At 41.5% G+C, this 144,179-nt stretch overlaps 1 protein-coding gene across 5 annotated transcripts; it reads right to left on the minus strand.

The window, feature by feature from the left end:
- Nucleotides 1–7,254: 7,254 nt before the first annotated feature.
- On the minus strand, nucleotides 7,255–113,422 carry pcgf1 (polycomb group ring finger 1). 5 transcript variants are annotated; one of them, XM_084338565.1, is made up of 9 exons: nucleotides 113,309–113,422; nucleotides 98,400–98,505; nucleotides 83,464–83,616; nucleotides 79,173–79,238; nucleotides 75,712–75,817; nucleotides 74,699–74,741; nucleotides 53,276–53,359; nucleotides 24,198–24,278; nucleotides 7,255–7,497 (listed from the first exon to the last, which is right to left on the minus strand). In XM_084338565.1, exons 1-9 carry the CDS (start codon nucleotides 113,393–113,395, stop codon nucleotides 7,447–7,449), a joined length of 777 nt encoding a protein of 258 aa, XP_084194691.1. In that variant the 5' UTR covers nucleotides 113,396–113,422; the 3' UTR covers nucleotides 7,255–7,446. The 5 variants fall into 5 exon arrangements, with proteins under 5 accessions (XP_084194691.1, XP_084194690.1, XP_084194694.1 ...); XM_084338564.1 differs by having other exon boundaries at nucleotides 53,276–53,362; XM_084338568.1 differs by lacking the exon at nucleotides 53,276–53,359.
- Nucleotides 113,423–144,179: the final 30,757 nt, after the last annotated feature.

A 144,179-nucleotide genomic window follows, 5' to 3' on the forward strand; every position in this document is an offset into this window, starting at 1 on the left:
GGTTCAGACCAGCAGGGTTCAGTCCAGCAGGGTTCAGACCAGCAGGGTTCAGTCCAGCAGGGTTCAGACCAGCAGGGTTCAGACCAGCAGGGTTCAGACCAGCAGGGTTCAGTCCAGCAGGGTTCAGTCCAGCAGGGTTCAGACCAGCAGGGTTCAGTCCAGCAGGGTTCAGACCAGCAGGGTTCAGTCCAGCAGGGTTCAGTCCAGCAGGGTTCAGTCCAGCAGGGTTCAGACCAGCAGGGTTCAGTCCAGCAGGGTTCAGACCAGCAGGGTTCAGTCCAGCAGGGTTCAGACCAGCAGGGTTCAGTCCAGCAGGGTTCAGACCAGCAGGGTTCAGTCCAGCAGGGTTCAGTCCAGCAGGGTTCAGACCAGCAGGGTTCAGTCCAGCAGGGTTCAGACGAGCAGGAGCCTGGGTTCAGACCAGCAGGGTTCAGTCCAGCAGGGTTCAGTCCAGCAGGGTTCAGACCAGCAGGGTTCAGTCCAGCAGGGTTCAGACCAGCAGGGTTCAGTCCAGCAGGGTTCAGTCCAGCAGGGTTCAGTCCAGCAGGGTTCAGTCCAGCAGGGTTCAGTCCAGCAGGGTTCAGTCCAGCAGGGTTCAGACCAGCAGGGTTCAGTCCAGCAGGGTTCAGACCAGCAGGGTTCAGACCAGCAGGGTTCAGTCCAGCAGGGTTCAGTCCAGCAGGGTTCAGACCAGCAGGGTTCAGACCAGCAGGGTTCAGACCAGCAGGGTTCAGTCCAGCAGGGTTCAGTCCAGCAGGGTTCAGACCAGCAGGGTTCAGACCAGCAGGGCACCGGACAGCCTCGCGGTCCTGCAGAGAAGTGTGACCGGGCTAAACTCAGCTGTTTAACGAGTCTAATCTATATGTAATGCGCCCCCGACATGGGATTTAGAGGCCGCTGCGTGTGGTCAGTTCACACCGTTAAACACGCGTTACACCGGGAAGTTCACACCGTTAAACACGCGTTACACCGGGAAGTTCACACCGTTAAACACGCGTTACACCGGGAAGTTCACACCGTTAAACACGCGTTACACCGGGAAGTTCACACCGTTAAACACGCGTTACACCGGGAAGTTCACACCGTTAAACACGCGTTACACCGGGAAGTTCACACCGTTAAACACGCGTTACACCGGTCAGTTCACACCGTTAAACACGCGTTACACCGGGAAGTTCACACCGTTAAACACGCGTTACACCGGGAAGTTCACACCGTTAAACACGCGTTACACCGGGAAGTTCACACCGTTAAACACGCGTTACACCGGGAAGTTCACACCGTTAAACACGCGTTACACCGGTCAGTTCACACCGTTAAACACGCGTTACACCGGGAAGTTCACACCGTTAAACACGCGTTACACCGGTCAGTTCACACCGTTAAACACGCGTTACACCGGTCAGTTCACACCGTTAAACACGCGTTACACCGGGAAGTTCACACCGTTAAACACTCGTTAGTTCACACCGTTAAACACGCGTTACACCGGGAAGTTCACACCGTTAAACACGCGTTACACCGGGAAGTTCACACCGTTAAACACTCGTTAGTTCACACCGTTAAACACGCGTTACACCGGGAAGTTCACACCGTTAAACACGCGTTACACCGGGCAGTTCACACCGTTAAACACGCGTTACACCGGGAAGTTCACACCGTTAAACACGCGTTACACCGGGAAGTTCACACCGTTAAACACGCGTTACACCGGGCAGTTCACACCGTTAAACACGCGTTACACCGGGAAGTTCACACCGTTAAACACGCGTTACACCGGGAAGTTCACACCGTTAAACACGCGTTACACCGGGAAGTTCACACCGTTAAACACGCGTTACACCGGGAAGTTCACACCGTTAAACACGCGTTACACCGGGAAGTTCACACCGTTAAACACGCGTTACACCGGGAAGTTCACACCGTTAAACACGCGTTACACCGGGAAGTTCACACCGTTAAACACGCGTTACACCGGGAAGTTCACACCGTTAAACACGCGTTACACCGGGAAGTTCACACCGTTAAACACGCGTTACACCGGGAAGTTCACACCGTTAAACACGCGTTACACCGGGAAGTTCACACCGTTAAACACTCGTTAGTTCACACCGTTAAACACGCGTTACACCGGGAAGTTCACACCCGTTACACCGTGCAGGTTTATACTAAACAGCTACACGCCAAGAAACACATGGGCGAAAAATCAAATGCCACATTGCTCAACGCCATATGTTGTGCTCATATACTGAGCCGTTTATTTGGACGTTATTATAGGTAACATTATGTTCTCTGTTCTCTGACAGCAACCATCAGTGGGTTAACATTTATTTATTTATAGTCATTATTTTGTATTATTATTATGTTATTATTAGGCCTATTATTATTCACGTGGCCTAATAGGCTATATATTATACTGGACTCTTGAGTAAACGGCCTACAATTGATATGTCCTTTCCAGAATGGGAACTATTGACATAGTTTTGTTTGTACAAATGGACTAATAACAATAATAATAATTATTAGTATTATAGCGTAACAATTATAAATAGGCCTAATCATATTTGTATTATTTATTATTATTACTACTAATAATACAAATAAATACATAAATAAACGAGCAGTGATATCGAACAATTTGCATGAGCCCATTTTACTCAAATCATACTTATATACAACTGATAAATATATAGTGTTGAGTATCTCTCTATATTAATTATGTTCGGTTTACTTTTAGCAGCTCGCGCTGTTCTTGCTTTGCTATAGTTTATTTGCTCTGAGTTACTGCAAATACATAAATTGTGATAAATTCAAAATGCAATCAATTCAAAATGTTAACAGTTTTAAAGTTGTATTTTATTGGCTTACCATAACGCCGTCGTTTATGATTATTGTTAATTGGTCACAGAACCAACTTCTCTCACCTCATTTCAATATAAATTATGAGAATAATCCCATTCTTGATTTAGAGCAGAATACCTGACCATATCAAATTCTCGCTTTAGATTTATCATTTAAAGGTCAACCTCCACGTTGTATTTTTGTTCAATAAACAATGTGGACTAGGCCAACAGTGACTTTCATGAAGAATTGTAAAAAAAAGTATTGAAATTGACCCAGTTTTAGCGTTTTTATCAAAACATTTTGTCTGCCCAACACAATCAACATGCACTTGCATATTTTAATCAATGGTTTATAACGTGCACGTGTAATGTCGTCACAACAGGTATTGGTCACCAGGGGTATCACCAGGGGGCGCTGAGAGTCACACAGGTGACACAGCTAGTGGCAGGCAGAGAGCCTTGCTACCATAGATATATGCTTGCTACTACTAGCCGAATGGAAATGTATCTGTTTCACCTCACTATTGCTCCGTGATTATAGCCATCCATCCATCTCTAAAGCTAACCACGTTACCATATTTGTAATAATGTAAATCATTGTGTCGTTGTACACATTGTGTTTATAACGTTAGTAGATAACATAGCTTAGCTTGGTAGCTATTGTGCTAACAACATATCCCGACATCCGGCTCGCTGGCCGGCATGAACGGCCGACCCAAAATGGTTCTCTCCTCTCTGTACACCCCGACCCGACCCCACGGGTGCCCTGCCGGGGGGCCCATGGACGCGACGGCGGCGGCAGCCGCAGGGCGCCCGAGCCCGCAAAGGCTAGTGTTACACGATAGCTATGAGCTAACTAGCGCTGCGGGCTCCGGCATCAGTCACGAAAGGGGCTATGATGAGCTTGGCAAGCCAGAGTAAAACACAGTTTTCATTCAATCAATAACAACATTAACCAGACTCTCGTTGTGTCTATTATGCTAACGCTAACGTTACCTCATTGTGTCTATTCTACACAGATAGCCTCTCGTGTCTATCTGCTAACGTTAGCATTAGGCTAACTAACGTTACGTCCCTAACCCCCAACAACAAGCGTAACTAATCAGCGATCTTTTTGTCAGACTAAACTCTCCGCTCGGTGGCAAATTGTGTTGATGTCGGTTTTGTTTCATCAATAAATGAGGCAGAATACACAGTGACTGTATCCTTTTTTATTGCACTCGTTTCTTGCTGCAAACGTACAAAAGATATCCTACGCGAGACATTAAAGATGGCGGCGCGGACATTCTGTTTTCGTTCAGACTCCCCAAACAGTGACGTCACGCGTCTCTCTTCTGACCAATCAGTGGTCTGCAGTTTTTCACGTGTCATTTCTGGAGCTCTCATGCTGATCACCAGCAGCCCCGCCTCCCCACACGGAGACAAACTGAGTACTTTATTTTAGTGGAAAAGCAACATTAGATTCGGCTCATTAATATGCAAGCCACACCTGTTGTGACGTCAGCGTTTTGATAAGCTTTTTTGATTCGCGCGTGCATGTTATTCGTGCGTGGACCTTTTTAACTCTTTCAGAGTGGCATTTCCGGTGTCAAATGGAAATAAATAAATAATGAAATTATATACCAATGATGTAAACTACCCATAATTGATCAGTAGGGTTTAACCTAGAGGTTGGGCTTTAAGTTAAAAAAAAATATATATATAAAAAGGTCAGTGATTTATCTGAGGGGGGGGGGGGTGTAATCAAGGCATCAGATACTGTTATTTTAGCCCAATGTTTTATTACTGTTGTCCCAAAACAACCATCGCGTTATTCCTTTCCATCCATTCCCTCGTTTTAGCGGCAACGTTACAGCGGTGTCTCCCTCCCCGGTGTGACGGTGTCTCTCTCCCCCCGGTGTCTCTCTCCCTCCCCGGTGTGACGGTCGGTGTCTCTCTCCCCCCGGTGTCTCTCTCCCTCCCCGGTGTGACGGTGTCTCTCTCTCCCCGGTGTCTCTCTCTCCCCGGTGACTCTCTCTCCCCGGTGTCTCTCTCTCCCCGGTGTCTCTCTCTCCCCGGTGTCTCTCTCCCCCGCCGTGACGCGGTGACCGGGTGAGAGATGTCCTTGAGAGGGTCGGTGCAGGACAGTAAGTGGGCTAGAAGCTAGAACGGGTTATTATTCTGCTGTAGCCTCGTTCCTTCTTCTCGTCAGCCGCCAGCAGGTCATCAGAGCCCGGCGTGATTTCTGAATAGAAGGTCAAAATGTTCCATAGTTCCACTCAACACGGAGCACGTCTGCCATCTAGCGGCAGAGGGAGGTATGGCGCTTCACGTTGTCTACGTGTCTTAAGTGTCTATAACCACAACAATGGAAGGAAAGTAGATCTATATATATTTATTAATTAATTTCTCTGATTTGATGTACCGATTAAACAGAAAGGCTCCCCATGATCAATGTTGGGATGAAATATTACCATAATTAATTTCCATGTGTCGAGATCCTGCGATGGAAACGGAATTCGTTTTTAAAAATCACGAGATGTTGTGTGAAAGTCTCCAGATGACGATGCTGAAGACAGTTTATCAGGTATATAACTGTATATTTATCAGGTATATAACTGTATATTTATCAGGTATATAACTGTATATTTATCAGGTATATAACTGTATATTTATCAGGTATATAACTGTATATTTATCAGGTATATAACTATATATTTATCAGGTATATAACTGTATATTTATCAGGTATATAACTGTATATTTATCAGGTATATAACTGTATATTTATCAGGTATATAACTGTATATTTATCAGGTATATAACTGTATATTTATCAGGTATATAACTATATATTTATCAGGTATATAACTGTATATTTATCAGGTATATAACTGTATATTTATCAGGTATATAACTGTATATTTATCGGTATATAACTATATATTTATCAGGTATATAACTGTATATTTATCAGGTATATAACTGTATATTTATCAGGTATATAACTATATATTTATCAGGTATATAACTGTATATTTATCAGGTATATAACTATATATTTATCAGGTATATAACTATATATTTATCAGGTATATAACTATATATTTATCAGGTATATAACTGTATATTTATCAGGTATATAACTGTATATTTATCAGGTATATAACTGTATATTTATCAGGTATATAACTGTATATTTATCAGGTATATAACTGTATATTTATCAGGTATATAACTGTATATTTATCAGGTATATAACTGTATATTTATCAGGTATATAATTGTATATTTATCAGGTATATAATATACAGGCCTATAGTATTTATATCCACTCACAAAGCAGCAGCGAGACACGTGGTAGAAGTAATACTAATAATATCCCCTGTACTAATTTGTGAATTCCTATTAAAACACAATATAATGAGTGTCTATTCTAGAAAAAGGTTGAATCAATAAACATGTTCCCACCAGAGGTCAAACACATCATCCATTCATCATCTATTCACACGAAGTGGGCTGTTTGAACAGACGATGTTATTCACAGAAATGTAATGTTTTAAACTATACGTCCCCTTTGGTTTAGAAGGACAGATCATTTAAACACACGTCTGAACCTGGTGACGGTGACAGGCAGCATTAGTCAACTAGTGTCATGACTTTTTTTGTGCTCGATTTATTTCAAGAATACATCGTCATTAACATTAATTCCAGTTCATATTTGATTCCAAATAGGACAAGTATTAAAAAAAAAAAAAAAAAAAAAAAAAAAAGAAAATAATTTTAAACACTGTTGATAGTCTATGAAACTAGTGATGGATGCAGGAGACGTGATCTGAACACGTATGAAGCTCATAAGGGTTTTCATGATGGATTACCAATCAATACACCCATCATCCTTCAGGGAGCGACTCTAACGGCTCATTACTGTCCAGATGGAGGAATCATCAGGGATGCCATTCAATTCTAAATGTGCTATATATAATATTGGTTCGACAATACTGGACGTTTTTAAAATAATGTAGTATCATTATGAAATAATATGCAATATTTAAAATTCAAACATTGGCAATATTTTGTCAATATTTAAGCAAACTCGCATGTTTATTTACATGCAAACTAGGTCATCAGCGAGGTCAACTAGTCAATATAGTTACATTAGTGAACTTAAATAATACAATTATTTTTTTATTAAATTGTAGCATTTTATCAATAAAAAAAAAATATATATTGGCAGTCCTGCTCTACATATTGGTTAACCACTAATGTTATATATATACAGTTTATATATTTAATTCAACAAGTCTATGCATATTTTTATTTTTCAGTAAATGTAAAAAAAGACATTTCATTCAGACTGACACAATTTTTCACAATTAAATTTATTCTCAAAAAATACAAAACAATGAAAATAAGTATATGTACACAAACACTATTAAAATAGAATATATATTATACAAAATATGTACAGCTGCCATCCGACCAGCGACTATCTCGTCCTCTTGTCCTTGATGGCGTAGTGCAGGACCAGCGACTATCTCGTCCTCTTGTCCTTGATGGCGTAGTGCAGGACCAGCGACTATCTCGTCCTCTTGTCCTTGATGGCGTAGTGCAGGACCAGCGGCTATCTCGTCCTCTTGTCCTTGATGGCGTAGTGCAGGACCAGTGGCTGCGCCTGCAAGAGAAATCAATAATCACACGGAGGGACAACAACCTTCACTTCCTGTACGTCTAGGAATGCAGGAATACACAGAGACAGTGCTGGACTTTGTTCGTACTTTGGTGGAAGAAACAATCCCCACTACCACAATTAAAGTTTACCCAAATCAAAAACCCTGGGTAGACAAATCCGACCATGAAGCTCTGAAAGCGCGCACCACAGCATACAACGACGGCCTGGTGGCAGGCAACATGAATTACCACAAGGTGGCGCGACACAACGTAAGGAGGAAAGTAATAGAGGCAAAACGGCGCTACAGGGATAAAATTGAACTCCAGTTTGAACAGGCTGACTCCAGAGCTATGTGGCAGGGCCTCAGAATGATGACAGACTACAAAGGCACCTCCCTCAAACTGAACAGTGACATCTCCTTAGCAAATTATCTCAATACCTTCTATGGAAGGTTTGAGGCTGGTAATAACAACACCAGCCTACAAGCCACGGAAATGGGGGGGGGGGTCTGCTGATGGAGACTCAGTGTTCAGGGTAATAGAGCATGAGGTGAGGCGGACCTTTAAAAAAGTGAATATCAGGAAGGCAGCAGGTCCGGACGGCATCCCCGGCCGCGTCCTAAAAGTCTGTGCCGACCAACTGGCCACAGTATTCACTGACATATTTAACCTGTCCTTAGAACAGGCTGTCATCCCCACCTGTCTGAAGAAGTCCACTATCATCCCTGTACCTAAAAAATCCAAGCCTGCTTGCCTCAATGACTACCGCCCTGTAGCTCTCACCTCCATAGCCATGAAGTGCTTTGAGAAGTATAGTAAAGGGCTACAACTGCTCCTCCCTCCCCATCAACCTGGACCCCCTGCAATTTGCATACCGCCCCAACAGGTCCACGGAGGACGCCATAGCCCATGTGCTGCACACAGCAGCATCACACCTGGACAAGAGGCAGGGGAACTATGTGAGAATGCTATTCATCGACTACAGCTCAGCATTCAATACCATAGTCCCCTCCAAACTCATAGCCAAGCTCAGGGACCTGGGCTTGAACTATGATCTCTGCCAGTGGGTCTTGGACTTCCTGACAGGCAGACCCCAGGTGGTGAGAGCAGGCAACTGCACCTCCTCATCCATCACCCTCAACATAGGGCCCCCCCAGGGCTGTGTTCTGAGTCCCCTCCTCTACTCCCTGTACACACACGACTGTGTGGCTCAGCGGAGTAACAACACAATCATCAAATTTGCTGACGACACAGTAGTGGTGGGCCTGATCTCTGAAAACGACGAGAGGGCCTACCAGGAAGAGGTCAAGGTCCTGGCGGGATGGTGCCAGGAGAACAGCCTCTCCCTGAACGTCAGCAAAACAAAGGAGATGATTGTGGACTTCAGGAGGTCGGGGGTCAAGGACTACAGCCCCCTCAGCATCGACGGGGCACCGGTTGAGAGAGTGAACAGCTTTAAGTACCTCGGAGCCCACATATCCGAGGACTTGACATGGACCACACACATTGACAGTGTTGTGAAGAAGGCACGACAACGCCTCTACTTCCTCAGGCGCCTAAGGAAGTTCCAAGTCAGTCAGAAGATCCTTAAGAACTTCTACTCATGTACAATAGAGAGCATCCTGACTGGAACCATCACCTCCTGGTTTGGGAATAGCACTGCACAAGACCGAAGCAGACTACAAAGAGTGACACGTTCAGCCGAACGCACAATTGGAGGGGGGCTCCCCACCCTCCAGAACATTTACAACAAGCGGTGCAGGGGTAAGGCTAAGAGAATCATCAAGGACTCCAGCCACCCGAACAACTGCCTCTTTGAACTGCTGCGGTCAGGCAAGCGATACCGGAGTCTCAAGGCGAGCACAGAAAGACTCAGAAGAAGCTTCTATCCCCAGGCCATCAGGCTGCTAAACGAACAATGAACACTACACAACAACCATCAAATGCACACAGCACACACATCCACACGCACACACTCACTTTAAACAAACAACACACTGCAGCACCCACTCTCCACACTTTTAGATCACCTAAAGACACGTTATATTTATTGATAAAGGATTTGCACTACAACTCGTACACCTTAATGTAAATTGTACCTAAATTGTACCTCATCCCATTTCTGCTTTGCACTATATAGTATTGTATATTAGTACACTGCATAGTATATTGTATATTATATGGTAACTCAGTTACGTCTATTCTGCATCGAACATTGTACATATGTCAATACTGAACACTGTGACCTCATTTTTTACTTCTAATTTACATGCTATACTATGTTATTTCATACTTATCTTGTCTTGCACAGTCTCTGGAGCGTAACAGTAAGAAGCATTTTGTATAAAAGTATTCTGTACTTCTGTATGACAACTATTAAAGAAACTTGAAACTTGAAACCTGGGACTTAACCACAGACCTGGGACTTAACCACAGACCTGGGACTTAACCACAGACCTGGGACACAGACCTGGGACTTAACCACATACCTGGGACTTAACCACAGACCAGGGACTTAACCACAGACCTGGGACTTAACCACAGACCTGGGACTTAACCACAGACCTGGGACTTAACCACAGACCTGGGACTTAACCACAGACCTGGGACACAGACCTGGGACTTAACCACAGACCTGGGACTTAACCACAGACCTGGGACTTAACCACAGACCAGGGACTTAACCACAGACATGGGACTTAACCACAGACCTGGACTTAACCACAGACATGGGACTTAACCACAGACCTGGACTTAACCACAGACCTGGGTCTTAACCACAGACCTGGGACTTAACCACAGACCTGGACTTAACCACAGACCTGAGACTTAACCACAGACCTGGACTTAACCACAGACCTGGGTCTTAACCACAGACCTGGGACTTAACCACAGACCTGGGACTTAACCACAGACCTGGACTTAACCACAGACCTGGGTCTTAACCACAGACCTGGGACTTAACCACAGACCTGGGACTTAACCACAGACCTGCAGGGAGTAACTACTACCAACTGTATTGTGTGTAGATCAAACATCTCTGATGGAGGGATAGATTATTTAATTATTTGTGCAACCAATGAAAAGGTAAATGTTTTATGTTTTTTATAATGTTTTTGTTTTTGAGAAAATGTGTTTTATATTGTAACGTTTACTCGTTTCCATGAAAACTACAATACCCATAAGCCTCGCTGATCTTTGACTAATCACAGCTCTGACATCCTGGGTAAGTAGCCTCCTCATCTCATTCAGCTTTGTTTTCATTGATGCCATGAACAATCCAAAACACGAAACCTATGGTGTTGCAAGCTGGTATTCACTAGTCTGTAATTCTAATAGAGTATTCTGGTAAATGGTGCATTTATATAACATAGTGGTGCACGATAAATCGGCCGCCGATATATAATATCGGCCGATAATGGTCCTTTTTTTACACATCGGTATCGGGCCGATAAAAAGAAAAGAAAAGAATACATATATATTTTTTTTTGTTTAACATGTTTTGGTCTTAAATTGTTTAAAAATATCAGTAATTTCTGAAAATAAATTACAAAAGTAAAAAAAAAAAAAAAATGCGTTTAGTAAAATAGCTCGTAATTTGATTATGATAAAAATGTGTTTTCTATACAGAAATATCGACATCGGTAAATATCGTTATTGGCCAGAACAGCAATATTAATATCGGTTATCAGCCACAATTTTCACATCGGTGCATCACTAATATAACAGCTTTTATCCAAAGTGCTTTACAATTTTGTTCCTCACATTAGGGCTGAGCCCAAACGTTCAAACCTTCGTTTGTTATGTTGGCATACGAATCTTAATTAATGGGTTCGAACCTCCACGTTTTTATTTATTTAAATCGTTAAATTTTAATTGTATTTATTTATTTTACACTAAAAATATATATCAGAATGTGAAATATATCAGAATATCACAGTACTAAGTGTCATACTCAAGGACACTTCAAGATGCTACCCGGGAGGAGCGGGAATTGAACCGGGAACCTTCAGATTACCGACTGCTCTGCCTCCCACTGTTGCCCCCCCCCCCCCCTGACCCCACTCTGTTGCCCCCCCCCCTATTCTGTCTGTTGTTCTGACTATTGTCAATATATGGTTTGTCAATATTACTCTCAGCTACACAAAAAAAATATATAATTGATATTCTCCTTTGGTTCATTACAATTTACTCAAGCCTAGTAACAGACACAATATTTCGGACACTGGGAATACATTCACTGAGGTCCATAGATGTCCCTAGATACCAAGAACATGCTAATGGGCCTTGTAGAAGTGGAGCAATCTTCCATTTACTTAGGTACCGTATGTATTTTTAGGCTGATTTTCAGAAAATAGGGCTAGGGCTCAAGAGGTTAAATGTAGCCAAGAGTAAAGACCCTAACCCTATAAAAAGGCATTTTGAGCGTTTCAGCACTACGTTTGTTTAGCAATGATTTTAAGTGTTATTAGCGAAATAGGAGCTTATAAAAAGATCTCTGCGCATTGCATCGGAAAACGTTTGATTAAAATGTGAGAACATGCGTCAGCTAAATGACAAAATGTAAACAGGAAGCACTCGTGAAATCGATGTAGTCCAGAGAAAGGGCTTTCGATAGACATCTAAATTTCATAAAACTACACTACCCAGCTCACACCAGCTGCCGACAAAGGAAGGAACACATTTATTTTCTTACAAACAATGACTGGAATGTAATGTTTATATCTCACAGGTCGAACAAACCTCAACGGTATTGCCATAAAATACAACATATATTGTTTCTTTACCTTTCTGTGAACGTCTAGGAAAAATCCCTGGCTCATTCCGGTAAAAAATGGCAGAACCATCGTCATTATCCGGAATAGTAGATTTCATTCATGGTTTTTGCTGCCCTCTACTGGGTGCCTGGTGGTACTAAATCCACATTTAACTATGCCATCAGATAGACGAGGTCTGTGGCTTTTAAAAGAGGTATTACAAGACCATAATAGAGCCATTTATAGGCCTGGCATTTTATATTCTATATTAATATTTCATATAGCATGTGAATGTACTGAAAATGTACTGAAAAATCCAGTACAGTATCTACAAAAAGCCCTATAAATGATCTGCCCTTTGTTCATTTGCTTAACCTTTTACAATACTTGTTCTCAAGAAGTAGCTGAATGAGCTCAGTGGCATCTATTTGCTTTTGATCCATGTTAGCATGGTGGTATTCACCGTCAAAGATGAGAAAAAAAGACACAATAACAGACACAATATCTCTTGAGACTGGGAATACATTCCCTGAGGTCCATAGATGTCCCTAGGTACAAAGAACATGCAAATGACCTTGTAGTTATAGAGCCATTCTTCATTTACTATGTACTTATTTCTACATATTTTTGCTATAAGAGAAACAAACAAAACACTGTCCCATATACAGAGAAGCTGTATCAGTCGTATGGTCCTAATATCTGAATGTCATATATCTGAATTTTGGGGTGCACCGATGTATCGGTCGGGTATCGGTATCGGACGATAAGTGCCTTGTTGACTGCAATCGGCCTATCGGCCGATATGCTCGAATGTGCCGATGGCAGTAGCCGATAAGTTCAGTCGCGTCCTGCTGGCGCCGCCCCCAGTTCCCCACACACACACACAAGCTACTGCATCAAAGTTACTACTAAATATTCAACATTCTCTTTTGAGACTCCGCTTCAGACTCTTATCATTTGGCACTAAAAGCTAAACATTGTCACCGATATGGCTGTCTGCAACATGTCATTAATTGTGTACGTGAGGTGGTCGCTCAGTGACGACGCTAACGTGAGCTAGGTTAGCTAGCATGAGCTACCGGGAGATGGAAGACTAACGTTACTGGTGAAAATGTGATTTACGTTGGAATACTCCTTTGCCAACTTGCTGTACTTTGCTTGCAGGTCTGCAGCCATTATTGCTGGATTATGAATAGCCCCAACTTTAGCCAAGGTAACGTTATGGATAATGTTTGTGGAAAAAAAGTCTGCACACCGTATATAGTGTTCCCAAGTTTTAATGTACTTGAACACAACGTTTCGGCCTGTGGCCTTTTTCAAGTGTCCAAAGACCACAGGCCGAAACGTTGTGTTCAAGTACATTAAAACTTGGGAACACGGCTGCAGACTTTTTTTCCACAAACATTACAGATCTATTTCGAGTCTAGCACCCGTGACTACATTTGGGATGTGCGTGAGTCTTTTCTACAACGTTATGGATAAACCTTTAACGTTAGTTAACGCTAGCTTTCGGTTAGCTGTTCAATGCTATTAATAACACAACCAAGCGAACCCATCACAGCTCCCCGTCAACACCCCTCTCTCGGGAAGATGGCATTTAAGAAAGTATCTGCGGGTGCTCCAGTAGCACACCATGTTACCGCGCTCGCGCGGGACTCCGTGCTGCGTCACGGATCTGGTTGACTCCGAGTTCGATTCCCGGACTCGCCGTCATTTGCCGAATGTCTCCCCCTGCTCTCTCTCCCGTTTCACCCTGCAACTGTCGCTCATGCTTGACCAGGAAAGCGATAAACGCTAAAAAATAAAGTTTAAAAAAAAAAAAAGTATCTGCTGTTGCTCAAAGAGCCCTGATAGTTGTACCCAATCCATTCTGCAATCTGTTAATAAAGTTTTCAATCAGACAAATGTATAGAAAGGCTTTGTTTTATTATAACATTTGTTGCAGTAAAATCATTGTCTCGTTTGGTCATCCTGTGGAGCGCTGGTCGGCGGGCAGCTAACGTATTAGCTACGGTAAGCTTGTTGTGGTTCTCGCAAGCAGATCAATGGCGGCATGCCCGGAAGTAGAAAATGAATAAACGCTTGCCGATTGGTGGTAAGAACAGCAGGAGGTGGGTGCTAGCGGTGTGACGTAATTGGCCGAATCGACTGTCAATCAAAATGGTTCTATTGCATTGGTTGAGACAATAGTATCCATCTGCAGGCCGCCAGGCCATACTGGGAGGCCTGTATCAGTTCCGCAACCGTTCCTATTTCCGGGGTAGGCCTGATTGGCCCCGACAGGCACGTGACCCGCCGCGGCCACGCCCCGCGGCAGCCCGAGGACACGGCAACGAGGCTGCTGTGGTTCACCGCCGCTTTCCGCCTTCAACGCCGCCCGCAGCAGCAAATTTGCGCGAGCGCAGGATTATTTCAGTGTGTATCATGCAATCATTTATCATTTAACATTTGAAAGGCATACATTGTTGTATGAAATAAAATAGTATAGAGACATATGTACTAGGGGTGTAACGGTACGCGGATACGTACTGTACCGCGTCAATGTGGTCCTCCGGTACAGTACGGGCTGTGCACCGTACGATTGCAACGGTGCGGAACCTTTTTTTGCTGAACTTAAATCCCCCCGGCCCCACGTAATTTATCAACAACACTGCGGTCTGCTGTGAGCATTATAAAACAAACGTGTGTTTAACCGACCGTGAATTAAAGTGTCAATGCCGTTTGTCATTTTAACAGCAGATACTTTCTTAAATGCCATCCTCCCAACAGAGCAGTGTGACGGGGAGCTCTGATGGGTTCGCTTGCTGGTGTTAGCATTAGCTGAAGAGCTAGTTTTAGCTTAACGTTACCTTGGCTAAAGTTGGGACTATTCATAATCCAGCAATAATGGCTGCAGACCTGCAAGCAAAGTACAGCAAGTTGGCAAAGGAGTATTCCAACGTAAATCACATTTTCACCAGTAAAGTTACAGTCTTTCCATCTGCCGGTAGCTCCATGCTAGCTCACCTAGCTCACGTTAGCGTCGTCACTGAACCACCTCGCATACACAATTAATGACATGTTGCGGACAGCCATATCGGTGACAATGTTTAGCTTTTAGTGCCAAATGATAAGAGTCTGAGGCGGAGTCTCAAAAGAGAAAGTTGAATATTTATTGTGCAAAAATCACAACAGATCCTCTCCAACGGAGCCTTGTAGACTGAGTAGGGTATATCTGCAGAGCCACTTGGTAACGAGTGCAACACCGTGTAATGTCCGTGTGGATCGTTGGAGTAGGGTATATCTGCAGTGCTGCAGCCCCATACTCAGTGTATAGATTTGTATTAGTATCATAATCAATCACCTGTTGTTGAATAAATACCATTACTTTCTAGTTATTACTAAAAAACAGTATATATAAAACAGTAGCTGTATAAAAAAAAAGTATAATTTATAATTTAATTAAAAAATTTCTTTTTAATGTATGCACTGGTATCACCCCCCCCCCCCACCCCCACTGTACCGAAAAAATACCGAACCGTGACTTCAAAACCGAGGTACGTACCGAACCGTGGATTTTGTGTACCGTTACACCCCTAATATGTACAGCGTTCGATGCAGAATAGAAGTAACTGAGTTACCATACAATATACAATACGCTATAGTGCAAAGCAGAAATGGGATGAGGTACAATTTACAGTAAGGTGTATGCGTTGCAGTGCAAATGCTGGCGCGCTCAAGAGACCGTTACTGTACCATACAATATACAATGCAATGTACCAATATACAATACGCTATAGTGCAAAGCAGAAATGGGATGAGGTACAATTTACAGTAAGGTGTACGCGTTGCAGTGCAAATGCTTCTTACTGTTGCGCTCCAGAGACCGTTACTGTACCATACATACAATATACAATATACAATACGCTATAGTGCAACGCAGAAATGGGATGAGGTACAATTTACAGTAAGGTGTATGCGTTGCAGTTCAAATGCTTCTTACTGTTGCGCTCCAGAGACCGTTACTGTACCATACAATATACAATACGCTATAGTGCAATGCACGTTAAAAAAAATAAAAAATAAAAAATTTAAGGGAATCGAACTTGTCACAAACGGACCATAGGATCCACAGCCAAGCAGCGTTACCAATTGAGCTAGTTGTCGATGGTAAAAAAGGGGGGATTACTGCTACATAATGCTGCCGTGACGGAGCTCCGCCGCGACAATATTATTAAACAGCGGCTCTGTCATTGAAGTGGGAAAAGTGAGCCGTATTGTATATTAGTACATTGCATAGTATATTGTATAGCGTATGGTAACTCTGCGGCGTTGAAGGCGGAAAGCGGCGGTGAACCACAGCAGCCTCGTTGCCGCGTCCTGGGGCTGCCGCGGGGCGTGGCCGCGGCGGGTCACATGCCTGTCGGGGCCAATCAGGCCTACCCCGGAAATAGGAACGGTTGCGGAACTGATACAGGCTACTGGGAGAGGGATAGTGCTACATGGCATGGTGGAATTAATACCATAAACATATTTCTTGATGTTTCCTTTTTTTAAGTAAGTAAAGAGGCCTACAAATACAAACATACACATACAAATATACAGTAGTTTCATTAAAAAAAAAAATTACAAAAGAATATATATAAAAAAAGAATTACAAATACTTTTTTTTGCCACAAATATCGGTATCGGCCGATTGTGTTAGTTGAACAATCGGTATCGGTATCGGTGGCCAATTTTCATATCGGTGCATCCCTAGTTTAATTCAAGCTAAGAGCTAAGAGGTATTTGTGATGGATATCTGGTTGTCACATTGATTTTGGGGCATGTTGTCGCAGGAAACCCAATAGAATCAATTGAGATTTATTATTATTATAATAATTATTAATCATTATTTTTTTCTAATTTATATAAAAGTATAATATAAGTGTTTTCAACAGAAAAATATTATAAGATGATAACTTCATTAGAAACAGGTCACTATGGTGCATCCTCTGGAATTACACTAAAACCATAGAAATTAAACCAAATCTATTACGCAGTTTTCTATAGTGTAGTGACTCACAACATTGATGTAATTTCATACAGGACTAAACTAATTCATTAGAAACGGGTCCACATTAGTACGACATAATTGTTTGGTTTTCAGAGGCTACAGTCAAGTAACGTTTTCTGAATCAATATGGTAGCTTTGAATATGGAATGTTTAAAAAGTGAGAATTATTCCTGTTATTTCTATAAGCCGCAGAGTCTATAGTATTGTGACCCCATAGCCTGCTATGGGACAAGCTGTCAAGGTGTAATGAACTGCTCATTCGTTTGGTTTACAATCATTTATGAAAAAAGTAATAGTGACTATTTTTAGATGTGACTTAATTTGGTTCATCACTATAGAAAGTGGATTTCAAAACAAGCAATGCTGAGAAATACACCTGTGAGTAAAAAGTGTGACAACTAGCCCTGATCTCCCCTACCTCTACAGATGATGAAATTATGTCTACTGATTAATTCTACCATAAAAATACAAGGGATGACGTAATTGGCTCAGTTTATAAAGTAAAATCTTGTTTTTCCCCAACTGTAATTTTCTATGATGACTATGTTCACAAACTCCTATATTGTAAGTAGGGATGGCAGCTATCCGATACTCTGTATCGGGCCGATACTGGTCAAATTCACAGGATCGGATATCGGAAAAACAGGAAGCATTTTCCGATCGGATACATGCCGTAAAGCGTGTCATCACGTGAACAGTAGTAGCGCTACAACAATGTTAGCGTTAGCTAAACGTGAGCGCCGCGGTGATGTCAGCTGTGTGGAGTTATTTTAACACTTTCAGTGCCCATCACGTCACATCACGTTTGATCAGCCCAATACCTGAATGCCCACGACGTTTATTAGCGTTTTATTTTTTTATTAGCGATCTGAATTCATATTTCATCAACCGAGTCTCCCGTTGGTATGCAGCCCCTGTAGGAGCTCAGATGTGAAAAAATCGCCCCCTATCGTCTCCCAGATGGTAATGCACCCTTTTGGAATGGACTCAATGAAAATGGATGAGACAAGAAAAATCCGGAATCCACATTTTACTTCTCAGGCATGTAACCCGAGCCGATCGGATTCATTGTGGACCCTCAGAACAGCGTGGAATACATGTGTACAGTATGTAGCGTCGGATCAATAAAATCGATCAATATTTGGAATGGCGATCAGGAATTGGAATAATCTTTTTGGATAACATCTGATCTCAGGTAAGGAATGTATTTTACCAGTCTTAGGATAATCAGACCTGTTTTCACGGAGATATAAGCTTTTCCCCTATGTGTGTGTGAGGAACTCAGATAATAGATTTTCAGCTCGCGGCCCCAGCGTGCATACGTACACATATACTATCGCTAATCTAGCGTTTATTTGAAAACGATTCATAAATAGGCCGAAAAATTACAGTTTTTGCGTATTCTAGAATATTTCAGTAAACGTCTTTTATCATGGAATCTTTTTATTTTCCTTGAAAACGAGGGCTTTTCAAAATGCTATAAAACGAAAATTAACCGATAAAAAAACAATCCGCTTCTACAATGTTGACTGGAAAACTAGTCATTGATAAGCGACGGGCAGATTAGACACATAACCATAATTTAAAACATAGATTAGGCGTTATTAACGCTAACATTGAAGTGGATGGTGGGCATTCAAGCACTAAATCGTGCGCCCCCTGCTGGCACAAAGTGTTAAGCTCAAAGAAGAAAAAGGCAAAACAGCCTGTGGTGTTATGTTAATGTTGCGTGCTAATACGACCCCACCGTACTGGGGTCACGGACAGGTACGCAGGGCAGAGTAGACTAGGAGCGGATACTGGTGGAGCTACGGAGCTAACGGCTAACAATAAAGACACTCACAAATACAGAGGACTCACGTGTATACTTGTGGAATAACACGACATAGCCAAGTGTAATATCTGAAACGGAAGTATTTCTACCTCTGGAAACCATTCAGAAGAGCAAGAAACTCCCTGCAGACGGTAACAAAGCAAAGCTGATAACTAACAGAGAAAATAACCGAATTTAATGTGAAGGACGACCAGCCCCTTTCTGTTGTTGAAAATGTAGGTTTTTTCCGACGCTTAACACATCCACCGCCAAAAATGGCTTTACGACGGGTTTCAAGGTCATGCGAATTCCGCCATTCCACGGCGTACGACGTTATTGAGATCATATTTAATTTTTTCGGCATGGTATTCATAATTCCCTCACCCAGCCTAGGCTGATACAGTGGGAGCCTGCACAACAGTGCAACGCTTCAATACCGCCGCCTGGTGGATGATCGGGCGAGTTACCAAACCGGAAATGGATCGAGTCGATCTCCGTGCATCTGGGAAATGCGTCCCCGGTCACATATTGTTGCGGGACTCTAGACACACATCCGTGTATATGGATCGCTGCCATAATTCAATAATCGATATGATTTGGGCGTTTATTTCGCCATACAAACCGGAAATGGATCTAGTCGATCTACGTCAAATAAGTGGGATCTTTTTCCTCCAGTCTCATTGGCGAACGGTAAGAGGACAGTAACGTTACTTTCAGCGTGATTGTTTATTATTATTAATGCAAACTGCTCTGATCAATATATCACCCATACTACATAAAGCATTTACTGACGATCACGGAATTATAAACGCCCCGTTCATCCGTGCATGATGAGTCATAACGTTTAGGATTGTATTCAGTTGGATTTTTTAATATAGCGTGTATCACGAATAAACTGCAATCGATAATCTATATCAGTGGTCACCAACCTTTTTAAGCCCAAGATCACTTATTTTTTTGGTGAAGCGTTGAGAGAAAAAGACAGCCAAACTTTAAACTAAATTACTTGTATTTGCCTGTATTCTAATTACATGCAATGCTTTGGTCCAACATTAAAACGTCAAAGTAGAACTGTAATATGTACTTTCTCAGTCAGTGCTAAGTGCAGTCATCTTATGCAGCATCACTTTTCACATCAAAACAAAAGTAGAACTGTAATGTGGACTTTCTCGTATTATTAACATTGACAAACATATTTACAATTAGCATTTTATAAAGTAGAACTGTAATGTGTACTTTCTCAGTCAGTGCTAAGTGCAGTCAGTGCTAAGTGCAGCATCACTTTTCACATCAAAACAAAAGTAGAACTGTAATGTGTACTTTCTCAGTCAGTGCTAAGTGCAGTCCTCTTAGGGCATGCGTCCACCTATCTCACAAAAACGCTGGCAGTGCGCCGGTAGTGCTGGCATGAAGCGCATCTTGTAGATGACAGAAAGAAATCTACAGCCATCTTTTTATCGTTTTTTCCTGCCGCGGTTTTGCACATATAGCATATTTTAATACACTTTATTGTATATTAATTATATATATAGTTATTGCCTGACACCACAGTTCGCCCTTTGCTTTTTATTAGCTTTTTAGTAGTGTATTCGTGTAGTTATTATTATTAGTGTATTTGTGCTTTGTCGCGAATCTCAATGGCCCGTCTCTTGTGGGAGACAGCCAAGACAGGCAGGCAGCTCCGGTGTCAGGTTACAAACAGAGTGGTAGATATGAATGGCTGTGATTGGTTGTCTGAAAATGAGCTCAGCGCATCGCTCTGAAAGTTCAGAAAGTTTCAACTTTCGGCCGCACAAAAAAGCTGAAAAAATTATCCGACTGCAGCGCATTTCCTATAGGCGGCGCATGCGGCCGCATACGCCCCCTCCCCATTGGGATACAGTGAAAAAAGACTCTTGCAACCATACATATGAGATAGGTGGACCCGGGCCCTTATGCAGCATCACTTTTCACATCAAAACAAAAGTAGAACTGTAATGTGGACCTTCTCCTATTAACATTGCCAAACATATTTACAATTAGCATTTTATAAAGTAGAACTGTAATATGTACTTTCTCAGTCAGTGCTAAGTGCAGCATCACTTTTCACATCAAAACAAAAGTAGAACTGTAATGTGGACTCTCATATTATTAACATTAGAAAATGCTAATTGTAAATATGTTTGTCAAAGTAGAACTGTAATATGTAGTTTCTCAGTCAGTGCTAAGTGCAGTAATCTTATGCAGCATCACTTTTCACATCAAATCAAAAGTAGAACTGTAATGTGGACTCTCAGGGAAAGATTAAAAAAAAAAAAAAAAAAAAAAATTATAATTTTTTTTCCCAGGGAAAGATCTACAGGGAAGGTCTCAAAGATCGACCAGTCGATGGCGATCGACAGGTTGGTGACCACTGATCTATATTATGCGTTTAGGCTTATAACTCACGTTCTAGGAATTACTGCAGAAAACGATAAAAACATTTATATTCTAGATGGTATTTTCATATGAATCTATGAATGAAAAAGTATAACGTTCCTACATCCTGAACGATAGATAATCGATGTTGAATGGGCCATAGTAATGTCAATTTAGCAATACAATTTAAAAGGTTATAGCCCTGCAAAGAAGGTGAACATCTCCATAGGCTTAGAGTGGTGGCAGAGAGTGGTATGAGAGGGGCAAACTGCGTGGCAGTTAATGTGTTAACCTCGCTTCATGTTGCTAAACCGGCATTTTATCTCCGACACGGCTATCCCAAATAAGTACAATGTTGTGTTTCTTTTTCAAATGTAGCCAAGAGTAAAGAACATAACCCGATCAAAACAGCAATCAAAGTCTATATTTTAAGCACTACGTTTGTTTACCAATGATTTTAAAATCTCCGCGTATTGCACCGGAAAACTGTACCCTCCACTATACCTTACTGTACCCTCCACTGTACCTTACTGTACCCTCCACTGTACCCTCCACTGTACCCTCCACTGTACCCTCCACTGTACCTTACTGTACCCTCCACTGTACCCTCCACTATACCCTCCACTGTACCTTACTATACCCTCCACTGTACCTTACTATACCCTCCACTGTACCTTACTATACCCTCCACTGTACCTTACTGTACCCTCCTTACTATACCCTCCACTGTACCTTACTGTACCCTCCACTGTACCCTCCACTGTACCTTACTGTACCCTCCACTGTACCCTCCACTATACCCTCCACTGTACCTTACTATACCCTCCACTGTACCTTACTATACCCTCCACTGTACCTTACTATACCCTCCACTGTACCTTACTGTACCCTCCACTGTACCTTACTATACCCTCCACTGTACCTTACTGTACCCTCCTTACTATACCATCCACTGTACCTTACTATACCCTCCACTGTACCTTACTGTACCCTCCTTACTGTACCCTCCACTGTACCTTACTATACCCTCCCCTGTACCTTACTATACCCTCCACTGTACCTTACTGTACCCTCCTTACTATACCCTCCACTGTACCTTACTATACCCTCCTTACTATACCCTCCACTGTACCTTACTGTACCATCCTTACTGTACCCTCCACTGTACCTTACTATACCCTCCACTGTACCTTACTGTACCCTCCACTGTACCTTACTATACCCTCCACTGTACCTTACTGTACCCTCCACTGTACCTTAATGTACCCTCAACTGTACCTTACTGTACCCTCCACTGTACCTTACTGTACCCTCCACTGTACCTTACTGTACCCTCCACTGTACCTTACTATACCCTCCACTGTACCCTCCACTATACCCTCCACTATACCTTACTATACCCTCCACTGTACCCTCCACTATACCCTCCACTGTACCTTACTATACCCTCCACTGTACCTTACTATACCCTCCACTGTACCTTACTATACCCTCCACTGTACCTTAATGTACCCTCCACTGTACCATCCACTGTACCTTACTGTACCCTCCACTGTACCTTACTGTACCCTCCTTACTATACCCTCCACTGTACCTTACTGTACCCTCCACTGTACCTTACTGTACCCTCCTTACTATACCCTCCACTGTACATTACTATACCCTCCACTGTACCTTACTGTACCCTCCACTGTACATTACTATACCCTCCACTGTACCTTACTATACCCTCCACTGTACCTTACTGTACCCTCCTTACTATACCCTCCACTGTACCTTACTATACCCTCCACTGTACCCTCCACTGTACCTTACTATACCCTCCACTGTACCCTCCACTGTACCTTACTATACCCTCCACTGTACCCTCCACTGTACCTTACTATACCCTCCACTGTACCTTACTGTACCCTCCTTACTATACCCTCCACTGTACCTTACTATACCCTCCACTGTACCTTACTATACCCTCCACTGTACCTTACTATACCCTCCACTATACCCTCCACTGTACCTTACTATACCCTCCACTGTACCTTACTATACCCTCCACTGTACCTTACTATACCCTCCACTGTACCTTACTATACCCTCCACTATACCCTCCACTGTACCTTACTATACCCTCCACTGTACCTTACTATACCCTCCACTGTACATTACTGTACCCTCCACTGTACCCTCCACTGTACCTTACTATACCCTCCACTGTACCCTCCACTGTACCTTACTATACCCTCCCCTGTACCTTACTATACCCTCCACTGTACCCTCCACTATACCTTACTGTACCCTCCACTGTACCTTACTATACCCTCCACTATACCTTACTGTACCCTCCACTGTACCTTACTATACCCTCCCCTGTACCCTCCACTGTACCTTACTATACCCTCCACTGTACCCTCCACTGTACCTTACTATACCCTCCACTGTACCTTACTATACCCTCCACTGTACCTTACTATACCCTCCACTGTACCCTCCACTGTACCCTCCACTATACCTTACTGTACCCTCCACTGTACCTTACTATACCCTCCACTGTACCCTCCACTGTACCCTCCACTGTACCCTCCACTGTACCCTCCACTGTACCCGCCACTGTACCTTACTATACCCTCCACTGTACCTTACTATACCCTCCACTGTACCCTCCACTGTACCCTCCACTGTACCCTCCACTGTACCCTCCACTGTACCTTGCCAAACCAGTGGGACAGCCACAGCCTCTTCATGGTCATGTGATCAGGGAGACACTCATTATCGAACAACATCTGGACCTGCGGATCAATGACAAGAGAGAAATCAGTAAGGAGTTACTGTCTTTATAGGACAAGTAGTTACTGTCTTTATAGTACAAGTAGTTATTGTCTTTATAGGACAAGGAGTTACTGTCTTTATAGGACCAGTAGTTATTGTATTTATAGGACCAGTAGTTACTGTATTTATAGGACCAGTAGTTACTGTCTTTATAGGACAAGTAGTTACTGTATTTATAGGACAAGTAGTTACTGTCTTTATAGGACAAGTAGTTACTGTATTTATAGGACCAGTAGTTACTGTATTTATAGGACCAGTAGTTACTGTCTTTATAGGACAAGTAGTTACTGTATTTATAGGACCAGTAGTTACTGTATTTATAGGACAAGTAGTTACTGTATTTATAGGACAAGTAGTTACTGTATTTATAGGACCAGTAGTTACTGTCTTTATAGGACCAGTAGTTACTGTATTTATAGGACAAGTAGTTACTGTCTTTATAGGACCAGTAGTTACTGTATTTATAGGACCAGTAGTTACTGTATTTATAGGACCAGTAGTTACTGTATTTATAGGACCAGTAGTTACTGTATTTATAGGACCAGTAGTTACTGTATTTATAGGACCAGTAGTTACTGTATTTATAGGACAAGTAGTTACTGTCTTTATAGGACCAGTAGTTACTGTCTTTATAGGACCAGTAGTTACTGTCTTTATAGGACCAGTAGTTACTGTATTTATAGGACAAGTAGTTACTGTATTTATAGGACAAGTAGTTACTGTCTTTATAGGACAAGTAGTTACTGTCTTTATAGGACAAGTAGTTACTGTATTTATAGGACAAGTAGTTACTGTATTTATAGGACAAGTAGTTACTGTATTTATAGGACAAGTAGTTACTGTCTTTATAGGACCAGTAGTTACTGTATTTATAGGACCAGTAGTTATTGTATTTATAGGACAAGTAGTTACTGTCTTTATAGGACAAGTAGTTACTGTATTTATAGGACAAGTAGTTACTGTCTTTATAGGACAAGTAGTTACTGTCTTTATAGGACAAGTAGTTACTGTCTTTATAGGACAAGTAGTTACTGTATTTATAGGACAAGTAGTTACTGTATTTATAGGACAAGTAGTTACTGTATTTATAGGACAAGTAGTTACTGTATTTATAGGACCAGTAGTTACTGTATTTATAGGACCAGTAGTTATTGTATTTATAGGACCAGTAGTTACTGTCTTTATAGGACCAGTAGTTATTCTATTTATAGGACCAGTAGTTACTGTATTTATAGGACAAGTAGTTACTGTATTTATAGGACAAGTAGTTACTGTATGTATAGGACCAGTAGTTACTGTATTTATAGGACCAGTAGTTACTGTATTTATAGGACAAGTAGTTACTGTATTTATAGGACCAGTAGTTACTGTATTTATAGGACCAGTAGTTACTGTATTTATAGGACAAGTAGTTACTGTATTTATAGGACCAGTAGTTACTGTATTTATATGACCAGTAGTTACTGTATTTATAGGACCAGTAATTACTGTCTTTATAGGACAAGTAGTTACTGTATTTATAGGACAAGTAGTTACTGTATTTATAGGACAAGTAGTTACTGTATTTATATGACAAGTAGTTACTGTCTGTATAGGACAAGTAGTTATTGTATTTATAGGACCAGTAGTTACTGTCTTTATAGGACAAGTAGTTACTGTATTTATAGGACAAGTAGTTACTGTCTTTATATGACAAGTAGTTACTGTCTTTATAGGACCAGTAGTTACTGTATTTATAGGACAAGTAGTTACTGTATTTATAGGACCAGTAGTTACTGTATTTATAGGACCAGTAGTTACTGTATTTATAGGACCAGTAGTTACTGTCTTTATAGGATAAGTAGTTACTGTATTTATAGGACAAGTAGTTACTGTATTTATAGGACCAGTAGTTACTGTATTTATAGGACCAGTAGTTACTGTATTTATAGGACCAGTAGTTACTGTATTTATAGGACAAGTAGTTACTGTCTTTATATGACAAGTAGTTACTGTATTTATAGGACAAGTAGTTACTGTATTTATAGGACCAGTAGTTACTGTATTTATAGGACCAGTAGTTACTGTATTTATAGGACAAGTAGTTACTGTATTTATAGGACAAGTAGTTACTGTCTTTATATGACAAGTAGTTACTGTATTTATAGGACCAGTAGTTACTGTATTTATAGGACAAGTAGTTACTGTATTTATAGGACCAGTAGTTACTGTATTTATAGGACCAGTAGTTACTGTATTTATAGGACCAGTAGTTACTGTCTTTATAGGACAAGTAGTTACTGTATTTATAGGACAAGTAGTTACTGTATTTATAGGACCAGTAGTTACTGTATTTATAGGACAAGTAGTTACTGTCTTTATAGGACAAGTAGTTACTGTATTTATAGGACCAGTAGTTACTGTATTTATAGGACAAGTAGTTACTGTATTTATAGGACAAGTAGTTACTGTCTTTATAGGACAAGTAGTTACTGTATTTATAGGACCAGTAGTTACTGTATTTATAGGACCAGTAGTTACTGTATTTATAGGACAAGTAGTTACTGTATTTATAGGACAAGTAGTTACTGTCTTTATAGGACAAGTAGTTACTGTATTTATAGGACAAGTAGTTACTGTATTTATAGGACAAGTAGTTACTGTATTAATAGGACCAGTAGTTACTGTATTAATAGGACCAGTAGTTACTGTATTTATAGGACCAGTAGTTACTGTATTTATAGGACAAGTAGTTACTGTATTTATAGGACAAGTAGTTACTGTATTTATAGGACCAGTAGTTACTGTCTTTATAGGACCAGTAGTTACTGTCTTTATAGGACAAGTAGTTACTGTATTTATAGGACCAGTAGTTACTGTATTTATAGGACAAGTAGTTACTGTATTTATAGGACAAGTAGTTACTGTATTTATAGGACCAGTAGTTACTGTCTTTATAGGACCAGTAGTTACTGTATTTATAGGACCAGTAGTTACTGTATTTATAGGACAAGTAGTTACTGTATTTATAGGACCAGTAGTTACTTTCTTTATAGGACAAGTAGTTACTGTCTTTATAGGACAAGTAGTTACTGTCTTTATAGGACAAGTAGTTACTCTATTTATAGGACCAGTAGTTACTGTCTTTATAGGACAAGTAGTTACTGTATTTATAGGACCAGTAGTTACTGTATTTATAGGACCAGTAGTTACTGTATTTATAGGACCAGTAGTTACTGTATTTATAGGACCAGTAGTTACTGTATTTATAGGACAAGTAGTTACTGTATTTATAGGACCAGTAGTTACTGTATTTATAGGACAAGTAGTTACTGTATTTATAGGACAAGTAGTTACTGTATTTATAGGACAAGTAGTTACTGTATTTATAGGACAAGTAGTTACTGTATTTATAGGACCAGTAGTTATTGTCTTTATAGGACAAGTAGTTACTGTATTTATAGGACAAGTAGTTACTGTATTTATAGGACCAGTAGTTACTGTCTTTATAGGACCAGTAGTTACTGTCTTTATAGGACAAGTAGTTACTGTCTTTATAGGACAAGTAGTTACTGTATTTATAGGACCAGTAGTTACTGTCTTTATAGGACAAGTAGTTACTGTATTTATAGGACCAGTAGTTACTGTATTTATAGGACCAATAGTTACTGTATTTATAGGACCAGTAGTTACTGTATTTATAGGACCAGTAGTTACTGTATTTATAGGACCAGTAGTTACTGTATTTATAGGACCAGTAGTTACTGTATTTATAGGACCAGTAGTTACTGTATTTATAGGACAAGTAGTTACTGTATTTATAGGACAAGTAGTTACTGTATTTATAGGACCAGTAGTTACTGTATTTATAGGACCAGTAGTTATTGTCTTTATAGGACCAGTAGTTACTGTATTTATAGGACAAGTAGTTACTGTATTTATAGGTAGGGATGGGAATTGATAGGATTTTATCGATACGATTCGATTATCGATTCTGCTTATCGATTCGATTCTTTATCGATTCTCTTATCGATACCTGCTCAATTTATAATTTAAATAAATAAATTGGAAATGCAACAGAACTAAGCTGGTTAGAATAACAACATGCAACTTGACATTTCTGATTGTCATTTATTGTTGAGCCCCCATGTCAGGGGCGACAGTGGCTCGGGAGGTAGAGCAGTCGTCTGGCAATCCGGAGGTTCCCGGTTCGATTCCCGCTCCTCCCGGGCAGCGTGTCGATGTGTCCTTGAGCAAGACACTTAACCCCTAACTGCTCCCGATGAGCAGGTTGGCACCTTGCATGGTTGCCTGCGCCGTCGTTGTGTGAATGTGTGAGTGATTGGGTAAAATGTAAGGAACAAATTGTAAAGCGCTTTGGATAAAAGCGCTATATAAAAAAGCAGCCATTTACCATGTCAGAAAAACACAAAAACTGTAAAAAATAAAACATTAACTATAGCCTACACTTAAATAAAATAATGTATTTGAGATTCTCTTAAAATGTATTTATTTTTTTATTCTTAAACTAATTTAATCTATTGAATAACAGTCGTTATTCCTCTGACTTCTGTCTCACACAGACACACAGAGTTCCCTCCCCGGGCCCCTGTCCTGTAGGTATTGGCTTGTGTTGCTACACGGACACATTTGTATGTTGCACCATGGTACTTCCTGTCTGACGGACTCAGAGTAGAGACTTAGTAAATAAACAATCCGGCTCTTATTATATGTGAACTAAAGAGTACAAGGTTTACACAACAGTCCCCACCCGCTGTTTTATTGTATTTGTACCTGTACTATCCGCTGTCAGCTGTTTATCTCTCTTTGTGAGCTTGATTAAATAGCGTTAGCTCACGTTAGCTAGCGATAGCTCCGCGGCTAATTTTAGCTCACCCTAAACTAAATCAATGACTATGTTCTAAAGCATTCAAGTAGTTTTCACTGCACATAGAAGTAGCCAAACAGCGGGAGCATATTACCAAAACCCAGGCAATTTCGAGCCCTTAATGAATCAAATAGAGTCTGCCATGGCTACATGCTAACGCTAACATTATTACGCAACTAGGAAAAACCTGGCAGCGATAAGGGAATCGAAAGTCACGGGAGCCACACGGTTCCAGGCATCGGCCAATTAGGAACCGGTTCCCAACCGGAACCGGTTTTCGATTCCCATCCCTATTTATAGGACCAGTAGTTACTGTATTTATAGGACCAGTAGTTATTGTCTTTATAGGACCAGTAGTTACTGTATTTATAGGACCAGTAGTTACTGTATTTATAGGACAAGTAGTTACTGTCTTTATAGGACAAGTAGTTACTGTATTTATAGGACCAGTAGTTACTGTATTTATAGGACCAGTAGTTACTGTATTTATAGGACAAGTAGTTACTGTATTTATATGACCATTAGTTACTGTCTTTATAGGACAAGTAGTTACTGTATTTATAGGACAAGTAGTTACTGTCTTTATAGGACCAGTAGTTACTGTATTTATAGGACCAGTAGGTACTGTCTTTATATGACCAGTAGTTACTGTATTTATAGGACCAGTAGTTACTGTATTTATAGGACCAGTAGTTACTGTATTTATAGGACAAGTAGTTACTGTATTTATAGGACCAGTAGTTACTGTATTTATAGGACCAGTAGTTACTGTATTTATAGGACCAGTAGTTACTGTATTTATAGGACCAGTAGTTACTGTATTTATAGGACCAGTAGTTACTGTATTTATAGGACAAGTAGTTACTGTATTTATAGGACCAGTAGTTACTGTATTTATAGGACCAGTAGTTACTGTATTTATAGGACCAGTAGTTACTGTATTTATAGGACAAGTAGTTACTGTATTTATAGGACCAGTAGTTATTGTATTTATAGGACCAGTAGTTATTGTATTTATAGGACAAGTAGTTACTGTATTTATAGGACCAGTAGTTACTGTATTTATAGGACAAGTAGTTACTGTATTTATAGGACCAGTAGTTACTGTATTTATAGGACAAGTAGTTACTGTATTTATAGGACCAGTAGTTACTGTATTTATAGGACAAGTATTTATTGTATTTATAGGACCAGTAGTTACTGTATTTATAGGACCAGTAGTTACTGTCTTTATAGGACAAGTAGTTACTGTCTTTATAGGACAAGTAGTTACTGTATTTATAGAACAAGTAGTTACTGTATTTATAGGACCAGTAGTTACTGTATTTATAGGACCAGTAGTTACTGTCTTTATAGGACAAGTAGTTACTGTATTTATAGGACAAGTAGTTACTGTATTTATAGGACCAGTAGTTACTGTCTTTATAGGACCAGTAGTTACTGTCTTTATAGGACAAGTAGTTACTGTATTTATAGAACAAGTAGTTACTGTATTTATAGGACCAGTAGTTACTGAATTTATAGGACAAGTAGTTATTGTATTTATAGGACCAGTAGTTACTGTATTTATAGGACAAGTAGTTACTGTATTTACAGGACAAGTAGTTACTGTCTTTATAGGACAAGTAGTTATTGTATTTATAGGACAAGTAGTTATTGTATTTATAGGACAAGTAGTTACTGTATTTATAGGACACGTAGTTACTGTCTTTATAGGACAAGTAGTTACTGTATTTATAGGACAAGTAGTTACTGTATTTATAGGACCAGTAGTTACTGTATTTATAGGACAAGTAGTTACTGTATTTATAGGACAAGTAGTTACTGTATTTATAGGACCAGTAGTTACTGTATTTATAGGACAAGTAGTTACTGTCTTTATAGGACAAGTAGTTACTGTCTTTATAGGACAAGTAGTTACTGTCTTTATAGGACAAGTAGTTACTGTCTTTATAGGACAAGTAGTTACTGTCTTTATAGGACAAGTAGTTACTGTCTTTATAGGACCAGTAGTTACTGTCTTTATAGGACCAGTAGTTACTGTCTTTATAGGACAAGTAGTTACTGTCTTTATAGGACAAGTAGTTACTGTATTTATAGGACCAGCAGTTACTGTATTTATAGGACCAGTAGTTACTGTATTTATAGGACCAATAGTTACTGTATTTATAGGACAAGTAGTTACTGTATTTATAGGACCAGTAGTTACTGTATTTATAGGACCAGTAGTTACTGTATTTATAGGACCAGTAGTTACTGTATTTATAGGACAAGTAGTTACTGTCTTTATAGGACAAGTAGTTACTGTCTTTATAGGACAAGTAGTTACTGTATTTATAGGACAAGTAGTTACTGTATTTATAGGACCAATAGTTATTGTATTTATAGGACCAGTAGTTACTGTCTTTATAGGACCAGTAGTTACTGTCTTTATAGGACAAGTAGTTACTGTATTTATAGGACAAGTAGTTACTGTATTTATAGGACCAGTAGTTACTGTCTTTATAGGACCAGTAGTTACTGTATTTATAGGACCAGTAGTTACTGTCTTTATAGGACCAGTAGTTACTGTATTTATAGGACCAGTAGTTACTGTCTTTATAGGACAAGTAGTTACTGTCTTTATAGGACCAGTAGTTACTGTATTTATAGGACAAGTAGTTACTGTATTTATAGGACAAGTAGTTACTGTATTTATAGGACAAGTAGTTACTGTATTTATAGGACAAGTAGTTACTGTATTTATAGGACCAGTAGTTACTGTATTTATAGGACAAGTAGTTACTGTATTTATAGGACACATAGTTACTGTCTTTATAGGACAAGTAGTTACTGTATTTATAGGACAAGTAGTTACTGTATTTATAGGACCAGTAGTTACTGTATTTATAGGACAAGTAGTTACTGTATTTATAGGACAAGTAGTTACTGTATTTATAGGACCAGTAGTTACTGTCTTTATAGGACCAGTAGTTACTGTCTTTATAGGACCAGTAGTTACTGTCTTTATAGGACAAGTATTTACTGTATTTATAGGACAAGTAGTTACTGTCTTTATAGGACAAGTAGTAACTGTATTTATAGGACCAGCAGTTACTGTATTTATAGGACCAGTAGTTACTGTATTTATAGGACAAGTAGTTACTGTATTTATAGGACAAGTAGTTACTGTATTTATAGGACCAGTAGTTACTGTCTTTATAGGACAAGTAGTTACTGTATTTATAGGACCAGTAGTTACTGTATTTATAGGACAAGTAGTTACTGTATTTATAGGACCAGTAGTTACTTTCTTTATAGGACAAGTAGTTACTGTCTTTATAGGACAAGTAGTTACTCTATTTATAGGACCAGTAGTTACTGTCTTTATAGGACAAGTAGTTACTGTCTTTATAGGACAAGTAGTTACTGTATTTATAGGACCAGTAGTTACTGTATTTATAGGACCAGTAGTTACTGTATTTATAGGACCAGTAGTTACTGTATTTATAGGACCAGTAGTTACTGTATTTATAGGACAAGTAGTTACTGTATTTATAGGACCAGTAGTTACTGTATTTATAGGACAAGTAGTTACTGTATTTATAGGACAAGTAGTTACTGTATTTATAGGACAAGTAGTTACTGTATTTATAGGACAAGTAGTTACTGTATTTATAGGACCAGTAGTTATTGTCTTTATAGGACAAGTAGTTACTGTATTTATAGGACAAGTAGTTACTGTATTTATAGGACCAGTAGTTACTGTCTTTATAGGACCAGTAGTTACTGTCTTTATAGGACAAGTAGTTACTGTCTTTATAGGACAAGTAGTTACTGTATTTATAGGACCAGTAGTTACTGTCTTTATAGGACAAGTAGTTACTGTCTTTATAGGACAAGTAGTTACTCTATTTATAGGACCAGTAGTTACTGTCTTTATAGGACAAGTAGTTACTGTCTTTATAGGACAAGTAGTTACTGTATTTATAGGACCAGTAGTTACTGTATTTATAGGACCAGTAGTTACTGTATTTATAGGACCAGTAGTTACTGTATTTATAGGACCAGTAGTTACTGTATTTATAGGACAAGTAGTTACTGTATTTATAGGACCAGTAGTTACTGTATTTATAGGACAAGTAGTTACTGTATTTATAGGACAAGTAGTTACTGTATTTATAGGACAAGTAGTTACTGTATTTATAGGACAAGTAGTTACTGTATTTATAGGACCAGTAGTTATTGTCTTTATAGGACAAGTAGTTACTGTATTTATAGGACAAGTAGTTACTGTATTTATAGGACCAGTAGTTACTGTCTTTATAGGACCAGTAGTTACTGTCTTTATAGGACAAGTAGTTACTGTCTTTATAGGACAAGTAGTTACTGTATTTATAGGACCAGTAGTTACTGTCTTTATAGGACAAGTAGTTACTGTATTTATAGGACCAGTAGTTACTGTATTTATAGGACCAATAGTTACTGTATTTATAGGACCAGTAGTTACTGTATTTATAGGACCAGTAGTTACTGTATTTATAGGACCAGTAGTTACTGTATTTATAGGACCAGTAGTTACTGTATTTATAGGACCAGTAGTTACTGTATTTATAGGACAAGTAGTTACTGTATTTATAGGACAAGTAGTTACTGTATTTATAGGACCAGTAGTTACTGTATTTATAGGACCAGTAGTTATTGTCTTTATATGACCAGTAGTTACTGTATTTATAGGACAAGTAGTTACTGTATTTATAGGTAGGGATGGGAATTGATAGGATTTTATCGATACGATTCGATTATCGATTCTGCTTATCGATTCGATTCTTTATCGATTCTCTTATCGATACCTGCTCAATTTATAATTTAAATAAATAAATTGGAAATGCAACAGAACTAAGCTGGTTAGAATAACAACATGCAACTTGACATTTCTGATTGTCATTTATTGTTGAGCCCCCATGTCAGGGGCGACAGTGGCTCGGGAGGTAGAGCAGTCGTCTGGCAATCCGGAGGTTCCCGGTTCGATTCCCGCTCCTCCCGGGCAGCGTGTCGATGTGTCCTTGAGCAAGACACTTAACCCCTAACTGCTCCCGATGAGCAGGTTGGCACCTTGCATGGTTGCCTGCGCCGTCGTTGTGTGAATGTGTGAGTGATTGGGTAAAATGTAAGGAACAAATTGTAAAGCGCTTTGGATAAAAGCGCTATATAAAAAAGCAGCCATTTACCATGTCAGAAAAATACAAAAAACTGTAAAAAATAAAACATTAACTATAGCCTACACTTAAATAAAATAATGTATTTGAGATTCTCTTAAAATGTATTTATTTTTTTATTCTTAAACTAATTTAATCTATTGAATAACAGTCGTTATTCCTCTGACTTCTGTCTCACACAGACACACAGAGTTCCCTCCCCGGGCCCCTGTCCTGTAGGTATTGGCTTGTGTTGCTACACGGACACATTTGTATGTTGCACCATGGTACTTCCTGTCTGACGGACTCAGAGTAGAGACTTAGTAAATAAACAATCCGGCTCTTATTATATGTGAACTAAAGAGTACAAGGTTTACACAACAGTCCCCACCCGCTGTTTTATTGTATTTGTACCTGTACTATCCGCTGTCAGCTGTTTATCTCTCTTTGTGAGCTTGATTAAATAGCGTTAGCTCACGTTAGCTAGCGATAGCTCCGCGGCTAATTTTAGCTCACCCTAAACTAAATCAATGACTATGTTCTAAAGCATTCAAGTAGTTTTCACTGCACATAGAAGTAGCCAAACAGCGGGAGCATATTACCAAAACCCAGGCAATTTCGAGCCCTTAATGAATCAAATAGAGTCTGCCATGGCTACATGCTAACGCTAACATTATTACGCAACTAGGAAAAACCTGGCAGCGATAAGGGAATCGAAAGTCACGGGAGCCACACGGTTCCAGGCATTGGCCAATTAGGAACCGGTTCCCAACCGGAACCGGTTTTCGATTCCCATCCCTATTTATAGGACCAGTAGTTACTGTATTTATAGGACCAGTAGTTATTGTCTTTATAGGACCAGTAGTTACTGTATTTATAGGACCAGTAGTTACTGTATTTATAGGACAAGTAGTTACTGTCTGTATAGGACAAGTAGTTACTGTATTTATAGGACCAGTAGTTACTGTATTTATAGGACCAGTAGTTACTGTATTTATAGGACAAGTAGTTACTGTATTTATATGACCAGTAGTTACTGTCTTTATAGGACAAGTAGTTACTGTATTTATAGGACAAGTAGTTACTGTCTTTATAGGACCAGTAGTTACTGTATTTATAGGACCAGTAGGTACTGTCTTTATATGACCAGTAGTTACTGTATTTATAGGACCAGTAGTTACTGTATTTATAGGACCAGTAGTTACTGTATTTATAGGACCAGTAGTTACTGTATTTATAGGACCAGTAGTTACTGTATTTATAGGACCAGTAGTTACTGTATTTATAGGACCAGTAGTTACTGTATTTATAGGACCAGTAGTTACTGTATTTATAGGACAAGTAGTTACTGTATTTATAGGACCAGTAGTTACTGTATTTATAGGACCAGTAGTTACTGTATTTATAGGACCAGTAGTTACTGTATTTATAGGACAAGTAGTTACTGTATTTATAGGACCAGTAGTTATTGTATTTATAGGACCAGTAGTTATTGTATTTATAGGACAAGTAGTTACTGTATTTATAGGACCAGTAGTTACTGTATTTATAGGACCAGTAGTTACTGTCTTTATAGGACAAGTAGTTACTGTATTTATAGGACAAGTAGTTACTGTATTTATAGGACCAGTAGTTACTGTCTTTATAGGACCAGTAGTTACTGTCTTTATAGGACAAGTAGTTACTGTATTTATAGGACCAGTAGTTACTGAATTTATAGGACAAGTAGTTATTGTATTTATAGGACCAGTAGTTACTGTATTTATAGGACAAGTAGTTACTGTATTTACAGGACAAGTAGTTACTGTCTTTATAGGACAAGTAGTTATTGTATTTATAGGACAAGTAGTTACTGTATTTATAGGACACGTAGTTACTGTATTTATAGGACAAGTAGTTACTGTATTTATAGGACCAGTAGTTACTGTATTTATAGGACAAGTAGTTACTGTATTTATAGGACAAGTAGTTACTGTATTTATAGGACAAGTAGTTACTGTCTTTATAGGACAAGTAGTTACTGTCTTTATAGGACAAGTAGTTACTGTCTTTATAGGACAAGTAGTTACTGTCTTTATAGGACAAGTAGTTACTGTCTTTATAGGACAAGTAGTTACTGTCTTTATAGGACCAGTAGTTACTGTCTTTATAGGACCAGTAGTTACTGTCTTTATAGGACAAGTAGTTACTGTCTTTATAGGACAAGTAGTTACTGTATTTATAGGACCAGCAGTTACTGTATTTATAGGACCAGTAGTTACTGTATTTATAGGACCAATAGTTACTGTATTTATAGGACAAGTAGTTACTGTATTTATAGGACCAGTAGTTACTGTATTTATAGGACCAGTAGTTACTGTATTTATAGGACCAGTAGTTACTGTATTTATAGGACAAGTAGTTACTGTCTTTATAGGACAAGTAGTTACTGTCTTTATAGGACAAGTAGTTACTGTATTTATAGGACAAGTAGTTACTGTATTTATAGGACCAATAGTTATTGTATTTATAGGACCAGTAGTTACTGTCTTTATAGGACCAGTAGTTACTGTCTTTATAGGACAAGTAGTTACTGTATTTATAGGACAAGTAGTTACTGTATTTATAGGACCAGTAGTTACTGTCTTTATAGGACCAGTAGTTACTGTATTTATAGGACCAGTAGTTACTGTCTTTATAGGACCAGTAGTTACTGTATTTATAGGACCAGTAGTTACTGTCTTTATAGGACAAGTAGTTACTGTCTTTATAGGACCAGTAGTTACTGTATTTATAGGACAAGTAGTTACTGTATTTATAGGACAAGTAGTTACTGTATTTATAGGACAAGTAGTTACTGTATTTATAGGACAAGTAGTTACTGTATTTATAGGACCAGTAGTTACTGTATTTATAGGACAAGTAGTTACTGTATTTATAGGACACATAGTTACTGTCTTTATAGGACAAGTAGTTACTGTATTTATAGGACAAGTAGTTACTGTATTTATAGGACCAGTAGTTACTGTATTTATAGGACAAGTAGTTACTGTATTTATAGGACAAGTAGTTACTGTATTTATAGGACCAGTAGTTACTGTCTTTATAGGACCAGTAGTTACTGTCTTTATAGGACCAGTAGTTACTGTCTTTATAGGACAAGTAGTTACTGTATTTATAGGACAAGTAGTTACTGTCTTTATAGGACAAGTAGTTACTGTATTTATAGGACCAGCAGTTACTGTATTTATAGGACCAGTAGTTACTGTATTTATAGGACCAATAGTTACTGTATTTATAGGACCAGTAGTTACTGTATTTATAGGACCAGTAGTTACTGTATTTATAGGACCAGTAGTTACTGTATTTATAGGACCAGTAGTTACTGTATTTATAGGACAAGTAGTTACTGTATTTATAGGACCAGTAGTTACTGTATTTATAGGACCAGTAGTTACTGTATTTATAGGACCAGTAGTTACTGTATTTATAGGACAAGTAGTTACTGTCTTTATAGGACAAGTAGTTACTGTCTTTATAGGACAAGTAGTTACTGTCTTTATAGGACCAGTAGTTACTGTCTTTATAGGACAAGTAGTTACTGTATTTATAGGACAAGTAGTTACTGTATTTATAGGACCAATAGTTATTGTATTTATAGGACCAGTAGTTACTGTCTTTATAGGACCAGTAGTTACTGTCTTTATAGGACAAGTAGTTACTGTCTTTATAGGACAAGTAGTTACTGTCTTTATAGGACCAGTAGTTACTGTATTTATAGGACAAGTAGTTACTGTATTTATAGGACAAGTAGTTACTGTATTTATAGGACCAGTAGTTACTGTATTTATAGGACAAGTAGTTACTGTATTTATAGGACAAGTAGTTACTGTATTTATAGGACAAGTAGTTACTGTATTTATAGGACAAGTAGTTACTGTCTTTATAGGACCAGTAGTTACTGTCTTGATAGGACAAGTAGTTACTGTATTTATAGGACAAGTAGTTACTGTCTTTATAGGACCAGTAGTTACTGTATTTATAGGACCAGTAGTTACTGTATTTATAGGACCAGTAGTTACTGTCTTTATAGGACAAGTAGTTACTGTATTTATAGGACAAGTAGTTACTGTATTTATAGGACCAGTAGTTACTGTATTTATAGGACAAGTAGTTACTGTCTTTATAGGACAAGTAGTTACTGTATTTATAGGACCAGTAGTTACTGTCTTTATAGGACAAGTAGTTACTGTCTTTATAGGACAAGTAGTTACTGTCTTTATAGGACCAGTAGTTACTGTATTTATAGGACAAGTAGTTACTGTATTTATAGGACCAGTAGTTACTGTATTTATATGACAAGTAGTTACTGTATTTATAGGACCAGTAGTTACTGTATTTATAGGACAAGTAGTTACTGTATTTATAGGACCAGTAGTTACTGTATTTATACGACCAGTAGTTACTGTATTTATAGGACCAGTAGTTACTGTATTTATAGGACAAGTAGTTACTGTATTTATAGGACAAGTAGTTACTGTATTTATAGGACCAGTAGTTACTGTATTTATAGGACCAGTAGTTACTGTATTTATAGAACAAGTAGTTACTGTATTTATAGGACCAGTAGTTACTGTATTTATAGGATAAGTAGTTATTGTATTTATAGGACCAGTAGTTACTGTATTTATAGGACCAGTAGTTACTGTCTTTATAGGACAAGTAGTTACTGTATTTATAGGACAAGTAGTTACTGTATTTATAGGACAAGTAGTTACTGTCTTTATAGGACCAGTAGTTACTGTCTTGATAGGACAAGTAGTTACTGTATTTATAGGACAAGTAGTTACTGTCTTTATAGGACCAGTAGTTACTGTATTTATAGGACCAGTAGTTACTGTATTTATAGGACCAGTAGTTACTGTCTTTATAGGACAAGTAGTTACTGTATTTATAGGACAAGTAGTTACTGTATTTATAGGACCAGTAGTTACTGTATTTATAGGACAAGTAGTTACTGTCTTTATAGGACAAGTAGTTACTGTATTTATAGGACCAGTAGTTACTGTCTTTATAGGACAAGTAGTTACTGTCTTTATAGGACAAGTAGTTACTGTCTTTATAGGACCAGTAGTTACTGTATTTATAGGACAAGTAGTTACTGTATTTATAGGACCAGTAGTTACTGTATTTATATGACAAGTAGTTACTGTATTTATAGGACCAGTAGTTACTGTATTTATAGGACAAGTAGTTACTGTATTTATAGGACCAGTAGTTACTGTATTTATACGACCAGTAGTTACTGTATTTATAGGACCAGTAGTTACTGTATTTATAGGACAAGTAGTTACTGTATTTATAGGACAAGTAGTTACTGTATTTATAGGACCAGTAGTTACTGTCTTTATAGGACCAGTAGTTACTGTATTTATAGAACAAGTAGTTACTGTATTTATAGGACCAGTAGTTACTGTATTTATAGGATAAGTAGTTATTGTATTTATAGGACCAGTAGTTACTGTATTTATAGGACCAGTAGTTACTGTCTTTATAGGACAATTAGTTACTGTCTTTATAGGACAAGTAGTTACTGTATTTATAGAACAAGTAGTTACTGTATTTATAGGACCAGTAGTTACTGTATTTATAGGACCAGTAGTTACTGTCTTTATAGGACAAGTAGTTACTGTCTTTATAGGACAAGCAGTTACTGTATTTATAGGACCAGTAGTTACTGTCTTTATAGGACAAGTAGTTACTGTATTTATATGACCAGTAGTTACTGTATTTATAGGACAAGTAGTTACTGTATTTATAGGACCAGTAGTTACTGTATTTATAGGACAAGTAGTTACTGTATTTATAGTACAAGTAGTTACTGTCTTTATAGGACAAGTAGTTATTGTATTTATAGGACAAGTAGTTACTGTATTTATAGGACAAGTAGTTACTGTCTTTATAGGACAAGTAGTTACTGTATTTATAGGACAAGTAGTTACTGTATTTATAGGACCAGTAGTTACTGTATTTATAGGACCAGTAGTTACTGTATTTATAGGACAAGTAGTTACTGTATTTATAGGACCAGTAGTTACTGTATTTATAGGACAAGTAGTTACTGTCTTTATAGGACAAGTAGTTACTGTATTTATAGGACCAGTAGTTACTGTCTTTATAGGACAAGTAGTTACTGTCTTTATAGGACAAGTAGTTACTGTCTTTATAGGACCAGTAGTTACTGTATTTATAGGACAAGTAGTTACTGTATTTATAGGACCAGTAGTTACTGTATTTATAGGACCAGTAGTTACTGTCTTTATAGGACAAGTAGTTACTGTATTTATAGGACCAGTAGTTACTGTATTTATAGGACCAGTAGTTACTGTATTTATAGGACAAGTAGTTACTGTATTTATAGGACAAGTAGTTACTGTATTTATAGGACCAGTAGTTACTGTCTTTATAGGACCAGTAGTTACTGTATTTATAGAACAAGTAGTTACTGTATTTATAGGACCAGTAGTTACTGTATTTATAGGACAAGTAGTTATTGTATTTATAGGACCAGTAGTTACTGTATTTATAGGACCAGTAGTTACTGTCTTTATAGGACAAGTAGTTACTGTCTTTATAGGACAAGTAGTTACTGTATTTATAGAACAAGTAGTTACTGTATTTATAGGACAAGTAGTTACTGTATTTATAGGACCAGTAGTTACTGTCTTTATAGGACAAGTAGTTACTGTATTTATAGGACAAGTAGTTACTGTATTTATAGGACAAGTAGTTACTGTATTTATAGGACCAGTAGTTACTGTCTTTATAGGACAAGTAGTTACTGTATTTATAGAACAAGTAGTTACTGTATTTATAGGACCAGTAGTTACTGAATTTATAGGACAAGTAGTTATTGTATTTATAGGACCAGTAGTTACTGTATTTATAGGACAAGTAGTTACTGTATTTACAGGACAAGTAGTTACTGTCTTTATAGGACAAGTAGTTATTGTATTTATAGGACAAGTAGTTACTGTATTTATAGGACAAGTAGTTACTGTCTTTATAGGACAAGTAGTTACTGTATTTATAGGACAAGTAGTTACTGTATTTATAGGACAAGTAGTTACTGTCTTTATAGGACAAGTAGTTACTGTATTTATAGGACCAGTAGTTACTGTATTTATAGGACCAGTAGTTACTGTATTTATAGGACCAGTAGTTACTGTATTTATAGGACCAGTAGTTACTGTCTTTATAGGACCAGTAGTTACTGTATTTATAGGACCAGTAGTTACTGTCTTTATAGGACAAGTAGTTACTGTCTTTATAGGACAAGTAGTTACTGTCTTTATAGGACCAGTAGTTACTGTCTTTATAGGACAAGTAGTTACTGTATTTATAGGACAAGTAGTTACTGTCTTTATAGGACAAGTAGTTACTGTATTTATAGGACCAGTAGTTACTGTATTTATAGGACCAGTAGTTACTGTATTTATAGGACAAGTAGTTACTGTATTTATAGGACCAGTAGTTACTGTATTTATAGGACCAGCAGTTACTGTATTTATAGGACCAGTAGTTACTGTATTTATAGGACCAATAGTTACTGTATTTATAGGACCAGTAGTTACTGTATTTATAGGACCAGTAGTTACTGTATTTATAGGACCAGTAGTTACTGTATTTATAGGACCAGTAGTTACTGTATTTATAGGACCAGTAGTTACTGTATTTATAGGACCAGTAGTTACTGTATTTATAGGGCCAGTAGTTACTGTATTTATAGGACCAGTAGTTACTGTATTTATAGGACAAGTAGTTACTGTATTTATAGGACCAGTAGTTACTGTATTTATAGGACAAGTAGTTACTGTATTTATAGGACAAGTAGTTACTGTATTTATATGACAAGTAGTTACTGTCTTTATAGGACAAGTAGTTACTGTCTTTATAGGACAAGTAGTTACTGTCTTTATAGGACCAGTAGTTACATGTAGGACTGGGAGCTCTACTGAATATGAAGCTCTACTGTCATCATGGATCATGTAGGACTGGGAGCTCTACTGAATATGAAGGTCTACTGTCATCATGGATCATGTAGGACTGGGAGCTCTACTGAATATGAAGCTCTACTGTCATCATGGATCATGTAGGACTGGGAGCTCTACTGAATATGAAGGTCTACTGTCATCATGGATCATGTAGGACTGGGAGCTCTACTGAATATGAAGGTCTACTGTCATCATGGATCCATGTAGGACTGGGAGCTCTACTGAATATGAAGCTCTACTGTCATCATGGATCATGTAGGACTGGGAGCTCTACTGAATATGAAGCTCTACTGTCATCATGGATCATGTAGGACTGGGAGCTCTACTGAATATGAAGCTCTACTGTCATCATGGATCATGTAGGACTGGGAGCTCTACTGAATATGAAGCTCTACTGTCATCATGGATCATGTAGGACTGGGAGCTCTACTGAATATGAAGCTCTACTGTCATCATGGATCCATGTAGGACTGGGAGCTCTACTGAATATGAAGCTCTACTGCCATCATGGATCATGTAGGACTGGGAGCTCTACTGAATATGAAGCTCTACTGTCATCATGGATCATGTAGGACTGGGAGCTCTACTGAATATGAAGCTCTACTGTCATCATGGATCATGTAGGACTGGGAGCTCCACTGAATATGAAGGTCTACTGTCATCATGGATCCATGTAGGACTGGGAGCTCTACTGAATATGAAGGTCTACTGTCATCATGGATCATGTAGGACTGGGAGCTCTACTGAATATGAAGCTCTACTGTCATCATGGATCATGTAGGACTGGGAGCTCTACTGAATATGAAGGTCTACTGTCATCATGGATCATGTAGGACTGGGAGCTCTACTGAATATGAAGGTCTACTGTCATCATGGATCATGTAGGACTGGGAGCTCTACTGAATATGAAGCTCTACTGTCATCATGGATCATGTAGGACTGGGAGCTCTACTGAATATGAAGCTCTACTGTCATCATGGATCATGTAGGACTGGGAGCTCTACTGAATATGAAGCTCTACTGTCATCATGGATCATGTAGGACTGGGAGCTCTACTGAATATGAAGGTCTACTGTCATCATGGATCATGTAGGACTGGGAGCTCTACTGAATATGAAGCTCTACTGTCATCATGGATCATGTAGGACTGGGAGCTCTACTGAATATGAAGCTCTACTGTCATCATGGATCATGTAGGACTGGGAGCTCTACTGAATATGAAGCTCTACTGTCATCATGGATCATGTAGGACTGGGAGCTCTACTGAATATGAAGCTCTACTGTCTTCATGGATCATGTAGGACTGGGAGCTCTACTGAATATGAAGCTCTACTGTCATCATGGATCATGCAGGACTGGGAGCTCTACTGAATATGAAGGTCTACTGTCATCATGGATCATGTAGGACTGGGAGCTCTACTGAATATGAAGCTCTACTGTCGTCATGGATCATGTAGGACTGGGAGCTCTACTGAATATGAAGCTCTACTGTCATCATGGATCATGTAGGACTGGGAGCTCTACTGAATATGAAGCTCTACTGTCATCATGGATCATGTAGGACTGGGAGCTCTACTGAATATGAAGGTCTACTGTCATCATGGATCATGTAGGACTGGGAGCTCTACTGAATATGAAGCTCTACTGTCATCATGGATCATGTAGGACTGGGAGCTCTACTGAATATGAAGCTCTACTGTCATCATGGATCCATGTAGGACTGGGAGCTCTACTGAATATGAAGCTCTACTGTCATCATGGACCATGTAGGACTGGGAGCTCTACTGAATATGAAGCTCTACTGTCATCATGGATCATGTAGGACTGGGAGCTCTACTGAATATGAAGCTCTACTGTCATCATGGATCATGTAGGACTGGGAGCTCTACTGAATATGAAGCTCTACTGTCATCATGGATCATGTAGGACTGGGAGCTCTACTGAATATGAAGCTCTACTGTCATCATGGATCATGTAGGACTGGGAGCTCCACTGAATATGAAGCTCTACTGTCATCATGGATCATGTAGGACTGGGAGCTCTACTGAATATGAAGCTCTACTGTCATCATGGATCCATGTAGGACTGGGAGCTCTACTGAATATGAAGCTCTACTGTCATCATGGATCATGTAGGACTGGGAGCTCTACTGAATATGAAGGTCTACTGTCATCATGGATCCATGTAACTCTGGGAGCTCTACTGAATATGAAGCTCTACTGTCATCATGGATCATGTAGGACTGGGAGCTCTACTGAATATGAAGCTCTACTGTCATCATGGATCATGTAGGACTGGGAGCTCTACTGAATATGAAGCTCTACTGTCATCATGGATCATGTAGGACTGGGAGCTCTACTGAATATGAAGCTCTACTGTCATCATGGATCATGTAGGACTGGGAGCTCTACTGAATATGAAGGTCTACTGTCATCATGGATCATGTAGGACTGGGAGCTCTACTGAATATGAAGGTCTACTGTCATCATGGATCATGTAGGACTGGGAGCTCTACTGAATATGAAGCTCTACTGTCATGGATCATGTAGGACTGGGAGCTCCACTGAATATGAAGGTCTACTGTCATCATGGATCATGTAGGACTGGGAGCTCTACTGAATATGAAGGTCTACTGTCATCATGGATCATGTAGGACTGGGAGCTCTACTGAATATGAAGCTCTACTGTCATCATGGATCATGTAGGACTGGGAGCTCTACTGAATATGAAGCTCTACGGTCATCATGGATCATGTAGGACTGGGAGCTCTACTGAATATGAAGCTCTACTGTCATCATGGATCATGTAGGACTGGGAGCTCCACTGAATATGAAGGTCTACTGTCATCATGGATCATGTAGGACTGGGAGCTCTACTGAATATGAAGCTCTACTGTCATCATGGATCATGTAGGACTGGGAGCTCTACTGAATATGAAGGTCTACTGTCATCATGGATCATGTAGGACTGGGAGCTCTACTGAATATGAAGCTCTACTGTCATCATGGATCATGTAGGACTGGGAGCTCCACTGAATATGAAGGTCTACTGTCATCATGGATCATGTAGGACTGGGAGCTCTACTGAATATGAAGGTCTACTGTCATCATGGATCATGTAGGACTGGGAGCTCTACTGAATATGAAGGTCTACTGTCATCATGGATCATGTAGGACTGGGAGCTCTACTGAATATGAAGGTCTACTGTCATCATGGATCATGTAGGACTGGGAGCTCTACTGAATATGAAGGTCTACTGTCATCATGGATCATGTAGGACTGGGAGCTCTACTGAATATGAAGCTCTGTCATCATGGATCATGTAGGACTGGGAGCTCCACTGAATATGAAGGTCTACTGTCATCATGGATCATGTAGGACTGGGAGCTCTACTGAATATGAAGCTCTAGTGTCATCATGGATCATGTAGGACTGGGAGCTCTACTGAATATGAAGGTCTACTGTCATCATGGATCATGTAGGACTGGGAGCTCTACTGAATATGAAGCTCTACTGTCATCATGGATCATGTAGGACTGGGAGCTCTACTGAATATGAAGCTCTACTGTCATCATGGATCATGTAGGACTGGGAGCTCTACTGAATATGAAGCTCTACTGTCATCATGGATCATGTAGGACTGGGAGCTCTACTGAATATGAAGCTCTACTGTCATCATGGATCATGTAGGACTGGGAGCTCTACTGAATATGAAGGTCTACTGTCATCATGGATCATGCAGGACTGGGAGCTCTACTGAATATGAAGCTCTACTGTCATGGATCATGTAGGACTGGGAGCTCTACTGAATATGAAGCTCTACTGTCATCATGGATCATGTAGGACTGGGAGCTCTACTGAATATGAAGCTCTACTGTCATCATGGACCATGTAGGACTGGGAGCTCTACTGAATATGAAGGTCTACTGTCATCATGGATCATGTAGGACTGGGAGCTCTACTGAATATGAAGCTCTACTGTCATCATGGATCATGTAGGACTGGGAGCTCCACTGAATATGAAGCTCTACTGTCATCATGGATCATGTAGGACTGGGAGCTCCACTGAATATGAAGGTCTACTGTCATCATGGATCATGTAGGACTGGGAGCTCTACTGAATATGAAGGTCTACTGTCATCATGGATCATGTAGGACTGGGAGCTCTACTGAATATGAAGCTCTACTGTCATCATGGATCATGTAGGACTGGGAGCTCTACTGAATATGAAGCTCTACTGTCATCATGGACCATGTAGGACTGGGAGCTCTACTGAATATGAAGCTCTACTGTCATCATGGATCATGTAGGACTGGGAGCTCTACTGAATATGAAGCTCTACTGTCATCATGGATCATGTAGGACTGGGAGCTCTACTGAATATGAAGCTCTACTGTCATCATGGATCATGTAGGACTGGGAGCTCTACTGAATATGAAGCTCTACTGTCATCATGGATCATGTAGGACTGGGAGCTCTACTGAATATGAAGGTCTACTGTCATCATGGATCATGTAGGACTGGGAGCTCTACTGAATATGAAGCTCTACTGTCATCATGGATCATGTAGGACTGGGAGCTCTACTGAATATGAAGGTCTACTGTCATCATGGATCATGTAGGACTGGGAGCTCTACTGAATATGAAGGTCTACTGTCATCATGGATCATGTAGGACTGGGAGCTCTACTGAATATGAAGCTCTACTGTCATCATGGATCATGTAGGACTGGGAGCTCTACTGAATATGAAGCTCTACTGTCTTCATGGATCATGTAGGACTGGGAGCTCTACTGAATATGAAGCTCTACTGTCATCATGGATCATGTAGGACTGGGAGCTCTACTGAATATGAAGCTCTACTGTCATCATGGATCATGCAGGACTGGGAGCTCTACTGAATATGAAGGTCTACTGTCATCATGGATCATGTAGGACTGGGAGCTCTACTGAATATGAAGCTCTACTGTCATCATGGATCATGTAGGACTGGGAGCTCTACTGAATATGAAGCTCTACTGTCATCATGGATCATGTAGGACTGGGAGCTCTACTGAATATGAAGCTCTACTGTCATCATGGATCATGTAGGACTGGGAGCTCTACTGAATATGAAGGTCTACTGTCATCATGGATCATGTAGGACTGGGAGCTCTACTGAATATGAAGCTCTACTGTCATCATGGATCATGTAGGACTGGGAGCTCTACTGAATATGAAGCTCTACTGTCATCATGGATCCATGTAGGACTGGGAGCTCTACTGAATATGAAGCTCTACTGTCATCATGGACCATGTAGGACTGGGAGCTCTACTGAATATGAAGCTCTACTGTCATCATGGATCATGTAGGACTGGGAGCTCTACTGAATATGAAGCTCTACTGTCATCATGGATCATGTAGGACTGGGAGCTCTACTGAATATGAAGCTCTACGGTCATCATGGATCATGTAGGACTGGGAGCTCTACTGAATATGAAGCTCTACTGTCATCATGGATCATGTAGGACTGGGAGCTCCACTGAATATGAAGGTCTACTGTCATCATGGATCATGTAGGACTGGGAGCTCTACTGAATATGAAGCTCTACTGTCATCATGGATCATGTAGGACTGGGAGCTCTACTGAATATGAAGGTCTACTGTCATCATGGATCATGTAGGACTGGGAGCTCTACTGAATATGAAGGTCTACTGTCATCATGGATCATGTAGGACTGGGAGCTCTACTGAATATGAATGTCTACTGTCATCATGGATCATGTAGGACTGGGAGCTCTACTGAATATGAAGCTCTACTGTCATCATGGATCATGTAGGACTGGGAGCTCTACTGAATATGAAGCTCTACGGTCATCATGGATCATGTAGGACTGGGAGCTCTACTGAATATGAAGCTCTACTGTCATCATGGATCATGTAGGACTGGGAGCTCCACTGAATATGAAGGTCTACTGTCATCATGGATCATGTAGGACTGGGAGCTCTACTGAATATGAAGCTCTACTGTCATCATGGATCATCTAGGACTGGGAGCTCTACTGAATATGAAGGTCTACTGTCATCATGGATCATGTAGGACTGGGAGCTCTACTGAATATGAAGGTCTACTGTCATCATGGATCATGTAGGACTGGGAGCTCTACTGAATATGAAGGTCTACTGTCATCATGGATCATGTAGGACTGGGAGCTCTACTGAATATGAAGCTCTACTGTCATCATGGATCATGTAGGACTGGGAGCTCTACTGAATATGAAGCTCTGTCATCATGGATCATGTAGGACTGGGAGCTCCACTGAATATGAAGGTCTACTGTCATCATGGATCATGTAGGACTGGGAGCTCTACTGAATATGAAGCTCTACTGTCATCATGGATCATGTAGGACTGGGAGCTCTACTGAATATGAAGGTCTACTGTCATCATGGATCATGTAGGACTGGGAGCTCTACTGAATATGAAGCTCTACTGTCATCATGGATCATGTAGGACTGGGAGCTCTACTGAATATGAAGGTCTACTGTCATCATGGATCATGTAGGACTGGGAGCTCTACTGAATATGAAGCTCTACTGTCATCATGGATCATGTAGGACTGGGAGCTCTACTGAATATGAAGCTCTACTGTCATCATGGATCATGTAGGACTGGGAGCTCTACTGAATATGAAGTTCTACTGTCATCATGGATCATGTAGGACTGGGAGCTCTACTGAATATGAAGCTCTACTGTCATCATGGATCATGTAGGACTGGGAGCTCTACTGAATATGAAGCTCTACTGTCATCATGGATCATGTAGGACTGGGAGCTCTACTGAATATGAAGCTCTACTGTCATCATGGATCATGTAGGACTGGGAGCTCTACTGAATATGAAGCTCTACTGTCATCATAGATCATGTAGGACTGGGAGCTCTACTGAATATGAAGGTCTACTGTCATCATGGATCATGTAGGACTGGGAGCTCTACTGAATATGAAGCTCTACTGTCATCATGGATCATGTAGGACTGGGAGCTCTACTGAATATGAAGGTCTACTGTCATCATGGATCATGTAGGACTGGGAGCTCTACTGAATATGAAGCTCTACTGTCATCATGGATCCATGTAGGACTGGGAGCTCTACTGAATATGAAGCTCTACTGTCATCATGGATCATGTAGGACTGGGAGCTCTACTGAATATGAAGCTCTACTGTCATCATGGATCATGTAGGACTGGGAGCTCTACTGAATATGAAGCTCTACTGTCATCATGGATCATGTAGAACTGGGAGCTCTACTGAATATGAAGCTCTACTGTCATCATGGATCATGTAGGACTGGGAGCTCTACTGAATATGAAGCTCTACTGTCATCATGGATCATGTAGGACTGGGAGCTCTACTGAATATGAAGCTCTACTGTCATCATGGATCATGTAGGACTGGGAGCTCTACTGAATATGAAGGTCTACTGTCATCATGGATCATGTAGGACTGGGAGCTCTACTGAATATGAAGGTCTACTGTCATCATGGATCATGTAGGACTGGGAGCTCTACTGAATATGAAGGTCTACTGTCATCATGGATCATGTAGGACTGGGAGCTCTACTGAATATGAAGCTCTACTGTCATCATGGATCATGTAGGACTGGGAGCTCTACTGAATATGAAGCTCTACGGTCATCATGGATCATGTAGGACTGGGAGCTCTACTGAATATGAAGCTCTACTGTCATCATGGATCATGTAGGACTGGGAGCTCCACTGAATATGAAGGTCTACTGTCATCATGGATCATGTAGGACTGGGAGCTCTACTGAATATGAAGCTCTACTGTCATCATGGATCATCTAGGACTGGGAGCTCTACTGAATATGAAGGTCTACTGTCATCATGGATCATGTAGGACTGGGAGCTCTACTGAATATGAAGGTCTACTGTCATCATGGATCATGTAGGACTGGGAGCTCTACTGAATATGAAGGTCTACTGTCATCATGGATCATGTAGGACTGGGAGCTCTACTGAATATGAAGCTCTACTGTCATCATGGATCATGTAGGACTGGGAGCTCTACTGAATATGAAGCTCTGTCATCATGGATCATGTAGGACTGGGAGCTCCACTGAATATGAAGGTCTACTGTCATCATGGATCATGTAGGACTGGGAGCTCTACTGAATATGAAGCTCTACTGTCATCATGGATCATGTAGGACTGGGAGCTCTACTGAATATGAAGGTCTACTGTCATCATGGATCATGTAGGACTGGGAGCTCTACTGAATATGAAGCTCTACTGTCATCATGGATCATGTAGGACTGGGAGCTCTACTGAATATGAAGGTCTACTGTCATCATGGATCATGTAGGACTGGGAGCTCTACTGAATATGAAGCTCTACTGTCATCATGGATCATGTAGGACTGGGAGCTCTACTGAATATGAAGCTCTACTGTCATCATGGATCATGTAGGACTGGGAGCTCTACTGAATATGAAGTTCTACTGTCATCATGGATCATGTAGGACTGGGAGCTCTACTGAATATGAAGCTCTACTGTCATCATGGATCATGTAGGACTGGGAGCTCTACTGAATATGAAGCTCTACTGTCATCATGGATCATGTAGGACTGGGAGCTCTACTGAATATGAAGCTCTACTGTCATCATGGATCATGTAGGACTGGGAGCTCTACTGAATATGAAGCTCTACTGTCATCATAGATCATGTAGGACTGGGAGCTCTACTGAATATGAAGGTCTACTGTCATCATGGATCATGTAGGACTGGGAGCTCTACTGAATATGAAGCTCTACTGTCATCATGGATCATGTAGGACTGGGAGCTCTACTGAATATGAAGGTCTACTGTCATCATGGATCATGTAGGACTGGGAGCTCTACTGAATATGAAGCTCTACTGTCATCATGGATCCATGTAGGACTGGGAGCTCTACTGAATATGAAGCTCTACTGTCATCATGGATCATGTAGGACTGGGAGCTCTACTGAATATGAAGCTCTACTGTCATCATGGATCATGTAGGACTGGGAGCTCTACTGAATATGAAGCTCTACTGTCATCATGGATCATGTAGAACTGGGAGCTCTACTGAATATGAAGCTCTACTGTCATCATGGATCATGTAGGACTGGGAGCTCTACTGAATATGAAGCTCTACTGTCATCATGGATCATGTAGGACTGGGAGCTCTACTGAATATGAAGCTCTACTGTCATCATGGATCATGTAGGACTGGGAGCTCTACTGAATATGAAGGTCTACTGTCATCATGGATCATGTAGGACTGGGAGCTCTACTGAATATGAAGCTCTACTGTCATCATGGATCATGTAGGACTGGGAGCTCCACTGAATATGAAGGTCTACTGTCATCATGGATCATGTAGGACTGGGAGCTCTACTGAATATGAAGGTCTACTGTCATCATGGATCCATGTAGGACTGGGAGCTCTACTGAATATGAAGCTCTACTGTCATCATGGATCATGTAGGACTGGGAGCTCTACTGAATATGAAGCTCTACTGTCATCATGGATCCTGTCCATGTTTTTGTATTTTTCTGACATGGTAAATGGCTGCTTTTTTATATAGCGCTTTTATCCAAAGCGCTTTACAATTTGTTCCTTACATTTTACCCAATCACTCACACATTCACACAACGACGGCGCAGGCAACCATGCAAGGTGCCAACCTGCTCATCGGGAGCAGTTAGGGGTTAAGTGTCTTGCTCAAGGACACATCGACACGCTGCCCGGGAGGAGCGGGAATCGAACCGGGAACCTCCGGATTGCCAGACGACTGCTCTACCTCCGAAGCCACTGTCGCCCCTGACATGGGGGCTCAACAATAAATGACAATCAGAAATGTCAAGTTGCATGTTGTTATTCTAACCAGCTTAGTTCTGTTGCATTTCCAATTTATTTATTTAAATTATAAATTGATCAGGTATCGATAAGAGAATCGATAAAGAATCGAATCAATAAGCAGAATCGATAATGGAATCGTATCGATAAAATCCTATCAATTCCCATCCCTAGCACTGACCAGGTGTTTATCATGTCAGCAGCACTGACCAGGTGTTTATCATGTCAGCAGCACTGACCAGGTGTTTATCATGTCAGCAGCACTGACCAGGTGTTTATCATGTCAGCAGCACTGACCAGGTGTTTATCATGTCAGCAGCACTGACCAGGTGTTTATCATGTGAGCAGCACTGACCAGGTGTTTATCATGTGAGCAGCACTGACCAGGTGTTTATCATGTCAGCAGCACTGACCAGGTGTTTATCATGTCAGCAGCACTGACCAGGTGTTTATCATGTCAGCAGCACTGACCAGGTGTTTATCATGTCAGCAGCACTGACCAGGTGTTTATCATGTCAGCAGCACTGACCAGGTGTTTATCATGTGAGCAGCACTGACCAGGTGTTTATCATGTGAGCAGCACTGACCAGGTGTTTATCATGTCAGCAGCACTGACCAGGTGTTTATCATGTCAGCAGCACTGACCAGGTGTTTATCATGTCAGCAGCACTGACCAGGTGTTTATCATGTCAGCAGCACTGACCAGGTGTTTATCATGTCAGCAGCACTGACCAGGTGTTTATCATGTGAGCAGCACTGACCAGGTGTTTATCATGTCAGCAGCACTGACCAGGTGTTTATCATGTCAGCAGCACTGACCAGGTGTTTATCATGTCAGCAGCACTGACCAGGTGTTTATCATGTCAGCAGCACTGACCAGGTGTTTATCATGTCAGCAGCACTGACCAGGTGTTTATCATGTGAGCAGCACTGACCAGGTGTTTATCATGTCAGCAGCACTGACCAGGTGTTTATCATGTGAGCAGCATAGTGACTGACCTGGTGTTTATCCACATTTAGTCGATGACAAAGCACTTTCCGCAGGTGTCTCACTTCTGCGCGGACAGAACAGCGGACGAACTTCTGCTGTGGAGATAAATAAGCAGCTTTATATTCCCCACACATCATCAAACTTCTGCTGTGGAGATAAATAAGCAGCTTTATATTCCCCACACATCATCAAACTTCTGCTGTAGAGATAAATAAGCAGCTTTATATTCCCCACACATCATCAAACTTCTGCTGTAGAGATAAATAAGCAGCTTTATATTCCCCACACATCATCAAACTTCTGCTGTGGAGATAAATAAGCAGCTTTATATTCCCCACACATCAACAAACTTCTGCTGTGGAGATAAATAAGCAGCTTTATATTCCCCACACATCAACAAACTTCTGCTGTGGAGATAAATAAGCAGCTTTATATTCCCCACACATCATCAAACTTCTGCTGTGGAGATAAATAAGCAGCATTATATTCCCCACACATCATCAAACTTCTGCTGAGGAGATAAATAAGCAGCATTATATTCCCCACACATCATCAAACTTCTGCTGTGGAGATAAATAAGCAGCTTTATATTCCCCACACATCAACAAACCCATGACCATGTGACCTGGAGGGAAGCCATGACCATGTGACCTGGAGGGAAGCCATGACCATGTGACCTGGAGGGAAGCCATGACCATGTGACCTGGAGGGAAGCCATGACCATGTGACCTGGAGGGAAGCCATGACCATGTGACCTGGAGGGAAGCCATGACCATGTGACCTGGAGGGAAGCCATGACCATGTGACCTGGAGGGAAGCCATGACCATGTGACCTGGAGGGAAGCCATGACCATGTGACCTGGAGGCGTGTTGCTTTCTAACAGCGGAGGAGTGCAAGAATGTGACAATGTGACCATGTGACCGCAGCAGCGCGAGAGAGCGGCAGTGCGGAAATAGGCTGTCTATTGCCATTCTCTAAGACAAACGCTAACCTTAACCAGCTCCTTAACAGCGCCTAAACTTAACCTTTCTAACCTTAACCAACTCCGAAACAATGCCTAACCTTAACCATGCCTAACCTTAACCTTAACCATGCCTAACCTTAACCGGCGAAAGAATACACGTTAAAAAAATAAAAATAAAAAAAATGTATGGGATTCGAACTTGAAACCAACGGACCGCAGGACCGCAGCGCTGCCAGGTGAGCTAAGCTTCGAATGAGAATCATGGCGGTTTACGGCTAAATAATGCCGCAAGCTCTGCCGCTCCGCTCTGCCGCGGGGCGTGTCGCAGCCAATCAGGGATAACGCGGAAGCATTCGGCGCACTCCTTCGCTGTTAATAAGCAATAGGCGACCTGGAGGGAAGCCATGACCATGTGACCTGGAGGGAAGCCATGACCATGTGACCTGGAGGGAAGCCATGACCATGTGACCTGGAGGGAAGCCATGACCATGTGACCTGGAGGGAAGCCATGACCATGTGACCTGGAGGGAAGCCATGACCATGTGACCTGGAGGGAAGCCATGACCATGTGACCTGGAGGGCAGCTCTGGGACGGCTCCGTCGACACTGAATGTGGGGTTCGTTCATCACTACGTCCAGGTTCACATATCCGAATACAAACCGGTCTAAACCAGAATTTGAACTTCCTTTGGGTGCAAGAGCTCAAAAATGTTATGGGCCCACAAATGTTGTGTCCAATTCATTCTCCCTGGAGCATCCCCAGATTTGATCACAAATGTTAAGGTTCTTTCAGATTTCTAGAGCTTTGGAGTGTGTTAGTGAATGTTCACAAATATCGCCTGAACTGTCCCTGGACACAGTAATAACATCCATGTCAATTATAAAATTGGTGACATTCACCTTTAAATTGGTAATACACAAGATCTTAATTTTTGTTTGTTTTGGCAAAATGTCTATTGGAGAAAAGCAATCATTGCTGTTGTGTTTGTGTATCGACTCGTCTTCCAGACAAACTGCTGGAGCTGCTGCTGACATAACTCTATGATGTCAATGAGGCAGAATGATTTAAAAAAAAATAAAAGAAAATATATTTTTTAATAAATAATACTTAAATTAAGTCCACTACAGAGGCAACAGCACCCCCTACAGCCCACTACAGAGCCAACAGCACCCCCTACAGTCCACTACAGAGCCAACAGCACCCCCTACAGTCCACTACAGAGCCAACAGCACCCCCTACATTCAGTCCACTACAGAGCCAACAGCACCCCCTACATTCAGTCCACTACAGAGCCAACAGCACCCCCTACAGTCCACTACAGAGCCAACAGCACCCCCTACATTCAGTCCACTACAGAGCCAACAGCACCCCCTACAGTCCACTACAGAGCCAACAGCACCCCCTACAGTCCACTACAGAGCCAACAGCACCCCCTACATTCAGTCCACTACAGAGCCAACAGCACCCCCTACATTCAGTCCACTACAGAGCCAACAGCACCCCCTACAGTCCACTACAGAGCCAACAGCACCCCCTACATTCAGTCCACTACAGAGCCAACAGCACCCCCTACAGTCCACTACAGAGACAACAGCACCCCCTACAGTCCACTACAGAGCCAACAGCACCCCCTACAGTCCACTACAGAGCCAACAGCACCCCCTACAGTCCACTACAGAACCAACAGCACCCCCTACAGCAGGGGTCTCAAACTCAATTTACCTGGGGGCCGCTGGAGGTAGAGTCTGGGTGAGGCTGGGCCGCATCAAATATTCCACAAAAAAAGGGTTTCAAGTATTCCAAAAATGTATTAATACATCAACAAACTACCCCTTTGCCTCATCATAAAACCTCAAAAACACCAGCAACTGAGCATTCTCAGTGGTGTCAGTGGACTCATCCACAGCTATGGAAATGCACTGTGATTTTTTTTTATTCTATCACAGCCAGTATTTCAGTTATTCTGGTTGCTGTGCTATCTGAGGAGGATTTGCTTTTGTTTGCCTTCAAACATGGTCTCCATCACTTCAGTCATACATTATTTTATTATTTATGCATCAGAGAATGGCTTCTTGTGTTTAGCCAACACCCATGCCACTGAGTGAGCAGTGACACTTGGTTGCTTTTTATCGTTGCGACATAACTTTAACAATAATTCTGCTTGCAGCTTGATATGATGATTTCATTCCATTTATTTTTGTGGTTCTTAGTGCTGAAAGGTTGCATCAAAATAACTGTGTTTTGTTTCGTATTGGCGTTTCAAATTGCCACTCTTCACAAGAGCTACCGTTTCTTGGCACATTGTGCTGGTTGGAGGGAGGATGAACGCATATTTTTCAGTCCATTCACCTTTGAATTGCAGCGATTTTCACTGTTGACTTTTATTTTACTGGCCATCTTTGAACATGCCATATTTTTCTACTAGCTGCCTGCTGGTAAAAAGTATGCTACTCGCTACAGTACCTGCAGATTAGACTACCTGTAAACGCGCTGTCAACTCTCGCTCTGACTCCGACCCGTTGAAAGACAACACGCATTCCGTGAAGACCCGCCCTACTCTGCTCTGATTCACAGACTGTGGGTGGGCTAACTGTTAGCCCCCTTAGCTTAGCTGGCCACCGTTATAAATACTGCATGGAAACGGAGTAACGTTAACGTGTAAATGTTATGTCGAGGTCATACAATACTACAGTCGACATAAGGTTAACGTTACCCCGTTTCCACCAAGTGTTTAAATAGCAGCAATCTTGTTGAAAATGTAACATTACTAAAATGCTCCGAGCATAGCCTCTCTCTCTCTCTCTGTCTCTCTCCATCTACCGCTACCTCTCTCTCTCTCTCTCGCTCTCTCTCTCTCTCTCTCTCTATCTACCGCTACCTCTCTCTCTCTCTCTCTCTATCTACCGATACCTCTCTCTCTCTCTCGCTTGCTCTCGTTATCTTTAAATAAAAACTGTTACTAACTGTTCAGTTTGTGAGGTACATGCAACACAGATTACAGTGTTTACATCTGTCTGCTTGAGAAAATACCATGTTCTGCATTTGCAATGAAAATGATTGAAGTGAGATGAACAGTTATTTTTAAATGTGTGATCTAAAGATAAACAAAGGGTTTTAAAAGTGTTATATTTATCTTATCTTATAGTACCAGACTCGAAGCTGAGGAGAATCAACCAGCAACAAAAGCTAAATTTGTTAAAAAAAAAAAAAAAAAAATTGTATCGAAGTATCGATACTTTTCAAGGTATCGTATCGAAGTCGAAATTCCAGTATCGTGACAACACTACCCCCTACAGTCCACTACAGAGCCAACAGCACCCCCTACAGTCCACTATAGAGCCAACAGCACCCCCTACAGTCAGTCCACTACAGAGCCAACAGCACCCCCTACAGAGCCAACAGCGCCCCCTACAGTCCACTACAGAGCCAACAGCACCCTCTACAGAGCCAACAGCGCCCCCTACAGTCCACTACAGAGCCAACAGCACCCCCTACAGAGCCTACAGAGTCAACAGCGCCCCCTACAGTCCACTACAGAGCCAACAGGTCTGGTGATGGTACCGATAGTACTGATAGTACTGTGGGCCTCACGGTCTGATGGTACTGTCTGTGAGCAACACTGATTCACAACTCAATCCCAGAAAGACATCTCTGTGGCAATCATTGTACAAGAGTGACCTCTGCTGGCTGAAAGTGAGTACTGTTTGGAAGGACATAAGCACAGTGCTCATGTCCATGCTGGGTTCTGTCTGAAACTAGTGCAAACTACCTAAATATATGTAGGTGTTTATACTATATAAACACAAATTATCAACATATCAGTTTTCTATTTATATTGTTAAGCTGCTACAACCTGTTTTGAGTTTTGCAACCTTTCCCTTTGCAGCAGTAAATCATTGGTGTTTATGTTGCAGCAAGCATGACCTCAATTCAACAGAAGCTGACATCTCCTCTTTATCAACCAGACAGAACCTTTATTTTAAAACAAGACATATTATTTAGGAGGTGGCATTATAATAACGTTACAACTCAACATTAACACTACATACAGTACTCAATAATAGCATTACAACTTAACACTACATACAGTACTCACAATAGGGCTGTCTTAAATACTTCGAAGCTTCGTTCGATGGGCATGGGATTCGAATATGAAAATTAAATTCAATTATAAAAAATAAAAAAAATATGATATTTATTTATTATATTTTTTGTGCAAAATCAACTCTTGCCTCTCTTTGGTAACTACAACAAGCAATGCTGTTTGTTATTTAAGATGAGGTCGGACTCGGCACTGACAGATTTGTGTTCATTGTGCTGCTTTTATAAAGCTTCAAATGACGGCTTAAAATATTTCATGAAAGCAAAGTGTTTTGTTTGTCTAAGATTTAAAAAGGTTTAAAGGGGAACTATCTTATAAATGGCCTTTTTCAGTGTTTAGCATTGTTTCCTAGCTATGTGGACTTATATTAATAGGATATATGTCTCTAATTTTCATATTGGCGCATTCTTCCAATTCTCCTCTCACAATATTCACCCTCACTGAACTGAGTCATCTGAAAATGTGCATATCTGTGATGTCAGAGATTTCTCAGTTGCATAATAATGTGGCAGTTGATGTGGCAGTTGGCACCAGGCCACACAGTGGTTGGAGCCCAACCTCAAAACAGCTTAAGATCTTGAGGTAGAAAAATGCTGTTTTTGAGTACTTGATTAGAAATACAAAACAATGAATAATTTTTTTTAAACTTACAGAGGTGTTCCATAGACTCACAGGAATTGTGTAAAATTGCCAAAATAGAGAAAGAAAGTCAAATAGTTCCCCTTTAAACTTTACAGCACTGACAAAGTTGAACAAAGTGCTGTACAAGTCCCACAACATAAATATATATAAAAAATAAATAAATAAAAAAAATTATCTCGAAGCTTCTAATTAAAATAGAATCTCGGCCCGAAGCTTCGAATTACAAAAAAATATTAGAAGGTCAGCCCTAATAATAACGTCAGACTCAATAACAACATTACAACTCAACATTACATACAGTACTCAATAACAACATTACAACATAACACTACATACAGTACTCAATAACAACATTATATTAACACTACATACAGTACTCAATAACAACATTATATTAACACTACATACAGTACTCAATAACAACATTATATTAACACTACATACAGTACTCAATAACAACATTATATTAACACTACATACAGTACTCAATAACAACATTATATTAACACTACATACAGTACTCAATAACAACATTATATTAACACTACATACAGGACTCAATAACAACATTATATTAACACTACATACAGTACTCAATAACAACATTATATTAACACTACATACAGTACTCAATAACAACATTATATTAACACTACATACAGTACTCAATAACAACATTATATTAACACTACATACAGGACTCAATAACAACATTATATTAACACTACATACAGTACTCAATAACAACATTATATTAACACTACATACAGTACTCAATAACAACATTATATTAACACTTTGACTGCCGGGACACGTCTTTTCACGTCTTTGCTGGCCATGCTAAAGTTGCCGGGGGACGCTGTACAGCGTCCTTATATCAATATTTCAAAAATCTGCGATCGGATTCATATTCCCCATCCGCTGGCCTGAGATCCACCAGCAGGACCCACTGAGCTCTCTGGCGGTTCAGGAGCGCCATCTGGTGGCCGATCGGCGCAATCACTTTAACAGGATGTTGAATAGAGGTTGTCATGACGACCGTAGTACTTCCGGGCGCTCGCTATGGTTCATGGGACTCTGGCTCGTCACGCTACACGGTGATCGATTGGCAATAACTCGATAAACAACATGATTTGGACGTATATACCATTATACAAGCTGGAGATGGACCGGGTAAAAATATATCCCATAATGATAAAATGTCTACTCGACGATGATCGCCCAACGGCGCGCGGAGACTGGGGTGAGTTTTAGCGTGTAACGTTACCGTCTTAGATACTAACTGCTATTATCAACATTTGACCCACATTAGATGATTGGTATAACGCTGCCCACGGAATTATAAACGCCCCCTCGCCCATCCGGTCAACATCAGATGACGTGTAGTAACTTCTAGAAGTACGTCTAGTTGGAATTTTTTATATCGCGCTGATTGCCATCAAACTGTATTTCATCATCAATATAATGCATTTGGGGCTATATATCACGTTCTGGAGAAAGCTGCAGAAAGAGATGAAAACATACTTATACATTAGACCATACTTTACTATGAATATGTGAATGAAAAAGTTTAACGTTGCTACACAATGAACAATACATATAGGACTTTGAATGGGCCCTAATAATGGCAATGTAGCAATAGAATTTAAAAAGTTATAGCCCTGCAAAGAAGGGGACTTTCTCCATAGACAAATAGCGCTGGCAATCTATGGTATATCATTAATTTAACCCAAGGCAACCAAAGTGTTAACACTACATACAGTACTCAATAACAACATTATATTAACACTACATACAGTACTCAATAACAACATTATATTAACACTACATACAGTACTCAATAACAACATTATATTAACACTACATACAGTACTCAATAACAACATTATATTAACACTACATACAGTACTCAATAACAACATTATATTAACACTACATACAGTACTCAATAACAACATTATATTAACACTACATACAGTACTCAATAACAACATTATATTAACACTACATACAGTACTCAATAACAACATTATATTAACACTACATACAGTACTCAATAACAACATTATATTAACACTACATACAGTACTCAATAACAACATTATATTAACACTACATACAGTACTCAATAACAACATTATATTAACACTACATACAGTACTCAATAACAACATTATATTAACACTACATACAGTACTCAATAACAACATTATATTAACACTACATACAGTACTCAATAACAACATTACAACTTAACACTACATACAGTACTCAATAACAACATTATATTAACACTACATACAGTACTCAATAACAACATTACAACTTAACACTACATACAGTACTCAATAACAACATTATATTAACACTACATACAGTACTCAATAACAACATTACAACTTAACACTACATACAGTACTCAATAACAACATTATATTAACACTACATACAGTACTCAATAACAACATTATATTAACACTACATACAGTACTCAATAACAACATTATATTAACACTACATACAGTACTCAATAACAACATTATATTAACACTACATACAGGACTCAATAACAACATTATATTAACACTACATACAGTACTCAATAACAACATTATATTAACACTACATACAGTACTCAATAACAACATTATATTAACACTACATACAGTACTCAATAACAACATTATATTAACACTACATACAGTACTCAATAACAACATTATATTAACACTACATACAGTACTCAATAACAACATTACAACTTAACACTACATACAGTACTCAATAACAACATTATATTAACACTTTGGTTGCCTAAGGTTAAATTAATGATATACCATAGATTGCCAGCGCTATTTGTCTATGGAGAAAGTCCCCTTCTTTGCAGGGCTATAACTTTTTAAATTCTATTGCTACATTGCCATTATTAGGGCCCATTCAAAGTCCTATATGTATTGTTCATTGTGTAGCAACGTTAAACTTTTTCATTCACATATTCATAGTAAAGTATGGTCTAATGTATAAGTATGTTTTCATCTCTTTCTGCAGCTTTCTCCAGAACGTGATATATAGCCCCAAATGCATTATATTGATGATGAAATACAGTTTGATGGCAATCAGCGCGATATAAAAAATTCCAACTAGACGTACTTCTAGAAGTTACTACACGTCATCTGATGTTGACCGGATGGGCGAGGGGGCGTTTATAATTCCATGGGCAGCGTTATACCAATCATCTAATGTGGGTCAAATGTTGATAATATCAGTTATTATCGAAGACGGTAACGTTACACGCTGAAACTCACCCCAGTCTCCGCGCGATCATCGTCGAGTAGAAATTTTATCATTATGGGATATATTATTACCCGGTCCATCTCCAGCTTGTATAATGGTATATACGTCCAAATCATGTTGTTTATCGAGTTATTGGCAATCGATCGCTATGTAGTGTGACGAGCTAGAGTGCCGGAACCTATACCGAGTGCCCGGAAGTATTATGGCCGACCAGCAAAACCTCTACTGCGCTTCCTGTTAAGCGGTTGCGCCGATTGGCCACCAGATGGCGCTCCTGAACCGCCAGAGAGCTCAGTGGGTCCTGCTGGTGGATCTCAGGCCAGCGGAGGGACATTATGAATCCGATCGCAGATTTTTGAAATATTGATATAAGGACGACGTACAGCGTCCCCCGGCAACTTTAGCATGGCCAGCAAAGACGTCTAAAGACGGGTCCCGGCAGTCAAAGTGTTAACACTACATACAGTACTCAATAACAACATTATATTAACACTACATACAGTACTCAATAACAACATTATATTAACACTACATACAGTACTCAATAACAACATTATATTAACACTACATACAGTACTCAATAACAACATTATATTAACACTACATACAGTACTCAATAACATTATATTAACACTACATACAGTACTCAATAACAACATTATATTAACACTACATACAGGACTCAATAACAACATTATATTAACACTACATACAGTACTCAATAACAACATTATATTAACACTACATACAGTACTCAATAACAACATTATATTAACACTACATACAGTACTCAATAACAACATTACAACTTAACACTACATACAGTACTCAATAACAACATTACAACTTAACACTACATACAGTACTCAATAACAACATTATATTAACACTACATACAGTACTCAATAACAACATTATATTAACACTACATACAGTACTCAATAACAACATTACAACTTAACACTACATACAGTACTCAATAACAACATTACAACTTAACACTACATACAGTACTCAATAACAACATTATATTAACACTACATACAGTACTCAATAACAACATTATATTAACACTACATACAGTACTCAATAACAACATTACAACTTAACACTACATACAGTACTCAATAACAACATTATATTAACACTACATACAGTACTCAATAACAACATTATATTAACACTACATACAGTACTCAATAACAACATTATATTAACACTACATACAGTACTCAATAACAACATTATATTAACACTACATACAGTACTCAATAACAACATTATATTAACACTACATACAGTACTCAATAACAACATTATATTAACACTACATACAGTACTCAATAACAACATTACAACTTAACACTACATACAGTACTCAATAACAACATTATATTAACACTACATACAGTACTCAATAACAACATTATATTAACACTACATACAGTACTCAATAACAACATTATATTAACACTACATACAGTACTCAATAACAACATTATATTAACACTACATACAGTACTCAATAACAACATTATATTAACACTACATACAGTACTCAATAACAACATTATATTAACACTACATACAGTACTCAATAACAACATTATATTAACACTACATACAGTACTCAATAACAACATTATATTAACACTACATACAGTACTCAATAACAACATTATATTAACACTACATACAGTACTCAATAACAACATTATATTAACACTACATACAGTACTCAATAACAACATTATATTAACACTACATACAGTACTCAATAACAACATTATATTAACACTACATACAGTACTCAATAACAACATTATATTAACACTACATACAGTACTCAATAACAACATTACAACTTAACACTACATACAGTACTCAATAAGAACATTATATTAACACTACATACAGTACTCAATAACAACATTATATTAACACTACATACAGTACTCAATAACAACATTATATTAACACTACATACAGTACTCAATAACAACATTATATTAACACTACATACAGTACTCAATAACATTATATTAACACTACATACAGTACTCAATAACAACATTATATTAACACTACATACAGTACTCAATAACAACATTATATTAACACTACATACAGTACTCAATAACATTACATTAACACTACATACAGTACTCAATAACAACATTATATTAACACTACATACAGTACTCAATAACAACATTACAACTTAACACTACATACAGTACTCAATAACAACATTATATTAACACTACATACAGTACTCAATAACAACATTATATTAACACTACATACAGTACTCAATAACAACATTATATTAACACTACATACAGTACTCAATAACAACATTATATTAACACTACATACAGTACTCAATAACAACATTATATTAACACTACATACAGTACTCAATAACAACATTATATTAACACTACATACAGTACTCAATAACAACATTATATTAACACTACATACAGTACTCAATAACAACATTACAACTTAACACTACATACAGTACTCAATAACAACATTATATTAACACTACATACAGTACTCAATAACAACATTATATTAACACTACATACAGTACTCAATAACAACATTATATTAACACTACATACAGGACTCAATATGGTCTGGAAGAGGAGGTGCTTTTAAGCTACAACAGGTTTATCTTACATTTCTGAGTTTGTTTGCTTTGCTGTTTCCATAGCTTCTCTGCGGCTGCCACTCAAGGGAAGCCAGGGCTGGTTTACTGCTAGCCTCATTTCCCCCTACAGCGCCCCCTACAGTCCACTACAGAGCCTCATTTCCTGACTCAAAATACACAGCAATGGTAGCAGGACTTCTGACCGCGCGTGTCTGACGCAGCAACAGTCCAATCACAGCGCGTGTCTGACGCAGCAACAGCCCAATCACAGCGCGTGTCTGACGCAGCAACAGCCCAATCACAGCGCGTGTCTGACGCAGCAACAGTCCAATCACAGCGCGTGTCTCAACTATGTGATATTAGTGTAGATGTAAATGTGATATTAGTGTAGATGTAAATGTGATATTAGTGTAGATGTAAATGTGATATTAGTGTAGATGTGATATTAGTGTAGATGTAAATGTGATATTAGTGTAGATGTGATATTAGATGTAAATGTGATATTAGTGTAGATGTAAATGTGATATTAGTGTAGATGTGATATTAGATGTAAATGTGATATTAGTGTAGACGTAAATGTGATATTAGTGTAGATGTAAATGTGATATTAGTGTAGATGTAAATGTGATATTAGTGTAGATGTAAATGTAATATTAGTGTAGATGTAAATGTGATATTAGTGTAGATAAATGTAGGGGGCATGGTACTAAATGTAGGGGGCATGGTACTAAATGTATGGGGCATGGTACTAAATGTAGGGGGCATGGTACTAAATGTAGGGGGCCATGGTACTAAATGTATGGGGCATGGTACTAAATGTATGGGGCCAGTACTAAATGTAGGGGGCATGGTACTAAATGTAGGGAGCATGGTACTAAATGTAGGGGGCATGGTACTAAATGTAGGGGCCATGGTACTAAATGTAGGGGGGCATGGTACTAAATGTAGGGGGCCATGGTACTAAATGTAGGGGGGCATGGTACTAAATGTAGGGGGCCAGTACTAAATGTATGGGGCATGGTACTAAATGTATGGGGCATGGTACTAAATGTAGGGGGCCAGTACTAAATGTATGGGGCATGGTACTAAATGTAGGGGCCAGTACTAAATGTATGGGGCATGGTACTAAATGTAGGGGGCCTGGTACTAAATGTAGGGGGCATGGTACTAAATGTATGGGGCATGGTACTAAATGTAGGGGCCAGTACTAAATGTATGGGGCATGGTACTAAATGTAGGGGGCCTGGTACTAAATGTAGGGGGCATGGTACTAAATGTAGGGGGCATGGTACTAAATGTAGGGGGCATGGTACTAAATGTAGGGGGCATGGTACTAAATGTAGGGGGCATGGTACTAAATGTAGGGGGCCAGTACTAAATGTAGGGGGCATGGTACTAAATGTAGGGGGCATGGTACTAAATGTATGGGGCATGGTACTAAATGTAGGGGGCATGGTACTAAATGTATGGGGCATGGTACTAAATGTAGGGGGCCAGTACTAGATGTATGGGGCATGGTACTAAATGTAGGGGGCATGGTACTAAATGTATGGGGCATGGTACTAAATGTAGGGGGCCAGTACTAAATGTAGGGGGCATGGTACTAAATGTAGGGGGCATGGTACTAAATGTAGGGGGCATGGTACTAAATGTAGGGCGCATGGTACTAAATGTAGGGGGCATGGTACTAAATGTAGGGGGCATGGTACTAAATGTAGGGGGCATGGTACTAAATGTAGGGGGCATGGTACTAAATGTAGGGGGCCAGTACTAGATGTATGGGGCATGGTACTAAATATAGGGGGCATGGTACTAAATGTAGGGGGGCATGGTACTAAATGTAGGGGGCCAGTACTAAATGTAGGGGGCATGGTACTAAATGTAGGGGGCATGGTACTAAATGTAGGGGGCATGGTACTAAATGTAGGGCGCATGGTACTAAATGTAGGGGGCATGGTACTAAATGTAGGGGGCATGGTACTAAATGTAGGGGGCATGGTACTAAATGTAGGGGGCATGGTACTAAATGTAGGGGGCATGGTACTAAATGTAGGGGGCATGGTACTAAATGTAGGGGGCCATGGTACTAAATGTAGGGGGGCATGGTACTAAATGTAGGGGGCATGGTACTAAATGTATGGGGCATGGTACTAAATGTAGGGACCATGGTACTAAATGTAGGGGGGCATGGTACTAAATGTAGGGGGCATGGTACTAAATGTAGGGGGCATGGTACTAAATGTATGGGGCATGGTACTAAATGTAGGGGCCATGGTACTAAATGTAGGGGGGCATGGTACTAAATGTAGGGGGCATGGTACTAAATGTAGGGGGGCATGGTACTAAATGTAGGGCCATGGTACTAAATGTAGGGGGCATGGTACTAAATGTAGGGGGGCATGGTACTAAATGTAGGGGCCATGGTACTAAATGTATGGGGGCATGGTACTAAATGTAGGGGGCATGGTACTAAATGTAGGGGGCATGGTACTAAATGTATGGGGCATGGTACTACATGTAGGGGGCATGGTACTAAATGTAGGGGGCATGGGCATGGTACTAAATGTAGGGGGCATGGTACTAAATGTAGGGGGCCAGTACTAAATGTAGGGGGCATGGTACTAAATGTAGGGGGCATGGTACTAAATGTAGGGGGCATGGTACTAAATGTAGGGGGCCAGTACTAAATGTAGGGGGCATGGTACTAAATGTAGGGGGCATGGTACTAAATGTAGGGGGCCAGTACTAAATGTAGGGGGCATGGTACTAAATGTAGGGGGCCAGTACTAAATGTAGGGGGCATGGTACTAAATGTAGGGGGCCAGTACTAAATGTAGGGGGCATGGTACTAAATGTAGGGGGCATGGTACTAAATGTAGGGGGCCATGGTACTAAATGTAGGGGGCATGGTACTAAATGTAGGGGGCATAGTACTAAATGTAGGGGGCATGGTACTAAATGTAGGGGGCATGGTACTAAATGTAGGGGGCATGGTACTAAATGTAGGGGGCATGGTACTAAATGTAGGGGGCATGGTACTAAATGTATGGGGCATGGTACTAAATGTAGGGGGCATGGTACTAAATGTATGGGGCATGGTACTAAATGTAGGGGCCATGGTACTAAATGTAGGGGGCATGGTACTAAATGTAGGGGGCATGGTACTAAATGTAGGGGGCATGGTACTAAATGTAGGGGGCATGGTACTAAATGTATGGGGCATGGTACTAAATGTAGGGGGCATGGTACTAAATGTAGGGGCCATGGTACTAAATGTAGGGGGCATGGTACTAAATGTATGGGGCATGGTACTAAATGTAGGGGGCATGGTACTAAATGTAGGGGGCATGGTACTAAATGTAGGGGGCATGGTACTAAATGTAGGGAGCCAGTACTAAATGGAGGGGGCATGGTACTAAATGTAGGGGGCATGGTACTAAATGTAGGGGGCATGGTACTAAATGTATGGGGCATGGTACTAAATGTAGGGGGCCATGGTACTAAATGTAGGGGGCATGGTACTAAATGTAGGGGGCATGGTACTAAATGTATGGGGCATGGTACTAAATGTAGGGGGCATGGTACTAAATGTAGGGGGCATGGTACTAAATGTATGGGGCATGGTACTAAATGTAGGGGGCATGGTACTAAATGTAGGGGGCATGGTACTAAATGTAGGGGGCATGGTACTAAATGTATGGGGCATGGTACTAAATGTAGGGGGCATGGTACTAAATGTAGGGGGCATGGTACTAAATGTAGGGGGCATGGTACTAAATGTATGGGGCATGGTACTAAATGTAGGGGGCATGGTACTAAATGTAGGGGGCATGGTACTAAATGTAGGGGGCATGGTACTAAATGTAGGGGGCATGGTACTAAATGTAGGGGGCATGGTACTAAATGTAGGGGGCATGGTACTAAATGTATGGGGCATGGTACTAAATGTAGGGGGCCAGTACTAAATGTAGGGGGCATGGTACTAAATGTAGGGGGCATGGTACTAAATGTAGGGGGCATGGTACTAAATGTATGGGGCATGGTACTAAATGTATGGGGCATGGTACTAAATGTAGGGGGCATGGTACTAAATGTATGGGGCATGGTACTAAATGTATGGGGCATGGTACTAAATGTATGGGGCATGGTACTAAATGTAGGGGGCATGGTACTAAATGTAGGGGCATGGTACTAAATGTAGGGGGCATGGTACTAAATGTAGAGGGCATGGTACTAAATGTATGAGGCATGGTACTAAATGTAGGGGGCATGGTACTAAATGTAGGGGGCATGGTACTAAATGTAGGGGGCATGGTACTAAATGTAGGGGCATGGTACTAAATGTAGGGGGCATGGTACTAAATGTATGAGGCATGGTACTAAATGTAGGGAGCATGGTACTAAATGTAGGGGGCATGGTACTAAATGTATGGGGCATGGTACTAAATGTAGGGGCCATGGTACTAAATGTAGGGGGCCAGTACTAAATGTAGGGGGCATGGTACTAAATGTAGGGGGCATGGTACTAAATGTAGGGGCCATGGTACTAAATGTAGGGGCCATGGTACTAAATGTAGGGGGCCAGTACTAAATGTATGGGGCATGGTACTAAATGTAGGGGCCATGGTACTAAATGTAGGGGGCATGGTACTAAATGTAGGGGGCATGGTACTAAATGTAGGGGGCATGGTACTAAATGTAGGGGGCATGGTACTAAATGTAGGGGGCATGGTACTAAATGTAGGGGCCATGGTACTAAATGTAGGGGGCATGGTACTAAATGTAGGGGGCATGGTACTAAATGTAGGGGGCATGGTACTAAATGTAGGGGGCCATGGTACTAAATGTAGGGGGCATGGTACTAAATGTAGGGGGCATGGTACTAAATGTAGGGGGCCAGTACTAAATGTAGGGGGCATGGTACTAAATGTAGGGGCCATGGTACTAAATGTAGGGGCATGGTACTAAATGTAGGGGGCATGGTACTAAATGTAGGGGCCATGGTACTAAATGTAGGGGCATGGTACTAAATGTAGGGGGCATGGTACTAAATGTAGGGGCATGGTACTAAATGTAGGGGGCATGGTACTAAATGTAGGGGGCCAGTACTAAATGTAGGGGGCCAGTACTAGATGTAGGGGCATGGTACTAAATGTAGGGGCATGGTACTAAATGTAGGTGGCATGGTACTAAATGTAGGGGGCATGGTACTAAATGTAGGGGGCATGGTACTAAATGTAGGGGGCATGGTACTAAATGTAGGGGGCCATGGTACTAAATGTAGGGGCATGGTACTAAATGTAGGGGGCCAGTACTAAATGTAGGGGGCATGGTACTAAATGTAGGGGGCCAGTACTAAATGTATGGGGCATGGTACTAAATGTAGGGGGCCAGTACTAAATGTATGGGGCATGGTACTAAATGTAGGGGGCATGGTACTAAATGTAGGGGGCCATGGTACTAAATGTATGGGGCATGGTACTAAATGTAGGGGGCCAGTACTAAATGTATGGGGCATGGTACTAAATGTAGGGGGCATGGTACTAAATGTAGGGGGCATGGTACTAAATGTAGGGGGCCAGTACTAAATGTAGGGGGCATGTTACTAAATGTAGGGGGCATGGTACTAAATGTATGGGCCATGGTACTAAATGTATGGGGCATGGTACTAAATGTATGGGGCATGGTACTAAATGTAGGGGGCCAGTACTAAATGTAGGGGGCCAGTACTAAATGTAGGGGGCATGGTACTAAATGTAGGGGGCATGGTACTAAATGTAGGGGGCATGGTACTAAATGTAGGGGGCATGGTACTAAATGTAGGGGGCATGTTACTAAATGTAGGGGGCATGGTACTAAATGTAGGGGGCCAGTACTAAATGTAGGGGGCATGGTACTAAATGTAGGGGGCATGGTACTAAATGTAGGGGGCATGGTACTAAATGTATGGGGCATGGTACTAAATGTAGGGGGCCAGTACTAAATGTAGGGGGCATGGTACTAAATGTATGGGGCATGGTACTAAATGTAGGGGGCATGGTACTAAATGTAGGGGCCATGGTACTAAATGTAGGGGGCATGGTACTAAATGTAGGGGGCATGGTACTAAATGTAGGGGGCATGGTACTAAATGTAGGGGGCATGATACTAAATGTAGGGGGCATGGTACTAAATGTAGGGCGCATGGTACTAAATGTAGGGGGCATAGTACTAAATGTATGGGGCATGGTACTAAATGTAGGGGGCATGGTACTAAATGTAGGGGGCCATGGTACTAAATGTAGGGGGCATGGTACTAAATGTAGGGCGCATGGTACTAAATGTAGGGGGCATGGTACTAAATGTAGGGGGCATGGTACTAAATGTAGGGGGCATGGTACTAAATGTAGGGGGCATGGTACTAAATGTAGGGGCATGGTACTAAATGTAGGGGGCATGGTACTAAATGTAGGGGGCATGGTACTAAATGTAGGGGGCATGGTACTAAATGTAGGGGGCATGGTACTAAATGTAGGGGCCATGGTACTAAATGTAGGGGCATGGTACTAAATGTAGGGGGCATGGTACTAAATGTAGGGGGCATGGTACTAAATGTAGGGGGCCAGTACTAAATGTAGGGGGCATGGTACTAAATGTAGGGGGCATGGTACTAAATGTAGGGGGCATGGTACTAAATGTAGGGGGCCAGTACTAAATGTAGGGGGCATGGTACTAAATGTAGGGGGCATGGTACTAAATGTAGGGGGGCATGGTACTAAATGTAGGGGGCATGGTACTAAATGTAGGGGGCCAGTACTAAATGTAGGGGCATGGTACTAAATGTAGGGGGCATGGTACTAAATGTAGGGGGCCATTACTAAATGTATGGGGCATGGTACTAAATGTAGGGGGCATGGTACTAAATGTAGGGGGCATGGTACTAAATGTAGGGGGCATGGTACTAAATGTAGGGGGCATGGTACTAAATGTAGGGGGCCAGTACTAAATGTATGGGGCATGGTACTAAATGTAGGGGGCATGGTACTAAATGTAGGGGGCATGGTACTAAATGTAGGGGGCATGGTACTAAATGTAGGGGGCATGGTACTAAATGTAGGGGGGCATGGTACTAAATGTAGGGGGCATGGTACTAAATGTAGGGGGCATGGTACTAAATGTAGGGGGCCAGTACTAAATGTATGGGGCATGGTACTAAATGTAGGGAGCATGGTACTAAATGTAGGGGGCCAGTACTAAATGTATGGGGCATGGTACTAAATGTAGGGGCATGGTACTAAATGTAGGGGGCATGGTACTAAATGTAGGGGCATGGTACTAAATGTAGGGGGCATGGTACTAAATGTAGGGGGCATGGTACTAAATGTAGGGGGCCAGTACTAAATGTAGGGGGCATGGTACTAAATGTAGGGGGCATGGTACTAAATGTAGGGGGCATGGTACTAAATGTAGGGGGCATGGTACTAAATGTATGGGGCATGGTACTAAATGTAGGGGGCATGGTACTAAATGTAGGGGGCATGGTACTAAATGTAGGGGGCATGGTACTAAATGTAGGGGGGCATGGTACTAAATGTAGGGGGCATGGTACTAAATGTAGGGGGCATGGTACTAAATGTAGGGGGCCAGTACTAAATGTATGGGGCATGGTACTAAATGTATGGGGCATGATACTAAATGTAGGGGCATGGTACTAAATGTAGGGGCATGGTACTAAATGTAGGGGGCATGGTACTAAATGTAGGGGGCCAGTACTAAATGTATGGGGCATGGTACTAAATGTAGGGGGCATGGTACTAAATGTAGGGGGCATGGTACTAAATGTATGGGGCATGGTACTAAATGTAGGGGCATGGTACTAAATGTAGGGGGCATGGTACTAAATGTAGGGGGCATGGTACTAAATGTAGGGGGCATGGTACTAAATGTAGGGGGCATGGTACTAAATGTAGGGGCCATGGTACTAAATGTAGGGGGCATGGTACTAAATGTAGGGGGCATGGTACTAAATGTAGGGGGCATGGTACTAAATGTAGGGGGCCAGTACTAAATGTAGGGGGCATGGTACTAAATGTAGGGGGCATGGTACTAAATGTAGGGGGCATGGTACTAAATGTAGGGGGCATGGTACTAAATGTAGGGGGCATGGTACTAAATGTAGGGGGCATGGTACTAAATGTAGGGGGCATGGTACTAAATGTATGGGGCATGGTACTAAATGTATGGGGCATGGTACTACATGTAGGGAGCATGGTACTAAATGTAGGGGGCATGGTACTAAATGTATGGGGCATGGGCAGAACATGGGTAGAACAAAGTAGGTACCATTTCTTACAGCGTGTGTTAGAAGGAATATACTAAACATAGACAGCGTGTGTTAGAAGGAATATACTAAACATAGACAGAAACAGGAAATGGGCCTCAGAGCTTCCTTGGGATTTACATGTATAAGCTGTGCAGTGGTTTGGCTGCTTCTTCTGGCTCTGGAGAGTTCTGAGAGGAGAGGAGAGAGGAGAGAGGGGGGAGAGGAGAGAGAGGAGAGGAGAGAGGAGAGAGGAGAGGTGAGAGAAGAGAGGAGAGAGGAGAGGTGAGAGGAGAGAGGAGAGAGGAGAGAGGAGAGAGGAGAGAGGAGAGAGGAGAGGAGAGAGGAGAGGTGAGAGGAGAGGTGAGAGAGAGGAGAGAGAGAGAGGAGAGAGGAGAGAGGAGAGGTGAGAGAGGAGAGAGGACAGAGAGGAGGAGAGGAGAGAGGAGAGAGGAGAGGAGAGAGGAGAGGAGAGAGAGGAGAGAGGAGAGAGGAGAGAGAAGAGAGAGAAGAGGTCTGGGAGAGGAGAGCTCTGAGAGAGGAGAGAGGAGAGCTCTGGGAGAGGAGAGAGAAGAGCTCTGGGAGAAGAGAGAGGAGAGCTCTGGGAGAGTAGAGATGAGAGGAGAGAGGAGAGAGGAGAGAGGAGAGCTCTGGGAGAGGAGAGGAGAGAGAGGAGAGCTCTGGGAGAGGAGAGGAGAGAGAGGAGAGCTCTGGGAGAGGAGAGAGAGGAGGGAGGAGAGAGAGGAGAGCGGAGAGCTCTGGGAGAGGAGAGGAGAGAGAGGAGAGCTCTGGGAGAGGAGAGAGAGGAGGGAGGAGAGAGAGGAGAGAGGAGAGCTCTGGGAGAGGAGAGGAGAGAGAGGAGGGAGGAGAGAGAGGAGAGAGGAGAGCTCTGGGAGAGGAGAAAGAGGAGGGAGGAGAGAGAGGAGAGCTCTGGGAGAGGAGAGAGAGGAGGGAGGAGAGAGAGGAGAGAGGAGAGCTCTGGGAGAGGAGAGAGGAGAGGAGAGAGGAGAGTTCCAGAGCCTGGGAGCTGCCCTGGAGAAGAGCCCCAAATCTGTCCTTCGGATGAGACGCTAAATTGAGCCTGCATAGCCCAAGGTTGGGTGCTACCAGTGGTGGTGAAGGAGGCAATTTCCACCCTAGATTGTGGGGAGCGCTTTGAGTGTCTATAAAAGCACTATATAATGAATTATTATTATTAAATCTGATAGGACCAGTGTGCTGTCTGAACACTAGTTGATTAGGTCACCGATATGATCAAAATATCATTCTTCAATCTTGGCGTCACCCTCCTGCAGTAGCCTGTCAATGCCATGTCATCAGCATATATGTATAACTGAAAAGTAGCATCTAGAAGTTGCATTTCATTGAAAATAAAATGCCAGATGGGCACAAAATAATGTAAATTGCGCTTTGCTTATAAAACAACAAAAGCCATCAAAGCTAGTTTACTGGCTGGTCTGACTCACCTGAAGAGTCAGTTTTGTCTTGTCTTTTCCAGCAAGCGAGGAACTGCAAAAAGAGTTTAAAAAAGCTGTAATGTTACACATTAAACTCAAACTTTTAAATTAAATTTACAAGCAGGCCAACGTTATATTCTATCAGACTCCGGGCAGATGTTTACAGATGTCTTATGAGTTACTAATTGATAGGGTAAGTAGCATTTAAATGCAAAACCATCAAACACAAATTCATTAACCATATATCCGATTTGTTTAAAATAAAAGAAAACTTCACAAAAGAACTTCCTGAATTGGATGAGACATCAAAGAACAAGATATTCTAAAATGTTTTATTCCGTGTCAAAGTTGCAAGTGGGCTTATAAGGTATGTGAACTCAAACGGCACATGTTTCATTTTTTATCCACTTTTTCTACACATATGGAGGATGATCTACGGAGTTGATTTATATATTAAAAATAAAATAAAATGGAGTTATGAGGTTTTGTCCCGCCAGCAGCGTTATTTTCTATTTTTCTCCCATCCCAATTTTGTATCGCCAATTCTCCCCTTCAATTCTTCCCTCCCCTGTCTTGAACGTTGCTAGACTATGCCTCCCACTGGTCGGCTGCAGTGAGGATAGAAGCCTTGCATCACGTGTCCCCTCCGGTACACGAGGAGGCAGCCTGTTGCATCTTTTCACCAGACAGCGCAGACTCTCATTGGCGCGGAGTAACGCGTGGGAGGCTCACGCTGCCCCCGATACTTCCTGTCTCTGCTGTACAGGCGTCCCCCAACCGACCTGTAGGAGTCGCTGTCCACAACGTCCAATCCCCACCCATCGACTTTCCACCCGCTACCTCTGCCAATTGAGATAGTATGATGACTGGCCCAAGCCGCAGGCAATGCCGACTCGGGGAGTCGAGACCGGAGTCTCTTGCACTGGTGACGAGCGCAATCTCCGCTACGCCACCCAGCCGCCCTCAAACGGCACATTGTAAAGTGGACCACTTACTTCCCAAGCGTCAAAACGAGGGCTTACCTTTGTCTTTCTAGACAGAGCGAGACCTGCTCGTCATATCTGTAGAAGTGGGCTTTTGAATGGTCAAAACTGGTGTACGGTAATCCTGCCATGTCGGGAAAGGCATCTGAGAGGGGAACAACATGGACGAGTTTAATCCTGTCATGTCATCTGAGAGGGAATAAAGTACATACTGCTTTATAGAGTAATGAGTTACATCATGTACTAAAGTGCATACTGCTTTATAGAGTAATGAGTTACATCATGCACTAAAGTGCATACTGCTTTATAGAGTAATGAGTTACAACATGCACTAAAGTGCATACTGCTTTATAGAGTAATGAGTTACATCATGTACTAAAGTGCATACTGCTTTATAGAGTAATGAGTTACATCATGCACTAAAGTGCATACTGCTTTATAGAGTAATGAGTTACAACATGCACTAAAGTGCATACTGCTTTATAGAGTAATGAGTTACATCATGCACTAAAGTGCATACTGCTTTATAGAGTAATGAGTTACATCATGTACTAAAGTGCATACTGCTTTATAGAGTAATGAGTTACATCATGTACTAAAGTGCATACTGCTTTATAGAGTAATGAGTTACATCATGTACTAAAGTGCATACTGCTTCATAGAGTAATGAGTTACATCATGCACTAAAGTGCATACTGCTTTATAGAGTAATGAGTTACATCATGCACTAAAGTGCATACTGCTTTATAGAGTAATGAGTTACATCATGCACTAAAGTGCATACTGCTTTATAGAGTAATGAGTTACATCATGTACTAAAGTGCATACTGCTTTATAGAGTAATGAGTTACATCATGTACTAAAGTGCATACTGCTTTATAGAGTAATGAGTTACATCATGCACTAAAGTGCATACTGTTTATAGAGTAATGAGTTACATCATGTACTAAAGTGCATACTGCTTTATAGAGTAATGAGTTACATCATGTACTAAAGTGCATACTGCTTTATAGAGAAATGAGTTACATCATGTACTAAAGTGCATACTGCTTTATAGAGTAATGAGTTACATCATGCACTAAAGTGCATACTGCTTTATAGAGAAATGAGTTACATCATGTACTAAAGTGCATACTGCTTTATAGAGTAATGAGTTACATCATGTACTAAAGTGCATACTGCTTTATAGAGAAATGAGTTACATCATGTACTAAAGTGCATACTGCTTTATAGAGTAATGAGTTACATCATGCACTAAAGTGCATACTGCTTTATAGAGTAATGAGTTACATCATGCACTAAAGTGCATACTGCTTTATAGAGTAATGAGTTACATCATGCACTAAAGTGCATACTGCTTTATAGAGTAATGAGTTACATCATGTACTAAAGTGCATACTGCTTTATAGAGTAATGAGTTACATCATGTACTAAAGTGCATACTGCTTTTAATGAGTTACATCATGCACTAAAGTGCATACTGCTTTATGGAGTAATGAGTTACATCATGCACTAAAGTGCATACTGCTTTATAGAGTAATGAGTTACATCATGCACTAAAGTGCATACTGCTTTATAGAGTAATGAGTTACATCATGCACTAAAGTGCATACTGCTTTATGGAGTAATGAGTTACATCATGCACTAAAGTGCATACTGCTTTATAGAGTAATGAGTTACATCATGCACTAAAGTGCATACTGCTTTATAGAGTAATGAGTTACATCATGCACTAAAGTGCATACTGCTTTATAGAGTAATGAGTTACATCATGCACTAAAGTGCATACTGCTTTATAGAGTAATGAGTTACATCATGTACTAAAGTGCATACTGCTTTATAGAGTAATGAGTTACATCATGTACTAAAGTGCATACTGCTTTATAGAGTAATGAGTTACATCATGTACTAAAGTGCATACTGCTTTATAGAGTAATGAGTTACATCATGTACTAAAGTGCATACTGCTTTATAGAGTAATGAGTTACATCATGTACTAAAGTGCATACTGCTTTATAGAGTAATGAGTTACATCATGTACTAAAGTGCATACTGCTTTATAGAGTAATGAGTTACATCATGCACTAAAGTACATACTGCTTTATAGAGTAATGAGTTACATCATGCACTAAAGTGCATACTGCTTTATAGAGTAATGAGTTACATCATGCACTAAAGTGCATACTGCTTTATAGAGTAATGAGTTACATCATGCACTAAAGTACATACTGCTTTATAGAGTAATGAGTTACATCATGCACTAAAGTGCATACTGCTTTATAGAGTAATGCATTACATCATGCACTAATACTAAAGTGCATACTGCTTTATAGAGTAATGAGTTACATCATGTACTAAAGTGCATACTGCTTTATAGAGTAATGAGTTACATCATGTACTAAAGTGCATACTGCTTTATAGAGTAATGAGTTACATCATGCACTAAAGTGCATACTGCTTTATAGAGTAATGAGTTACATCATGTACTAAAGTGCATACTGCTTTGTGGAGTAATGAGTTAAATCATGCACTAAACTGCATACTGCTTTATAGAGTAATGAGTTACATCATGTACTAAAGTGCATACTGCTTTATAGAGTAATGAGTTACATCATGCACTAAAGTGCATACTGCTTTATAGAGTAATGAGTTACATCATGTACTAAAGTGCATACTGCTTTATAGAGTAATGAGTTACATCATGTACTAAAGTGCATACTGCTTTATAGAGTAATGAGTTACATCATGCACTAAAGTGCATACTGCTTTATAGAGTAATGAGTTACATCATGCACTAAAGTGCATACTGCTTTATAGAGTAATGAGTTACATCATGCACTAAAGTGCATACTGCTTTATAGAGTAATGAGTTACATCATGCACTAAAGTGCATACTGCTTCATAGAGTAATGAGTTACATCATGTACTAAAGTGCATACTGCTTTATAGAGTAATGAGTTACATCATGCACTAAAGTGCATACTGCTTTATAGAGTAATGAGTTACATCATGTACTAAAGTGCATACTGCTTTATAGAGTAATGAGTTACATCATGTACTAAAGTGCATACTGCTTTATAGAGTAATGAGTTACATCATGTACTAAAGTGCATACTGCTTTATAGAGTAATGAGTTACATCATGTACTAAAGTGCATACTGCTTTATAGAGTAATGAGTTACATCATGTACTAAAGTGCATACTGCTTTATAGAGTAATGAGTTACATCATGTACTAAAGTGCATACTGCTTTGTGGATCAGAGTGCTTAGGGAGGTGGATTGGAACAGTGCTGACGCTCCAGATACCATCAGAGCACAATGACACGCTCGTGTCTCGTCCGTCATAAAAGGACAATGAATTATACAAACGTCCACGATGTACAGTACACACAAACAGTAGGTAAAGTGCCACGTGCGTGTGTAGCATGTAGGCGTCAATATGATCAACAATACCTCAATTCAGCACGTTTTGAAATGATGGCCATGTATTCAAACTCACCGTCAGACTGGATGACTCGCTCCAGCCCTCGCGACTGATAGAACTCCTTGATTCTCTTGTCCTCACCTGGGAACAAGGAGCGTGTTATAGTTAGACACACCTGGGAACAAGGAGCGTGTTATAGTTATACACACCTGGGAACAAGGAACGTGTTATAGTTATACACACCTGGGAACAAGGAGCATGTTATAGTTATACACACCTGGGAACAAGGAGTGTGTTATAGTTATATTATCATACTGGCCAATCGCGTCTCACTCTAGCCATAATGAGATATCTCTTATCTCCAGCACCTATTGTGCTCATGAAGAAACAATTGCACTCTCATGCACGTGACCAGGCCACGCCCCCGCGTCCTACTATATGACGCCGGACATGGTCACACTCCCCCTTCCACCTTTTTTTGTTTCCAAAATGGACACTGCAGTGCACTCCATGAACTAGTTGTTATGAAATGCAGAGAGAAATTACACAATGTTGGGTTTTCGTCTGAGATTCACCAGCCCCTGGAATCTTCTTGGCACATCCTAACAGCGCATCGGGCCTGTCCTGGGTTTCCTCATCTCGGACAGCGGACCGAGGGACGTCGCGCGACGGCTAGCTGTCGGGCTAGGTCGCGCACAGGTAGGGCCTTAATGCCTTAAAAGGCATTAATGCATTTGTCATACTGCTCGTTGTCCCGTGAGACAGCCGAGTTGTGTATTGGCGCGAGGGGCAGGATATTTGGGAAAACATGGTCGTCATATGACTCTGTTTTGGGTGTTTTCCCAGCTATCCTAGTGCGCGCGGCTAATGCTAATGCTACAAAGCTGGGTCTCCATTCTTGTTCCCCGCCGAGGGCTGTCTTTACTAAAAGGTCTTCCCTCCTCTTAACCATTCATGCTGACGGTCAATCGGTGTCTAATGTTGGGATTTCTTTTTTTTTTAATCTTTTTTCCCCTCCTTTTTTCCGATTTTTTCTCCCATCCCACTGTTAGTCGTTATGCCAATTCCCAACCCCCTTCCTGGTTGTTGCGCACTCCCCCCTACTGTTGGTCCGAGAGGCCGGAGACTGTCACATGCTTTCCTCCGACGCATGTGCAGCCAGCCGGCAGCCAGCCTGGCAGCTCAAATTCTCACTGGGAGAGTGTAACGTGTGGAAGGTCGCACTACCTCCCTCCAGATCCTACCCTCGCTGAGCAGGCGCCCCGACCGAACTGTAGGGGTCGCTGTCCAGTGGACAGTGTCCACAACGCCCAGGACCCACCCACGGCTCCCCTCCCCCTAACTCAGCCAAACGAGTTAGTATAGCGATCAGCCCGAGCCAAGGCAATGCTGACTCTCCGGGAGTCGAGACCGCAGCCTCTTGCATTGGTGACGAGCACAATCTCCGCTACGCCACCTGACCGCTATGTTGGGAGTTTTGACGGGGGCTTGTTTACCATTTCATGGGTGGATGGGCTGAGGCCTAGGGCTGGTGTGCTTTTTGTGAATCTATGAATTGTGTGCGGGACGCGTGAATATTAAAGGCAACCAACTTGTGTTCGGCTTTTCTCTGATTGGCCGCGCCCCCCCGCCCCCACGCGCAGGCAAGCGCACGTCCCAAATGAAATCCAAGGAGCAAGCGAGCGGCAGCGCGGCAACCAACTTGTGTACTTGTTGGGGTACACGACCTCCTATCTATGTTGGGATTATGTTTGGTCATGACAAAACAATAAAAATCGCTACTGTTAGTAATGCTGCCACCACCCACTTCAATGACAGAGCTCTCATATTTGCGAATGCATAAACTATATCTTAAATTATGGCGATGTGTCTAATATGGCTGTCGCGAAGTCATTGATAAGCGACAGCCATATTAGACACATAGCCATAATTTAAGATATAGTTTATGCATTCGCAAAATATGAGAGCGCGCCGCTGTCATTGAAGGGCTTCCTACAACAGAGCACCGCCGCTGCTGCTGCTGCTGCTGCTGAAGCTGGATCAAGCCGGCGGCGGCGCACGGACGCCGGGGAAAAACCACCGCGTCGCCCCGCTGGCGCTTCAGGCTCAGCAGCCTCCACGGGCGAAATAACATATAACGTTACAGTTCCACACTGATGTACAGTGAGTGTCTAATATGGCTGTCGCGAAGTCATGCCTCTCCCTCTGAAAGCCCATCCACGCAGTGTATCATAGACTACCAGATTCACTCGTGTATAAACAAAGCCCATACAGTTATGAAATGCGCTGAACTAGAAAGCGTAACGTTATTATGTTTCGCGTTCCATTGATTAACGTCATTACCTGCTGTGCTGTAGGAAGCAGAGGTACAGTAAGTTACAGTAGGTGTAGGTTACATGTTTAATCAAAGCCCATACCATTTTTTAGATGAATGATTGTGGATATAATATAGAAAACACATCATTATGATATTTGAAATATTATGAAAAATTGTATGGGCTTTGATTAAACATGTAATGTAATGTAATTTTATAATCCTCACTCTCGGCAGGAGATAAATGACGTCATGGGATCGGAGGCTAGAATTTACGTGTACCCGCCGATACCAGCATTGTAGGCAGTATCGGCGGCATTTCCGATACTGGTATCGGTATCGGAACAACTCTACCTACCAGTGAGGCAGTGCTTCACTAGTAGTAGTCTTTTGTCTGCAGCCACCACTGGTGCTCCGTGCTTGTGAAGCAGGTGGCATCAGTCCTTTGCCTCTGACATGGTGGAACGGTGAGGCGACGCCATGAGGCGAGTCGGCCCGGCAGGTGGCTGGTGGGCTGTTAAAGCCTATACCGCCGCGGTATAGAATTAGCAGCGACTAGTAACATTGTTCGAATTGCTGTTTTTTCTGTCAAAAATTGTGTCGGTGGTGGGGCCTTAGGGCCAGCCGACGTCGAAACATCGTGCAAGGTTGAGGTTATTAGCTTTGACCTAGCCGCAAGCTATAACCGCAGGGAGGGCTAGGATGCTGTCAACGCTTGTTTACAGACATCTTGGTTGGATCAGTCTCCCCTTGAGGAGGAGAGACGTTTTTTCCCTCCTCAGGGCTCCCCTCTGCACAGAGGGACTTGGTCTTTCCGCAGGAGCGCGGGCGGTATTTGACCTACACCGCCTCATCCCGCGCAGCCAGAGGAACAAGGAGCATGTTATAGTTATACACACAAGACACATTGACCCTAAATCCTAAAGCCATTTCGGAACAGAAAACCCTTAGTGTAATGAGTTACATCATGCACTAAAGTGCATACTGCTTTATAGAGTAATGAGTTACATCATCCACGCCGGGTTTTCCTTTTTACCCGCTGAATGCCACCATCGGCGCCAATGTTAACGTTAATATCGCCTAATCTATGTTTTAAATTATGGGTCTAATCTGCCCATCGCATTATCAAAGACTATTTTCCAGTCAGTGCTGTCAAGGCAGATTGTTTTTTTATCGCGTCATTTCCGTTTCAGAGCATTTAGAAAAGCACCCGTTTTCAGATAAAAAACAGCCCATTCTGGAGCATTCTATGAAAATCGTCCTTTACTGGAATATTCCACAACGTTGATATTCGTCGGCCTTTTTATGAATCGTTTTCAAATAAACGCTAGATGATCAATATTATACGTGCACGCAAGCACATTCGGGCCGCGCACGGATAATCGCCGCGTTGATTTCCTCTCTGACTTTTACAGTGAAACCGAAAGAGTCCATTTCACAAAACAGCTTATAACTTCATCAAAATTAGTCTGATTATCCTAACACTGATAACATAGAGTCCTTACCTGACATCAGATGGTATCCAACTGGTATATTCCAATTCCTGATCACCTTTTCGAAAAAATCGATAAGTGTATGGATCCAACGCGATACAGTAGAACTCCATGATCAGCGGGGCTCAGACGCTCCAGAATGAACTGTGGTAACCCCGGCTGGATCAGTGGACTGGAAAATGTGGAGTACCGGATTTTTTTCCCCATCATTTTCATTGAGTCCATTCCAAAATCCCTTATGTCATCTGAAAGACGATAGGGGGCGCTTTTTTCCACATATAATCTCCGGCGGAGCTCGTGTATACTCGGGTAGGCTCGTGTGATGCAATATGATTTCAGATCGCTTAAAAAAAAAAAAGATAATCCGAGAAATCTCATGAGTGGCTTTCAACCACATAAAAATAAACCCGAGATATCTTGTGTGTGGCAGTTAAAGTGTTAACAGTCTGGTGAGGGTCAGAGGTCAGACATACATGTAGGCATTACACCAGAGGTCAGACATCTTTAGTTGCCTATGACAGGGCAGTGATATCTGTAGTGAATAATAATGTGAACTCACTTTCTTGGAGCCCAGGCACCAGCTTGTAGACGATGTCTTGCATCACGCGGTCCAGCTTCAGGTTGAGCAGCGGCTGCGTCTCGTGGATCTTGATGTTGCACATCGGACAATACTTGCTCGTCTGCAGGTACTTCACGATGCAGCTTTTGCAGACTGGAACAGAAGACACCCTCCACGTTATTCAGGCCCTGCTCAGTCTTCTACCCTGTCCAGTGTCCACTTCTACAAGTTCACACAAACTAGGATTTATTTAAATTTTTTATTAAAATATTCACCCGTTTGTCTTCTCACTCACAAAAACACTTTGAAAACGACACCATGTTTCGTGTTTATGTCGATGTTTATTGAGTTTATTGAGTTTATTAGGATCCCCATTAGCTGTTCTTCCTGGGGTCCACGCAAAACATAAAACATTACATTGAACAAGACTTTTACAGAACAGTAAATAAATAGAATGAGATGTTGACCTTTTCAGCTGCGACCAGTTACAGGGAACACCTCAAACAGCCTCAGCAGGCATGGTGTGTCACTAAATGGTAAATGGCTGCATTTATATAGCAGCTTTTATCCAAAGCGCTTTACAATTTGTTCCTCACATTTGACCCATTCACTCACACATTCACACACCGACGGCGGAGGCGACCATGCAAGGTGCCAACCTGCTCATCGGGAGCAGTTAGGGGGTTAAGTGTCTTGCTCAAGGACACTTCGACACGCTGCCCGGGAGGAACAGGAATCGAACCGGAAAACCTCTGGATTACCAGACGACTGCTCTACCTACCCGAGCCACTGTCGCCCCCTTGTGGAATGTTTCGGTATACAGTGGGGGGGAATTATTCAGACGTGAACCACGTACAGACCTCAGCAGCTTAACCCTTTCACTGCCACACGACATAAGGTTAACCCTTTACTATCACACAACCGACGGCGATGCTCCATCATTAGCATCATTAGCTCCGCATCCGTCGGTTGTGTGATAGTAAAGGGCTAACCTTCTGTATTGTCACAGTGAAAGGGTTGTCGTGTGGCAGTGAAAGGGTTAAACACAACAAGACCTGCTCAGCACTAGGGGTGGGAATCGCCAGTTTCATCACGATACGATATTTTGCAGATATAACAAAGTCTGCCACGACACGATACGATTCAATTCAGGTGCCTGTGATCGATATGAGACGATATCATAATAAGCCCATTTAACACAATCGGTAACATTTAGATCAACTCAAAAAAGCCAAAGAAAATATCACTTGAAATTTTTGAGCTCTTCCAGACATTTAAATGAAAACTATTTATTGCTTTTAATCAAGGCTGTCAAAGTTAACGCACAATTCTTTTAACGCCACTATTTTTTTTAACGCAAGATTCATGTTATTTTGTGCATCACTCTGTTTTGAATTTGATGCAAATTTGCAATGCATGAGGGTCATCCCTTTGTGTTAAATGGCTGCATAAAGCAAGCATTTGTTGACTCTCATGTTGATTAAACTGGATGGAACAAATAGAATATCGTTCTTATTTAGCAGGGACTTATTTTGGGTCGCTAAATAGGCGCACTCTGTAGCCCTGCTCTGCTGTAACGTTTACACAGCGTTTCACATGCTGCTGTTGTGCTGCTGTTGTTGTTGTTGTGGGCGGATACGACTCGCCACAGGATTTTCAAAATAAGAGTATCGAGTTATGAATAGGGATGGGTACCGAATTCGGTACTTTTGAGGTACCGAACCGAAACACGTCGGTACTACAGAGTTTCATGTCAACGTTCACACGCACAATATATGCTTACCTAGGATTTGACTTGATTCAACAACAAAGCAGTCGGAGCAATGGCAAGCCGAAAACTGTCGAAATTGTAGTTATTTGAAGTTTGGATTTTTTTTTTACGACTGAGGTAGGTCAATTAAATTTCTTGAGACTAAAGTACCGAAAAAAGGTACCGTTGGGTACCGGTATCGATTCACAGGTACCGGTATCGGTTCAAATGTGAAAGGTACCCATCCCTAGTTATGAACCGATCTTTTTACGTTGCATCGATCCTATTGGATCATTGATGATAGATCGATATATCGATCTGGATCGATGTATTGTCCCACCCCTTCGCTCAGCACCACAGCCAGCAGATTAAACACAAACAAGAGTTGTATTTGGAGTGTATTGGGGGTGACTGTTGGGAACTAGGCTACACACTGGCACACCTACCGTACTTTTCGCACTATAAGCCGCACCTGAATATAAGCCGCAGCAGCTAAATGTAATGATGTGTACATATATAAGCCGCACTGGACTATAAGCCGCAGGTGTTTTAATGTTTAATTACCATATGGAATTAGCATTGGGACACAATACTGTCGGACAAATAACAAGAATTAACTCATTTACAAGTTGTATTAAGTTGAGCAAATAAGGGAACAGATAAATAACATTTCAATGCAGTCAAAAAAGCAATATTTAGATTTTAACATTTTCGGGTTTGGTCACGACGAGTCACATATAAGCCGCACCGTTATATAAGCCGCAGGGTCGAAAAATGGGGAAAAAAGGTGCGGCTTATAGTCCGAAATTTACGGTACTTCCAGTGAATGACGCTAAGCTAGCAGAGAAGAAAAGGGGATGTATCAGCTTGTAACTCCAGGGTAGATGAATCAAGAATCAAGAGGTTTATTTGTCATATACATACCAGGGCATACAGTGAAATGCGGGTGGTCATGCCCGCTTTGATTGTGCAAAATACAATAATAAAATAGAATAAAATAGGCATAGAAAAATAAAATAGATAAGACACAAGATATGCATGGTAAAAAAAAAGACACGCTAGGTTCCTGAGAAACTGGTTCTATACACATATACACACACTAGATGGCAAATAAGCTAATTTCCCAAAAAGTTGGCGTGTTCCTTTAAACACAAACAAGACCTGCTCATAACACCACTCTGTCTATCATAACTAGGGGTTCAAATTGTAAGCACCTTCCTTAATCGATCATTGATAACGCTAACTAGGCCTGTCACGATAACACATTTTGCTGGGCGATTAATTGTCCCAGAAATTATTGCGATAAGCGATATTATTGCGGTTTTGAGAGATTTTTTTTTTTGAGAAATGTAAATAAATAATAATAATAATAAAGTTTTCAATTAACCTTTTTTATTTTTTTTTACTAATATAATAATAGCATAATAATGCAAGGTTACCGTTTCAAAGTGCAATAAACCTTTATTTAACATTGGAAGACATTTTAAATATCCTAAATAAAAAAATGCTCAGTTTGATTGTTTATTATAAAACAAACTGAAACTGGAAACAAGCCCTCTGTCTGGCTTTTTGTGTCATCCTTTTAACATGTACATGTATTATTAATGTACCTTGCGGTACAATGTACAAAATGTTAATAAAGTATAAGGAAAAAACTGTGGAAACGTAATAAATAAAAAGGCAGTGAAACAATAATCAAATAAACACCAAAATATCTCTATTGGAATGGAGATTTCAGCACAGGATAAACTAGGGATGGGCAAAAATAATCTAGATCGATTGATCACATGATGTACTCGAGTCAGGGTTTCCGTTAGAAAAAATTGTTGCCGGCCTCAGTGTCCGGTAGATTTCAATCTACCGGTCAAATGAGAGAAATTCCGGTCAGAGTTTATTGAGCTTAAAAACAATTGATAGGCAAAAGAATGACAACAAAACAAAAGAATGACATCATCAAGGCATGTAGATTTATAATATTTTTACTTAAAACTAGGCTACTTTTGCGTATAAAGTCATTATATTCCAAATAGAATAAGTCCCGAGACTCGTGCTGCTGCCGACTTTAAATCAAATAGGTGTCTGTGGGCAGTCGCCCGACATTAATAAACAACAGTCTGTTATAATCACATTTTTATGAGCTAACGAATTCCGTTATATTGGACATTTGTATTAATTATATCAAGTGAAGAACTGAGAAATTTGGCAGAGAGAGACGGCAACATTATCGTGGGTTTGCGTGACGACTCTCTCTCTCTCCACCTCCCAATGACTTATTTGCGAGAGTATGTCGATGCAGAGCAGCAGATTCAGCTGTTATTGGCTCTTTTCTGGGGACCGCACAGCAGCGCCCCCCACCCAACATTGAATTGAAAATGGCTGAATTGGAGTACTGCTGGAGTACTGCATTGTGCTGCTGCTGCTCCGGCTCTGCAGCTTCACAAAAGTTCGCACACCCAGCACTAAGCTCTCGCTGACAACGTCGTTGTCATTATTAGAAGCAACGATGAAACAAATGTAATGATTGTTTCGTTCATCGCATAGGCTATTTAATTTTAGCCTATTTTAATACAATTCAAATAATCAAATTGTGCTTAGACTCAGGGAATTATTTTCACCGGACATTAAGACCGGAGAGATTAAATATGTCGGACTTCAACAGATTTTGCCGGTCAAATACCGGTAATTACCGGCTAACGGAAACGCTGACTCGAGTACTCGTGGAGGAAAACGCTGTACAAAATAAACGTCTTTTCCGGTGTTTTAGACTTTTATTTTGAAGCCCACCGACCGGAGCGGAAGTATTGTTGTTATTATCCTAGCAGAACGTATGAACGGACAATTTGTCTCGTCCGGTTCTGTGTTTTTGAGCTAATAAAACAAATGTTGAGATTGTTGATGAACAACTAACTTTAGGTTAGTTTTAACGTGGGGGCGGAGCTGAGCGATCATGGAGTAGACGTGTTTCACATGAGCTCCCTTCTACCGTGCAGAATATACGTTTCTCCCCATTAGTCTTTATTTTATTTGTATTTGTTTTTTGTCTGCTTGCTAAGTTGTCGTGTTTCAAATACTGTCGTCGACTTTTTTTTGACTTTCTGCGATGTCGGTGGTGGAAACCAGATCCATGAGCACCCCAACCAGCAAACCACCACCGGGCCTGGCCGCACCATCGCCCGGTGTCGGTGAGATAAGCGAAGCTGTGCTCTCGATCATGACCAAGCTGCATGCAGAGTCTGAGACACGCTCCGCTGAAGCACAAAAGAAAGTGCTGGCGGATTTTTGTGTCAACCTTCATCGAGAGATATCAGAGGAAATAAGGCTGGTGCTCGTCCCGCTGATAGACAAGATGGAGTCGCTGTACGTTATCTCCTCGGCTAATGCTATCGAGCTAGCTGCGCTAACGACGGAGGTATCATTACAGGGCGAGAAGATGGTGGATCTCGAGTCCTCCCTGCTGGCTAGGCAGGCTGAAGTTACCAAACTACAGTCGGTAATTGAGGAAATACAGTCCCGGGAGAGACGCTACAACATCAGGATTGTTGGAGTACCGGAGGGCAGCGGGGAAGGCTGTCTCTCTGAGACCATGCCGGAATTGCTGCAAAAAATACTGGGAAATGACGTCCTCCCCTCGCCTCCCGTCTGTGAGTCGGCCTACAGAGCGGGCAGGTCCGCTCCTGGTGTGAACAAAGAGCTGAGGCCCATCATCGTCAAGCTGAACAGGCTTCAGCAGAGGGAACTCATCATGCGGTCGGCTCGTGCCAGAAGGGGTAATCTGAGGCTTGGCGATCACAAAGTGGCCATTTTCGAAGACTTTACACCGGAGGTTCAAGCACAGAGAGGCGAATACAAAGTCGTCTTGTCCAGGCTATGGAAACTAGGCCTGAGGCCCACGCTATTCGCTCCCGCGAAATTATCTGTGTTGGATAAGGTCGATGGTCTGCGTTCATTTTGGTCGTTGGATAAAGCGAAGGAATATCTCGAGGGGATACCCGAGAATGTAGCTTGATAACTATATCGGGTGAGTGACTTGGCGATGTGGGCCTGAATACATTGTTAGGGCCGGCTATTCACAAACACTTGCTGTCATGCCCAGACATGCTAACTGCCCACTGCTCATCCAACTAGCGGGGCTTCCCAATGACTTCTGTTACTTGCTAAAGCTGACCTCATGGTCGTACTTGTGTATCGCCTCTTTGGAAGCTAACGAGCTAGCTGAACAATGTACATAATAGACTAACGTGCTATCCGGATTCATCACTAGCTTACGCGCTAGCCTCGGGCTAGCTAGCGGGCTGTGTCTATCGTCTGCGCTGAGACATTCGAGACCCGTTAATATTTACGCACTTTGGTTGTTGTTGCTGTTTAAGTGTAATCGGCTCGCACAATTCAACAGTGATCGGGTCCTTAACTAACTTCTTGTATGCTGTTATTTTTATATCCAGGCTGTTTTGAGCTTTGGGCTCCGGTAGGAGAAGATCGGTTGAATATATATATAAACAAGATATGATAACAGGTTGTGTCAGGTATTGCTTTTTACCATCCCCGGGTTAATGAATGTGTTTAATTCTATTCTTACATAGGTTATGTCATTCCAGCCGTGGTGCCTGATCAGAGGGACTGTTACAGGTGTGCACTTTGACCATAACCCCCTTTTCCCCTTCCTCTTATTATCGTTGTTTAAATGACATTTGTTTGCACAATTTACCTGGAACCCGATCCTACCTTAGACTATATGCTGGTATGCTCTAATTTAATTTTGTTTTGAATTTTCCTTTATCCATTTGTACTATAACATTGCGACGTTGATGCGCAGACTCGGAAATAGATGGTTGCAGGGTTGATGTTGAGTTGTTATATAATAATGACTTTTTTTTTCCATTATAGTTATCTCATGTTAGGGCCAAGGCTCACGGTGATTTTCGACCGATATCGTTATTGAAACAATATATGATAACAGGTTGTGTCAGGTATTGCCTATTACCATCCCCGGATTAATGAATGTGTTTAATTCTATTCTTACATAGGTTATGTCATTTCAGCCGTTGTGCCTGATCAGAGGGACTGTTACAGGTGTGCACTTTGACCATAACCCCCTTTTTTCCCTTTCTTATTATTGTCGTTGTTTAAATGACATCTGTTTGCACAATTTTGCACAATTTACCTGTGACCCGATCCTGCCTTAGACTATCGGCTGGTATGCTTTAATTTAATTTTGTTTTGAATTTTCCTTTATCCATTTGTGCTATAACATTGCGACGTTGAAGCGCATACTCGGAAATAGATGGTTGCAGGTGTGATGTTGAGTTATTATATAATAATGGCTATTTTTTCCATTATGGTTATCTCATGTTAGGGCCAAGGCTCAGGTGGTTTTCGACCGATATCTTTATTGAATTTTATTTTTATTATTATTTGTGTTTATTGGACTAGTGGGGGTTTAATCAGGGGTTTATCTAGAGGGGGGTCGGAGTGGGGAGCGTCTTATTGGATCCATGACTCTAGTGGGAAATGATAGGAAGATGACCATCCTTAGTGGATGGGGCATAGGGTGGGGATTGGAGAGTGGGTATTAGGGGTGGACGGTATAAACGGTATACGGTATAAACGGTATTAATTTGCTCTACGGTATGGATTTTGACTATACCGTTTAACCGGTAGAGCAGCTCTAAAATAGCAATGACGTCATGTAACCACAGCGCGACTATTTCAATCGCATTTGCCCCTAAAAATAGATAGAATTAGTCATAGATAATAGATATGTGCAAACTGGAAAAAGTTATTTAGGAGGCTTCGCGCAGTGGGCGTGTCAACACGCAATTGTCATTTCATAATAAACACATATCACCGCGGGGCACAGCAAGTTTCAATTTCAGTTCCTGGCATTTTTAACCAGTGGAGAAAGGTAAGATATTTCCCTATCGTTTTTCTTATATGAATTATTCTACGTTAATAAAACATACCTGGTGATCAACTACAGTTTGCATAAACTTTACGATATGTGTGTAGTGTTATGATAACGACGGCAGCAGCGGGAGCCGGGAGGAAGGCGTGCAGCAGTGGATTTGCGAATAGCATGCAGCTGCAGAGCCGCAGAGCCAGTGGCTCTTTCAGGTCTGGTCACAGGCCCGTCAAACAGCGCCCCCCCACCCTTGCGCCGTTCTGACCCCCATCGTCTCTAAGCATTTTGTGTGTCAATTTGTTGACACATGTGTCAATTTGTTGACACGTGTCAATTTGTTGACACGTGTCAATTTGTTGACACAATTGTCAATTCTTAAAGCTGAGGATGAGTGGCACCTTTGTCTCAATTCTTATTCAATTCAATTCGCTCTGCGGCTCTGCAGCTACATATGCTTCTAGCAAAATCCAGCCCCGCTGTTTGCAATGGGAGCAGGAGTCTCGACTCGGGACTTATTTTATTTGGAATATAATAACTTTATACGCAAAAGTAGCCTAGTTTTAAGTTAAAATATTATAAATCTACATGCCTTGAGGATGTCATTCTTTATATAGCCTGCCTATCAGGCAAAAGAAACACTGATACCGTGATATATACCGTTACCGTCTATGCTTCAAATTATACCGTGATATAAATTTTAGACAATACCGTCCACCCCTAGTGGGTATAGGAGGGCTTATAATAGGACGGGTGGGTTAGGGTTTAGAGTAGAAGGAGGGGGGGTTGTAACTGGGGTGGTATTTTTATGTGTTTTATGTGCTGTTGTCTTATGTGTGTGTAATTGTTCCTCCTCTGAACTCCTGGGATTGACCGTCTGGGCCCGCCTGGATCAGCGCCTCTGTACTCAGCCTGGCTGCACTGGTATGTTCTCTACGCATTTAGACAAACTCGACCATGGCTAAACTGAATATCTTAATTTGGAACGCAGGAGGTCTTAACGCCCCACACAAGCGTGCCAGTGTCCTTTGGTTATTGAAGAGAAGAAATATTGACATTGCTCTCCTTAGTGAGACGCATTTATTGGTGGGTGATGTGTCAAGGCTAGCAAATCGACAATATCACGTTATCTCCTCATCCTCAGCCGATGATAAGACGAAAGGAGTCGTCATAGTTACAAGACGTAACCTTGATATCAAAGTCCTGGATGTGTGGTCGGACACGGAGGGAAGGATTACTATAGCAAAAGTTGAGTTCTCTCATAGGAAGATGGCAATAATAGCATTGTATGCCCCTAACATAGGGGTGGACGGTATGGTCTAAAATGTATATCACGGTATAATTTGAAGCATAGACGGTAACGGTATATATCACGGTATCATCGTTTTTGATAAAAAAAATTATTTTATTTTATATAATTTTTTTTTTTTTTTATAAAATATATATATTATATAATTAGACTTGTACTTGTATTATCTGCGAGACATCGCCACCACGCAACAAGCTCCACTGTCTGTGTGTACTCTAGTAGCCTCCAGCTACGGCCAGGATTCTCCGGAGCTGCACCTGGACCTATACTCGAGTAGCCTCGAGCAGAGCTACGGCCAGGATTCTCCGGCGCTGCACCTGGACTCTATTGTATTGGTATAACGTTAGCAAGCCCTCAGCTCGAATACGCATAGAATCAGTGTTATAAGACATTGATATCAGGAGCTATCCGGCTAAGCCGGATATATAACGTTAATACAACGCCTCGGTGAATTATTTAGTTCAATGGGACATTTCGTTTTGAACGGTGAACTAACTTGCGTTAATGTGAGCTAACGGCTAACAGGTAGCACACACACGTCTCTCTCTACTAGACTTTGTGGAGCGTTTGTTGATGTCAGGAGCTATCGGTAGCTGGCCGACTAGATACCGTTCGGTTAGACAATGCCTCATCATGTATTAAACTAAAAGTGAATAGTTGACTGGGTCATTTTGTAACGGTAGCTAAGCTAACGTTAGCTCAGGGAGACGCCGCCGTCCTCCCGACAGCTCCCGTGTCCCGTCCCACTAGACTACTAGACCCGTGTTTACATGCGTGCGGTAGGGGCTGGCACACCCACTGCGCAAAGCCTCCTAAATAACTTTTTCCAGTTCGCACATATCTATTATCTATGACTAATTCTATCTATTTTTAGGGGCAAATGCGAGTGAAATAGTCGCGCTGTGGTTACATGACGTCATTGCTATTTTAGAGCTGCACTACCGGTTACACGGTATAGTCAAAATCCATACCGTAGAGCAAATTCATACCGTTTATACCGTATACCGTTTATACCGTCCACCCCTACCCTAACACATTTGATTCAGCGTTCTATAATACAATCACGAAGAATATGTTGGAACTTACTGGATACGCTCTCATTGTGGGTGGCGATTTTAATGCGTGCTGGGATGCGGAGATGGATAGGTCCGGATCCTCTGAAACAAGCGACCAAAAACGGTCCTCTAAGGCCCTCAGGATGTGGGCCCAGGACACTGGGCTCGCAGACCTATGGCGCTTATCCAATCCCACCCTCAAGGATTACTCTCACCTGTCTGCCAGACACAAAACCTTCTCTCGAATAGACTATGCATTCGCATCCCCTAATTTGTTTGATAGTTTTGACGTCTCATTGGTTCCCCTGGCTCTCTCGAACCACAAGGGGATTTTCCTTGTGGCAACCTTTGGCAGGCTCTCCACGAGAGCTCCCAGGTGGCGTTTTAACTCAACCTTATTAAAGAACGATGATTTCTGCTCTGAGTTCAGGAGTAAACTAGCTGAATTCTTGCAGATCAATGTTGGCACGGTCGATGACCCCAGGGTCCTATGGAACGCATTGAAAGGATTTATCAGGGGTCATGTCACACTTTTCGCCTCCAACTTACGTAAATCCCGGTCAAAAAAACTAGAAGGACTGGAAACATTATATGCGGATCTATACGCATCTTTGCAAACTAACTATAGTGATCGACTAAACACACAACGTAAGATAGTCAAGAAGGAAATAAACTCCATACTTAAACAACAGTCTGAGTTCTTGATACATAGGACAAGGCAAAATTACTACTTTCACGGCTCCAGGCCTAGCCATCTATTGGCAATGAAAATACGCTCGAATGATCATTTCTCGGATATCCCCTCGATCAAGACGCGACAGGGTACAATCACTACTGATTCGAAAAGGATCAACGACACTTTTAAAGAGTTTTACTCACAGTTATATAGCTCTGAGGTTAATCTCGACGACTCTAAATTTGAATCGTTCTTTGGCGGGCTTGAGATACCCCACATTTCTGAGGAAGAGGCCAAGGAACTGGGGAAACCGATCACTCTTATGGAGTTGAGGGAGACGATTGCTGAAATGCAGAGGGGCAAGGCACCAGGCTGGGATGGTATTCCACCCGAGGTGTATTTAGCTTTTTGGGACCAACTGGGTCCATTGATGCTCGATATGATCAATTATGCTATCGAGCAAGGGGAGTTCTCAAGAGATGTCAACATGGCGTTGATTTCCTTACTTCTCAAGAAGGACAAAGATCCCAATGATTGTGGTAGCTATAGGCCCTTGAGTCTTCTCGGGGCCGATTTAAAAGTGTTTGCCAAGGTGCTGGCCCGCCGCCTGCAGAGATTTATGACGGTATTGGTACACTGCGATCAAACTGGTTTTATCCCGGGGCGTCTGGCTACAGATAATCTTAGGAGGCTGTTGCATGTAATCGATAACAGTAAAGACAATACAACTCCGTCCACAGTTCTGTCTTTGGATGCCATGAAGGCGTTTGACAGACTTGAGTGGTCATACCTGTGGAAGGTACTTGAGGTCATGGGTCTTGGGAAGAGTTTTATTCATATGATTAAAGTCCTGTATGCCTCGCCGTCTGCGATGATACTGACAGGCAAAAACTGTTCCACACTCTTTCCAGTCTCCAGATCTTCTAGACAGTGTTGTCCTCTGAGCCCAGGACTGTTCGCGCTTTCCCTCGAACCTTTGGCCCAATTTATTAGGCAATCGGAGGACATCGTCCCCATAATGGTCAATAATACTCCACACAAAATTGCTCTCTATGCGGATGACCTGCTGATTTTCATGGACGACCCCTCCCGGTCGGCCACAAAATTATTGAGAATAATCGACGACTTTGGTAAAATGTCAGGCTTTAAGATTAACTGGAACAAATCAGCCTGCCTACCTCTTTATGAGCTGGCCAAGGCGGTACGACTACCAGCTGATATCCCCATAGTAGAACATTTTAAATACTTGGGCATAGAGATATTCCCCACGCTGAACCAAACTACTAAGTACAACTTCACGGGTACTTATGATAAAATACGCCAGGATCTAGACAGGTGGTCGCCCCTTCCTAACTCCTTACAAGCCCGGGCTTCCATAATCAAAATGAACGTCCTGCCTAGGATACATTTTGTTAGCTCAATGCTCCCCCTGCCCCCTCCAATAGACCACTGGCGCAAGGTACAATCGATGGTATCTAAGTTTATCTGGAATAACAAACGCCCGAGAATCAAAAGGGCTACTACTCAACGTAGAAAACAAGATGGGGGCCTCGCAATCCCTGATTTTAAGCTTTATTTCTGGTCCTTTTCACTGAGACCTCTGATGTGCTGGCTAGACCCTGTAGAGGCTGTATCGTGGCGCTCCTTAGAAGCGGCGGCGGTCTCACTGCTAAGATTGCAGGATGTAGTGTACTCCACTGTCTCTATTTCGAAATGCCGGCTGAGGTATGGACCGATCATAACTCACGTGATCCAAACGTGGCGTAATGTACAGAGGTCGTGTGGGGTTAAATGCCCATGGCACCTGGACTCTCCAATTTTTAATAACCAGCAATTACTTGTTGGGCACAAGCCGGTTAATATTCCTCAATGGCAAAGGAGGGGAGTGCATACTCTGGAGGATATTTATGATAAGAACGGCCTCCGTGCGTTTCAGGACTTAAGAGAATTTTATGATCTACCCGACGAGTCCTTCTTTCTTTACCTTCAACTAAGGTCAGCACTGAGGGCGCATGGCGTGCCGTGGGCTCAAGCTTTGCACCCACACCCCTTCCTCAGGCTCATAGTGGACAGGACGACCTCCAGAGGGTTTGTCTCAGACTTTTATACGCTATTAATTCAATCCACGTATAAAAATTTATCATTGGATACAATCTGGCGTGTGGATATCCCGGAGTTGGACCCCGAGTTTGACTGGGATGATGTTTGGGCAAATGTGGCATTATCTTCCCGCAACCCCAATCACCAGCAAATTAATTTTAATTATATTCATAGGACCTATCTTACACCTAGGAAGCTATTTGCTATGGGACTGGTAACCGACTCTCGGTGCACTTTGTGCTCTCAAAAGGCCACTGGCACTTATATGCATATGTATTGGGATTGCCCACCAGTGGCCCGCTTCTGGAGGTCAATAACGGACAAACTTTCAGACCCGTGTGGCTTAACTATCCCATTCACAGCTGTTACGCTACTCCTGAACGATATAACGACACTACCTGCGTCCGTTCAACTAAAAAGGGTTGTCCTAGCGGGTGTCACAGCAGCGAAGAAGCTAATAGCAATGAGATGGAAGGAGCCTGAGAAGCTTACAGTGATTAACTGGTCCCTAACACTATTGGATGTGATTTATCTTGAGATATCCACGGCGCGGGTGATTGGGGTAGGACAGGCTGGCATTGACCTGTGGTTCGCAGCAGCTGAGAAGGTAAGGACCGCCGTGTGCGGCTGAGCGGGGTTGGGGTGCTTGATCGGGGGGGTCCGGCGGTCTCTTGGGAGGGGGAGGAGGAAATGTTTTGTCTGTCTTGTCTTTTGTCTTGTCCTCTTGAGTTTAGCTGGGGATTTAATGGGGGGGCAGCTATTTAACTATTTCTTCACTGTTTGGTCACTTTTACACGGTCTCTGTGAGTCTATGGAACACCTCTACAGGTTTTTGTTTTTTCATGAAGGTTCATTGCTCTGTTTTCGGGTCGTGTTCTCAAAAAGTGGTCCTTGTGGTGAATTGGAGATGTACGTTTTATTAATATGGGGTCACACGGCCGGGAATCGGGGCTGAACACTGGGAAAGACCATTTATTAGATAGTACCCCTTGGATTTAGAAATTAGAAGGTTGAACTCTGTTTTCTTTTCTCTTTGTCTGTATAAATTGTTATTCTGTATTATTATTGTTTTTGTTATTTTCTTGTGAAGTTCTATGTATTGTGATTGTGTTTAATGTGTTTTGTTTCATGTGAATAATAATTAAAAAAAAATGATAAAAAAAAGGTTAGTTTTAACGTTAGCTACTAACGTTAGATGCAGCTACTACAGGCAATCAACGATGAGGAGGAAGCGTCAAAGCCGTATATAATAGAATAGTAGCCCTGTGGTGCGTAGGCACGACTCGAAACGACCTGTTATAATAAATTAATTCATGTTTAACTTGTCCCCGTGTCCAGTCCTTTGACCAGCCCCACCCGTTCATTGTAAACAATGATGCATGTAATTGTATTAACGTTATTGCGTGTTGTAGCTATGCTATATATTGTATTTAGTTTGTTAGCTATTTAGCTAATGTTGATAGCATCAACGCTAGATCTTTAATCTTTATTTAGCAGTCCAGTTTCTCCAGGCAGTAGCGAGTAACTACTTGGGTCTAAAAACAGCTACACTACAAAGAACGCTATTTGGTTAAAAGGAGCAACACTATTGAGAAATGTAGTTAAGCTATGTGGCGTTGCTACTGCCCCACGGAGCTCCCGTGCTGTGCTCTAGTAACGCCAGCGGCCCCCCACACGGAGAGTGACTGACGAGGGGTACTGGTTCCGCCTCATTAAAACAATCAAAAGGTTAATTTCCGCACCAGCACCATATTGCATTATCGCAACATTGTATGGCATATGAAAGATAGAAATGTAGAGGCCTAGACATATTAAAACACATTTGTGTCAACTTTAAGCGGGCGAGCTGCATATGTGGCAAAGAAAAGAAAAGTCACTCGCCACACAATCAAAAGCATGTATTTAACAAATTCTAAAATGTTCTAAACACGGTTTTATATTAACTTAATAAATAAACTAAATATCTACATGACCTGCATGACCTACATGACCTGTGACCTACACCTGTCCTCTAACGCTCCATGAGTGACATCACTTCCTGGCTGCCGTGGGGGAGTTTAGGTATCCTACTTGATTTGAATGTAAAATTCACGTCACTCAGTCTGTGATTGCTTAAATTAAAAAGCTTAACGATGCCGCTAGATACTTACAGGTGTGCAGACACTCTGTGATGGTGGTGGCGTCGATGAAGTACCCAGCACACAGGAGACAGACGATGTGCTCGTTCAGCTCCTTGATCTTCATCTTCACCTCCTCCTGCAGAGAGTGAGACACGCTGTCAGTCAGGCTCACTCTGCAAGCTGTCAGTCTCACTCTGCAAGCTGTCAGTCAGTCTCACTCTTCAAGCTGTCAGTCTCACTCTGCAAGCTGTCAGTCAGTCTCACTCTTCAAGCTGTCAGTCTCACTCTGCAAGCTGTCAGGCTCACTCTGCAAGCTGTCAGTCTCACTCTGCAAGCTGTCAGTCTCACTCTGCAAGCTGTCAGTCAGTCTCACTCTGCAAGCTGTCAGGCTCACTCTGCAAGCTGTCAGTCTCACTCTGCAAGCTGTCAGTCAGGCTCACTCTGCAAGCTGTCAGTCTCACTCTGCAAGCTGTCAGTCAGGCTCACTCTGCAAGCTGTCAGTCAGGCTCACTCTGCAAGTTGTCAGTCAGGCTCACTCTGCAAGCTGTCAGTCTCACTCTGCAAGCTGTCAGTCTCACTCTGCAAGCTGTCAGTCTCACTCTGCAAGCTGTCAGTCTCACTCTGCAAGCTGTCAGTCAGGCTCACTCTTCAAGCTGTCAGTCTCACTCTGCAAGCTGTCAGTCTCACTCTGCAAGCTGTCAGTCTCACTCTGCAAGCTGTCAGTCAGGCTCACTCTGCAAGCTGTCAGTCTCACTCTGCAAGCTGTCAGTCAGGCTCACTCTTCAAGCTGTCAGTCTCACTCTGCAAGCTGTCAGTATCACTCTGCAAGCTGTCAGTCTCACTCTTCAAGCTGTCAGTCTCACTCTGCAAGCTGTCAGTCTCACTCTGCAAGCTGTCAGTCTCACTCTGCAAGCTGTCAGTCTCACTCTGCAAGCTGTCAGTCAGGCTCACTCTGCAAGCTGTCAGTCTCACTCTGCAAGCTGTCAGTCAGGCTCACTCTTCAAGCTGTCAGTCTCACTCTGCAAGCTGTCAGTCTCACTCTGCAAGCTGTCAGTCTCACTCTGCAAGCTGTCAGTCTCACTCTGCAAGCTGTCAGTCTCACTCTGCAAGCTGTCAGTCTCACTCTGCAAGCTGTCAGTCAGTCTCACTCTGCAAGCTGTCAGTCAGGCTCACTCTGCAAGCTGTCAGTCTCACTCTGCAAGCTGTCAGTCAGGCTCACTCTGCAAGCTGTCAGTCAGGCTCACTCTGCAAGCTGTCAGTCAGTCTCACTCTGCAAGCTGTCAGTCTCACTCTTCAAGCTGTCAGTCTCACTCTGCAAGCTGTCAGGCTCACTCTTCAAGCTGTCAGTCAGGCTCACTCTGCAAGCTGTCAGTCTCACTCTGCAAGCTGTCAGTCTCACTCTGCAAGCTGTCAGTCTCACTCTGCAAGCTGTCAGTCAGTCTCACTCTGCAAGCTGTCAGGCTCACTCTGCAAGCTGTCAGTCAGGCTCACTCTGCAAGCTGTCAGTCTCACTCTGCAAGCTGTCAGTCAGGCTCACTCTGCAAGCTGTCAGTCTCACTCTGCAAGCTGTCAGTCTCACTCTGCAAGCTGTCAGTCTCACTCTGCAAGCTGTCAGTCTCACTCTGCAAGCTGTCAGTCTCACTCTGCAAGCTGTCAGTCTCACTCTGCAAGCTGTCAGTCTCACTCTGCAAGCTGTCAGGCTCACTCTGCAAGCTGTCAGTCAGTCTCACTCTTCAAGCTGTCAGTCTCACTCTGCAAGCTGTCAGTCTCACTCTGCAAGCTGTCAGTCTCACTCTGCAAGCTGTCAGTCAGTCTCACTCTGCAAGCTGTCAGTCTCACTCTGCAAGCTGTCAGTCTCACTCTGCAAGCTGTCAGTCTCACTCTGCAAGCTGTCAGTCTCACTCTGCAAGCTGTCAGTCTCACTCTTCAAGCTGTCAGTCAGGCTCACTCTGCAAGCTGTCAGTCAGGCTCACTCTGCAAGCTGTCAGTCTCACTCTGCAAGCTGTCAGTCTCACTCTGCAAGCTGTCAGTCTCACTCTGCAAGCTGTCAGTCTCACTCTGCAAGCTGTCAGTCTCACTCTGCAAGCTGTCAGTCTCACTCTGCAAGCTGTCAGTCTCACTCTGCAAGCCGTCAGTCTCACTCTTCAAGCTGTCAGTCTCACTCTGCAAGCTGTCAGTCTCACTCTGCAAGCTGTCAGTCTCACTCTGCAAGCTGTCAGTCTCACTCTGCAAGCTGTCAGTCAGGCTCACTCTGCAAGCTGTCAGGCTCACTCTGCAAGCTGTCAGTCTCACTCTGCAAGCTGTCAGTCAGGCTCACTCTGCAAGCTGTCAGTCAGGCTCACTCTGCAAGCTGTCAGTCTCACTCTGCAAGCTGTCAGTCTCACTCTGCAAGCTGTCAGTCTCACTCTTCAAGCTGTCAGTCTCACTCTTCAAGCTGTCAGTCTCACTCTGCAAGCTGTCAGTCTCACTCTGCAAGCTGTCAGTCTCACTCTGCAAGCTGTCAGTCTCACTCTGCAAGCTGTCAGTCTCACTCTGCAAGCTGTCAGTCTCACTCTTCAAGCTGTCAGTCTCACTCTGCAAGCTGTCAGTCTCACTCTTCAAGCTGTCAGTCTCACTCTGCAAGCTGTCAGTCTCACTCTGCAAGATGTCAGTCTCACTCTGCAAGCTGTCAGTCTCACTCTTCAAGCTGTCAGTCAGGCTCACTCTGCAAGCTGTCAGTCTCACTCTGCAAGCTGTCAGTCAGTCTCACTCTTCAAGCTGTCAGTCTCACTCTGCAAGCTGTCAGTCTCACTCTGCAAGCTGCCAGTCTCACTCTGCAAGCTGTCAGTCTCACTCTGCAAGCTGTCAGGCTCACTCTTCAAGCTGTCAGTCAGGCTCACTCTGCAAGCTGTCAGTCTCACTCTGCAAGCTGTCAGGCTCACTCTGCAAGCTGTCAGTCTCACTCTGCAAGCTGTCAGTCTCACTCTGCAAGCTGTCAGTCTCACTCTTCAAGCTGTCAGTCTCACTCTGCAAGCTGTCAGTCTCACTCTGCAAGCTGTCAGTCAGGCTCACTCTGCAAGCTGTCAGTCTCACTCTTCAAGCTGTCAGTCTCACTCTGCAAGCTGTCAGTCTCACTCTGCAAGCTGTCAGGCTCACTCTGCAAGCTGTCAGTCTCACTCTGCAAGCTGTCAGTCTCACTCTGCAAGCTGTCAGTCAGTCTCACTCTTCAAGCTGTCAGTCTCACTCTGCAAGCTGTCAGTCTCACTCTGCAAGCTGTCAGTCTCACTCTTCAAGCTGTCAGTCTCACTCTTCAAGCTGTCAGTCTCACTCTGCAAGCTGTCAGTCTCACTCTGCAAGCTGTCAGTCTCACTCTTCAAGCTGTCAGTCTCACTCTGCAAGCTGTCAGTCTCACTCTGCAAGCTGTCAGTCTCACTCTGCAAGACCCTTTCACTAACACACTACAGAAGGTTAACCTTTCACTACCACACTACAGAAGGTTAACCTTTCACTACCACACTACAGCAGGTTAACCTTTCACTACCACACTACAGAAGGTTAACCTTTCACTACCACACTACAGAAGGTTAACCTTTCACTACCACACTACAGAAGGTTAACCTTTCACTACCACACTACAGACGGTTAACCTGTCAGTCAGGCTCACTCTGCAAGCTGTCAGTCTCACTCTTCAAGCTGTCAGTCTCACTCTGCAAGCTGTCAGTCTCACTCTGCAAGCTGTCAGGCTCACTCTGCAAGCTGTCAGTCTCACTCTGCAAGCTGTCAGTCTCACTCTGCAAGCTGTCAGTCTCACTCTTCAAGCTGTCAGTCAGTCTCACTCTGCAAGCTGTCAGTCTCACTCTGCAAGCTGTCAGTCTCACTCTTCAAGCTGTCAGTCTCACTCTGCAAGCTGTCAGTCTCACTCTGCAAGCTGTCAGTCTCACTCTTCAAGCTGTCAGTCTCACTCTGCAAGCTGTCAGTCTCACTCTGCAAGCTGTCAGTCTCACTCTGCAAGCTGTCAGTCTCACTCTGCAAGACCCTTTCACTAACACACTACAGAAGGTTAACCTTTCACTACCACACTACAGAAGGTTAACCTTTCACTACCACACTAGAGCAGGTTAACCTTTCACTACCACACTACAGAAGGTTAACCTTTCACTACCACACTACAGAAGGTTAACCTTTCACTACCACACTACAGAAGGTTAACCTTTCACTACCACACTACAGACGGTTAACCTTTCACTACCACACTACAGACGGTTAACCTTTCACTACCACACTACAGAAGGTTAACCCTTTCACTACCACACTACAGCAGGTTAACCTTTCACTACCACACTACAGAAGGTTAACCTTTCACTACCACACTACAGAAGGTTCACCTTTCACTACCACACTACAGCAGGTTACCCTTTCACTACCACACTACAGAAGGTTAACCTTTCACTACCACACTACAGAAGGTTAACCCTTTCACTACCACACTACAGACGGTTAACCTTTCACTACCACACTACAGACGGTTAACCCTTTCACTACTACACTACAGAAGGTTAACCTTTCACTACCACACTACAGAAGGTTAACCTTTCACTACCACACTACAGAAGGTTAACCTTTCACTACCACACTACAGAAGGTTAACCTTTCACTACCACACTACAGAAGGTTAACCTTTCACTACCAAAGACGCACTTCAACCATTATCTGAAATAAAATTAAATAAAATCTAACCCTAACTAACCTTACTGTCATGCACTTGTCCTAATAAACTAACCTACACTGTAACACGCAACACTTTGATGAATATTGTTACTCAGCTGATAGAGTTGTATCCTTCCTGATGACCTGTCGTACAGAACTTTACTGGATAAAAGCGTCAGCTAAATGACTAAATGTAAATGTGAATGTAAATGCCTTGTAGAATTCCACACATAAGAAAGAAAGATACTGGGATGAATAAACAAAATAGGAAATAAAATGTAGAAATGCATGCAATACATAAATAAATATGAATCTCCATATATGAAATAGAACATTTAGATAAGGTGCTACTGAGATGTTTTGGTGAGTTCTTTGTTTTTTTGTGGAAGTAGCCCTTCTTAAAAATGCATGAACATTCACTGATAATTGGTCTGTAGTGGAGTCTACAAGGTCTACATTGCCGGACCATGTAGAATCCGGACCTTGTAGACTGACATAATTCTGTGCATAGTTTAGTCTACACAGGCCATATTTCAAATAATCTAAATCTTACTTCATTCATCTTAAACATTCTTGATTTGGGGGATTGGTAGTTCCCATGAAAGTTGTTCCAACAGCGATCCACCTTGAATTAAATCACACAGCCGTGTTGGCTGTGTCACAGTCACGAAAGGGGCTACTTAATTCATTAATCCAATCCACTTTATTTATAGAGCACATTTAAAAACAACAAAGTTTACCAAAGTGCTGTACAAGTCCAACAACATAAGATAAAAAAAAAAATATATTAAAAAAAGAAATTAATTCATTTTTTTTTTATTTGAAGCTTCGAATTAAAATCGAAGCTCGGCCCCGAAGCTTCGATTGCCAAAAAAAAATTCGAAGGTCAACCCTACTGTTAACCCTTTCATTACCACACTACAGAAGGTTAACCTTTCACTACAACTACAGAAGGTTAACCCTTTTACTACCACACTACAGAAGGTTAACCTTTCACTACCACTACAGAAGGTTAACCCTTTTACTACCACACTACAGAAGGTTGACATTTCACTACCACACTACAGAAGGTTAACCCTTTCATTACCACACTACAGAAGGTTAACCCTTTTACTACCACACTGAAGAATGTTAACCTTTCACTACCACACTACAGAAGGTTACCCTTTCACTACCACACTACAGAAGGTTAACCCTTCACTACCACACTACAGAAGGTTAACCCTTTCACTACCACACTACAGACGGTTAACCTTTCACTACCACACTACAGATGGTTAACCCTTTCATTACCACACTACAGACGGTTAACCCTTTCACTACCAGGGGAGGAAATTAGGCCACTTTACTCGCCAAATGCGAGTATTTTTTACGTTTGGCGAGTGATTCATGAAGACCACTCGCCAGTCTGGCGAGTTGACAGTGCCACGAGAGCACTGCACAAGACCCGCGGACATATATAATGTTTAATAAAAGTTCCCGCAGTACTGGCCAACCCGCGGACATATATAATGTTTAATAAAAGTTCCTGCAGTACTGGCCAACCCGCGGACATATATAATGTTTAATAAAAGTTCCCGCAGTACTGGCCAACCCGCGGACATATATAATGTTTAATAAAAGTTCCTGCAGTACTGGCCAACCCGCGGAAATATAGAATGTTGAATAAAAGTCCCGTGGTGCTGGCCATCAGTCAAGGAAGCACTCGCAAACAGATAACGTTAAACACAGAAGATGGAAAACAGACAGACTGAGCAACGGGGAACTGCATCCAACCCTAGTACAACTCTCGAGTCCAAGGCAAGGACACATTTAAATTACAGAGGTGTATGTTAGTTAGGGCTGGGCGATATGACGATATTATATAAATATCGGGTACAGTTCATTAACAATACACTTTTTCAACGTATCGTGGATATCGTGATGTTTTGCCCAAGAGGATTGTGTCGCGTCAATCTGTCCACACGTTACTCGTTCATATCTCAGCCTGTGCTGAGATATGCCCATTCCGCGGTCTGTTAATAAAGTTTTCAATCAGACAGATGTATGGAAAGGCTTTTATTATAACATTCGTTGTAGTAAAATCATTATGCCTCATTTAGTCATCCTGTGAAGCACTGGTCTCCTACTCGACGGCCGCGGGGAGCTAACGTTAGTAGCTTTGTTGATGTTCAGTGTTCACTTCAGCACACGGGACATTCAGGAAGTCAAAAAATAATAACGCTTGCCGATTGGTGCTAAGAACAGCAGGGCGGGTGCAAGCGGTGTGATGTCATTGGCAGACTCGACTGTCAATCAAAATGATTATGTTTCCGTCAGAATGAATGAATGAAAACTGTATTAAAAGGTTGCAGAATGGGTACAATACAGTACAGGAGGATGAAGACCAGAAAAAGACATAAGGGTCCTCCATTTTCAATTCATCAAAACATTTAGAGACATACATATATACAGTAGTTTCATAAAAATGCTAAAATGCTATTTATTGATTGATTGATTTAAAACTTTAACATATTGCAGAATGGGTACAGTACAGCTCAATACATACAATTGTTAAGGGGATGCAGACCAGAGAAATACTTTAGTCTTGTTTACATCAGGGTCCCCCATTTTCAATTCATCATATTTCATATCTAAATCATATAATATCTCATATGCAATATATAATCTAATAATCTAAATCTAATATAAAAATGCTAAATGCATGGGTATTTTATTTTGTCTTTAATGTTAGCTTGCAAACTCAAATACTGTCTTGGTAAGCCTCATAATGAATTGTTTGGGGTAAAAAAGAAAAACATCGTGATGTGTATCGTGTATCGCCGAAAGGTCAGAAAATATCGTGATATCATATTTAGGCCATATCGCCCAGCCCTAATGTTAGTCTATTGCACACCGGACTACGACGTAAGGTTAGACATTTTATTTCATGCTCAAAAGCCCCTGGCTTGCACATCGCAGTCACGAAAGGGGCTAGTAGCTCAACCAGTGCACAACAGCAGTCTGACCAACCCAACTGACGTTACAACCACAACACTTGACGGTACTTCACAGCACTGTCGTAAGGCCACCGTGCCGTCTTAAAGGCACAGTGAACACTCGGATACATACACAACATTGACGTGGCTTGACAACCGAGGTTCAAAGTTAACTTGATTGACTGATTGAAAACTTTATTAACAGATTGCAGAATGGGTACAATACAGTACGGCTCAATACACACAATTGTTAAGGGGATGCAGACCAGAGAAAGACTTTCGTCTTGTTTACATCAGGGTCCCCCATTTTCAATTCATCATAACATATGACATACATGACATACAGATAGACAGTACTGCTACATCTATACATTTCACATCTATCTATCTATACACTTCACAACATACTTCGTTTTTTTTCTTTCACTGCCCAACCCAGTCCAACCCAGCATCTTTCACTGCCCAGTTCAGCCCAACCCAGTCCAGAATAGATCCCTCTTTCATGTTAATATGTGTTATGCTAATATTGTGAAGAGTAGAGACTGTTATTAATGTTTTATGCTAATAAATATTTTAAAGAGTAGAGACACGGTGTGATTATTACTATGATTGAAAATCAATTTAGACGAAGACATACAAAGAAGTAATTATCACAATTAGCGATTTTTTTTGGCTGGTAAAAAATCAGTTTGTCTGGTAAAAAAAATCAGATACTCGCCAGTTGGCTGGTAAGCCAAAAAGTTAGTTTCCTCCCCTGGATTCACTACCACACTACAGGTTAACCTTTCACTACCACACTACAGAAGGTTACCCTTTCATTACCACAATACAGAAGGTTAACCCTTTCACTACCACACTACAGACGATTAACCTTTCACTACCACACTACAGAAGGTTAACCCTTTCATTACCACACTACAGACGGTTAACCCTTTCACTACCACTACAGACGGTTAACCTTTCACTACCACACTACAGCAGGTTAACCCTTTCATTACCACACTAGACGGTTAACCCTTTCACTACCACACTAGACGGTTAACCTTCACACAAACGGTTAGCACAAAATGTGGGACCCTCTCAAAAACGAGATACTGTATCTCAATGTGGTTTTCCCAATAAAATAATTTCAATATAACCTTTTCACAACCACACTACAGACGGTTAACCCTTTCACTACCACACTACAGAAGGTTAACCGTCAGTTACTGCCACAGTTAAAGGGTTAACCGTCTGTAGTGTGGTAGTGAAAGGGTTAAGTGCTGTTGTTGGCATCTATTCCTGCTCAGTTTTTTTTACTCGTCTCTGCACCTGTGCCCAAGAGAGCTTGTCACGTCTCGATGATTATCACCCGGTTGCGCTCAACTCTGTAATTATGAAATGTTTTGAACGACTGGTGAAGTCATACACATTCAGTAACAGGTGCTGAGGTGCTGCCTCATAGTGTTAACCCTTTCACTACCACACGACAGCCGGTTAACCCTTTCACTGTGACAATACAGAAGGTTAGCCCTTTACTATCACACAACCGACGGTGTGTGATAGTAAAGGGTTAACCTTCTGTCGTGTGGCAGTGAAAGGGTTAATACCGAATCTGAACAGGGCCATAAACAACTATCTAAGCTGTCAAATTAAAACATCAAGACATGAAATGGTTCCACTATAGACTAGACTCTTCATTGCCAGATATGAAACAGTTGCAGGATTTGTCTCTTGGTGACATTGTAGGAGATAGACTTGTTCAAATTCACAAACAACGTGAGCCGTTTAATATTATAGAAATAACGTCACTTTTATTTTAAGGTGTGTTTTCCCTTCAATAAAGATCAGGACGGGACCAACGCTCTCTAGTGGAACACCATGGGTAAATGTTGATTCACAGTATATATATATATTTATACAACGGCATGCAAATTTCTCGATTCTGATTGGCCATTCACACGTCTTTATTGGCAACAATCCACGGTCCTGGGCTCAGGACCCGCCCACAACCAAATCACATAACCCTCCCCGGCTCACTCCGGGAGAAAACAAGATCGCGGACAACAAATGGTTATGTTGAAAGCACCATAACGACTAAATATGAAGCGATTCTGTCAAGGGGAATGTGTTAGTCCTTTAAACAATGTTGGATGATGTAATTGATGGGTCTTGACTCAATCTAGAACAAAAGAAAAATCGCGGATTGATTGATAGATTAATTGATTGATTTAAATTTCTTCCTTCCTACTTTCTACTGACTGCAGCGTTCTCTCTCCGACGCTGGCGTACCCACAAACACACACACACATACACACACACACACACACACACACACACACATACACACACACACGCACACACACACTGTGACACACACACACACACACACACACGCACACACACACACACACACTCCTGTCTGCAACAGCGGGGGAGTCAGACTGAGAGAGAAGCAGCGCTGTTTTAAATGAGCATGGTCTATTGAATTGATTGATTGGTTGATTGCTAATTTTATTACTGTACCCCTGGTTTCCAACTGGTTAAGTTTAGGCTAAAAGAAATAAATAAAAAAATAGGGCGAAGAAAACGTTTTTTTCCTATAGGGCAAAGAAAACGTTTTAATTTGTTTTACCTACTTTATATTCTGCATCTGGTAATAAAATTTTCAATCAATCATTCCAATAATACACAGTTGGATGTGTTAGTTGGTTGGATGCACTTCAAGCTGCTTCCACATGAGGCAACTTCTCTCAATCATTCCAATAATACACAGTTGGATGTGTTAGTTTGGTTGGATGCACTTCAAGCTGCTTCCACATGGAGTTGTGGGAACTACTTTTTCTGGCGGATGGTTTTTTCAATAAATCTTCGATTAATGTGTGTTTATTGTATAGAAATAAGGTTGGATGAATCTGGCAGTTGTATAAAAGCTTTACACCACGTGCAGTCGTGATTTGTGACCAATAAACCATGCCTAGGGGGGTCTAACGACCCTCGGCTGCGCCTCGGGCCTAACAACCACCCCTAGGCATGGTTTATTGGTCACAAACCACTCCTGCGTGTGATGTAATGCTTAAATATTGTATACACAGTAACACAAGACGAAACTGTCTTATATACACAAAACATGTAAATAACAAGGGCATTTAACCAGTTACATTGGGCCTCATTCAAGAATACTCTTATTATTTTTCTTATATTCTTGCTTACCTGTCTGTTAAGAGAACAATAAGAAAAGCCACCGCCACATTCATCAAGACGTTCTTAACACTTTCAATGCCGGAGCTCGGTGCAATATTAATAATAATAATAATTTAGGACCTGCTCAGAGGTCATCAATCGGCACGCAAGCGATGCATGCATGCGATTCGTCTCTGCGATTAACCCATCCCATCGTCCTTCCCCCCCAAGGGCAGCCAGGAGCAGACAGGCGTCAACTTGAGCCGCGCCAGGGGACCAATCCAAGTGCTCCTGTCCGTCTTCGTCAAGGACGCCACAGCGTTAGTGATCTGTTGTGCATGTTTTTCCATTGGGTTTATCTTATCGGGGGGGAAACCCTTGCGAGCACGGGGAGAACATGCAAACTCCACACAGAAAGGCCTGGGAGATACCCCACCTGGGTACCTGGCATCATGGAAACCTGGTCCCCAAGTGGGAATCGAACCCTGGACCTTCTTGCTGTGAGGCGACAGTGTTTGACCACTACACCACCGTGCCGCTCGGTGCAATGATAAGAGCTCTCATATTTGCAAACGCATAAACTATGTCTTAAATTATGGCTATGTGTCTACTCTGGCCGTAAAGTGTCTTTGAGCATTAGGAAAAGCGCTATTATTATTATTATTATTATTAGGAATGGTAGGCTTTTTTAATGTTTCTTATCTGGGTACGAGTTTCTCATCTGGGTAAGAGTTTCTGATCTGGGTAAGAGTTTCTTATCTGGGTAAGAGTTTCTCATCTGGGTAAGAGTTTCTGATCTGGGTAAGAGTTTCTTATCTAGGGATGGGAATTGATAGGATTTTATCGATACGATTCCATTATCGATTCTGCTTATCGATTCGATTCTTTATCGATTCTCTTATCGATACCTGATCAATTTATAATTTAAATAAATAAATTGGAAATGCAACAGAACTAAGCTGGTTAGAATAACAACATGCAACTTGACATTTCTGATTGTCATTTATTGTTGAGCCCCCATGTCAGGGGCGACAGTGGCTTGAGCAAGACACTTAACCCCTAACTGCTCCCGATGAGCAGGTTGGCACCTTGCATGGTTGCCTGCGCCGTCGTTGTGTGAATGTGTGAGTGATTGGGTAAAATGTAAGGAACAAATTGTAAAGCGCTTTGGATAAAAGCGCTATATAAAAAAGCAGCCATTTACCATGTCAGAAAAATACAAAAACTGTAAAAAATAAAACATTAACTATAGCCTACACTTAAATAAAATAATGTATTTGAGATTCTCTTAAAATGTATTTATTTTTTTATTCTTAAACTAATTTAATCTATTGAATAACAGTCGTTATTCCTCTGACTTCTGTCTCACACACACACACACACACAGACACACAGAGCTCCCTCCCCGGGCCCCTGTCCTGTAGGTATTGGCTTGTGTTGCTACACGGACACATTTGTATGTTGCACCATGGTACTTCCTGTCTGACGGACTTAGTAAATAAACAATCCGGCTCTTATTATATGTGAACTAAAGAGTACAATGTTTACAGAACAGTCCCCACCCGCTGTTTTATTGTATTTGTACCTGTACTATCCGCTGTCAGCTGTTTATCTCTCTTTGTGAGCTTGATTAAATAGCGTTAGCTCACGTTAGCTAGCGATAGCTCCGCGGCTAATTTTAGCTCACCCTAAACTAAATCAATGAAAGCATTCAAGTAGTTTTCACTGCACATAGAAGTAGCCAAACAGCGGGAGCATTTCGGGAGCATATGACCAAAAGCCAGGCAATTTCGAGCCCTTAAGGAATCAAATAGAGTCTGCCATGGCTACATGCTAACGCGCGCAACTGTAGGAAAAACCTGGCAGCGTTAAGGGAATCGAAAGTCACAGGAGCCACACGGTTCCAGGCATCGGCCAATTAGGAACCGGTTCCCAACGGGAACCGGTTTCCGATTCCCATCCCTATTCTTATCTGGGTAAGAGTTTCTCATCTGGGTAAGAGTTTCTGATCTGGGTAAGAGTTTCTTATCTGGGTAAGAGTTTCTCATCTGGGTAAGAGTTTCTCATCTGGGTAAGAGTTTCTCATCTGGGTAAGAGTTTCTTATCTGGGTAAGAGTGCTCTTGCCTGAGAGAAAAGCAAAAATAAGAAAACATTGCTAAATCCCAGGTAAGAACAAAATAAGAGGAGTACTGGTCTCTCTCCTGAACCAGGGTTATAGACTGGTCTCTCTGTCCCGTCAGTACCTAGCGGAAAGAAATCGAATCTACGAATTCCAATCTGGCTTCAGAACATCCCACTCCACTGACACATGCCTTCTCTATTTGAACGACCACATCAAACAAGAGGTGGACGCGGGCAAATACTGCGGCATGGTCATGCTGGACCTACAAAAGGCCTTCGACACTGTCAATCACACCATTCTGATAGACTATCAAAACCAGTGAGCTGGATACAATCCTACCTTGAGGGGAGAGAACAGATGGTGGAGGTAAACGGTACCCTACCCCCCCCCCCTCACAGTGAGCTGTGGTGTTCCACAAGGAAGCATACTAGGACGGCTACTGTTCCTAATTTATGCAAATGACATGTCATCAGCTTGTGGCTTCAACTTGTTCTTGTTCGCAGACGACTCAGCCCTGCTGGTCTCCGACAAGAACAAGTTACAGGTTGAAAAAACCCTCAGCTCGGAACTAGGCAAAACTGCATATGGCTCGCTGATAACAAACTATCATTACACATGGGCAAAACAGAGTCCATTCTCTTCGTAGCAAATAACAAACTCAGCAAGACCGACGGCTTCTCGGTTACAGTGGGTGACAATATTGTCACAAGGAAAGATGAAATTACCTACCTGGGTTCCATCCTAGAGGCAAATCTTTCCTGTGACAAAATGGCATCCAATGTAATAAAAAAAGTCAACCAACGAACTCTATTCTTGTACCGGATCTCCTCTCTGGTAAACAAGAATACCCTGAAGACTCTGGCAGGAGCACTCATTCAGGGGTACTACGACTATGCGTGCACCTCATGGTACCAAAGCACTTCAAAGGCACTAAAAACAAAATTACAAACATCACAAAACAAACTGGTCAGACTACTACTTGACCTTACTCCTAGAACCCACCTCACCCCTGCCCACTTTGACAACCTAGGATGGCTTAGAGTAGACGACAGAGTACAGCAACTTGCAATGGGCCTGGTCTACAAGATACACTACACGACCAAGGTACCCATGTACATGTCAAAATACTTCCCAAAGGTCAGTGAATACCACGATCACAACACCAGAGGCAGCTCCACAAATCATGTTAAACCCAGATTCGGCTCAAACAAGGGACTAAACACGTTTCGCAATTATGCCACAACAATGTGGAACGCCCTACCCACAGCTGTAAAGGAATGTGAATCATTACCCACCTTCAAAAACACTCTAAAAGAACACCTACGGGAGACTGCAATTCGAAACTGGCCCCTGTAAATGTCCTAACACAACCCCCTCCAATGTACAGTAAATTACCATGGTTGTCAATATTCCAATGTACAGTTTTGCTTGTACAGTCCCCCCAACCAATTGATTGACCCTGATGTAAACAAGACAAACATCTTTCTCTGGTCTGCATCCCCTTAACAATTGTGTGTATTGAGCCGTACTGTATTGTACCCATTCTGCAATCTGTTAAATAAAGTTTTCAATCAATCAAAGCTGCTACGATGTTATGACTGAGGAGCCACGAGCCCCACTGCCCTCAGGTTCACAGCAGCGCGGTTTGGTTTAAACAATAACAGATTGTTTACAGCAAAATGTCATGTAGTTGGTGGTAGGGTTAGTGGGTTAGTTGTTTAGTTAGTTAGTTAGTTAGTTAGTTAGTTAGTTAGTTAGCTGTTAGGGTCCCGAGTCCGACTCAAGTCTCTGTAACCAGAACAGCGCGAGCAGGCTCTGTGTGGCGCCGCGCATGCGCACCCCGGGCTGCTGTGTCGCTGCGCTCGCGCTCTCCTCCATCACATCACTCCTCCACGGCGTCCTCTCTCCCCGTTAAACTCTCCCGTTCCTCCCGCTCCTCCCGCTCTCACTGCACTCTGACCCCGGGGCCGCCTCACCGGCACTCACTCACCTCGTTTCTCAGCGGGTCCAGTTTATAGACGGACTGGAGCTGGTTTCGTAGCCGCATAGCTATAGCCATCGGACCCTGCTCCGCCATCTTTGGGAATTCTGCTGCTTACTTCCGGGTGGCGTCCGGAAATAGCGTCACGCTGCTGCAGCGAGTAGGAGGGGACAGTGACGCTGCATGTTGTAATGAGACACAGTGAGTAGGAGGGGACAGTGATGCTGTTGTAATGAGACAGTGAGTAGGAGGGGACAGTGACGCTGCATGTTGTAATGAGACACAGTGAGTAGGAGGGGACAGTGATGCTGCATGTTGTAATGAGACACAGTGAGTAGGAGGGGACAGTGACGCTGCATGTTGTAATGAGACACAGTGAGTAGGAGGGGACAGTGACGCTGCATGTTGTAATGAGACACAGTGAGTAGGAGGGGACAGTGATGCTGCATGTTGTAATGAGACACAGTGAGTAGGAGGGGACAGTGATGCTGCATGTTGTAATGAGACACAGTGAGTAGGAGGGGACAGTGATGCTGCATGTTGTAATGAGACACAGTGAGTAGGAGGGGACAGTGATGCTGCATGTTGTAATGAGACACAGTGAGTAGGAGGGGACAGTGATGCTGCATGTTGTAATGAGACACAGTGAGTAGGAGGGGACAGTGACGCTGCATGTTGTAATGAGACACAGTGAGTAGGAGGGGACAGTGATGCTGCATGTTGTAATGAGACACAGTGAGTAGGAGGGGACAGTGATGCTGCATGTTGTAATGAGACACAGTGAGTAGGAGGGGACAGTGATGCTGCATGTTGTAATGAGACACAGTGAGTAGGAGGGGACAGTGATGCTGCATGTTGTAATGAGACACAGTGAGTAGGAGGGGACAGTGACGCTGCATGTTGTAATGAGACACAGTGAGTAGGAGGGGACAGTGATGCTGCATGTTGTAATGAGACACAGTGAGTAGGAGGGGACAGTGATGCTGCATGTTGTAATGAGACACAGTGAGTAGGAGGGGACAGTGATGCTGCATGTTGTAATGAGACACAGTGAGTAGGAGGGGACAGTGATGCTGCATGTTGTAATGAGACACAGTGAGTAGGAGGGGACAGTGACGCTGCATGTTGTAATGAGACACAGTGAGTAGGAGGGGACAGTGACGCTGCATGTTGTAATGAGACACAGTGAGTAGGAGGGGACAGTGATGCTGCATGTTGTAATGAGACACAGTGAGTAGGAGGGGACAGTGACGCTGCATGTTGTAATGAGACACAGTGAGTAGGAGGGGACAGTGATGCTGCATGTTGTAATGAGACACAGTGAGTAGGAGGGGACAGTGACGCTGCATGTTGTAATGAGACACAGTGAGTAGGAGGGGACAGTGATGCTGCATGTTGTAATGAGACACAGTGAGTAGGAGGGGACAGTGATGCTGCATGTTGTAATGAGACACAGTGAGTAGGAGGGGACAGTGACGCTGCATGTTGTAATGAGACACAGTGAGTAGGAGGGGACAGTGATGCTGCATGTTGTAATGAGACACAGTGAGTAGGAGGGGACAGTGACGCTGCATGTTGTAATGAGACACAGTGAGTAGGAGGGGACAGTGACGCTGCATGTTGTAATGAGACACAGTGAGTAGGAGGGGACAGTGACGCTGCATGTTGTAATGAGACACAGTGAGTAGGAGGGGACAGTGACGCTGCATGTTGTAATGAGACACAGTGAGTAGGAGGGGACAGTGACGCTGCATGTTGTAATGAGACACAGTGAGTAGGAGGGGACAGTGATGCTGCATGTTGTAATGAGACACAGTGAGTAGGAGGGGACAGTGATGCTGCATGTTGTAATGAGACACAGTGAGTAGGAGGGGACAGTGATGCTGCATGTTGTAATGAGACACAGTGAGTAGGAGGGGACAGTGATGCTGCATGTTGTAATGAGACACAGTGAGTAGGAGGGGACAGTGATGCTGCATGTTGTAATGAGACACAGTGAGTAGGAGGGGACAGTGACGCTGCATGTTGTAATGAGACACAGTGAGTAGGAGGGGACAGTGATGCTGCATGTTGTAATGAGACACAGTGAGTAGGAGGGGACAGTGACGCTGCATGTTGTAATGAGACACAGTGAGTAGGAGGGGACAGTGATGCTGCATGTTGTAATGAGACACAGTGAGTAGGAGGGGACAGTGATGCTGCATGTTGTAATGAGACACAGTGAGTAGGAGGGGACAGTGACGCTGCATGTTGTAATGAGACACAGTGAGTAGGAGGGGACAGTGACGCTGCATGTTGTAATGAGACACAGTGAGTAGGAGGGGACAGTGACGCTGCATGTTGTAATGAGACACAGTGAGTAGGAGGGGACAGTGACGCTGCATGTTGTAATGAGACACAGTGAGTAGGAGGGGACAGTGACGCTGCATGTTGTAATGAGACACAGTGAGTAGGAGGGGACAGTGATGCTGCATGTTGTAATGAGACACAGTGAGTAGGAGGGGACAGTGACGCTGCATGTTGTAATGAGACACAGTGAGTAGGAGGGGACAGTGACGCTGCATGTTGTAATGAGACACAGTGAGTAGGAGGGGACAGTGATGCTGCATGTTGTAATGAGACACAGTGAGTAGGAGGGGACAGTGATGCTGCATGTTGTAATGAGACACAGTGAGTAGGAGGGGACAGTGATGCTGCATGTTGTAATGAGACACAGTGAGTAGGAGGGGACAGTGATGCTGCATGTTGTAATGAGACACAGTGAGTAGGAGGGGACAGTGATGCTGCATGTTGTAATGAGACACAGTGAGTAGGAGGGGACAGTGACGCTGCATGTTGTAATGAGACACAGTGAGTAGGAGGGGACAGTGACGCTGCATGTTGTAATGAGACACAGTGAGTAGGAGGGGACAGTGATGCTGCATGTTGTAATGAGACACAGTGAGTAGGAGGGGACAGTGATGCTGCATGTTGTAATGAGACACAGCGAGTAGGAGGGGACAGTGATGCTGCATGTTGTAATGAGACACAGCGAGTAGGAGGGGACAGTGATGCTGCATGTTGTAATGAGACACAGTGAGTAGGAGGGGACAGTGACGCTGCATGTTGTAATGAGACACAGTGAGTAGGAGGGGACAGTGACGCTGCATGTTGTAATGAGACACAGTGAGTAGGAGGGGACAGTGATGCTGCATGTTGTAATGAGACACAGTGAGTAGGAGGGGACAGTGACGCTGCATGTTGTAATGAGACACAGTGAGTAGGAGGGGACAGTGACGCTGCATGTTGTAATGAGACACAGTGAGTAGGAGGGGACAGTGATGCTGCATGTTGTAATGAGACACAGTGAGTAGGAGGGGACAGTGATGCTGCATGTTGTAATGAGACACAGTGAGTAGGAGGGGACAGTGATGCTGCATGTTGTAATGAGACACAGTGAGTAGGAGGGGACAGTGACGCTGCATGTTGTAATGAGACACAGTGAGTAGGAGGGGACAGTGATGCTGCATGTTGTAATGAGACACAGTGAGTAGGAGGGGACAGTGATGCTGCATGTTGTAATGAGACACAGTGAGTAGGAGGGGACAGTGATGCTGTTGTAATGAGACACAGTGAGTAGGAGGGGACAGTGATGCTGCATGTTGTAATGAGACACAGTGAGTAGGAGGGGACAGTGACGCTGCATGTTGTAATGAGACACAGTGAGTAGGAGGGGACAGTGATGCTGCATGTTGTAATGAGACACAGTGAGTAGGAGGGGACAGTGATGCTGCATGTTGTAATGAGACACAGTGAGTAGGAGGGGACAGTGATGCTGCATGTTGTAATGAGACACAGTGAGTAGGAGGGGACAGTGACGCTGCATGTTGTAATGAGACACAGTGAGTAGGAGGGGACAGTGATGCTGCATGTTGTAATGAGACACAGTGAGTAGGAGGGGACAGTGACGCTGCATGTTGTAATGAGACACAGTGAGTAGGAGGGGACAGTGATGCTGCATGTTGTAATGAGACACAGTGAGTAGGAGGGGACAGTGATGCTGCATGTTGTAATGAGACACAGTGAGTAGGAGGGGACAGTGATGCTGCATGTTGTAATGAGACACAGTGAGTAGGAGGGGACAGTGATGCTGCATGTTGTAATGAGACACAGTGAGTAGGAGGGGACAGTGACGCTGCATGTTGTAATGAGACACAGTGAGTAGGAGGGGACAGTGATGCTGCATGTTGTAATGAGACACAGTGAGTAGGAGGGGACAGTGATGCTGCATGTTGTAATGAGACACAGTGAGTAGGAGGGGACAGTGACGCTGCATGTTGTAATGAGACACAGTGAGTAGGAGGGGACAGTGATGCTGCATGTTGTAATGAGACACAGTGAGTAGGAGGGGACAGTGATGCTGCATGTTGTAATGAGACACAGTGAGTAGGAGGGGACAGTGATGCTGCATGTTGTAATGAGACACAGTGAGTAGGAGGGGACAGTGATGCTGCATGTTGTAATGAGACACAGTGAGTAGGAGGGGACAGTGATGCTGCATGTTGTAATGAGACACAGTGAGTAGGAGGGGACAGTGACGCTGCATGTTGTAATGAGACACAGTGAGTAGGAGGGGACAGTGATGCTGCATGTTGTAATGAGACACAGTGAGTAGGAGGGGACAGTGATGCTGCATGTTGTAATGAGACACAGTGAGTAGGAGGGGACAGTGACGCTGCATGTTGTAATGAGACACAGTGAGTAGGAGGGGACAGTGATGCTGCATGTTGTAATGAGACACAGTGAGTAGGAGGGGACAGTGATGCTGCATGTTGTAATGAGACACAGTGAGTAGGAGGGGACAGTGATGCTGCATGTTGTAATGAGACACAGTGAGTAGGAGGGGACAGTGATGCTGCATGTTGTAATGAGACACAGTGAGTAGGAGGGGACAGTGACGCTGCATGTTGTAATGAGACACAGTGAGTAGGAGGGGACAGTGATGCTGCATGTTGTAATGAGACACAGTGAGTAGGAGGGGACAGTGATGCTGCATGTTGTAATGAGACACAGTGAGTAGGAGGGGACAGTGATGCTGCATGTTGTAATGAGACACAGTGAGTAGGAGGGGACAGTGATGCTGCATGTTGTAATGAGACACAGTGAGTAGGAGGGGACAGTGACGCTGCATGTTGTAATGAGACACAGTGAGTAGGAGGGGACAGTGATGCTGCATGTTGTAATGAGACACAGTGAGTAGGAGGGGACAGTGATGCTGCATGTTGGAGCCCCAGACTGATACATAATAGGCCACGAATCTCCTTTTGATGATATGTTATTATCCCACATGAGAAGATATAGGTTAGATATGATTTAGTGTAGAATTCCATGGCGTCTACACTTTAGGCAGCAAGATAACAGAGAAGAGAGTGACACATATCATCACAATATTGACTCCTACAGTATATATTCTCTATTTCTCTCATTGTTCTAACTTCTTGTCAATAGAAAATGTGTGAGATTAAAAGATTCCCCCTGGAACTCGGATTGAAAACCACTGCTTTAAAGGGTCATTTCAGAATTATGGACCCCTCTTATACCAATAATGCAGTCAGTGCACAGTCCAAGCTGTTAGTCTGTGGCAGGTCTATACCGCAAAACCAATGCAAAGTCAAAACGAGACCATGCTCCAGTTTACAGGCTGAAACCTGCTCCACAGAGCACCCAAAGTAACACTGAAACCTGCTCCTCAGAGCACCCAAAGTAACACTGAAACCTGCTCCTCAGAGCACCCAAAGTAACACTGAAACCTGCTCCTCAGAGCACCCAAAGTAACACTGAAACCTGCTCCACAGAGCACCCAAAGTAACACTGAAACCTGCTCCTCAGAGCACCCAAAGTAACACTGAAACCTGCTCCTCAGAGCACCCAAAGTAACACTGAAACCTGCTCCTCAGAGCACCCAAAGTAACACTGAAACCTGCTCCTCAGAGCACCCAAAGTAACACTGAAACCTGCTCCTCAGAGCACCCAAAGTAACACTGAAACCTGCTCCTCAGAGCACCCAAAGTAACACTGAAACCTGCTCCTCAGAGCACCCAAAGTAACACTGAAACCTGCTCCACAGAGCACCCAAAGTAACACTGAAACCTGCTCCTCAGAGCACCCAAAGTAACACTGAAACCTGCTCCTCAGAGCACCCAAAGTAACACTGAAACCTGCTCCTCAGAGCACCCAAAGTAACACTGAAACCTGCTCCTCAGAGCACCCAAAGTAACACTGAAACCTGCTCCTCAGAGCACCCAAAGTAACACTGAAACCTGCTCCTCAGAGCACCCAAAGTAACACTGAAACCTGCTCCACAGAGCACCCAAAGTAACACTGAAACCTGCTCCACAGAGCACCCAAAGTAACACTGAAACCTGCTCCACAGAGCACCCAAAGTAACACTGAAACCTGCTCCTCAGAGCACCCAAAGTAACACTGAAACCTGCTCCACAGAGCACCCAAAGTAACACTGAAACCTGCTCCTCAGAGCACCCAAAGTAACACTGAAACCTGCTCCACAGAGCACCCAAAGTAACACTGAAACCTGCTCCTCAGAGCACCCAAAGTAACACTGAAACCTGCTCCACAGAGCATCCAAAGTAATAAATGTGGCCCCATTGACTGGAGCGTGGCCCCATTGACTGCATTAGTTTTGAGGCCAGCAGCCAGAGCTGTATCTGGTATGAAGAACAGCAGGACTGTATCTGGTATGAAGAACAGCAGGACTGTGTCTGGTATGAAGAACAGCAGGACTGTATCTGGTATGAAGAACAGCAGGACTGTGTCTGGTATGAAGAACAGCAGGACTGTATCTGGTATGAAGAACAGCAGGACTGTATCTGGTATGAAGAACAGCAGGACTGTATCTGGTATGAAGAACAGCAGGACTGTATCTGGTATGAAGAACAGCAGGACTGTGTCTGGTATGAAGAACAGCAGGACTGTGTCTGGTATGAAGAACAGCAGGACTGTGTCTGGTATGAAGAACAGCAGGACTGTGTCTGGTATGAAGAACAGCAGGACTGTATCTGGTATGAAGAACAGCAGGACTGTGTCTGGTATGAAGAACAGCAGGACTGTGTCTGGTATGAAGAACAGCAGGACTGTGTCTGGTATGAAGAACAGCAGGACTGTATCTGGTATGAAGAACAGCAGAGCTGTGTCTGGTATGAAGAACAGCAGGACTGTATCTGGTATGAAGAACAGCAGGACTGTGTCTGGTATGAAGAACAGCAGGACTGTATCTGGTATGAAGAACAGCAGGACTGTGTCTGGTATGAAGAACAGCAGGACTGTGTCTGGTATGAAGAACAGCAGGACTGTATCTGGTATGAAGAACAGCAGGACTGTATCTGGTATGAAGAACAGCAGGACTGTGTCTGGTATGAAGAACAGCAGGACTGTATCTGGTATGAAGAACAGCAGGACTGTGTCTGGTATGAAGAACAGCAGGACTGTATCTGGTATGAAGAACAGCAGGACTGTGTCTGGTATGAAGAACAGCAGGACTGTGTCTGGTATGAAGAACAGCAGGACTGTGTCTGGTATGAAGAACAGCAGGACTGTATCTGGTATGAAGAACAGCAGGACTGTGTCTGGTATGAAGAACAGCAGGACTGTACTGAGAAAGGACTCCACTGATTGACATTTGACAACATCACTAGTCAGTAGGAAATATGGCTAAAACTCTGAACTGACCCCTTTTTAACCGCTAATTACTTGGTTGCGGAAGCACAAGTCACACCAATCCAAACCTTTAGTTTATATGTTATAACATTAGGTTCTATTGACTGTACTGTCCTCGACCAAACGCATAATTAATTAATAAACAAGGTGTTGGGATAATTCCCCATGCACTGTCTCGTCTGATATGTTGTGTGGACAAATGTTCAACCTTGGCTGAGTAGGCCTACATTAATTACATGTACATTTACAATTCTCTATTTAATGCATTTAATCAGCTCCACACCCTATAGCTACATTGTTTTATGTCTTACAACAAGTTCTATATTCAACTGTGGGATTTGGAGTTGAGTCCTGCTCTGCTTATTGCTTGTCACTAGAGGGCAGTGCAGGCACACTATTCACAGCCATGGTCTCTGTGTCGGCAGGCCAGACCAGTTATTACTGTCCACTGTAACAATAAAACATGTCACTACTGGAATAGTATTATATTTAACATCTGTTGTGATGAAGATGGATGCTTGGTGCTGTTCACATGTTACCTGATAGAAGAGTAACATGTTACCCTGATAGAATAGTAACATGTTACCCTGATAGAATAGTAACATGTTACCCTGATAGAATAGTAACATGTTACCTGATAGAAGAGTAACATGTTACCTTGATAGAATAGTAACATGTTACCTGATAGAATAGTAACATGTTACCCTGATAGAATAGTAACATGTTACCCTGATAGCTGATAGAATAGTAACATGTTACCTTGATAGCTGATAGAATAGTAACATGTTACCCTGATAGAATAGTAACATGTTACCTTGATAGAATAGTAACATGTTACCCTGATAGCTGATAGAATAGTAACATGTTACCCTGATAGCTGATAGAATAGTAACATGTTACCCTGATAGAATAGTAACATGTTACCTTGATAGAATAGTAATATGTTACCCTGATAGAATAGTAACATGTTACCCTGATAGAATAGTAACATGTTACCCTGATAGCTGATAGAATAGTAACATGTTACCCTGATAGCTGATAGAATAGTAACATGTTACCCTGAGAGCTGATAGAATAGTAACATGTTACCCTGATAGCTGATAGAATAGTAAAATGTTACCCTGATAGCTGATAGAATAGTAACATGTTACCCTGATAGCTGATAGAATAGTAACATGTTACCCTGATAGCTGATAGAATAGTAACATGTTACCCTGATAGCTGATAGAATAGTAACATGTTACCCTGATAGCTGATAGAATAGTAACATGTTACCCTGATAGCTGATAGAATAGTAACATGTTACCCTGATAGCTGATAGAATAGTAACATGTTACCCTGATAGCTGATAGAATAGTAACATGTTACCCTGATAGCTGATAGAATAGTAACATGTTACCCTGATAGCCTACTCTGGTAAAAGCAAAAGCCAGTAACACTATTTGATATTCAATGCACTTTAATCATCTAAATGAAAAGTAGTTTGCGCATGACACCGTGAATATATGAATATATAGTGGGGAATTATTTATCCTCAATGTATTGATTACTATGTTGTTATAGAAACTGACAGACTTGAACTTTTAAAGTGTATACTTTTCATGTATCATAAGATAAAGATCCCTATATGATTATTATATGATTTGTATGAGATATCTTGCCATACAGTATTGTGCAAAGCTCACTGGCCACAGTTGTCACATGTTGTTTGCAACCAGGATGTCTGGAATTAAATACTATGAATATTGGCAACTCTCATGTACAGTACTGGTAGCCTCTCATGTACAGTACTGGTAGCCTCTCATGTACAGTACTAGTAGTCTCTCATGTACAGTACTAGTAGTCTCTCATGTACAGTACTAGTAGAGTCATGTACAGTACTAGTAGAGTCATGTACAGTACTAGTAGAGTAATGTACAGTACTAGTAGAGTCATGTACAGTACTAGTAGCCTCTCATGTACAGTACTAGTAGAGTCATGTACAGTACTAGTAGTCTCTCATGTACAGTACTAGTAGAGTCATGTACAGTACTAGTAGAGTCATGTACAGTACTAGTAGAGTCATGTACAGTACTAGTAGAGTCATGTACAGTACTAGTAGCCTCTCATGTACAGTACTAGTAGCCTCTCATGTACAGTACTAGTAGAGTCATGTACAGTACTAGTAGTCTCTCATGTACAGTACTAGTAGAGTCATGTACAGTACTAGTAGAGTCATGTACAGTACTAGTAGAGTCATGTACAGTACTAGTAGCCTCTCATGTACAGTACTAGTAGAGTCATGTACAGTACTAGTAGAGTCATGTACAGTACTAGTAGCCTCTCATGTACAGTACTAGTAGAGTCATGTACAGTACTAGTAGAGTCATGTACAGTACTAGTAGAGTCATGTACAGTACTAGTAGCCTCTCATGTACAGTACTAGTAGAGTCATGTACAGTACTAGTAGTATCTCATGTACAGTACTAGTAGAGTCATGTACAGTACTAGTAGTATCTCATGTACAGTACTAGTAGAGTCATGTACATTACTAGTAGAGTCATGTACAGTACTAGTAGAGTCATGTACAGTACTAGTAGTATCTCATGTACAGTACTAGTAGAGTCATGTACAGTACTAGTAGAGTCATGTACAGTACTAGTAGAGTCATGTACAGTACTAGTAGAGTCATGTACAGTACTAGTAGAGTCATGTACAGTACTAGTATAGGCATGTACAGTACTAGTAGAGTCATGTACAGTACTAGTAGAGTCATGTACAGTACTAGTAGCCTCTCATGTACAGTACTAGTAGAGTCATGTACAGTACTAGTAGCCTCTCATGTACAGTACTAGTAGCCTCTCATGTACAGTACTAGTAGAGTCATGTACAGTACTAGTAGAGTCATGTACAGTACTAGTAGAGTCATGTACAGTACTAGTAGAGTCATGTACAGTACTAGTAGAGTCATGTACAGTACTAGTAGTATCTCATGTACAGTACTAGTAGAGTCATGTACAGTACTAGTAGAGTCATGTACAGTACTAGTAGAGTCATGTACAGTACTAGTAGAGTCATGTACAGTACTAGTAGAGTCATGTACAGTACTAGTAGAGTCATGTACAGTACTAGTAGCCCATCATGTACAGTACTAGTAGTCTCTCATGTACAGTACTAGTAGAGTCATGTACAGTACTAGTAGAGTCATGTACAGTACTAGTAGTATCTCATGTACAGTACTAGTAGAGTCATGTACAGTACTAGTAGTATCTCATGTACAGTACTAGTAGAGTCATGTACAGTACTAGTAGTATCTCATGTACAGTACTAGTAGAGTCATGTACAGTACTAGTAGTATCTCATGTACAGTACTAGTAGAGTCATGTACAGTACTAGTAGTATCTCATGTACAGTACTAGTAGAGTCATGTACAGTACTAGTAGTCTCTCATGTACAGTACTAGTAGTATCTCATGTACAGTACTAGTAGCCTCTCATGTACAGTACTAGTAGCCTCTCATGTACAGTACTAGTAGAGTCATGTACAGTACTAGTAGAGTCATGTACAGTACTAGTAGTCTCTCATGTACAGTACTAGTAGAGTCATGTACAGTACTAGTATAGTCATGTACAGTACTAGTAGAGTCATGTACAGTACTAGTAGTATCTCATGTACAGTACTAGTAGAGTCATGTACAGTACTAGTAGTATCTCATGTACAGTACTAGTAGAGTCATGTACAGTACTAGTAGAGTCATGTACAGTACTAGTAGCCTCTCATGTACAGTACTAGTAGCCTCTCATGTACAGTACTAGTAGAGTCATGTACAGTACTAGTAGTCTCTCATGTACAGTACTAGTAGAGTCATGTACAGTACTAGTAGAGTCATGTACAGTACTAGTAGTATCTCATGTACAGTACTAGTAGAGTCATGTACAGTACTAGTAGTATCTCATGTACAGTACTAGTAGAGTCATGTACAGTACTAGTAGAGTCATGTACAGTACTAGTAGCCTCTCATGTACAGTACTAGTAGCCTCTCATGTACAGTACTAGTAGAGTCATGTACAGTACTAGTAGTCTCTCATGTACAGTACTAGTAGAGTCATGTACAGTACTAGTAGAGTCATGTACAGTACTAGTAGTATCTCATGTACAGTACTAGTAGAGTCATGTACAGTACTAGTAGAGTCATGTACAGTACTAGTAGAGTCATGTACAGTACTAGTAGAGTCATGTACAGTACTAGTAGAGTCATGTACAGTACTAGTAGAGTCATGTACAGTACTAGTAGCCTCTCATGTACAGTACTAGTAGAGTCATGTACAGTACTAGTAGCCTCTCATGTACAGTACTAGTAGAGTCATGTACAGTACTAGTAGAGTCATGTACAGTACTAGTAGAGTCATGTACAGTACTAGTAGAGTCATGTACAGTACTAGTAGTATCTCATGTACAGTACTAGTAGAGTCATGTACAGTACTAGTAGTATCGCATGTACAGTACTAGTAGAGTCATGTACAGTACTAGTAGTATCTCATGTACAGTACTAGTAGAGTCATGTACAGTACTAGTAGAGTCATGTACAGTACTAGTAGAGTCATGTACAGTACTAGTAGTCGCTCATGTACAGTACTAGTAGAGTCATGTACAGTACTAGTAGAGTCATGTACAGTACTAGTAGTATCTCATGTACAGTACTAGTAGAGTCATGTACAGTACTAGTAGCCTCTCATGTACAGTACTAGTAGAGTCATGTACAGTACTAGTAGTATCTCATGTACAGTACTAGTAGTATCTCATGTACAGTACTAGTAGAGTCATGTACAGTACTAGTAGAGTCATGTACAGTACTAGTAGAGTCATGTACAGTACTAGTAGCCTCTCATGTACAGTACTAGTAGAGTCATGTACAGTACTAGTAGAGTCGTGTACAGTACTAGTAGCCTCTCATGTACAGTACTAGTAGAGTCATGTACAGTACTAGTAGAGTCATGTACAGTACTAGTAGCCTCTCATGTACAGTACTAGTAGAGACATGTACAGTACTAGTAGAGTCATGTACAGTACTAGTAGTATCTCATGTACAGTACTAGTAGAGTCATGTACAGTACTAGTAGCCTCTCATGTACAGTACTAGTAGAGTCATGTACAGTACTAGTAGAGTCATGTACAGTACTAGTAGCCTCTCATGTACAGTACTAGTAGAGTCATGTACAGTACTAGTAGAGTCATGTACAGTACTAGTAGAGTCATGTACAGTACTAGTAGAGTCATGTACAGTACTAGTAGAGTCATGTACAGTACTAGTAGCCTCTCATGTACAGTACTAGTAGAGTCATGTACAGTACTAGTAGAGTCATGTACAGTACTAGTAGCCTCTCATGTACAGTACTAGTAGCCTCTCATGTACAGTACTAGTAGAGTCATGTACAGTACTAGTAGAGTCATGTACAGTACTAGTAGCCTCTCATGTACAGTACTAGTAGAGTCATGTACAGTACTAGTAGAGTCATGTACAGTACTAGTAGAGTCATGTACAGTACTAGTAGCCTCTCATGTACAGTACTAGTAGAGTCATGTACAGTACTAGTAGAGTCATGTACAGTACTAGTAGCCTCTCATGTACAGTACTAGTAGAGTCATGTACAGTACTAGTAGCCTCTCATGTACAGTACTAGTAGAGTCATGTACAGTACTAGTAGAGTCATGTACAGTACTAGTAGAGTCATGTACAGTACTAGTAGTATCTCATGTACAGTACTAGTAGAGTCATGTACAGTACTAGTAGCCTCTCATGTACAGTACTAGTAGCCTCTCATGTACAGTACTAGTAGAGTCATGTACAGTACTAGTAGCCTCTCATGTACAGTACTAGTAGTATCTCATGTACAGTACTAGTAGTCTCTCATGTACAGTACTAGTAGAGTCATGTACATTACTAGTAGAGTCATGTACAGTACTAGTAGAGTCATGTACAGTACTAGTAGCCTCTCATGTACAGTACTAGTAGAGTCATGTACAGTACTAGTAGCCTCTCATGTACAGTACTAGTAGAGTCATGTACAGTACTAGTAGCCTCTCATGTACAGTACTAGTAGTATATCATGTACAGTACTAGTAGAGTCATGTACAGTACTAGTAGAGTCATGTACAGTACTAGTAGAGTAATGTACAGTACTAGTAGAGTCATGTACAGTACTAGTAGAGTCATGTATAGTACTAGTAGCCTCTCATGTACAGTACTAGTAGAGTCATGTACAGTACTAGTAGCCTCTCATGTACAGTACTAGTAGCCTCTCATGTACAGTACTAGTAGAGTCATGTACAGTACTAGTAGTATCTCATGTACAGTACTAGTAGAGTCATGTACAGTACTAGTAGAGTCATGTACAGTACTAGTAGAGTCATGTACAGTACTAGTAGAGTCATGTACAGTACTAGTAGTCTCTCATGTACAGTACTAGTAGCCTCTCATGTACAGTACTAGTAGAGTCATGTACAGTACTAGTAGAGTCATGTACAGTACTAGTAGCCTCTCATGTACAGTACTAGTAGAGTCATGTACAGTACTAGTAGAGTCATGTACAGTACTAGTAGCCTCTCATGTACAGTACTAGTAGAGTCATGTACAGTACTAGTAGCCTCTCATATACAGTACTAGTAGAGTCATGTACAGTACTAGTAGCCTCTCATGTACAGTACTAGTAGCCTCTCATGTACAGTACTAGTAGAGTCATGTACAGTACTAGTAGAGTCATGTACAGTACTAGTAGAGTCATGTACATTACTAGTAGAGTCATGTACAGTACTAGTAGCCTCTCATGTACAGTACTAGTAGAGTCATGTACAGTACTAGTAGAGTCATGTACAGCACTAGTAGTCTCTCATGTACAGTACTAGTAGTATCTCATGTACAGTACTAGTAGAGTCATGTACAGTACTAGTAGAGTCATGTACAGTACTAGTAGTATCGCATGTACAGTACTAGTAGAGTCATGTACAGTACTAGTATTATCTCATGTACAGTACTAGTAGAGTCATGTACAGTACTAGTAGAGTCATGTACAGTACTAGTAGAGTCATGTACAGTACTAGTAGTCTCATGTACAGTACTAGTAGCCTCTCATGTACAGTACTAGTAGAGTCATGTACAGTACTAGTAGAGTCATGTACAGTACTAGTAGCCTCGCATGTACAGTACTAGTAGAGTCATGTACAGTACTAGTAGAGTCATGTACAGTACTAGTAGTATCTCATGTACAGTACTAGTAGCCTCTCATGTACAGTACTAGTAGAGTCATGTACAGTACTAGTAGCCTCTCATGTACAGTACTAGTAGTATCTCATGTACAGTACTAGTAGTCTCTCATGTACAGTACTAGTAGAGTCATGTACAGTACTAGTAGAGTCATGTACAGTACTAGTAGAGTCATGTACAGTACTAGTAGCCTCTCATGTACAGTACTAGTAGAGTCATGTACAGTACTAGTAGAGTCATGTACAGTACTAGTAGCCTCTCATGTACAGTACTAGTAGAGTCATGTACAGTACTAGTAGAGTCATGTACAGTACTAGTAGAGTCATGTACAGTACTAGTAGAGTCATGTACAGTACTAGTAGAGTCATGTACAGTACTAGTAGTCTCTCATGTACAGTACTAGTAGAGTCATGTACAGTACTAGTAGTCTCTCATGTACAGTACTAGTAGTATCTCATGTACAGTACTAGTAGAGTCATGTACAGTACTAGTAGAGTCATGTACAGTACTAGTAGCCTCTCATGTACAGTACTAGTAGAGTCATGTACAGTACTAGTAGCCTCTCATGTACAGTACTAGTAGAGTCATGTACAGTACTAGTAGAGGCATGTACAGTACTAGTAGAGTCATGTACAGTACTAGTAGTATCTCATGTACAGTACTAGTAGAGTCATGTACAGTACTAGTAGTATCTCATGTACAGTACTAGTAGAGTCATGTACAGTACTAGTAGAGTCATGTACAGTACTAGTAGAGTCATGTACAGTACTAGTAGAGTCATTGGTAAAGTATATTATTATATACTTATTGTTATGTGTCTTGTAAGCCCATATGGGCTGGGCATACATCTGTATGTAAGACACGAAAATAAAAAATATCAAATCAAATCAAAATCAAAACTAGTAGAGTCATGTACAGTACTAGTAGAGTCATGTACAGTACTAGTAGAGTCATGTACAGTACTAGTAGAGTCATGTACAGTACTAGTAGTCTCTCATGTACAGTACTAGTAGAGTCATGTACATTACTAGTAGAGTCATGTACAGTACTAGTAGTCTCTCATGTACAGTACTAGTAGTATCTCATGTACAGTACTAGTAGAGGCATGTACAGTACTAGTAGAGTCATGTACAGTACTAGTAGTATCTCATGTACAGTACTAGTAGAGTCATGTACAGTACTAGTAGTATCTCATGTACAGTACTAGTAGAGTCATGTACAGTACTAGTAGAGTCATGTACAGTACTAGTAGAGTCATGTACAGTACTAGTAGAGTCATGTACAGTACTAGTAGTCTCTCATGTACAGTACTAGTAGCCTCTCATGTACAGTACTAGTAGAGTCATGTACAGTACTAGTAGAGTCATGTACAGTACTAGTAGCCTCTCATGTACAGTACTAGTAGAGTCATGTACAGTACTAGTAGAGTCATGTACAGTACTAGTAGCCTCTCATGTACAGTACTAGTAGAGTCATGTACAGTACTAGTAGAGTCATGTACAGTACTAGTAGCCTCTCATGTACAGTACTAGTAGAGTCATGTACAGTACTAGTAGAGTCATGTACAGTACTAGTAGAGTAATGTACAGTACTAGTAGAGTCATGTACAGTACTAGTAGAGTCATGTATAGTACTAGTAGCCTCTCATGTACAGTACTAGTAGAGTCATGTACAGTACTAGTAGCCTCTCATGTACAGTACTAGTAGCCTCTCATGTACAGTACTAGTAGAGTCATGTACAGTACTAGTAGAGTCATGTACAGTACTAGTAGTATCTCATGTACAGTACTAGTAGAGTCATGTACAGTACTAGTAGCCTCTCATGTACAGTACTAGTAGTCTCTCATGTACAGTACTAGTAGTCTCTCATGTACAGTACTAGTAGAGTCATGTACAGTACTAGTAGCCTCTCATGTACAGTACTAGTAGAGTCATGTACAGTACTAGTAGAGTCATGTACAGTACTAGTAGCCTCTCATGTACAGTACTAGTAGAGTCATGTACAGTACTAGTAGTATCTCATGTACAGTACTAGTAGAGTCATGTACAGTACTAGTAGAGTCATGTACAGTACTAGTAGAGTCATGTACAGTACTAGTAGTCTCTCATGTACAGTACTAGTAGAGTCATGTACAGTACTAGTAGTCTCTCATGTACAGTACTAGTAGAGTCATGTACAGTACTAGTAGAGTCATGTACAGTACTAGTAGAGTCATGTACAGTACTAGTAGCCTCTCATGTACAGTACTAGTAGAGTCATGTACAGTACTAGTAGAGTCATGTACAGTACTAGTATAGTCATGTACAGTACTAGTAGAGTCATGTACAGTACTAGTAGCCTCTCATGTACAGTACTAGTAGAGTCATGTACAGTACTAGTAGAGTCATGTGCAGTACTAGTAGAGTCATGTACAGTACTAGTAGAGTCATGTACAGTACTAGTAGTCTCTCATGTACAGTACTAGTAGAGTCATGTACAGTACTAGTAGAGTCATGTACAGTACACTAGTAGTATCTCATATACAGTACTAGTAGAGTCATGTACAGTACTCGTAGTATCTCATGTACAGTACTAGTAGAGTCATGTACAGTACTAGTAGAGTCATGTACAGTACTAGTAGAGTCATGTACAGTACTAGTAGCCTCTCATGTACAGTACTAGTAGTCTCTCATGTACAGTACTAGTAGTCTCTCATGTACAGTACTAGTAGAGTCATGTACAGTACTAGTAGCCTCTCATGTACAGTACTAGTAGAGTCATGTACAGTACTAGTAGAGTCATGTACAGTACTAGTAGCATCTCATGTACAGTACTAGTAGAGTCATGTACAGTACTAGTAGTCTCTCATGTACAGTACTAGTAGAGTCATGTACAGTACTAGTAGCCTCTCATGTACAGTACTAGTAGCCTCTCATGTACAGTACTAGTAGAGTCATGTACAGTACTAGTAGAGTCATGTACAGTACTAGTAGAGTCATGTACAGTACTAGTAGAGTCATGTACAGTACTAGTAGTATCTCATGTACAGTACTAGTAGAGTCATGTACAGTACTAGTAGAGTCATGTACAGTACTAGTAGCCTCTCATGTACAGTACTAGTAGAGTCATGTACAGTACTAGTAGAGTCATGTACAGTACTAGTAGCCTCTCATGTACAGTACTAGTAGAGTCATGTACAGTACTAGTAGAGTCATGTACAGTACTAGTAGAGTCATGTACAGTACTAGTAGCATCTCATGTACAGTACTAGTAGAGTCATGTACAGTACTAGTAGTATCTCATGTACAGTACTAGTAGAGTCATGTACAGTACTAGTAGTATCTCATGTACAGTACTAGTAGAGTCATGTACAGTACTAATATCTCATGTACAGTACTAGTAGAGTCATGTACAGTACTAGTAGTCTCTCATGTACAGTACTAGTAGAGTCATGTACAGTACTAGTAGAGTCATGTACAGTACTAGTAGTCTCTCATGTACAGTACTAGTAGAGTCATGTACAGTACTAGTAGTATCTCATGTACAGTACTAGTAGTATCTCATGTACAGTACTAGTAGAGTCATGTACAGTACTAGTAGCCTCTCATGTACAGTACTAGTAGAGTCATGTACAGTACTAGTAGAGTCATGTACAGTACTAGTAGTCTCTCATGTACAGTACTAGTAGCCGCTCATGTACAGTACTAGTAGAGTCATGTACAGTACTAGTAGTCTCTCATGTACAGTATTAGTAGAGTCATGTACAGTACTAGTAGAGTCATGTACAGTACTAGTAGCCTCTCATGTACAGTACTAGTAGAGTCATGTACAGTACTAGTAGCCTCTCATGTACAGTACTAGTAGAGTCATGTACAGTACTAGTAGTATCTCATGTACAGTACTAGTAGAGTCATGTACAGTACTAGTAGCCTCTCATGTACAGTACTAGTAGTCTCATGTACAGTACTAGTAGTCTCTCATGTACAGTACTAGTAGAGTCATGTACAGTACTAGTAGCCTCTCATGTACAGTACTAGTAGAGTCATGTACAGTACTAGTAGAGTCATGTACAGTACTAGTAGCCTCTCATGTACGGTACTAGTAGAGTCATGTACAGTACTAGTAGTATCTCATGTACAGTACTAGTAGAGTCATGTACAGTACTAGTAGCCTCTCATGTACAGTACTAGTAGCCTCTCATGTACAGTACTAGTAGAGTCATGTACAGTACTAGTAGTCTCTCATGTACAGTACTAGTAGAGTCATGTACAGTACTAGTAGAGTCATGTACAGTACTAGTAGAGTCATGTACAGTACTAGTAGAGTCATGTACAGTACTAGTAGAGTCATGTACAGTACTAGTAGAGTCATGTACAGTACTAGTAGCCTCTCATGTACAGTACTAGTAGAGTCATGTACAGTACTAGTAGAGTCATGTACAGTACTAGTAGCCTCTCATGTACAGTACTAGTAGAGTCATGTACAGTACTAGTAGCCTCTCATGTACAGTACTAGTAGAGTCATGTACAGTACTAGTAGTATCTCATGTACAGTATTAGTAGAGTCATGTACAGTACTAGTAGAGTCATGTACAGTACTAGTAGTATCTCATGTACAGTACTAGTAGAGTCATGTACAGTACTAGTAGAGTCATGTACAGTACTAGTAGAGTCATGTACAGTACTAGTAGTATCGCATGTACAGTACTAGTAGAGTCATGTACAGTACTAGTAGTATCTCATGTACAGTACTAGTAGAGTCATGTACAGTACTAGTAGAGTCATGTACAGTACTAGTAGAGTCATGTACAGTACTAGTAGAGTCATGTACAGTACTAGTAGAGTCATGTACAGTACTAGTAGAGTCATGTACAGTACTAGTAGTATCTCATGTACAGTACTAGTAGTATCTCATGTACAGTACTAGTAGTATCTCATGTACAGTACTAGTAGAGTCATGTACAGTACTAGTAGTATCTCATGTACAGTACTAGTAGCCTCTCATGTACAGTACTAGTAGAGTCATGTACAGTACTAGTAGAGTCATGTACAGTACTAGTAGAGTCATGTACAGTACTAGTAGAGTCATGTACAGTACTAGTAGTATCTCATGTACAGTACTAGTAGTATCTCATGTACAGTACTAGTAGTATCTCATGTACAGTACTAGTAGAGTCATGTACAGTACTAGTAGCCTATCATGTACAGTACTAGTAGCCTCTCATGTACAGTACTAGTAGAGTCATGTACAGTACTAGTAGAGTCATGTACAGTACTAGTAGAGTCATGTACAGTACTAGTAGAGTCATGTACAGTACTAGTAGCCTCTCATGTACAGTACTAGTAGAGTCATGTACAGTACTAGTAGCCTCTCATGTACAGTACTAGTAGAGTCATGTACAGTACTAGTAGAGTCATGTACAGTACTAGTAGAGTCATGTACAGTACTAGTAGAGTCATGTACAGTACTAGTAGTCTCTCATGTACAGTACTAGTAGAGTCATGTACAGTACTAGTAGAGTCATGTACAGTACTAGTAGAGTCATGTACAGTACTAGTAGTCTCTCATGTACAGTACTAGTAGAGTCATGTACAGTACTAGTAGAGTCATGTACAGTACTAGTAGTCTCTCATGTACAGTACTAGTAGTATCTCATGTACAGTACTAGTAGTATCTCATGTACAGTACTAGTAGAGGCATGTACAGTACTAGTAGAGTAATGTACAGTACTAGTAGTATCTCATGTACAGTACTAGTAGAGTCATGTACAGTACTAGTAGTATCACATGTACAGTACTAGTAGAGTCATGTACAGTACTAGTAGAGTCATGTACAGTACTAGTAGAGTCATGTACAGTACTAGTAGAGTCATGTACAGTACTAGTAGAGTCATGTACAGTACTAGTAGTCTCTCATGTACAGTACTAGTAGTATCTCATGTACAGTACTAGTAGAGTCATGTACAGTACTAGTAGAGTCATGTACAGTACTAGTAGTATCTCATGTACAGTACTAGTAGAGTCATGTACAGTACTAGTAGTATCTCATGTACAGTACTAGTAGAGTCATGTACAGTACTAGTAGAGTCATGTACAGTACTAGTAGAGTCATGTACAGTACTAGTAGAGTCATGTACAGTACTAGTAGAGTCATGTACAGTACTAGTAGTATCTCATGTACAGTACTAGTAGAGTCATGTACAGTACTAGTAGAGTCATGTACAGTACTAGTAGAGTCATGTACAGTACTAGTAGTCTCTCATGTACAGTACTAGTAGCCTCTCATGTACAGTACTAGTAGAGTCATGTACAGTACTAGTAGAGTCATGTACAGTACTAGTAGTCTCTCATGTACAGTACTAGTAGCCTCTCATGTACAGTACTAGTAGAGTCATGTACAGTACTAGTAGAGTCATGTACAGTACTAGTAGCCTCTCATGTACAGTACTAGTAGAGTCATGTACAGTACTAGTAGAGTCATGTACAGTACTAGTAGTATCTCATGTACAGTACTAGTAGAGTCATGTACAGTACTAGTAGAGTCATGTACAGTACTAGTAGAGTCATGTACAGTACTAGTAGCCTCTCATGTACAGTACTAGTAGTATCTCATGTACAGTACTAGTAGCATCTCATGTACAGTACTAGTAGAGTCATGTACAGTACTAGTAGCCTCTCGTGTACAGTACTAGTAGAGTCATGTACAGTACTAGTAGTCTCTCATGTACAGTACTAGTAGAGTCATGTACAGTACTAGTAGTATCGCATGTACAGTACTAGTAGAGTCATGTACAGTACTAGTAGAGTCATGTACAGTACTAGTAGAGTCATGTACAGTACTAGTAGAGTCATGTACAGTACTAGTAGAGTCATGTACAGTACTAGTAGTCTCTCATGTACAGTACTAGTAGTATCTCATGTACAGTACTAGTAGAGTCATGTACAGTACTAGTAGAGTCATGTACAGTACTAGTAGTATATCATGTACAGTACTAGTAGAGTCATGTACAGTACTAGTAGTATCTCATGTACAGTACTAGTAGAGTCATGTACAGTACTAGTAGAGTCATGTACAGTACTAGTAGAGTCATGTACAGTACTAGTAGAGTCATGTACAGTACTAGTAGAGTCATGTACAGTACTAGTAGTATCTCATGTACAGTACTAGTAGAGTCATGTACAGTACTAGTAGAGTCATGTACAGTACTAGTAGTCTCTCATGTACAGTACTAGTAGCCTCTCATGTACAGTACTAGTAGAGTCATGTACAGTACTAGTAGAGTCATGTACAGTACTAGTAGTCTCTCATGTACAGTACTAGTAGCCTCTCATGTACAGTACTAGTAGAGTCATGTACAGTACTAGTAGAGTCATGTACAGTACTAGTAGCCTCTCATGTACAGTACTAGTAGAGTCATGTACAGTACTAGTAGAGTCATGTACAGTACTAGTAGTATCTCATGTACAGTACTAGTAGAGTCATGTACAGTACTAGTAGAGTCATGTACAGTACTAGTAGAGTCATGTACAGTACTAGTAGCCTCTCATGTACAGTACTAGTAGTATCTCATGTACAGTACTAGTAGCATCTCATGTACAGTACTAGTAGAGTCATGTACAGTACTAGTAGCCTCTCATGTACAGTACTAGTAGAGTCATGTACAGTACTAGTAGTCTCTCATGTACAGTACTAGTAGAGTCATGTACAGTACTAGTAGAGTCATGTACAGTACTAGTAGAGTCATGTACAGTACTAGTAGCCTCTCATGTACAGTACTAGTAGAGTCATGTACAGTACTAGTAGCCTCTCATGTACAGTACTAGTAGAGTCATGTACAGTACTATTAGCCTCTCATGTACAGTACTAGTAGCCTCTCATGTACAGTACTAGTAGCCTCTCATGTACAGTACTAGTAGAGTCATGTACAGTACTAGTAGAGTCATGTACAGTACTAGTAGAGTCATGTACAGTACTAGTAGAGTCATGTACAGTACTAGTAGTATCTCATGTACAGTACTAGTAGAGTCATGTACAGTACTAGTAGCCTCTCATGTACAGTACTAGTAGAGTCATGTACAGTACTAGTAGAGTCATGTACAGTACTAGTAGAGTCATGTACAGTACTAGTAGTATCTCATGTACAGTACTAGTAGAGTCATGTACAGTACTAGTAGCCTCTCATGTACAGTACTAGTAGTCTCTCATGTACAGTACTAGTAGTCTCTCATGTACAGTACTAGTAGAGTCATGTACAGTACTAGTAGCCTCTCATGTACAGTACTAGTAGAGTCATGTACAGTACTAGTAGAGTCATGTACAGTACTAGTAGCCTCTCATGTACAGTACTAGTAGAGTCATGTACAGTACTAGTAGTATCTCATGTACAGTACTAGTATAGTCATGTACAGTACTAGTAGAGTCATGTACAGTACTAGTAGAGTCATGTACAGTACTAGTAGTCTCTCATGTACAGTACTAGTAGAGTCATGTACAGTACTAGTAGTCTCTCATGTACAGTACTAGTAGAGTCATGTACAGTACTAGTAGTATCTCATGTACAGTACTAGTAGAGTCATGTACAGTACTAGTAGTATCTCATGTACAGTACTAGTAGAGTCATGTACAGTACTAGTAGTATCTCATGTACAGTACTAGTAGAGTCATGTACAGTACTAGTAGTATCTCATGTACAGTACTAGTAGAGTCATGTACAGTACTAGTAGAGTCATGTACAGTACTAGTAGAGTCATGTACAGTACTAGTAGCCTCTCATGTACAGTACTAGTAGAGTCATGTACAGTACTAGTAGTCTCTCATGTACAGTACTAGTAGCCTCTCATGTACAGTACTAGTAGAGTCATGTACAGTACTAGTAGTCTCTCATGTACAGTACTAGTAGAGTCATGTACAGTACTAGTAGAGTCATGTACAGTACTAGTAGCCTCTCATGTACAGTACTAGTAGAGTCATGTACAGTACTAGTAGAGTCATGTACAGTACTAGTAGAGTCATGTACAGTACTAGTAGAGTCATGTACAGTACTAGTAGAGTCATGTACAGTACTAGTAGTCTCTCATGTACAGTACTAGTAGAGTCATGTACAGTACTAGTAGAGTCATGTACAGTACTAGTAGCCTCTCATGTACAGTACTAGTAGAGTCATGTACAGTACTAGTAGTCTCTCATGTACAGTACTAGTAGAGTCATGTACAGTACTAGTAGAGTCATGTACAGTACTAGTAGAGTCATGTACAGTACTAGTAGAGTCATGTACAGTACTAGTAGTCTCTCATGTACAGTACTAGTAGAGTCATGTACAGTACTAGTAGAGTCATGTACAGTACTAGTAGAGTCATGTACAGTACTAGTAGTATCTCATGTACAGTACTAGTAGAGTCATGTACAGTACTAGTAGTATCTCATGTACAGTACTAGTAGAGTCATGTACAGTACTAGTAGAGTCATGTACAGTACTAGTAGTATCTCATGTACAGTACTAGTAGAGTCATGTACAGTACTAGTAGAGTCATGTACAGTACTAGTAGAGTCATGTACAGTACTAGTAGTATATCATGTACAGTACTAGTAGAGTCATGTACAGTACTAGTAGCCTCTCATGTACAGTACTAGTAGTCTCTCATGTACAGTACTAGTAGTCTCTCATGTACAGTACTAGTAGAGTCATGTACAGTACTAGTAGCCTCTCATGTACAGTACTAGTAGAGTCATGTACAGTACTAGTAGAGTCATGTACAGTACTAGTAGCCTCTCATGTACAGTACTAGTAGCCTCTCATGTACAGTACTAGTAGCCTCTCATGTACAGTACTAGTAGCCTCTCATGTACAGTACTAGTAGAGTCATGTACAGTACTAGTAGAGTCATGTACAGTACTAGTAGAGTCATGTACAGTACTAGTAGAGTCATGTACAGTACTAGTAGTATCGCATGTACAGTACTAGTAGAGTCATGTACAGTACTAGTAGAGTCATGTACAGTACTAGTAGTCTCTCATGTACAGTACTAGTAGTCTCTCATGTACAGTACTAGTAGAGTCATGTACAGTACTAGTAGCCTCTCATGTACAGTACTAGTAGAGTCATGTACAGTACTAGTAGAGTCATGTAGAGTACTAGTAGAGTCATGTACAGTACTAGTAGAGTCATGTACAGTACTAGTAGAGTCATGTACAGTACTAGTAGAGTCATGTACAGTACTAGTAGTATCTCATGTACAGTACTAGTAGCCTCTCATGTACAGTACTAGTAGAGTCATGTACAGTACTAGTAGAGTCATGTACAGTACTAGTAGAGTCATGTACAGTACTAGTAGTCTCTCATGTACAGTACTAGTAGCCTCTCATGTACAGTACTAGTAGAGTCATGTACAGTACTAGTAGTATCTCATGTACAGTACTAGTAGCCTCTCATGTACAGTACTAGTAGAGTCATGTACAGTACTAGTAGTATCTCATGTACAGTACTAGTAGAGTCATGTACAGTACTAGTAGCCTCTCATGTACAGTACTAGTAGAGTCATGTACAGTACTAGTAGAGTCATGTACAGTACTAGTAGAGCCATGTACAGTACTAGTAGTCTCTCATGTACAGTACTAGTAGCCTCTCATGTACAGTACTAGTAGAGTCATGTACAGTACTAGTAGTATCTCATGTACAGTACTAGTAGAGTCATGTACAGTACTAGTAGCCTCTCATGTACAGTACTAGTAGAGTCATGTACAGTACTAGTAGAGTCATGTACAGTACTAGTAGAGTCATGTACAGTACTAGTAGAGTCATGTACAGTACTAGTAGTATCTCATGTACAGTACTAGTAGAGTCATGTACAGTACTAGTAGCCTCTCATGTACAGTACTAGTAGAGTCATGTACAGTACTAGTAGCCTCTCATGTACAGTACTAGTAGAGTCATGTACAGTACTAGTAGAGTCATGTACAGTACTAGTAGAGTCATGTACAGTACTAGTAGTCTCTCATGTACAGTACTAGTAGAGTCATGTACAGTACTAGTAGCCTCGCATGTACAGTACTAGTAGAGTCATGTACAGTACTAGTAGAGTCATGTACAGTACTAGTAGTATCTCATGTACAGTACTAGTAGAGTCATGTACAGTACTAGTATAGTCATGTACAGTACTAGTAGAGTCATGTACAGTACTAGTAGTCTCTCATGTACAGTACTAGTAGAGTCATGTACAGTACTAGTAGAGTCATGTACAGTACTAGTAGTCTCTCATGTACAGTACTAGTAGAGTCATGTACAGTACTAGTAGTATCTCATGTACAGTACTAGTAGTATCTCATGTACAGTACTAGTAGAGTCATGTACAGTACTAGTAGCCTCTCATGTACAGTACTAGTAGAGTCATGTACAGTACTAGTAGAGTCATGTACAGTACTAGTAGTCTCTCATGTACAGTACTAGTAGCCTCTCATGTACAGTACTAGTAGAGTCATGTACAGTACTAGTAGTCTCTCATGTACAGTACTAGTAGAGTCATGTACAGTACTAGTAGAGTCATGTACAGTACTAGTAGTATCTCATGTACAGTACTAGTAGAGTCATGTACAGTACTAGTAGTATCTCATGTACAGTACTAGTAGAGTCATGTACAGTACTAGTAGTATCTCATGTACAGTACTAGTAGAGTCATGTACAGTACTAGTAGAGTCATGTACAGTACTAGTAGAGTCATGTACAGTACTAGTAGCCTCTCATGTACAGTACTAGTAGCCTCTCATGTACAGTACTAGTAGTATCTCATGTACAGTACTAGTAGAGTCATGTACAGTACTAGTAGCCTATCATGTACAGTACTAGTAGTCTCTCAAGTACAGTACTAGTAGTCTCTCATGTACAGTACTAGTAGAGTCATGTACAGTACTAGTAGAGTCATGTACAGTACTAGTAGAGTCATGTACAGTACTAGTAGCCTCTCATGTACAGTACTAGTAGAGTCATGTACAGTACTAGTAGCCTCTCATGTACAGTACTAGTAGCCTCTCATGTACAGTACTAGTAGAGTCATGTACAGTACTAGTAGTATCTCATGTACAGTACTAGTAGAGTCATGTACAGTACTAGTAGCCTCTCATGTACAGTACTAGTAGAGTCATGTACAGTACTAGTAGAGTCATGTACAGTACTAGTAGTCTCTCATGTACAGTACTAGTAGAGTCATGTACAGTACTAGTAGTATCTCATGTACAGTACTAGTAGAGTCATGTACAGTACTAGTAGCCTCTCATGTACAGTACTAGTAGAGTCATGTACAGTACTAGTAGAGTCATGTACAGTACTAGTAGTCTCTCATGTACAGTACTAGTAGAGTCATGTACAGTACTAGTAGAGTCATGTACAGTACTAGTAGAGTCATGTACAGTACTAGTAGTATCTCATGTACAGTACTAGTAGAGTCATGTACAGTACTAGTAGAGTCATGTACAGTACTAGTAGCCTCTCATGTACAGTACTAGTAGAGTCATGTACAGTACTAGTAGAGTCATGTACAGTACTAGTAGTCTCTCATGTACAGTACTAGTAGAGTCATGTACAGTACTAGTAGAGTCATGTACAGTACTAGTAGAGTCATGTACAGTACTAGTAGTATCTCATGTACAGTACTAGTAGAGTCATGTACAGTACTAGTAGAGTCATGTACAGTACTAGTAGAGGCATGTACAGTACTAGTAGAGTCATGTACAGTACTAGTAGCCTCTCATGTACAGTACTAGTAGAGTCATGTACAGTACTAGTAGAGTCATGTACAGTACTAGTAGCCTCTCATGTACAGTACTAGTAGAGTCATGTACAGTACTAGTAGCCTCTCATGTACAGTACTAGTAGAGTCATGTACAGTACTAGTAGTATCTCATGTACAGTACTAGTAGAGTCATGTACAGTACTAGTAGAGTCATGTACAGCACTAGTAGTATCTCATGTACAGTACTAGTAGCCTCTCATGTACAGTACTAGTAGTCTCTCATGTACAGTACTAGTAGAGTCATGTACAGTACTAGTAGAGTCATGTACAGTACTAGTAGTATCGCATGTACAGTACTAGTAGAGTCATGTACAGTACTAGTAGAGTCATGTACAGTACTAGTAGAGTCATGTACAGTACTAGTATTATCTCATGTACAGTACTAGTAGAGTCATGTACAGTACTAGTAGTATCTCATGTACAGTACTAGTAGAGTCATGTACAGTACTAGTAGTTTCTCATGTACAGTACTAGTAGAGTCATGTACAGTACTAGTAGTCTCTCATGTACAGTACTAGTAGAGTCATGTACAGTACTAGTAGAGTCATGTACAGTACTAGTAGTCTCTCATGTACAGTACTAGTAGAGTCATGTACAGTACTAGTAGAGTCATGTACAGTACTAGTAGAGTCATGTACAGTACTAGTAGAGTCATGTACAGTACTAGTAGAGTCATGTACAGTACTAGTAGTATATCATGTACATTACTAGTAGTATCTCATGTACAGTACTAGTAGTATCTCATGTACAGTACTAGTAGAGTCATGTACAGTACTAGTAGAGTCATGTACAGTACTAGTAGAGTCATGTACAGTACTAGTAGAGTCATGTACAGTACTAGTAGCCTCTCATGTACAGTACTAGTAGAGTCATGTACAGTACTAGTAGCCTCTCATGTACAGTACTAGTAGAGTCATGTACAGTACTAGTAGCCTCTCATGTACAGTACTAGTAGAGTCATGTACAGTACTAGTAGTATCTCATGTACAGTACTAGTAGAGTCATGTACAGTACTAGTAGAGTCATGTACAGTACTAGTAGAGTCATGTACAGTACTAGTAGCCTCTCATGTACAGTACTAGTAGAGTCATGTACAGTACTAGTAGCCTCTCATGTACAGTACTAGTAGAGTCATGTACAGTACTAGTAGTATCTCATGTACAGTACTAGTAGAGTCATGTACATTACTAGTAGCCTCTCATGTACAGTACTAGTAGAGTCATGTACAGTACTAGTAGCCTCTCATGTACAGTACTAGTAGAGTCATGTACAGTACTAGTAGAGTCATGTACAGTACTAGTAGAGTCATGTACAGTACTAGTAGAGTCATGTACAGTACTAGTAGAGTTGTAGCTCTCTCCCCAACGATACACGGACACAGGTCGGTTCCTTTTGAAACAGGCGTTTATTGTCTTGGGCTCATCACCATCCTCGTCCCTCTCATGCCGTGAAAACTATATTTATTGGATGAACACAGACACAGTACAAAGGCAATAGTTACAATACAATTGCAATGGTTACAATAATACAACGGCGCATCAAAATGCATTTACTCAAAGAAATATAATACCTCGTTGGCCGCTTGTCAGGAAAAGAGTTTCTTGAATTCTTGTCCTATGGAATACCTTTGTTTTGACCGTCTGCTACAAGCGCTAGACGTCCATAGATATCAAACTAAACCGGTCGAGCAGCGTATAGTCTTGCTCGACTGTCCATCAGAGCGCACCTGCTCTCTCTGTCTATTGAACACTTGCCACATGAGGTAGACATTTCCGGTTAAATGTGACGCTCGTGACCTTGTGCCTATCACGTTTTAACTTTTGACCAATGAATTTAGCTTTTTACAACAAATTATTTATGTATCACATTATTTATCTAATTATTACTTTATGCTTGAAAATAAGAAATACATCATTAATCAATTAACTATAAAATATAGAATAGTTATGCAGCAGCACTTACACTCCCACCAAATCACTCATTAGTTCTGAATGTGGGATTTCTTTCAAACGAAAATATTAAAGCACCAAAATAAAATGTTCAATGAATGTGAACCTAAGTATGTGACTTAGTTGGCCTCAAGTAAGGTAACTACCTTGTGAATAGGCCTTTCAAGGTGAACTGATCTGGTAGAGTCATTTGCCCTTATCAAGTGTAGTGTCAGTGACTAGTAACTTCAGCTTTCGCACCATTCCATCTGCACTAGGGTGAGCTTCCACAACCCTGGCGAGCTTCCATTTGTTTCTTGGTGAGCTGTCATCTTGTAGAATCACAATGTCATCTACTTGAGAATTTCGTGACGTTCTTTGCCATTTCTGTCGTTGTTGGAGGTTGAGCAGGTATTCTCGCTGCCATCTTTGCCAAAACTCATTGGCTAAGAACTGCACTCTTTTCCACCTTTTGCGCAAATAAAGGTCTTCTTTGCAGAACTGTCCAGGAGGGGGTAGAATAATTGATGATTTCATGGTTAATATATGGTTGGGAGTGAGAGGTTCTGGACCGGTAGGATCATGAAGATGTTCAACACTTAGTGGTCTGCTATTGATTATGGCCATTGTTTCATAAAGAAATGTCCTCAGAGTTGTAGTGTCGAGTCTGCTTGCGGACTTGTCAAGCATGGCAGTCAGGATACTTCGGACCGTTCGAATTTGGCGCTCCCAAACTCCACCCATATGGCTTGCTGATGGGATATTCGCTACAAATTCACAACCGAATGCTCGTTGGCGTTCTTGATCCATTCCTTTGAGCAACTCAGAAAGCTCTCTCTTAGCACCCATGAAATTTGTTCCCCGGTCGCATCTTAGTTGTCGTACAGGACCTCTGATGGCTACGAAGGTTCGAAGTGCATTCATGAAGGCGTCTGTTGTCATGTCCTCTAGTGTCTCTATATGTACTGCTCTGGAGCACAAGCAGGTAAACAACAATCTGTATCGTTTCAATTCCCTTCTTCCTTCCTTTACAATGAAGGGGCCGAAACAATCAATACCACAGTAGGTAAAAGGAGGCGATGTCTCTGTTCTCTCTTCTGGCAAATCTGCCATTTGTTGGACCTCTGTAGTTCTTCTGTATCTCCTACATCTTACACACTTGTAAATGTGTGAGGAGACCACATTTCCACAGCCTAAGATCCATATTCCATTTGCACGCAACTCGTTCATGGTCATG

Source organism: Notolepis coatsorum (assembly GCF_963971535.1).
Source record: "Notolepis coatsorum genome assembly, contig: SCAFFOLD_70, whole genome shotgun sequence".
NCBI lineage: Eukaryota > Metazoa > Chordata > Actinopteri > Aulopiformes > Paralepididae > Notolepis > Notolepis coatsorum.

What these genes read in the sequence shown, in the direction of transcription:
- pcgf1 (XM_084338564.1), bottom strand. Translation starts at nt 113,395, where the DNA reads ATGGCGGAGCAGGGTCCGATGGCTATAGCTATGCGGCTACGAAACCAG. An exon ending in CTCTGTCTAGAAAGACAAAG is followed by an intron (nt 74,742 to 75,711) that starts GTAAGCCCTCGT and finishes CTCTTTTTGCAG; the next exon opens with TTCCTCGCTTGCTGGAAAAG. An exon ending in TGTCCCACTGGTTTGGCAAG is followed by an intron (nt 7,498 to 24,197) that starts GTACAGTGGAGG and finishes TTTCTCTTGCAG; the next exon opens with GCGCAGCCACTGGTCCTGCA.